This window comes from Monodelphis domestica, chromosome 2 (assembly GCF_027887165.1).
Source record: "Monodelphis domestica isolate mMonDom1 chromosome 2, mMonDom1.pri, whole genome shotgun sequence".
In the NCBI taxonomy this organism is placed as follows: Eukaryota; Metazoa; Chordata; class Mammalia; order Didelphimorphia; family Didelphidae; genus Monodelphis; species Monodelphis domestica.
The window spans coordinates 229,141,922-229,286,100 of NC_077228.1; the positions used below are offsets into that span (position 1 = coordinate 229,141,922).

Genomic DNA, 144,179 nt, shown 5'->3' on the forward strand with positions numbered 1-144,179 from the left:
CACTGGAGACTGTCTTAATTTATAATTATTTATTAAAAATGAAAGCAAATTGGAGAGAGAAAAGGCACACAATCACATGGTTGGGTGCCTAGCTAACCTGAGCTCACTCACATATATGTATATATTTTATGTATGGGGTGTTCAGGGAGGAGTAGTATCTCTGGTATGGAGGGCTTGTTGTGCCCTTCTAGGGCAGCTCTCCAGCCTCTGATCCCGACCTGACACCCAGCTCTCACTTGTGGCTCCCAGTAGCTGCTAGCATGTGGCAGCGGCCACACCCCGGGCAACGGCTTCGACAGGCCGGCTAAACCTTGTGAGGGTAGCCATTGGGTCATAGACCCCTGGTGAACCAGGGCTTTGCTCACCCAGCATGTGAAGACTGCTTCGGCTGAACAGACGGAAGAAACCAATAAGAAGGTTCAACGGCTGAGAGGGCGACGCAGCAAAGCACTGTGGAGTGCTCAGGGCATGTTGGAGCACAAAGGACAACACGGCCATCCAATGCAGCTAAGGAAGTCTCCAGGTGTAACGACTTTTCGTGCCACTGCACCCAGGCTTCCAACGCCGAGAGAGTGGGACTGTCTCTGTGCATCGACTTTTCCACTTAAATCTCCTTCATTCACAAGTGTCTTTGTGCACACTCATCTATCATAGATGAAAACGCACAAAGACAATCGTCATCCTCAGTTACCGAGAGACTACTACTACTATATATATATGTGTGTGTGTGTGTGTGTGTGTGTGTGTATATATATATATATATATATACATATATATATGTATATATATATATAATATATATATATAATACCTCTCTGGCATCACTTTTTCTGGGTCTTCCTAGTTGGACAGATTGACCTCAGTCCAGGTCACAGGCCAGTCATCTGAATTCCTGGAGTCATGTCAGAGAAGAGTCAAGTGTCTTCCAGGACACCAGGGAGTCACAAGGCATCCACCTTATACAGCTAAGCCAAAGACCTTGTTCTTTTTTTTTTTAACCCAGCATTTTTATTTTTACTGTTTTATTGTATTTTTTATTTAGAATATTTTTCCATGGTTATATGATTCATGATCCGTCCCTCCTTTGCTCCCCACTCCTGGAGCTGACAAGCAGTTTCACTGGGTTATACATGTATCATTGTTCAAAACCTACTTCCATGTCATTCATATTTATAATAGAGTGATCTTTTAAAGCCAAAACCCTAATCATATCCTCATAGAACCATATGATCAATCATATGTTTTTTCTTCTGTGTTTCTGTGCCCACAATTCTTTCTCTGGATGAGGATAATGTTATTTCTCATAAGTTCCTCTGGATTGTCCTGGATCATTGCATTGCTGCTAGTAGAGAAGTCCATTAGTTGTATTGTGCCACAATGTATCAATCTCTGTGTACAATGTTCTCCTGGTTCTGCTCCTTTCACTATGCATCAATTCCTGGAGCTCTTTCCAATTCACATGAAATTCCTCCAATTCATCATTCCTTTCAACACAAAAAGATTCCATCACTATCAGATCCCACAATTTGTTCAGCCATTCCTCAATTGATGGACATCCCCTCATTTTCCAATTTTTTTACTACCACAAATGGTGTGGCTATAAATATTTTTGTACATTTCTTTTTTCCTTATTAGCTCTTTTGGATATAAACCCAGCAGTGCTATGGCTGGGTCAAAGGGCAGGCAGTCTTTTAGTGTCCTTTGGACATAATTCCAAATTGCCTTCCAGAATGGTTGGATCAATTCACAACTCCACCAGAACTGCATTAGTGTCCCAATTTTGCCACATCCCCTCCAGCATTCATTACTTTCCTTTGCTGCCATATTGTTCAGTCTGCTAGATGTAAGGTGGTACCTCAGAGTTGTTTTAATTTAATTTTTTCTGATTAGAAGAGATTTAGAATACTTTATCATGTGCTTATTAATAGTTTTGTTTTCTTTATCAGAAAATTGCCTATTCATGTCCCTTGCTCATTTATCAACTGGGGATTGGCTTGATTTTTTGCAAATTTGACTTAATTCCTCTTAAAGAGAGTTTTTCTTAATTTCTCCGTTTTTATATTTAAGAGGCAAGGGAGCAGTTTCTGAGTAGGAGCCCCCCTGCTGTGAAAACTATCAGTTGGTGACAGTTAGAAGGGTGTGGCTGAGAGTTAGTCAGTTACAACTGGCAGTTGGAAAGGGGCTTTTGTCTCTGAGTCCCCTGGGGAGAAAAGTGTGTAGCTCACTCTCTCTGGGACTGTATGGAGTTAGAGAAATGGGTTTAAGGCCTTAACAGTCTTATTGATTATCTTGGGTTGATAGGTAGAGTAGAAAAGTTAGGTCAGAGCCTGTCTCTGGCAGAAGGTACTGCCCTTGAAGGAAGATAGATTTAGGGTTTTCTAGAAAAAATTTTTTTAGGTTTGGGATCTTAGGTGTAGTTATAAGCTATTATAAGATTACTCTCACTTCCCTCATTTCTATTTCCTATCCATACTTTCCTAATAATAAACTGTTTTGTGTTGAAGAAGCTGCTCTCCTGACTTTTGTTCAAACTCCTACCCCTAAAATTTAACTCTTCACATTCCTTATATATTTTGGGAAATTAGACCTTTGTTAGAGAGTTTTGTTATAAAAATGTTCTCCCAGTTTGTTGCTTTCTGTCTAATTTTGGTTGCATTGGTTTTGTTTGTACAACCCCTTTTTAATTTGATATAATCAAAGTCATTCATTTTACATTTTGCAATGTTCTCTATATTTTGCTTGGTATTAAATTCCCTCCTTTCCCGTAGATCTGACAGGTATATTATTCTATATTCACCTAATTTATTTATGATTTCACTCTTTATATTTAAGTCATTTACTCATTTTGCATTTATCTTGGAACAGGGTGTAAGATGTTGATCTGAACCTATTTTTTCCCATACTGTTTTCCAACTTTCCCAGTAGTTTTTGTCAAATATTGAGTTCTTGTCTCCAAAGCTGAGATCTGTAGGTTTATTGAACACTAGCTTGCTGAGATCATTTACCCCTAGTCTAATCCATTGATCCACCCTTCTTTCTCTTAGCCAGTACCATATTGTTTTGATAACCACTGCTTTATAATAGAATTTAAGATCTGGTACTGCTATGCCCCCATTCTTCACTTTAAAAAAAATATTTCCCTTTATATTCTTGATCTTTTGTTCTTCCAGATGAACTTTGTTATAATTTTTTTCTAATTCTATAAAAAAAAAGATTTTTTTGTGGTTTGATAGGTATGGCACTGAATAAGTACATTAATTTGGGTAGGATTGTTTGTCATTTTTATTATGCTACCTCATCTTACTCTTAAGCAATTGTTTTTTCCAGTTATTTAGATATGATTTTAATTGTATGAAAAGTATTTTTTAATTGTGTTCATATAATTCCTCTGTTCGTGTTGGTAGATAAATTCCTAAATATTTTATATTGTCTAGAGTGATTTTAAATCAAGTTTCTCTTTCTAACTCCTGCTGCTGAATTTTGTTGGAAATATGTAGAAATGCTGATAACTCATGTGGGTTTATCTTGTATCCTGAAACATTGCTAAAGTTGTTAATTATTTCCACTAGCCTGTTAGTTGATTTTCTAAGATTCTTTAAGTATACCATCATATCATCTGCAAAGTGATAGTTTAGTCTCCTCATTGTCTACTTTAATCCTTTCAATTTCTTTTTCTTCTCTAATTACTACTGCTAGCATTTCTAGTACAATATTAAATAATAGAAGTGATAATGAGTATCCTTGCTTCACTCCTGATCTTATTGGGAAGACTTCTAACTTATCCCCATTGCAAATGATACTTGCTGATGGTTTTAAATATATACTGTTTATTATTTTGAGGAATGGCCTTTCTATTCCTATACTTTCTAGTGTTTTCAATAGGAATGGGTGTTGTATTTTGTCAACAGCTTTTTCTGCATCTATTAAGATAATCATGTGATTTCTGTTGGTTTGATTATTGATATGGTCAATTATGTGGATAGTTTTCCTAATATTAAACCATCTTTGCATTCCTGGTATAAATCCTATCTAATAATAGTGAATAATCTTTGTGATAACTTGCTGTAGTCTTTTTGCTAGTATTTTATTTAAGATTTTTGCATCTATGTTCATTAAGGAGATTGTTCTGTAGTTTTTTTTTTCTCTGTTTTTGGTCTGCCTGGCTTTGGAATCAATATCATATTTGTATCATAAAAGAATTTGGTAAGATTCCTTCTTTGCTTATTTTGTCAAATAATTTGTATTGTATTGGAATTAGTTATTATTTAAATGTTTAATAAAATTAACTTGTGAATCCATCTGGCCCTGAGGATTTTTTCTTAGATGTTCCTTGATGGCTTTTTTCAATTTCTTTTTCTAAAATGGGATTATTTAAGTATACTATTTCCTCTTTTGTTAATCTAGGCAATTTATACTTTTGCAAATATTTACCTATTTCACCTAGGTTGTCATATTTATTGCCATATAATTGGCAAAATATTCTTAATAATTACCTTAATTTCCTCTTTAGTAGATGTGAGATCACTCTTTTCATCTTTGATACTGTTAATTTGATTCTTTTCCCTTTTTTATTAGATTAACCAGTACTTTATCTATTTTATTTGGGTTTTTTTCAGAGTACCATCTCCTAGTCTTATTTATTAGTTCAATAGTTCTTTTACTTTCAATTTGATTAATTTCTCCTTTAATTTGTAGGATTTCCAATTTTTTTTTATCTGGGGGTTTTTAATTTGTTCTTTTTCTAATTTTTTAAGTTGCCGGCCCAATTCATTGATCTCTACCATCTCTATTTTGTTGGTATAAGCACTCTAAGATAGGAATTTTCCCCTGAGTACTACTACTTTGTCTGTATCCCATAGGTTTTGATATGATGTCTCCTCACTGTCATTCTCTTAAATGAAGTCTGTAATTGTTTCTATGATTTCTTTTTTGAGTCACCAGTTTTGAAGAATTAAATTATTTAGTTTCCAATTAATTTAAAATTTGCCTTTCCATGGACCCTTGCTAAGTACAATTTTGATTGCATTAAGATCTGAAAAAGGGGCATTTATTATTTGTGATCTTCTGCATTTGTTTGAAATATTTCTATGCCCTAGTACATGGTCAATCTTTGTATATATACCATATACTGCTGAGAAGAAGGTATATCCTTTTTATTCTTATTCAGTTTTCTCTTAACTTAACTTAATTTTTCTAGCATTTCATTCACTTCCCTTATTTCTTTCTTATTTATTTTTTCATTTGATTAGTTAGTTATGAAAGGGGAAGGTTGAGATCCCCCACTAATATGGTTTTACTATCTATTTCTTCCTTGAGCTCCTTTAATTTTTCCTTTAGAAATCTAGATGCTATGCCATTTAGTACACAAATGTTTAGTAATGATATTACTTCATTGTTTATAGTACCCTTTAACAAACTGTAATTTCCTTTCTTATCTCTTTTAATCAAATCAATTTCTACTTTAGTTTTGTCTGGTATCATGATTGCTACTCCTGCATTTTTTACTTTAAATGATGCATAATAAATTCTGTTCCAGCCTTTTACCTTGAATCTATGTCTGTCACCCTGACTCAAATGTGTTTCTTGTAAATGACATATGGTAGGATTCTGATTTTTAATCCACTCTGCTATCCACTTCCATTTAATGGGTGAGTTCATCCCATTCACATTCAGCATTATGATTACTAACTGTGTATTGCCCTCCATCTTATTATTCCCTTTAAGTCCTACTTTATTCCCTTACTCTCTGTTCCTCCTCACCATTATTTTGGTTTTTGTCATCCCTTAGTTCACCCTCCCTTCAATTACCTCCCCCCCTTCCCTTGTCTTATTCTCCTTCTTCTCTGTAGGGTAAGATAGAATTCAATACCCCACTCAATATACATGTTTTTCCATCTCTGAGCCAGTTAAAAATGGTAGAGAAGTTTAAGTATTGCCCATCACCATCCTTTTCTTCCCCTCTCTATAATGATTCTTTATACCTCTTTATGTTACATAATTTACCCCATTCTATCTCTCCCTTCCCATTTCTCTCAGTGCAAGCCTCTCTTTCATCCCTTGATTGATTGTTTTACATATTATTCATATGCATATATATCATATCATACATACATATCATTCCTTATCATCATATTTACATATATATCATATCCTCATAATCAGTTTACTTCTCCCCTCTCTTTCTGAATAGATTCCTTCTATCTTCTCTGCCACTAAGGGTAATTTTTGAGAATTACAGAAATCCTCTTTCCATGTATACTTATAAACATTTTTACCTTAATGAGTCCCTTAAATTTTCTCTTTCTTATTTACCTTTTTGGGATTCTCTTGTGTCTCATGTTTGGACTTCAAATTTTTTTCATTTAGGTCCGGCTTATTCCTCAGGAATACTTGGAAACCTTGTAGCTTACTGAATGTCCATTTTCCCCCTGAAAGAATATACTCAGTTTTGCTGGGTAGGTGACTCTGGGTTGTAAACCCAGATCTTTTGCCTTCCTGAATATCATATTCCATGCCTTTTGATCCTTTAATGTGGAAACCACTAGGTGATCCTGATTATAGCTCCATGGTATTTGAATGGTTTCTTTTCTGGCTGTTTGAAGTATTTTTTCCTTGACTTGGTGGCTCTTGAATTTAGCTATTATATTCCTGGAAGTTTTCATCTGAGGATTTCTTTCTGGAAGTGATCTGTGAATTCTTTCAATTTCAATTTTATTTTCTTGTTTGAGGATCTCTGGGTAGTTTTCTTTGATAATTTCTTGTAATATGATGTCCAGGATTTTTTCTTGATCATGACTTTCAGGTAGTCCAATAATCCCCAAATTGTATCTCCTTCATCTATTTTTCTAGGTAAGATATTTCATGTTTTCCACTCTTTTTTCATTCTTTTGATTTTGCTTTATTGTTTCTTGATTTCTCATGATATTATCAATTTCTAGATGGTCAATTCTGATTTTTAAGGACTAATTTTCCTCTGTCAGTTTTTGGTTCTCCTTTTTCAATTGGCCCATTTCTTCTTGAATTGCTTTCATTTCTCCTTGTATCACTTTCATTTTTCTTTCCTATTTTCCCTCTGCCTCTCTTCATTGGTTTTTGAAGTCCTTTTTGGGTTCTTCCAGAATCGATATCCAATCCATATTTTTCTTTGACACTTTGGATGTGCTTCCTTTGTTTTCACTGTCCTCTTCTGTGTCTGTACCTTGCTCCTTGTCTCCATAAAAATTTTTTAGGGATAGGTGCTTTTTTGTTATTTGCTCATTTTTCCTATCTAATTATAGGTAGGCTTGGGGGATGATGTGATAGTCTGAGGGCTGAGAGCTCTAAGAGCCCCCTCCCCCTGCATATTCAATTGACCCTTGAGATACTGATAGCTTAAAGACTTGTTTCTGGACATCATATTACAAGAAAATATCAAAGAAAACTACCCAGAGATCCTCAAACAAGAAAATAAAATTGAAATTGAAAGAATTCACAGATCACTTCCAGAAAGAAATCCTCAGAGTAAGTTTTTGATCTCACTCTAATCTTGATCAGGTCAGGGGCTGGTCAAATTCTAGCCTCAGGCTTAGTTTCAAGTTTTTGGTTTCACTATGTACTTGATCATCCCCACCCTGAGCTTTAGGCAAAAAGATCAGTACTTAGTACTTAGTACTACCATACATCCCAAAGTGTAAATTAAGCCCAGACTAGAATTCCTTGGGCTGGGACTCTGGACTTCTCCAAAGGTTTGAAATTTAAAGGGGTATGGGCTGGTTTATACCTCTATTTGCTCAGACAGGGTCTCAGGATTTGGATGTTGACTCAAGCATAGGTTCCTGGACCTTGGACAGCAGATGTGGGGTGGGGGTGTGGGAGGTGGCTTTTTCTTAACACAATCAAAGGGTAGGAACTGAATGGAAACCCAATTCACTAGAGAAATATCCCAAAACTGATCTTAGGGTATTAAGAAAAACTGTATGCAAATTGGTGCTGGGTTCTCACATTAGTTAAGTTCTATAGTCTACTATAATGACAATCTACTCAGCTATTTAAGCTAATCTAATTACTCCAAATACATTCTGTATTAGTTGATCATTCTTAACTGACTAAATGCATATTAACATAAGTGAATACCGGATAATAATCACTGCTTCCTAAGGAATCACTATGCTGGATAATACCAATTGGAATTTAACATAGGGATAAAATAATTGATTTAGGATAGGTAAGGGTCTATAGAAATAAGATAGGAGTCAAATTATTCTCATACTTGCTATCTTTTAGCAGCCCAATTAATAAGTTACTAAACCCACTTTAGCCAAATAACATTAGTTTAGTCTGGTTTAAAGTAACTTTACTAAAGCGCAGTTATAAATTCAGATCATAATTCTGGATGGTCATCTTAAATCTTTTATTAAATCATAAGAATTTAAGGGAAAAGATGCTTTATTATTACAATTTTTCAAAGAGTATTATCACATTCATTTAAATAACTCTACAGGGAAATGGTCTCTCACTCTCACTGATAAGATCAGCTATCCTGATAATAAAAGGGAGGCAAATTCCCTTTAGGCTAAAATTAAGATCTTTCTCAACCTTGTGGTTTTGGTGAAACATGAATATTCCAGTCAAGTATCTTACTTCTGGTTAAATTTTTCTCAAATTCTCACTGGTTCAGTATGAAAATGAATTTGATCTCAAATAAAAGGCAATTCAAGATTAGATCACTCTTCTCTAATTAGCTATTCTTAATTCTTGTCTTTTTAATAAATATTTGTAATTGGCAAAATCTATTGTTTTGTTACTGCATTTTGACCAGGGAAAATCATATCTTCTTCTTATGCTTGTAATCTTAGAATCATAGAATGTTTAGAATCAGTGAATTTATATATCTTATCTTAGATATTTATATATCTCAACTCGACCAAAATGTTATAGCAGTTTGTTTCTTTTCCATTTTCTTTATTTCTTTTCTAATCAATGGACAAACATTTTCCCAGTCAATAAGGTTCAAATATACCTTGAGGCACTAAAAAATATCTTTTATTTGTAATTTGTAACCATCCGAATATTTCTTCCTCCATTGAGTACTGTCTTGTAACAAAGAAAAACTGTTGAGAAAAAAACAAGAGATGTAGTGATCTGAAAGATATGGCTACCTTCAAGTGGAGGTATATTGTTTTGGAAAGGCCTAGATGGATGGGAGATGATAAACACCCGCCTAGGGACATCCCCAGGGCCATAAAAGCACAAAACCCTTGGGCTTTAGAAACCAAGTTTATTTTTATAATTGGAGTAAGGGAAAGTGGTAGGTAGGGTCTTAACACTACAGATCTAGTCTCCAACCAACCTCTTTTACCTCATGGTATTTCGTCTTGAGAATTTACTCAAACTGCTCTAAAACTCCTTATCTCTGACTAAGACCCATTAAACTCACTATCTGGCTATCTGCCAACCTAACTAACCATATTGTCTTTATTTTTATTTTTTAATTATTCCCCCCCCCCCCCCCCCCCCCCCGCCAAAATTGTCTTTTAAAAGGCAGAGGAGATAGGATTCACTAGTAGTTTGAATCCTTCTCAAGCCTGAGGCTTCCAAGGTAACCCAGAGTCCCAGGTGACAAAACCCTTGGGATTACCTAAACCAAGATGATATCTGACTGATGGATCTTAGACAGGTTGATCTCTGTACTCCAGGGAAAAGGCAAGTTCCTTCAATGGCAATTCTCCAACCCAGGAATCACTAATCTTTCCACAAGATTAGTTTTTCCCAGGGGATGCCAGAGCAAAAATCCTCCTTCCAGCTCAGTGGAAAGCCAAAATAGGAGTGACAGTTAAAAAAGTCAAACTCCCAAGATCCCTTTTTCCTTCCAGAATTCTCTCCCAGGGTTTGTGTCCAAATTCTCCTCCTTCCCTCTTAAAGCCAATCTTTGCATTTATCTCTATCCTTACATTTATCATTTTATTTATTTATTTATTAATTATTATTATTATTATTTATTTATTATTATACATTATACATTTATCACTTATCCTTACAGATCCACAGTTATAAATACTGACATTATACCCCAAAGTACTTTGCCTCTACTATTAGGAAGGAAGAGTGTCTCATCATCTGTTATTTGATACCAAGACTGGTCACTGAAATTGCTCATAGTTCAGTTTCCTCTTAGTGCTGTTGTTTTTTTAAATTTGCATTATTGTAGTGTGAAGATTGGATTTAGCTATCTCCTGACTATAACAATGAAGGTTCTTAGTTCTTCCTTTATTGTGAAGATTAAATTGTAATCCCCTGTCTATCTTTAGATTTTAATCCCAAAAGTGCTAACTCAGTATTTCAAGTAGATCTACCCATTTTTAACTACAAAAAGATGTTAACTAACAAAAAAGGTGTTAACTAACCACAAAAGGTATGACTAACTACAAAAGGTGTGAACACACATTTCATACATTGAGTGGGCAGTCCTGGAGAGGAGTGTCTGCTGTTATTGGTAGAAGTAAAATTTAGGGGAGGTGACACAAGAGGAAAAGGTAGAGGAAACAGAGGCACACAAGGATGGATAAATCAATATAGAGAATTCAGTCATTCGGAATTGGACTGGAAAAATTGGTCACTCGAAGCTGAACTGGAAGATAGACACTTGAGAGGCTGGAAGACAGACACTCAGACTTGGAGTGAAGACACTTGGCTGTGGAACTGGACCCCTGGAGGAGCTCATGCAGGAGACCTCAGACTACTTTCCTTTTAAAAGATCGCCATGGTGAGTGAAAGGCTGACTTAGTTTCCTTGCCTTTTTGGAGGTGTGAACCTCCAAGAAAGGCCCATTGTCTCCTTTACTCCTTTCCCCTGGCTAGGGTTTAGAATTTCTACCTAGCTCTGAGGAAGCCAGAGCTCTCTCTCCCTCTCTCTCTCCCCTTTTCTCTCTTCCTTAATATCTTCCCTCTATTGTAAAATAAACTACCGCAGATTCCATTTTACTTTAGTAATTAATTCACTTTGGGATTTAGAAATTAAATCCCCAGTGACCACCAATTAAAAATATTAAGTCCAACCAATAAAATTTAACAGCATTATTCTCTTGGTTCTGCTTATCTTGTTCTTAATCACTTCAAGTCTTCTTATGTTTTCTAAATTCCTCATATTTGCCATTTTTCAGAGTAATTACGGTCATCCAATCACTTGCCAATCACTGATGACATTTTTAGCAACATTTCCTCTTATCTGTCTCTTCTTTAACAATCATCTAGTATAGGATCTCATTTCTTCTTATCTGAGCTATTATGACAAGACCCTATTTGGTTTTTTTTTTTTATTTTGGTCTGGGTGAAATGCTCATCCCCTGGGATTTGTCTTTCTTAACAGTAGCTAAGGTTTTGGTCCTATATCTCTGGGAGGGAGTTCCCTATCAAAACAGATCCTGAGTTTAAAATAAATTAAAAAAAAAATAAGAAAGCTAGGAAAGAAAGGAAGGAAGGAAGCAAGGAAGCAAGGAAGCAAGGAAGAAAGAAAAAATGACAAAATGACAAAATCCCAGACTCCAATATCCTTCAGGCCACTATCTCCTATTCTTGCTGCTGCCTTCAAGACTGCTGACATTAAAGAAAGAAAGAGAGAGAGAGAAAGAATTGAAAAGCTATTAAAAATTGATCTGTATTATTCTTTCTTCAGCTCTAGCCAGAGAAATGCTCTGGCAAAACACTATAGATGTAAATTTATCTCTCTCCTCATCATAGTAGTTCCCTTATGGCCTTTTCCCAATATGTTTGAACACAACTACACATATTTCACCCATGCAATAATTAATCATATTTATTATATTTAAAAAGCAGCACAAACAGAAATGCAATCCTTGAAACATGCTTCTTTGAGCATGTCCAGTTTACCCAATATGAAGCCAGCTATGTGTCCCCTACCTTATAGGTGGGGGCAGCCTCCTTTGATTGGCTGCTTGTGTCTTTAAAACTGGCAAGACAGCCATTTTCTCTTTTTGGCTATTCTCTTCTCCACCACATTTTCTGATATGCCCAGCCTAGCCACCATGAACTGAACCAATTTCCTTCCCCTCCTCAGTCTCTTATCCTTGCTTCAAGAAACTACTGTCCTTGGGGTGGTTGTGTTTCTGCTGCTTGCCCTGAGTTTGAGCCAGAGGATTGCAGGTGGGATGGCTTAGCCAACCAGGCTGACATGGAAACCCTAAGAAGCCAAGAAGCCTAGGACTCGAGACCATGGGGAGGGGATGGTTGGACTTGTAATTAGAACTATGTTCTTTGGGAAACAAGCTAAACTATGAACCTAACTTTCACCAGAGACCAAGATGGTGCAGAGAGAGAGAGGGGGGCATTGTGACTTCAAATGTTGGGAGTCAGTTTGTGTATTTGTGCTTATACTTTCTGAAGTAAATCTTTCTAATTTCTGTAAGAATTGGAATAATATTTCTACCCAGATATATGTTTTATAAAGTTTATTAGAAAGGGTGGACAATCATTCCTATAAGTAACCTGACACGTGGTCCCTAGCCTGCAAGTCTCTTCATAGCCCAAAGCCTTGACTTTTATTGACATACAACACATACACAGATGCAAACCTGGTGCAACTGTGTTATGTCAGGAATGTTTGATGGACAGGTCAAGTTACTCAGGAGGGAGAGGGAATGAACTTCCTTGACACATTTCTCATTTCATTGCTTGTGGCTAATATAATTGGGAGCATACCTCCTATTCTTAGGGGAGGAACACTATTAGGGGGACATAGAGCCAATGGCATAGAAACTAGACCCCTCCCCCCAATCCCTTTAAGGTAATGGAGAATCCAAAGGATGGAGTGAAATGTAACATACCTGGCTTTCAGAGAGTAGAGGTCAGGGTAGTCTTTGTTACAGAAAAGTAAGTAAACTTTTCAGAAACAAAGGTAAATTTCAGAAAATAGAGCACATACATGCTCTGGAGAGAGACAGAGGGGAGGAGAAGAAAGGGGAAAAAATGGAAAAATCTCTCTTCTATGGGTCTGTAGTTTGGGAGGGAGGCTTTGATGAATATATCATCCATCTCAACAGCTGATACACAATTTGTCCACATATCTCTGGTTCTAGATCCTGGCTCTGAGAATATCACAGCGACAAGGTTCCCCTTTCCCAGTAGAGAGTTGTTCAATACTTTCCCTCCATTTCCCAGAACACACACACACACACACACACACACACACACACACACACACACACACTGTTCTAGCATTAGTATATTGCTTAGTGACCCCATCACCCTTTAGGCTAGAAGAATGAGCCTATGAGTCACATTAGACCCCTTCATTTAGTCCCTAGGTTAGGGCAAATTCCCCATGGGATTGAGGAGGGAAATGCTGATGTGATTTTTGCCAGAACTATCAGGCTGCTGTCTCCACTGTCATGATCTCCTTGGCAGCACCAAGATGGTGTTTTTGTACACATTGTCTTCCCCCAGCAACAGAATGTAACACAAAAACATATCACAGTTATCTCAGTCTACCACCCTTTTTTAACTTATTTTGTATTTTAGTATTACAGGAGGACAGAGTGACAAGTAAACAGACACAAGAAATAAACAAACAAAAATACATGTATATACACAGATTGACCACAATAAGATATACAGGAAAAAGGATGGATATAGGAACATAGAGTTGCATACACTGAGAAAGTAGAGAGATGTAGAAAGAGGGAAACAAGGAACAGGGAGGCTTTGATTTCAAAATATGCTTCTGTTTCCTTGATTGTGGATGTTACAGTAAGTTATTGCTGCTATGTGTTGATTAAGTTTTCTCGAAATTTCAGTCTTCACTACACCAGGAAGCATCTTTTCTGTTTTTATTTTCAAACTTCTAAGTTAATTTTGAAATAGGAGATTATTTTCCAATGAAATTTTAAGGGTTTTTTTTCAGCATGTGAAAGAATGACATGGAAGTTTTAGAAGTTTACTTTGGATCCATAGCATGTTAGCCTATTTTTTCCCAAATACTTACAAATCTCATCAAAGGTTCCCCAAATTGCCTTATTCCACAGGTCCAGGATATTACCTTTTGAAACCAGCATTTCTTTAATTCTCCTGGGACTTTAAATCTTTTGAAAATTAAAATAAAATTTTTTTTTGTCTATTTATTTTGGGTGGTTGGGGAGCAGGGAGCTGGAATGCAGAATGGGAGGAAAAACAACTTGGTTCTAACAGCATTCAAAAACAAATGAGTTAAATACTATTCTCAGGTCTTCGGTTATTTTTTAATCAAATCTCATTTAGATTTGGATATTAGGGGTACAGTAGAGTAGACTATAAAATGTGGAAAGGTGGGATAAATTGTTTCCTAGACTCTTCCTGGGTCTAGGGCTTGAGCATCATCATATCTTGATACCTGCCTTGTGTTAGATAAAATCAAGGGTACAGATTTTGGTTTAACTGTGGATCAGAAGTATAGCTCTCTAACCTAATTTGTAAGACACTCTTAACAATTACTAGGAAGGAATTATAGAGAGGAGGAATGGAACTTATCCCCAAAGCAGGTGACCCAGATGGTGGGAACCTAGTTTTACTCTAGAATGCATAAAATTAGATGGTACTAACAGCACTTGTCTTCAATTGTGTTGCAACTAGTTAGAAAGAATAATTAATTAAAATTCTACACAAGTTTTTTGCATCTTTTGGCTTTGAATTTGAATTCTGGTCCTGCCATTCTTAGGTACCTTTTTTAGTCCTCAGTCTTCTCTTTTGTAAAATGTTAATTGCAGTAATTCTCTCAGGATTGTAAAGTACTTTTTAATAGTGCAGAGCTATGCAGATGGTTTATTATGATTAATTAGCAAATCTTGATATCTTTAGCAAAGCAAAACTTTTTTTCCCAACTAGGGCTTAGCAGTCAGGAAAATTTTATTTAGATTTATGCCCTCTTTAAAAATGAGAATAGTAAAAGAGAAAAAGTAAATAGAAAGAAAGAATAGATAATAAAAGAGAAAGAGGTATCAGAGGAGAAACCTCCCTGGATGAAGGTAGAGAGAGATTGGAAGAGAGACTGCAGAGAGAGATTGGAAGGTCCCTTGGTTAGAATATGAGGGAGTAGGGAGGTAATGAGAGAGCAAAAAGGAAGATTGACAGGTGTGCCAAGACAAATGTCATTTGTGCTTCTTGTTTTCAAATATACTTTAAGAAACTAAACAAAGAAAATTAGTTCAGCAGCCCTCAGGAAAAGGCCAGTCATTTCCTGAGTAGCTATCAATTCCGCCAGAAGCTCATTGTTTCCAGTTTCCACTAATGGCAGCTATTACCTAACCAGTGAGTGCCACAGGCCGTTTGCTATTCACAAAGAGGAAAAAGCTTCCAAGAGTGAATCTTAACTTTTCACACTAAGGCTTACTTATCTATTTCTCCTTTTGAAGACATCCCTTCTTACCAGCTTTCCTGGTTGGAATTAAACTGCTTCGAATGTTCACTCTCAGGTTCTAGCCCGGGCAACTATTACTCCAAGACAAGATGTATTTGGTTCTTCTGGGGATGCTTTGGTTCTGTAAGTTTTTATTTTCTTCTCTTAGTCCTTAAATTTTGTGGGGCTTGAAGTTTCTGAGATAGTGACACTTTGTCTTTTTTTCCCCCCAGGTCCAAGTCTAAAAGGTCAAGAAAACTGTAAGTTGTGGAATTTTTCTGTCTCTTTCCCCTCTTTTTGTCTCGTCTGGGGATTTTGGTCTATTATCATAGATTTAGAGCTAAAGAGAATTTGGAGGTCATCTAGTCCAAACCTCTCATTTTACAGGTAAGAACTGAAGTATAGAGAGGTCAGGTGGGTAGCAAATGGCAGTCCTTCGGCTATGCCATGTTTCCTACTTGAGAATTTTCTAAATTAATATGAAATTGATTTGTTGATAGTTTTATGGATGGATAAAAGTCCAGAAACTCCTTTTTTGGGGGACCAGAAAGATATATAAAAGTTTGATTCTATTAGTACGCATGGAAAAAAAAAAACCTGCTTGGCCCTAAATTGCATTTAATTATACAATGGGAAATGCGTTGAAAATTCTGTTTATTTTGGGGAAAAAGTGGAAGAAGTGAACCACCTCGTAATCTGTATTTTCATTTCTTATTACCAACCGCTCTTCCATTCAGCACAAAGGGGTTTATTAGAAACCAACAGAGTTTAAGTGATTCATTTTGCTGTGGTTTTTTTCTCCTTCACAAATGATTGATTGAGTTTACATTTGATTCCAACATCAAGCAACTCAAGAGTGCCGTGATTAGAGAGACTGTCTCCTCCGCAAACGTTTTTGAAGTCTAGATTTTTGACAAAGTGAAAAGTATGTATTTGGAAATTTGGTCTAGGATGATAAAATATATGTGAATTGAGGGGTTGGTTTCAGGACTTTGAGAGATTGGAATATTTATGAGGTCTGGCAACAAAAAGTCGAATTTCCCATACAATATACTTTAGTTGCTAAATGGGAGGGAAACAAAACTGAGGCTTGGGGGAAATGGGTGGAAAAGTATTGTCAACAAATTAGCCCTTAAGTTTAAATTACTTAAAAGTCTCATCTATGGAGGCAGCATGGAATAGTAGAGAGAGCAGTGCAGTTAGAGTGGGAAAGAACTGGGTTCAAATCCTGTCTCATTTATCAGTTATGTGACTGCAGGCAAGTCAGTTGTGTTCTGTGGTGCCTCAGTTTGCTCATGTATAACATATAACATTGGGCTCTGTATAAAAGGCTGTGACCTTTTAAATCCCATCTAGTTCTAGATCCCTGGGTGGATGTGGATGTGTTTTAAGGGTGAGTGTTCAGTGCTCTTTAAACTTTTCAAAGTGCTTTCACCCATGTTTGGTCTTTATGATAACCTTGCAAAGTAAGTCAAGCAAGTATTATTGTCTTCATTTGATGGATGAGGGAGGATAAACTCCAGGGAATAGAAGTGAATTTTTCAAGGTACTATAATGAATTAGTGGTGGCAGAGGGATTGGAACTCAGTTATCCTGTTTTACAATCCACTTTCCTTATCCATAAAATGGAAACGATATACTAATCATTTCTTAGGGAAATATTGTCCCCAGGACTGAAATTCTCTTCCTCATTTCTACCTCTTAGAATCTCGGGTTTCCTTTTACTCTTACCTCAGGAACCACTTTCTGCATGAGGTCTTTCCTGGTCCTGCCAGCTGCTTTTCTCACCAGAGTTACCTCAAATCTGTGTTTTATAAATATTTTGTATATGCTTTTGTGTGGGTGTATATACACACACACATATCTATTTGTGTAGCTATCTCTCTGTCATCTATATCTATCTATCCCTGTGTTATATTGTTCAGTTGTTTTTAGTCATGTACAACTTTTTGTGACTCCATTTGGGATTTTCTTAGCAAAGATATTGGAGTGGTTTGACATTTCCTTCCCCAGCTCATTTAACAGATAAGGAAACTAAGACAAGCAAGGTTCAGTGACTTGTGCAGGGTCACACAGCTTGTAAGTGTGTCTGAGACCAGATTTGAACTCAAGGAGATGAGTCTTCTTGATTTTATATATGTGAATATATAAAATCATGTACCTATTTTTATACCTTCTTCCCATCAGAATATGATTTCCTTAGAAGTAGGGATTGTTTCAATTTTGTCCTTACTTCCTCAGTGCCTACCATAGTGTCTGGCACATAGCAGAAGATTAATAAATGCTTATTGATTGATTGATTGCTAAGAGCAGAAAGAACTTTGAAAAACTGGAATTTTGTACTTTTCCACAGTCTTGGTAAATTTAGTGAGAATTCCCAGGAATTTAAGACTCCTCATAGCTCTTAGTTCTGTGCAATGCACATTTAGTCTAATCATTTCTCTCTGGATCCAAGTTTCCTCCTTAGTAATGTTGTATACATAAGTATAAGAATTAGTTATTTCAGTAAGATGAGGTAATTGGACTAGGTCATCTCTAAAGTCTCTTCCAATTCTGATGTTTTATAATGATTGCAGTCCACAATTCAAGAGGACATTTGTTCCTTAATTGGAAATGATTGAGGGGAGGAAGAGATTCACTTGATTTAATCCACTGACTTCATGTTGGTGTATCTCCTTATATGAACCAGTGAGTTGACCGACTTGGGGCAGGTACAGATTGTGGTCATACAGCTGACAAAAACAAATTGGTTCCCATGGTAATTGAAAAACACAACTGTGGCCTTATAAAGTTATGCCATAAACCAACAGAATTGACCAGAAGCATATTTGAAGGACGAAGTGCATGGGATATTGTTTAAGTCCAGAGAGTTGGGTGGGGTTGTAAATGCCAAAGAACCATGGAGGAGACCAGTGGAGAGTGGGATGAATAGAGGTTGGTCCCTGGATGCTGTCATGGTAGCAGCCACAGAAGAAAGAAAAATGGGACCAAAGAAGAGAGAGAGACACTTCCTGTGGTCCTATGGTACCAATAAGCCTGGTTCTCAATGAAGTTTGTGTCTTAGTGACTGGCTGATATTCTGTTCTCATAGTTCTATGAGGCACAAATTGTGGCCATGACTTCTTAAGAACTGGGGAGAGAAGAGCCATAGATTAGGGACCCATTGAGTTCCAGAACTATGACAGACAGATTTTAGAGGTCTTCTCACTCCCTTCTTAACCAAAACATGAATCTCATTCACATCATCTACAAATGGTTCCTCTGGCTTCTAACTAAATACTTTCAGTGATAGGGAACTTAAGATAGCCCTTTCCATTTAAAACAAACAAACAAACAAACAAACAAACAAAAAAACAGCTCTGTAGGCAAGATGGCTCAGTGGTCTAGAGTTGGGAGGTCCTGGGTTCAAATTTGACCATGGATGCTTCCTAGCTTTGTGATCCTGGGCAAATCACTTAACCCCACTTCCCTAGCCCTTACCACTCTTCTGTCTTAGAATCATTACTTGTATTGATTCCAAGACAGAAAGTAAGGGTTAAAAAAAAAAAAGCTAAAAAACTCAGCTGTTATTATGGAATTTTTTAAAAATATAGGATGTCCCAAAAATCGTATTGCATTGAAAAACTTTAGTATTAGCTCAAGGCTATTAAATTAATAATTATTAAAGTTTTACAATGTACTATGATTTTTGGGACTCCCCATATTATCCTTATATGACTTTCACCCAATGGTCTTAGTTCTGCCTTTTGAGGTCAAGCAGAAGTCTAATCCCTCTCTCACCGGATGGAAATTATCATATGCTTTCTACATCTTTTCTTCTCTGGCAAATTCTCCCCTCCTTCCCTCCACTACCTATCATTCTTCTTTCAAAGACAAAAGTCTCATTCAACAACTTGATGAAAACTAGCTACATGGCTTGGGGAATGATAGAAATCTGGACTTGGAATCAGAAAAAGGAATTAAAATCCAGTTTCTGACACTTCCTAGCAATGTTGCCTTGGGCAAGTTATTTAACCTTTGCTAGCCTCAATTTTCTTATTTGTAAAGTGAAGATAATAATAGCACCTACCTTTAAGGGTTGTTTTGAGGATAAAATGAAATAATATTTGTAAAGTATTTTGCAGACCTTAAAACACTTTATAAATTCTAGTTGTTATTCTTCTTCTTATTATTGTATTAAAATTGTATCTTGTTCTGGTCCCCCGACTACTTCCTTCCCCTGCCCCTAGTCAGTATAGTAAGTTTATAAGTAGCTAGTATATAATAGCAATAGCAGGAAGTAAGATCGCAAAGGGGAACCTAGAAGTCACGTACAGACCATTTCAGAGATCAAATTTGTAAATTATTTCATATATTAACCAAAAAACCCACAGCTAAGAGCTATGTGCTGAATTTGGAGAAGCCAGCCAGGCTTTATTTATTGTCAGGGACTTTGTGTCCTCTGATATATAAAAATCAGATAATTTCCAGATTTCTGTAGTAAAACCAGAACACTGAATGGTGCTGTTCATTTTGAGATAATTTGGATGTGTTAACTTTCAAGTTTTCCTGACAATTTAAGATGATTTGAATATATTGATGAACTATCCCCAAGGTGGTACAGATAAGAGTAAGTCAGTTCCTCTCCCCAAACCCTACAAAATGAAGACTCCAAATTCCTGTCCTCCAAGCACTCTTCTATCTCCTAAGGGTCCATGCCACTTGAGTTTTCCCAACTTTAATCCATCATGGGTGATGATCTGTGCCTCTCCTCTTCTCTATATTTTTCCCCATGATGGCTTCTTTTCTTCATCACACTATCCCTGTCCCTACATCATCTGCCTTTGTACCCCTTTTTATGGCTTTTCTTTGCATTTTCTTTGTCTTTACCCTTGTACTTTCTATGCCTTATTAAAGTGTAATTGCAGCCTCATTCTCTGCCGCCATCATTGTCTTTCCTGGGTAGTCCCCAAAGAACTAAGTATCCTTGTCTCATTTCATAATTTCATAAATTAACTATAAATTTATTACTATTATTATTGCTGTTGTTCAGTCACTCAGTTATGTCTGACTCTTTGTGACTCTATGAACCATGGCAACCCATGGGGGTTTCCTTGGCAAAGATAGTGGAGTAGTTTGCCATTTTCTTCTTCAGCGAATCTAGTGAATCCTTTTGGCAGGCAATCAGTGGTTATATGATTTTTCTTTGCCTTTCTTTGAGTCTCAGTTTCCTTCTCTATAAAATGAGAGTACTAGATTAAATGACCACTAAGGCCTATCTCTAAATCTAAGACCTCTTAGTTGATGTCTATGAGCCTTAGCAGGATGGAGTCCTCACTCAACAGGTATTTCTTATCTGGTCAAAGAATCTAGTAATAATTTTATTATCCTCCATGATTCAGATAATTTGCTGGAATCCACTGGATAGCCAAATACTGAAACTGAAGCTTAAATATTTTGGCCACATGATAAGATAGGACTTGTTGGAAAAGTCCCTGATGTTGGGAAAGACTGAAGATAAAAGGAGAAGGGGACAGCAGAGGATGAGATGAATAGTGTCATGGAAACAACAAACATGAACTTGAGCAGACTTTGGGAGATGATGGAGGATAGAAGGGACTATGTATGGTCCATGGGGTCATGAAGAGTTGATTCTACTGAACAATAACACCTTCCATGATCCAGTAACATTGGCCTCCTTGCTGTTCCTGGCATTAGACTCTACATCACCCCTCTCAGCATTTTTGTTGGCTATCTCCAATGCCCAATGTTCTCTCCCTCTTCATCTTTGCCCTGTGGCTTTTCTGACATCCTTTAAGTGCAAGCCAAAAGCCTTGCTTTGCAAGAAACCTTTCCCTATCCCCCTTAACACTAGTACGTTCTGTTGACTCTAGTTTATCCTATCTCTGACTTTTTTGTAGTTGTTTTCATCTTTTTTCCTCTGTTGGATTTATGAACTCTGAGAGTAGGATTTTTTTTTGCATTTTTTTGGTCAAACACAGTATTTGGCACATCTGTTATTATTGTTTTAGTTACTCCAGCTGTGTCTGAATCTTTGCAATCCTGTTTGGGGTTTTCTTGGCAAAGGCACTGGAGTAGTTTGCTATTCACTTTTCCAGCTTATTTTATAAATGAGAAAACTGAGGCAAACATGGGTAAATGTCTTATCTAGGGTCACACAAATAGTAAGTGTCTGAGGCTGGATTTGAACTCAGAAAGATGAGTTTTTCTGACTCTGGGCCCAGAACTTTATCCACTCCATCACCTAGTTGCCCATCTGGCATAAAGTAAGTGCTTAATAAATACTTCTTGATTGACCAAATAAAAAATGCAGCTGTTGGTTGCCTACTCCAGTGTCCAGTCTAAATCAATTTAACTAACTTAACTAATTCATAGAACCCTTACTATGTGCTCAGAAGTTGATGAAGGATACAACAGAAATTGAAGAAATTGTGTATGACTTGAAGAATTAACTCTTTATTATGCCCCAAAGCTTCCTAAGCTCATCCACAGTGGGCAAGGGAGACCAAGAGCAGAAAATTTATTCTAGGAACCAGGAACATAGGACAGAGAAGCATGAGAAAATAGTCAATTTCCATTATGGATAGCAGTCAGGATTCTTTGCTAGCAGAGACTGCAAAGGATTATAAGATATTAAAGGTAAAAGGTATCTTCCAGGAAACTTGCCTGTAGGTTGATATATATGCCAGTGGCTTCTACCTAGTAGCCATTTATTGCTCAGTCCTTCAACTCTTGTCCAAGACCTTTGGAATCTATTTTTTCTGCCTTATCCTCCTTTTGGATTTCCACCTAATGAACTCCACAACGTGGCTGCCTGTTATATGAAAACCTCTGGATGTCATAGAGACATCTCAAAGTCTAAAGCAAGGGGGCAGCTGGGTAGCTCAGTGGATTGAGAGCCAGGTCTAGAGATGGGAGGTCCTAGGTTCAAATCTGACCTCAGACACTTCCCAGCTGTGTGACCCTGGGCAAGTCACTTGACCCCCATTGCCTAGCCCTTACCACTCTTCTGCCTTGGAGCCAATACAAATCCAAGACAGAAGGCAAGGGTTTAAAAAAAAAAGTCTAAAGCAGAATCTCCCACCCAACTCACTCTATTTTGAACTTTTCTTTTTCTATTGCGTATACCACCATTCTTTAGTCTCCCAAATTTGTAACCATGGAATTATCCTCAATTCTTCACTCTCCCTCATGTCATAGATCCAATCAGTTGCCAAATATTGCTGGTTTTGTCCCCACATTATTTTTCTTCATTTTTTATACAAAAAAACTTACCTTTTTTGTCTTAGAATCAATATTGCATACTGATTCTATTCAGTTTATTCTCCTATGGTCCTGCTTACCATCTATGTAATTTTCTAGACCAAAGTGCCCTTCCTTAGTCTCTACTCCTCAATGAAAATTATCTTTTTCTATTAGAATGTTAATTCCAGGAATTTTCTTTGCTTTGGGATTTGTATCCCTAGCACTTAGAATAGTGGTAGGCACATAGTAATGCCTTACTTAATAAATGCTTTATCACTCATTCATCCATTCATTTTATTCATATGTGTTTATTATTATTAAATATAAGCTTCTTAAAACAAGAGATTGTTCATTCTTTGTATTTTTATTCCCAATTCCTAGCAAGGTGTTTGGAATTTGGTAGATCAGGGGTTGGCCAGCCAAATCCTGTCCAGCGCTCACTTTTGTCAAATGCTTATGAACTAAGAATGATTTTGTTCAGTTTTTCAGTGGGCTGCACAAAAGCAGACCTTGCCAGATTTGATCCTTGGATGTAGTTTGTCTTCAGCACATGCTTAAGAAATGTTTTTGATTGGGGGACAGCTAGGTGGCTCAGTGGATTGAGAGCCAGGTCCAGAGATGGGAGGTCCTGGGTTCAAATGTGACCTCTGACACTTCCTGTGTGACCTTGGGCAAGTCCCTTAACCTCCATTGCCTAACCCTTACCACTCTTCTGCCTTGGACCCAATATACTCTATGAATTCCAAGACAGAAGGTAAGGGTTAAGAAGAAAAAAAAAAGAAATGCTTTTGATTGACTAATTTTATTTCTCCTAAGCTTAATTTTTTAAAGTTTCATAGGAAACTCCCTCATTCAAAAATATTGGAATTTGGGAACTATGTCAATCAATCAACCAATAAGCATTTACTTGCTATATATCAATAATACAAAGAAATACAAACAAATACTACAAAGAAAACAAATGGAAATAGTTTCTGACCTCAAGGTGCTTCCATATATAAAAAATGCTATAGATATATTTGGGGGTAAGGGAGGGAGGCACAAAAAAAAGCTTCATGGAAAGGGTGGTACTTCATCTGAATCTTAAAGGAAATTAGGGATTCTAAGAGGCCAGTACAAGGAGGGAATATACTCCAGGCCTGGTAGGATACTCAAGACATGGAATGTCATAAATGAAAAACGAAAAGAAAGACAGTCTGTTTGGACCATAGAGCGCATGAAGGAGAGTAATATATGTAACATGCTTTGGCTCCCCCTCCCCTAGTCACTGAAGTTTCCCCCAAACATCTATTTCAATGACTGGCAAGCTTAGGATTGCTCAATCTTGAAAGGTAGGTTACATTTGCAAATATAAATGTAAGATGCAAATGTAAAAAATCGCAAATTTGCAAACAAAACAAAAGTGGAAAAGATAGTTTATTGTCAGGTTATGAAAGGCTTTGAATGCCTAACAAAGGAACTGTGTTTGACCAAATAGATAGTGAGAGGCAGCATTCCTTAGAGGAGAGCACAGGTTGCCTGGGTAACTTTAGGCAAATCACTTAGCCTATCAGTGCTCTAGACAACTCTCTAAGACCATGAAGAATCTCTAAGAGAAGATGCTGACCTTCAAGAGCAGACATTCTTCGCTGTGAGCTCTTTACACCCGTGAAATGAGAGATCCTGTTCCTGTCTCCTATCTCTAACGCTCTGGGAACTTTTGAGGTTGACTGAACAGGGGAAATTACTTGAGTAGCCAAGCTGAGCATGGCTTGGAGTGGGGAAGAGTCCTGAGGCAGGTACATCAAATAGGAGGCTATTTTTAATAATCTAGGTGAAGAATGATGAGGTCTTGAACTGGGATAGAGGTCAAAGGAGTAAGGAAAAGGGAATATATATTAAAGAGGTGTGGAGGTAAAAGTGGCAAGACTTGTTATTCTTTTCTTTTTTTTTTTAACTCAAATTTCTGTCTTAGTAACAACTCTAAGGCAAAAGGCAAGGACTGGGCAAACAGGGATAACTGACTTGCCCAGGGTCACACAGCTAGTGTCTGAGGGTAGATTTGAACCCCGATCTCCTGAACTCTGGATCTGATGCTCTATCTACTGTGCCACCTAGCTGCCCCTGTTCCTTTATTTTTAAGACATGGGTCAATGTGAGCGAGGAATCGAGAATGATACTGAATTGACAATGAACTTATATGACTGGTGTCCTGATTGTGTCCTAAAGAGAAATGGAGAAGTTTAGAAGAGAATTTTGTGGAGAATGATTTTGAGTTCTGGTTTGGACATGGAGAGTTTTGTATATATTCTTTTAGTTAGCCCTCATAAAGTGGTTCTACCTACCCTCTGAAACACTACATAACCTTGTAAAAACAAAGAATAACGTCAGAAAAGAAACATATTTTCATTTAGATTATCCTTCCTTCTCTGAAGGCTTTGCTTCAAAGGGCAACCAGAATGTCTCAGGTGTTCTTAGTGCTTACTCACTCCATTTAAATTTAAATAAGGACAAACTAGAGACATAGCTTGGGGTGTTGGTTATAAAATTGATAACAGTAGTCACTAAGACCTAGGTTCAAGCCCTGCCTCTGATTTGTACTGTTCGAGGGACCATTGGGAAATAGGTAACCTCTCAGATTCCTCAGACAAATCTACAAGACTAAATTAAAGAGGATTTGCCAATCCACAATGGGAGGAGTCTCTACATGGAAAATTCATCACATTAATTAAATCATTGGGTTGGAGAAGGGGGAGCCACCACAATCAAAACAGAGCAAGGTTATATATTCTACATCAACCAAAGGAGTTTCATGTTAGAAGAATAGATTTAGCTTGAAAGGACCTTAAAGATCATTTAGTCCAACTTTCTCCTTTTATAAATGGGGAAACTGAGGACTGAAGAGGAGAAATTAGTCGCTCAAAATTACACAGACAAGAGTGTGGATATCTTTGAAAATTGGAGGAAAAAAATTCACTGTTTTAAAATTGGTCGCAAGTTTTTTTTCAAAACGAAATGAAACAGAGGCAGCTGGGTGGCTCAGTGGATTGAGAGCCAGGCCTGGAGATGGAAGGTCTGGGTTTCAGATATGGCCTCAGACACATTGCCTCACCCTTACTACTTTTTTGCCTTTGGAGTCATTACACAGAATTGATTCTAAGATGGAAGATAAGGGTTTAAAATGGGTGGGGGGGGGGTGGCAAAGGATTGGAGCAACTTGGTGGCTCAGTAGACTGAGAGCCAGACTTGGAGTTAGGAGATGCTGGGTTTAAATCTGGCCTCAGATACTTCCTAGCTATGTGACCCTGAGCAAGTCACTTTTTAAAACCCTTATCTTCTGTCTTAGAGTCAATCTGTGTATTAGGTTTAAGGCAGAAGAGTGGTAAGTGCTAGGCAATGGGGGTTAAGTGACTTGCCCAGAGTCACCCAGCTAAGGAAGTATCTGGGGTCACATTTGAACGCAGGACCTTCTGTCTCTAGACCTGACTCAATCCACTGAGCCACCTAGCTGCCCCCCTAAGAAAGTCTTTTAACCCCCATTGTCTAGCCTTTACTGTTTTTCTGCCTTGGGACCAATACACAGTATTGAATCTAAGATGGAAGGGAAGGATTTTGAAAAAAAAAAACTAATGAAATAGTAAGTGACATGTTAGCATTTTGTTTAGCTAGAGCAGGGGTCCCCAAACTATGGCCTGTGGGCCACATGCAGCCCCCTGAGGCCATTTATCTGGTCCCTAACACACTTCTGGAAGGGGCACCTCTTTCATTGGTGATCAGCAAGAGGAGCACTATATGTGGTGGCACCGCAAAGCACGGTGTCACTCACATACAGTACTACTTCCGGTGACATAATCCTTTGCTTGGTGCCTTGTTCTGATAGTAACTGAATGAGAATGAGGGGCTGCGCAAAGGATTATGGGACTGCACAATGGAAGCCTTCAGCATGGTGAGCAGCAATCTGGGGGAGGGGATTCCCCATGGTGTACACTGCTGTCTGGTATAGTGGTGGCAGTGATGGACCTGTGCAAGGTGTGACAGACCCATCACAGCCAGCGCTGCAGCCTCCACTATCCCAGACAGTGGTATACAGATTTGTTCATAGCTTTTTTTATAGTCTGGCCCTCTAATAGTCTGAGGGACAGTGAACTGGCCCCCTGTGTAAAAAGTTTGGGGACCCCTGAGCTAGAGGCAGGCTTGAGGCTGGGACAGGAGCTTTCATAGAATCATATTCTTTTGATCCAGTAACCCAACCCCCTCTTTCCAGAGAAGACAACTAAGGTTCTGATGTTGTGACTTGCTGATTATTAAAGAGTCCTGGACTTCATGGCCTTGGGAAAGGAATCTAATGTATGACTAGATTAAGGGTCATTTTCTCCAATAAAGAATACCATCTCTTTCTAAAACGATTTCCCCCTTTCTTTACATTCAGCTTTCACTATCAACTCGATTGAGATAAAAGCAGAGCCAGGCTGGGAGGTGGAGAACGGGAAGAACCTAACCTTGAATTGTCTCTTCGACATAAGCGCCACGTCCAAGCTTCAGTCTCCGCGCCGGGTTCTCTTTTATAAGGATGATATCCTGATCAAGAACGTCACCTCCTGGAATAAAAAAGAGAGCTTTTTTATTCAGGCTGCTCGACTGTATGACCGAGGGAACTATAAATGTACTGTGATTCTGAATAACAAGGAGAAAACCACAAAAGATTATTCAGTTTCAGTAAAAGGTGAGGACATTGTCATGGGGTGTTGCTAAATCATGACCAACCTAAGTTTGCTGGCCATGTCGATGGAGAATGACTCAACTGTCTGTCATTTCCCATGTGCCGGGAATCATCAGAGAATGTAAGAGACAGAAAGGTTTTGAAAGCTCTGGAGGTAATGTTGAAATCTTACCTCTGATCCTTTCTAACAGTCTAAATCTCAATTTTCTAATCTGTAAAATGAGGTTATACTAGATGGTTCCTGATGTTAAAAAAAAAAAAAATTGAAATCCAATCTCAGAATTCACTAACTGTGTGATGCTCAATCAAGCTCTTTCACCACTGTGTGCCTCAGTTTCCCCAAATGTAAAAGCATATATTAAGTAGCTACTAGATGCCTGGAATTGTGTTGAGTGCTGGCCATTAACATTAGACAAAAGAGAAACAGTTCTTGCCCTCAAGATGCTTATATTTTCCTTATATACAAAGTAAATGCAAGATAAAGAGATTATTTAGGAGTTACAAGGAGCTGAACTTTGATTAATTTATTTTAAGAATACTTTTCTGTGTTTACATGATTCATTTTCTTTCCCTCCCCTCTCCCAGAGCCCACAAGGTATTCCACTGGTATGTACAAATGTTTGCTTGTTTTTTAATTAATTAATTTTTTAAAATTGAGCTGAACTTTAAAGGAAACTAAAGATCTTAAGAGGTGGAGGTTAAGAAAGAGGTGCAAAGATGGAGACGAGAAATGGAATTCTGTGTATAGAGACCAAGTAGATCAGTTTGGCCAAAATCTTGAGTAAATGAAGAGCAGTAATATGTATGAAGCCTAGAAAGGTAGGCTTAACCCAGATTGTAACTTCAGGGTAGAATCAGTAAGACTTACCACCTGATTGGATATAGGGCAAGAAGGAGAGTAAAGAGTTGAGACCACATGAATATCTTACATTTTATAGTGCTTTAAGGTGTTGAAAGCACTTTAAAAATATTTCACACAGAAGAAGGGCAACTGCTCCATCACAAGGGTTAATGGGGATACGATTGGGGATGTAGAATCTAAATGATCCACCTAGTGCAAATATCAATGGTATAGAAATCTTGTAACTGAATCTTGTAACTGTGGAAAAATATTCTAAATTAATTAATTAAATAAAAATTTCAAAACAAATATTTCACTAGAACCTCATAAGAAGGGATGAGTACTATTATCTCTATTTTTAGATGAGGAAACAGTCTTAAGTGACTAGTCCATGCTCACACAACTGGTTAGTGTAGGAGATGGGACACTTTATGTGTTAAATTTATTGGATAAAAAAATCTGTTTCAGAAAATGACACTGTCAAGAAGCTATGTTTCTTTGTCAACAGCTAAGACAACAGATGTATAAAGCATTGCTGCTGTTCATATGTGTCCAACTCTTTGTGACCCTATTTGGATTTTTTTGGCAGAGATACTGGGCCGATTTACTATTTCCTTCTCCAGCTCACTTTATCACAAGAAAACTGAGGCAAATAGGGTTAAGTGACTTGCCCAGGGTCACACAGTCAGTAAATGTTTGAGGCCAGATTTGAACTCAAGAATATGAAACTTCCTGACTCCATGGTGCCATCTTGTTGCCCCTGAGTAAAGCATAAAGATAAACTATTTTCCATCTTGAAGATGATATAAGATTGAATGGCAATAAGCTATAGCATATAGAATTAAGGTTAAATGTGAGAGAAAAAATTTGTGACCAGAAAATTTTAAAACATACTCTGATATTCCCTAGATGTATGACTTTTGGCAAGTCACTTAACTCCAATTGCCTAACCCTTACTCTTCTTCTGCCTTGGAACTTAGTATTGATTCTAAGATGAAAGGTAAGAGTTTAAAAACATTTATATTTATTTTTGTTATATTTTGTGGTCTGAGTTGTCTCTCTACTTTCCTACCAATCCTGCATTAGAGAAGGCCAACATACTTTTTGAACAAAATTGTTTTTACTGTTTATAGCATTCTTTGGTTCTACTCACTTCACTCTGCATTATTTCATGCAATTAAAAAAAATCAACCTGCTTGTCATTTCTTACAGCTGTGACAGAAAAAAAGAGCGATTGCCATAAACTGTGACCACAAAAATATGGGTTTCAAGACTGTGAATTGCCCAAACTGTAAAGATAATTTTAGCATCTTGATTTTATATAAAAAATAAGTGGTCGCCATGGAAAAAGAGAGACTAGTCAGTCCTTAATCACTCACCACAAGATTTTGTCCCAGGCAAAACTCTAGTATTCAGAGAGACCCTCCAGTTCAGCTCCTGAGCTCAACTAAATTCAGCCACTGAGAGCTCCATCAAGAGCCCCAGCTCTCAGTTCCTGACCTCCTTTTAAAGAGAATTTTCTCCTATGTCACCTCCCCTAAATTTTCACATCTACCAATCACAGTAGACGTTTTCCAAAGGACTGACCATTCTTAATTCACATCTTGTTATCACCTTCTTAATTCACATCTTGTTATCACCTTCTTAATTCATATCTTAATTCATATCACCTTCTCTGGGTAGACTAAAATTTCTGAGTAATTCACATCTCTTTGCTAAGCTTGCCCTTTTAGTGATTAATTTGACCTTCATAGGTACTTAGCACCCTTTTGTATTAGATCTAAAAATACACCTAGCTTAAGGGCTTTTGCCTCACTATAAGTATGAGTTAAGTACTTTTTCATTGTTCAGTAAGGAGTTTTACAACTTTATCTTCCCCTTAAGGTATGCCTAAATATGGGTGGAATAAGGTTAAGCTCTCAATACATTCCTGACCAAGTATCTCCATTGTTTAAATGGGGAATAACTTTAACCATAACCTTAAGATAATGTTCCAAGGTAGAGTCTGAGAAATTTTAAGATCCACAATCCCCCCTGATGATCATTGGGAGACTTGTCTCCCCATTGATCATTTAACATAATCATCTTGTAGTCCTAAATGCACTTCTAACTACAGATTCATACAATATTCAATTTTCCAAGAGGAAATTAGAGTAGTGATGGAGGAATAGAAAAGAAAGAAAGCAAAACCAATGTTTTGCCAGGCACATTGACAGAAAGCCAAATTAGGGGCAATCCTTTTTGGCATAAATGTATACATTTACAATAAATGTTCAATCAAACTTCAGTTCAATCAACCATATCCAAAGTTCATTCTTGATCTTCTTGATGTAGTGTGGGTTTTCCAGCATCTTTCTGCATCAATTCATTCTCTGGATTTAGGAGTTAGCAAGCTTCTTCCTTAAAGATCTTTTCTCGAACAAAATAAAAATCTTGGATTTTTATAAAAATACACAGCACAGTAGTATTCCATCACAATCATATACTACAATTTACTCAGTCATTCCTCGATTTCTTTGCTATCACAAAAAAGAACTGCTCTCCATATTTTATAATATAAAGGCTCTTTTTCCTTTTTCCCCTGATTACCTTGAGAAACAGTGGTCTTGTTGGGTCAAAGGTATATACAGTTCTATAACTCTTTGGGCATAGTTCCAGATTGCTCTCCAAAATGGCTGGATCAGTTCACAGTTCCACTAATGAGTGTAACAGTGTCCCAATTTTTCCACATTCCACCCAATATTCGTCATTTTCCTCTTTTGTCATTTTTGCCAATCTAATAGGTGTCAAATGGTACCTCAAAGTTGTTTCAAATCACACTATCATCTCTCTAATCAATAATGACAGAGCATTTGTTCACTTGACTATAGTTTTGATTTCTGTTCATATCCCATGAGCATTTATCAATTGGTAAATGATAATCATAATTTTTATAGGATAAGTAATGTATTCTATTATTCTTATGTATAATGATTTTGTCCAGCCATTCTCCCAAATGATAGTCATATACTTTGTTTTCAATTTTTTACTTTTTATAATAAAAAAGTGATGCTATGAATATTTTGGCATATATGGGACTATATTTTTACGCTTAACTTCCTCAGAGTACATGTCCAGGAGTGAGATTGCTAGATTAAAAGATATAACAGATTAGTCACTTTTCTCATATAATTCAAAATTATTTTCTTGAGTGATTGGGCTAATTCCCAGCTTCACCAATAGCAGCCAAATTCCCAGAATAACCTTCTGTCTTTGGACCTAAACGTTCTTGGATTACAAAATATGTTAGCTGACAGTTTCAAAATATTTTGACAAAATGTTTATCACCTTGATGATAATCAGTGATACTCATAGCCTATTCTTTTGTTTTCATATTTCTTGCAAAAAGGAACATGTTTATGCAATCTTGCCATTAAGTCCAATCAATTCTTCCTCTTCTGTTCTGTTTTCATTGCCACTTCCCTACTGTCACTTAGATTACTGAAATAATTTTAATAAACAGTCTCATTCTTTCCAGGCTTTCCCTATCTTATGGATTTTGCACAGATCTTTCCCCCTGTTTAGGAACCTTCAATTTTCTATCATATTAAAAATTAATTTTTTTGTCACTACCTTTCTTATTTAACATTATCTTACCTTATTCCTCAACATTGACAGAGACAACATAGCATAAAGGAAATGCATTGGCTTGGGAGTCAGGAGACCTGGGTAAAATCGAAGTTCAACCATTTTCTACCCATTGGATGAAGGAAAATAAGGAAGGATACTTTTGTGTCCTCAGGCTCACCCTGGTATCAGGTTTCTGAAGATTAGGACAGTGGGGTCTTTTTCCTTTGATTCTCCACTATACAAGACTAACTTGTTTTCTTTGTTTTTTCTTTTCTTAAGTTTATTTACTTAATTAATTTAGAATATTTTTCCATGGTTACACGATTCATGTTCTTTCCCTTCCCTCCTGCCATCCCTCCCTGTAGCCAATGAGCAATTCTACTGGGTTTTACATAACATGTTTTCTCCGGGGCCTGAACTGTTACAATTGAAATCTTATTCACTCTTCAGAGGTTCCCTGCTTAGTTACTCTTTTATGATCATTTCAGTCAATATGTGGGTCTTCAGTTTCTGACCAACAGCATAAAGCTGTTGTGGGATTGCTGCGGCCCAGGAAGGACCTAGAGTATCTATCTATATGTATGTGTGTGTCAGGGTACATTGGTAAGTGAGCTAAGCTCAATTTTTTCCCTCCTTACCTTGCAGAAGCAGTGCAAGTGCTAGACAGTGTCTTAAATTTTGGTGGCCAGGGTCAATGTCTTGACCTTTCTATCCTAGTTACACATCTATACCCTAGGGGAATTGGGAGTCCTTGAAGGCATAGATTATGTCTTAAGCTTCTTTTTATCTACTCCATTCATAGCACCTCACAAGATGCAAGATATAATATGGAACTGATAAAAGGCTGTTGCATCTAAACTACAAAGTTTAAGAATTAAAGTAAAAAAAAAAGGAATTAAAGTAAAGCTGGGTGTCTCAGTGGATTGAGAGCCAAGTCTAGAGGTGGCAAGTCCTTGGTTCAAATCTGGCCTCAGACACTTGCTAAATGTGTGACTTTGGGAAAGTCACTTAATCTCCATTGCCTAGTCCTTACTACTCCTCTGTCTTGGAATTAATGCACAATATTGATTCTCAGATGGATGGTAGTTAAAAAAAAAAGAATTAAAGTTAAGCCAAACATCAGGCTAACCTGACCACCTCCAAAGAGAACCTAGTCTGTGACTCCAGACTATACTCTTATTATTTACTTTTCTTTTCTTTTCTTTTTTTTTTACAAAGGAGTACCAAGTCCCAGGATTACAGTGGACAAGATAGAAGTGATGGAAGGAGGGGTGGTGAAAGTTGGGTGCTCTGTTCCTGAAGAGAAGCCTCCAATATATTTTATCATCGAAAAACTGGATATGCATGTCTTTAAACAAAGAAAAGAAAAAATGAAACTACATGAAAATTTTGTGACTCTGGACTTCCCAATAGAAGAACGAGACCATGTTTTAGTTTTTCAATGCCAGGCCAAGATCTCTTTTGGGAGTTTCCTGGAGGCCTCAGAATTCAGCAGGAGTGACTGGGTCACTGTGAGGGGTAAGATTTCTTCTTCTATTTCCATTGTTACTTGTGGTATGCAAATTTGGTTTAGATAAAAAGATCCCACAATTTGAACCCTTTAACTGGGCAGTCTTCTCTCAGGACCACAGAATCTAGTATTTTTTTGGTGGTGGGATGACCACTTTAGATCTGTGAGTGTCAGTGGCTCCAGAATAGAGACAATAAGGAGGTTCTAGGGCTCTGTACGGAAAATGACTTTGGGTCTAGAGGAGATTTAGATGACGTAAATGGTAAGGGAACAAGAGACCAGAGCATTCAATTTGATTGGAAGAATGTGGGATATTTAAGCTATGCCTTTAAAGAACTATGTAAGGAAGAAGGATTGGACTTATTTTTCTTAGCCCCAGAGGACAGAACTGGTAGCAACTACTGTAAATTACAGAGGGACAGATTTCGGCTCAACATAAGAGAAAACTTCCTATAAAATAGAGCTAAACAAAAGTGGAAGGGGTTGCTTTGGGATGAAATGGGTTCCTCTTCACTAAAAGTTATCAAGCAAAGGCTCAATGATTGCTTATTAGGGATCTTAGATATTCTTAATCAGATATGAATTGGATTTGAGCCTCCTTCCAACTCTGAGATTATAATTCTGTTGTGCCACATCAACCAAAGGCACAGAAGACCCCTAAGCACCAAAGCAAGTGACAGTTGCCATCTTTTATACCTAAGAATTTTACTGTTAATAAAGCAGATTCCAGATTAAAAGAATCAATGACATGACATGGGAAAATATCTTAGCGGAGACAGGGAAATTAGAACATCTTGTGTAAGGCATGATATGGTGAGATAACAACTTTTTGACTGTCTTGACCCCAAACCTTTATACGGCATTGGTATTCTCTACCTCAATTTGTTTCATAGGACAGAGATGGAATCAATTAATCTGCAAATATTTATTAAGTGCTGTGTGTTGTGTAGCTAATCTATTCCATTAATCCCCTTAGCCAGTACCATATTGTTTTGATGATTACAGCTTTGTAATAGTTTGATATCTGGTATTCCTAGGTCACGGTCTTTCACATTTTTTTCTTCATCACTCTCTTAATATTCTTGATCTTTAGTTCTTCCAGATGAATTGTGTTATTATTTTTTTCTAGTTCTATAAAATAATTTTTGGGTAATTTGTTTGGCATGACACTGAAGATTAGGCACCTATTAATTTAAGTAGCATTGTCATTTTTAGTATATCGACTCGACCTATCTATGAGCAATTGACATTTTTCCAGTTGTTTAGATTTTATTTTATTTATGTGAACAGTGCTTTGTAATTGTGCTCATATAATTCCTGGGTTTATCTTGGTAGGTATACACCTACGTATTTTATATTATCTACAGTTAATTTAAATGGAATTTCTTTTTCTGTGTCTTTCTGCTACATTTTATTGGTAATATATAGGAACCCTAATGATTTATGTGGGTTTATTTTATATCCTGCAACTTTGCCAAAGTTGTTAATTATTTTAGTTTTTAGTCAAATCATTAGGATTCTCTATCATTATATTATCTGCAAAGAGTGATATTTTTGTTTCTTCAGTGTGTATTTTAATTCTTTCAATTCCTTTTTTCTTCCCTTATTGCTATTGCTAGCATTTCTAGTAAAATATGGAATAATAGTGGTGATGAAGGGTATCTTTGCTTCACCTCTGATCTAACTGGGAAGGCATCTAGTTTATCTCTGTTACAGATAATACTGCTGATGATTTTAGATAGATACTATTTTTCATTTTAAGAAAAGCTCCATTCATTCCTATGCTCTCTAGTGCTCGTTAATAGGCTTGGATAATATATTTTGTCAAAGGCTTTTTCTACATCTATTGGGATAATTAAATGATTTCTGTTGATTTTTTTATTGATGCAATCAATTATGCTAATGTTTTTCCTAATATTGAACTGCATTCTTGGTGTAGATGCTATCTGGTTATAATGTATAATCTTTGTGATATATTGCTGTAATTTCTTTGCTAGTATTTTATTTAAATTTTTGCATCAATTTTCATTAGCAAAATCAGTCTATAGTTTTCTTTCTCTGTTTTGTTTCTTCTTGGTTGAGGTATCATGTAGCTTACCAGCAGCTACAAATATTCTTTCATGGGTGACCACCTGAAAGGGAAACTGGAAGCTGAGGGAAAATGGGTGGAAGGATTTAAAGATTAAGGGAGAAAGAACATAAAGAAAGAAAAAAGACAGAGACAAAGGGTTCAACAGCATAGCATACAGCCTGTGCTGCTCCTCTGATGGTGTGTGAGAGAGAGCGAGAGCTACAGGTGAACAGTTTTTATTGAAGTTTCAAGGGATGGGGGATGGGAGATAGTTAATCAAACATGTGACATGGTAGAGAATTTAATATTAGCCTGCTAAACCAGATAATCAAGATGGAGGCTAAGGCAATGTAGCAGGCACCTCCCAGCCCAGAGGTTCATTTGACCTTTGGACTGCAGGTGTTGGGAGGGGTTTGAGTACCAATAAGAACCATAAGATTTGAGTACCAATACCATTCAAGAATCCATAAATCAATTATGTGAAATATTGGAAATATATCCATAAGTCTGGTATATGAGCACATTGTTCATAAGAGTCAGATTTTGAATGGATCTTTAAATACTTTCATGATATGTTTATGCTTGGGACCCTACCTAAGAATTATATTTGTGTTGTAAAAGAAGTTTAGTAGGACTCCTTCAGATATTTCTCTAAATTGTTTATGTAATATTGGTATAAATTCTTCTTTAAATGTTTGGTAGAATTCATTTGTGAATCCATCTTGCCTTGGAGATTTTTTCCTTAGGGAGTTCATTGATGACTTGTTCAATTTCTTTTTCTGAGATGAAGTTACTTAAATTATTCTATTTCCTTTTTTGTTAATCTGGAAAATTTATATTTTTGTAAATATTCATTCATTTTACTTAGATTGTCAGATTTGTTGGCATATAATTGGGTAAAATAACTTTTAATAATTATTTTAATTTCCTTTTCATTAGTACTGTACCCCTTTCATTTTTGATAATCATTACTTGATTTTCTTCTTTCCTTTTTAAAATCAAATTAACTAACGATTTATCTATTTTATTAATTTTTTCACTAAATCAGCTTTTGGTTTTATTTACTAGTTTAACTGCTTTTTTTTACTTTGTTTTGCTAATCTCATTTTTTATTTTCAGAATTTTAAATTTGGTGTTTAATTGGAATTTTTAATTTGTTCTTTTTTCTAGTTTTGTTTTGTTTTTTAGTTGCAGGCCCATTTATCAGACTATTTTCTCTCAACTTTATTTCTGTGATTAGAGATAAAAATTTCCCCCTAAGAACTGTTTTAGCTGTATCCCATACATTTTGGTATGTTGTCTCATTGTTGTCATTCTTCCTAGTAAAATTATTGATCATTTCTATAATTTGTTCTTTGACTCACTTATTCTTTAGAATTGATTATTGAATTTCCAATTAAAATTTAAAAATCCTTGTGTTCCATTTTAGAATCAATACTAAGTATTGGTTCCAAGGCAGAAGGGTGATAAGGGCTGAGCAATTGGAATTAAGTGACTTGTTCAGGGTCACACAGATAGGCAGTGTCTGAGGCCAGATCTGAAACCCAAGACTCCCTCTCTCTAGTCCCAGCACTTTATCCACTAAACCACCTAGCTGCCCCAATTGATTTTTCACATCTCTTTCCATGGCCCTTTACTGAAGGTAATTTTTATTGTATTATGATCTGAAAAGGATGCATTTAATATTTCTGCTTTTTTCTGATTGTGAAGGTTTTATATCCTAATACATGATCAGCTTTTGTGAAGGTTCCATGTGCTGAGAAAAAAGGTATATTCTTTTCTATTCCCATTTAACTTTCTCTAGAAGTATATCATATTTAACTTTTCTAAAATTCTATTCACAGTAATTTCTTTCTTGTTTGTTTTTTGGTTAGTTATCTGAGATGGAAAAACTGAGGTCCCCAATAGTATAGTTTTACTGTATATTTCCTCCTATGACTCATTTAACTGCCTTTATTACTCCATTGTCTATGGTATATTTTAGCAAGATATATTTCCTTTCTTATCTTTTAAAATTCAATTTATTTTTACATCAGCTTTATCAAAATCATTATGGCCTCTACCTCTTTTACTTCAGCTGAAGCATAATAAATTCAGCTCCAGTCCTTTACCTTTACTCTGTGTGGGTGTCTGTGCTTCAAATGTATTTCTTATAAATAGTATATTGTAGGATTTGGGTTTTTAATCCATTTCACTATCCATTTCCATTTTATGGGTGAGTTCATCCCATTAGAATTTACATTAAGATAATTAACTATTATTTACATCCTTATCACTTTACTTCTGTTTATTCTTCTCTCTCTCCCCTTTTACCCTGTCCCTCCTTACACATATTTTACTTTTGACCACTATCTCCCCAATTTCTCTTCCCTTCTATCAGTTTCCACCTCATTCCCTTCTCCCTGTTTCTTTTTACTTCCCTTTAGGGTAATATAGAATTCTATATCTAACTGAACATGTATGTTATTTCATCTTTGAGTCAAATCCAATGAGAGTGGAGTTCAAGTGTTACCTGTCACATCCCCTTATTTTCCCTTCCTTTGTAATAACTCTTTTATGCCTCTTTTATGTGACATAATTCACCCCATTCTATCTTCCCCTTCCCTCTTCTCACAGTGCTGTCCTCTTTTTCCTCCCTTAATTTTGTTTTTTGGGATATCATCTCATTATAGTTAATTCCTACTCACACTCTTTACCTATGTATATTCCTTTTAATTTCCATGAAATTGATAAAGTGCATAAGAGTTATAAGCATTTTCTTCTTATACAGGAATATACACAATTTAATAGTTTAATCTTATTGAAGCTCTTAAGATTTCTTTTTCCTGTTTATCTTGTTACATTAAGTCTTCCATTTTGATGTTAAATTTTCAATGTAGCTCTGGTTTTTTTTTTTATTAGGGATTCATGTAAGTTCTCAATTTCATTAAAGATCTATTTTTTTCCTTGAAGGATTATACTGAATTTTTCTGGGTAGGTGATTCTTGGTTGTAATCTTAGCTCCTTTACCTCTTATAACATCATATTCCTAGCCATCCGACCCTTTAAAGTATAAACTACTAAATCCTATGTAATCCTGATTGTGTTTTTCTTTTGGGATCTCTTTTAGGAGGTGATTGGTGGGTTTTTTCAATTTCTATTTTATTCTCTGATTCCAAGATATAGGGAAGTTTTCCTTGATAATTTCTTGAAGTAAGATGTTTAGGTTCTTTTTTTTTTTTTGCTCCTGGTTTTTAGACAGTCCAATAATTCTTTATTTTATTTTATTTTCATCGTCATATAAAACACACTTCTGTAAATTTGACTTGGTTCTCTATAAAATCTGAGAAATTAGAACATTATTAGAGGCATTTGTAATAAATATTTCCCCAGTTTGTTGTTTCCCTTCTAATTTTGGTTACATTAGTTTTGTTTGTACAAAAACTTTTAAATGTAATAAAACCAAAATTATTCATTTTACACTTATAATATTCTCTCTCTTGTTTGGTCATAAATTCTTCCCTTCTCCAAAGATCTGCCATGTAAACTATTCTGTGTTTCTCTAATTTTTTATGGTATTGATTTTTATATCTAAATCATATATCAATTTTGACTTTATCTTGGCATAGCATGTGAGATATTGATTTATATTTAGCTTCTTCCGTACTGTTTTCCAATTTTTCCAGTAGTTTTTGTTATCTTTTTTTTCAATCCTTACTTTGCATTTTAGAATCAATACTGTGTGTTAGTTCCAAAGGAGAAGAGTAGTAAGAGCTAGGCAATAGGGGTTAAGTGACGTGCCCAGGATCACACAATTAGGAAGTGTCTGAGGCCAGATTTGAAGCCCGGAATTTCCATCTGTAGATCTGGCTCTCAATTCACTGAGCCACCAACCTTCCCCATGGCCAATAATTCTTAAGTTAGCTCTCTTTGATCTATTTTCCAGGACACTTGTTTTTCCAATGAGAAATTTCTCATTTTCTTCTATTTTTTAAAATTCTTTTGATTTTGTTTGATTGTTTCTTGAAGGCTCATGCAGCCATTAATTTCTACTTGCCTAATTCTGATTTTTAAGAAATTATTTTCCTCAGTGAACTTATATGTCTCATTTTCTTTCTGGCTAGTTCTATTTTTTAAGATTTTGTTTTCTTTAGTGAATTTTTGTACTAGATAATTCTACTTTTTTAAAGAATTGTTTTCTTCAGCATTTTTTATTTCTTTTTACATTTTTTTTCTTCCTTTTCCAAGCTGGTTTTTTCATGCTCGTCTTTCATTACTCTCATTTCTCCCCCCAATTTATCTTCTTAACTCTCTTATTTGATTGTTTAAATTCCTTTTTGAGCTCTTCCATGAAATCTTTTGTGATCTGAGACCAATTCATATTTTTCTTCGATGCTTCATATGTAGCTATTTTGACAATATTATACTCTTTTAAGTTTATATCACTATTCCTTGTCACCATAGTAAATATCTAGAATTATATTCTTGCTTTTTGTTCATTTTTACCAGTTTAATTTGTGATCTTTTTTTATTGTATGACAAAGTTGATCTCTGCTTGTGGATTGGGAGGGCACTGTCTCTCATTTCTTGTGCTGAGGCCTGGGGCTTTGTTGCTGGCTTGTACCAGGCCTAATTAGGTTCTAGCTGTTTACATATACTAGTAGAGGGTCTCACTGCTGACACTGGTGGGAAGCTTCACTGTTGGGTTGCACAGGTGAGAGACCTCACTGCTAGCCTATATTGAGGGCAGAGTATCACTATTGGATAGATCCAGAGGTGGAGTCTTATTGCTGACACCCCCAAGGAGTGGAGCCTTTCTACTGACTCACCCCAGGGGTACAACCTCATAGAAGGCTTGGGTCAGGTTAGAGCATCACTGCTAAGAGGATGAGGCCCTGAATATAGCCTGCCCTTGCTGCTGCCTGTTTAGATTTTGCTTCCTTCTTACCCACAGTGAGCCAGACCTCTTGTGAAAGATCCTCTAAATCTGCTAGAAATCTGCTCTAAAACTTGGTTTGAAGCTTTGTTTTAAGGTTGTTAAGGGGGATATTTGAGATGTTTAAGGTTGCTACCTCATTCTGCCTTCTTGGCACTAAAAGTTCATATATAAATATTTACCAAACAAATGCACAGGAAAGAAATGACCTTTCAGATTAGTAAATTCTGCCTGCATTTTTGGCCTCATGGAAATGTACCTGAATTGTTTTGTAAAGAGTTGCCAAATAATGCTCTCCAGGTAGAAGAAATCTAACAAAGAAATTCCTAATTTGGCCCTCAGCAATAAATACCAAAGTACCACCATCAGTACCAAAGCACCATCACCAATTAACTCACATTTGGATGAGATTCACAGTCACAACGGAGGGTGTGAGATTGGCATGGAAAGAATGCAAAGGAAAGGGTTAGGAGGTGAATAGGGTAGTTTATTTCTTGTAAGATACTGTTTGCAGATTGTCATCAAGTGGTTAAACAAAGCCCCATAACACCCCCCACCCCCAATATCTGTGACTGATCCCTTGGGAACTTTCCACTTACCCCTTGTGTAGCAGTATAATTTGTTTCTTATTACTTTGTGATTCAATAGAGGGGATGAGATGGGGAAACAGTCCTCCCAGGTTCTCAAGGTGTTCTCTGAAGCAGTGCCCTCTGGCCCTGATCTGGAAGTCCAAAATCCAACTACTGAGTCATGACTAATTTCTTGAGATTCTAAAGCCATGAGTCCTCTGTGCTTTCTGCATATAACTTACTCCCCATTTCACCCTAAACCAGGATGTGGCTCATACAACAAGGTCATTTACATGAAGCAATCTATAGCAGTACACATGGGAATTCCAACATATAAGGGTGGGATGCCATTTGCTAATAGAATCTTATATAAAGCATTTTAGGGGTGTAGTCAGACAAAACCAACCTCCCTTTTATTCTCTGACACTGCCACCATCCTGGTGCAGACCTTCATCTCCTCATACCTATTGCAACCTGCTGGTTGATCTGCCTGCCTCAAATCTCTTCCCACTCGAAAGTGATTTTTCCTAAAACTCAGGTCTGACCATGTATCACTCTCTCTCCAACCCTACCTAATAAATTGCAATGGCTCCCTTTTACCTCCAAGATCAAATACAAAATCCTCTGCTTTGAGTTCAAAGTCCTTCATAATGCTACCTTTCCAGTCTTAATCCCTTCTATATTATTGTCTTTGATCCAGTGACACTGGTTTCCTTGTTGTTCCTGGAATAAGATACTCCATCTCTTGGTTATTGACATTTTCACTGATTTTCATCCATGCCTGGAATTCTGTCCTTCCTCATTCTTACCTACTGGTTTCCCTGGCTTCCTTCACCTAAAATCTCACTTTCTACAGGGAGACTTCCCAATTCCATCTTAATTCCAATGACTTCTTTCTGTTGATTATTTCCTGATTATCCTTTATATATAGCTTGTTTGTATATAGTTGTATGTTGTTTTCCCCATTCAATTGTGAGTTTCTCAAGAGTAGAGACTGTTGTTTGTTTTTCTTTGTACCCTAAATACTTAGCACAATGCTTGGCTCATAGAAGGTATTTAATAAATACTTAATGACTTATTGTCATTGGCTAGAAAAGTAATCAGGGATTTATTAAACACCTACTGTGTATCAGACACCATATCAGGTTCTCAGGATATAAAGAAGATAAATGAAACAATACCTACTTACAAGGATCTTAAATTCAAACTAGGAAAACCTATATTAATACATGTAGAATCAATAGAAACATAATACATACAAAATAGTTAAAAGCAATGTAGTTCGCAAGGGAGGACAGATTCAAGAAAGGCTTCATGAAGAAGGTGGAGTAGATCTGTGAAGAGAGATTCTATAAGGTAAAGATAAGAAGGGAGTATGTTCCAGTACTGGAGGATAGAGGATGCAAAAGCTCACAGGTGAGAGATAGGGTACCATATTGGGGAAAAGAGAGAACTGTCTGACTGGACAGAATAATGTCCTATGAAGTTAGAAAGATAGGTTGGGACCAGGTTGCAAAAGGCTTTACAAAGCTAAATCAGGAGTTTATATTTTACTCCAGAGATAATATGGAGCCACTGGAATTTGCCTGCATAGGGGAAGGACATTATCAGATCAGCTTTTAAGGATTATAACTTTGGCAGCTCAGTGTAGTACAGACTGGTGTAAGGAGAGAGTTGGGACAGAGAAAGCAATTAAGGGAGACATTTCAATAATCTGGTGAAAGATAATGCTAATCTGAACTAAGGTCGTCACAACTGTGTGAGTACAGAGAAAGGTAATTTGGAGAGATAGAAAGAGTAAGAATGGATAATTGACTGGATGTATGAGATGAGGGAGAGTAAGGAGTCAAGGAAAACCAAGGTTCCAGACAAGGGAGAATAGAAGAATGGCAATGCCTTATACAGAAATGTAGAAGCTTAGAAGAGGTATGAATTTATGGGGAAGGATAATGAGTTTGTTTCAGACATAGTAGGTTAGCCAAAATGGGGAAGCAAATCCATTGTTAGTGGAGAGAATATTGGCATAAAGTCAGGAGACTTGGGTTTCATTTCCAGCTTCCGCAATTGTGATCTTAAGTAAATCACTTAACCTCCCTATGCATCAGTTTTCTCATTTACAAATTGGGGATAATTTTTAAAAAAAACATAATTTGACTGTTAATGGTTTAATGAGGAAAAGAATTTTGCAATCCTTAAAGTGTGATATAAATGGGAGTTATTATTACTATTGCTGTTTGCTTCTAATTTAGTCTGCAGAACTTTCAGGAAAAGGGGCTTTGAAAAACAAGTTTTATCACTTAGAAAGTTCAAGAAGTCATAGTCATATACAGTGATAAGAGGAAGGATGGGACTCTAAGGATTGAGGTTCTTAGTCTCATGGCTATCCTTTGCTCTTCATACTCACTCATGTTCACCCATGCCATAGGGTCAATCCATTTTCAATTCTTATTGTTTCTACTTTTTCAGTCAATAAACATATATTAAGTACCTACTGTGTCCCAAGTACTGTACAAAACACATGTTACAAATATCTCATTTGGTAAGAATAAAAGATAAGGAGCCTGGAAAGATGTGTGTGTGTGTGTGTGTGTGTGTGTGTGTGTGTGTGTGTGTGTGTGTGTGTGTGTGTGTGTTAGGTTATAGAGAGCTCTGAATGGCAAAGGATTTTGTATTTGATCCTGAAGATGGTAGAGAGCCACTGGAGTTTATTGAGTAGGGGACAAGGGAGGTGACAAAAATGGACCTGAGGCTTAGGAAAATTACTTTGGTGGTGGAATGGAGGATGTGTTGGATGGGAGGGAGAGTCTTGAGGGAGGCAGACCTACCAGCAGGTAGCCAAAGGTGTGAGGTGATTGAGGTCCTGAACCAAAGTGGTGCCAGAATCAGAGGAGAGAAGAGGAGGTGTTGGGAATATGTTGAAAAGGTGAAATTGATAGACTTTGGTGATATATTGGATGTAGGAGGTGAGATATGGTGAGGAGTCAAGGGTAACATTTAGATTAGTAATCTTTCATCACATCTCTTGTATGGGTCCCCTTTTCTCCCTACAAATATTCAAAGATAAAATAAAGGAGAAAAGTAGGGGACAGGGCACTAGGACTATGGAGGGGAAAACGTGACAATGGAAAGACTTTAAAGAAAACAGTAGTTTATAGGAGGGAGGCAGTAAGGAAAATAGAAATAACTTCCCTTTTCTTAGCAGAGACAGGACTCTGCATATGGAATGGCATGTATGGACATCTGGTCCTTATGTCAACTTGTTTTGCTGAACTATTCTTTTTGAAGTGGGATAAGGAGTTCTAAAGTGGGAAAATGACAATGATGTTTTAAAAATCATAAAGGATGGATGTTTAAAAGAAGTGGCAGAAGATTGAGTGGCTCAGTGAATAGAGAGCCAGGCTCAGAGACAGGAGGTCCTGGGTTCAAATTTGGCCTCAGACACTTCCTAGCTGTATGACCCTGGGCAAGCCATTTAACTCCCATTGCCTAGCCCTTTACTGCTATTCTGCCTCAGAACCAATACATAGTATTAATTCTAAGACTGGTGGTAAGTAATTAAAGGTAAGGAATTTTTAAAAAATGTCAAAAATCATCTTGATTTCATGCCTAAGAACTCTCTTGTTCATTCTATTGCAGAGCCTTTTTCAATCCCCAAATTCCAAATAACACCTGAAGGAGAGATTACAGAAGGTGACCCCCTCAAACTCGAGTGCACAATTCTTGTGGCCCCCATGTTTCTGGAAGAACCTGAAATCATCATCCAGAAAGGCAGGGAGATTTTGGCCTCTGCCAAACATGGGACAGAAGTTAGTTACACTCCCTCGTTAGCCAAAGTGGAACACATTGGGAACTACACCTGCAAAGTAGAATCTGGCAAGATATCTAAAGTCAACAGCGTTTTCATCAATATCACAGGTGAGCCCAGATCTAGATTTGCAAAACAAAAGACAACAAGAAAACATTGTGAAGGTTAGCTATGACCTCAAAAACATCCCAGTTCAGTAGGAATTTGCTTCTTCCATTCATTCATTAAATATTGTTGGTTTGCCTGTTCTATGGCAAGCCTTGTGCTCTTTGGTAGAAGAGAAACAAAGATTGGGAAGATATGGTACCTATCTTTGTTGTTACTGTTGTTATTAGTCTTATTTCTCCTTACCTTTATGTCTGATGTAACTGAGAAACAGTCCTGTGTCCTTACTATCCTGTTTCTATATTTTTTTAATGTTTGCCATTTGTTCTGGGGAGGAAAATGATTTATCTTTTATGATTGAATGAAAGTACTGTGTTGTAGACTCATTGAAAGTATTTTCTGGAGAAGACTCACCCTAGACAAAATGAATGGGATGATGTACTCTTCCCTTTCCCACTTGGTTTTGATTTCTTCTGTTAGGACTTTTCATATTTTGGAAAGTATTCCTTTTATGTGGTTTGGTGGTTATTTAGGTATGTCAGTGTTTGTATGTCCTAAAATACTAAATTAATTTTAAACTAATATGAGTCAGTGTTATGTCTGAGTGATTATGGGCAACAGTCTTTTTTTTTTGTCTTTATATATGTACTAGATTCTGCTTTCCAATTCATTATTCTATATACTTCTGTTTTATTGGTGAATTTATCTTAATTTCATGGTTTGTATATTTTTCCTCTTTTCCTTCTGTTTCCCTCTTTATGATGACAAAATCAGTGAGCAAGAGAAGGAAACCAATTATCCCTAGTAGTCTTTAACTGGAGCAGCTAGGTGGCACAGTAAGACTCATCTTCTTGAGTTCAAATCTGGCTTCAGACACTTGCCAGCTGTGTGACCCTGGGTAGTCGTAGTCTCTCGGTAACCAAGGATGACGATTGTCTTTGTGCATTTTCATCTATGATAGATGAGTGTGCACAAAGACACTTGTTCGTGAAGGAGATTTAAGTGGAAAAGTAGATGCACAGAGACAGTCCCACTCTCTCGGTGTTGGAAGCCTGGGTCCAGTGGCATGAAAAGTCGTTACACCTGGAGACTTCCTCAGCTGCATTGGATTGGCCGTGTTGTCTTTTGTGTTCCAACACGCCCTAAGCACTCCACAGTGTTTTGGGGGGAGGAGGAAAAGAGAAGAGAAAGACACCAAACTGCTAAGATTATAAGGCTTTGTATAGAAAAGGATAGTTGAAAAACGTTTTGAAGAAATCAAAGGATTTTAAGAAGCAAAGGTAAATTGGAATGGGTTACTTCAGAAGTAATGAGTTCCTTTGAATTTAGTTTTTAAGAAGATATTCAATGATTTATTGGAGATATGGAGATGGAATCCATGATTGGAGAAGGGATTGGATGTCATTGCTTTTGACTCAAAATTTTGGAATTCCTGCACAATCACTGTAGTCTTAGGATACTTGGTTTCCTGCTGATTTTAATGATATTTAAAATCAGAGCTGCTCTTTGGCCTTTAGCCAAGCATCAAGAAACATTTACAATTGACTAGCACATGAAATCATAGAATTATAGGTCAAGATCTGGAAGGGACTGAGAGCTCATCTATTCCAAACTACTCAATTTACAGAGGCAGGCACTGAAGTCCATGGAGTTTAGATGAGTTTCTCAAGATCCCACATGTGATTTGATCTCCAATCTTTTGAATTTAGTTAATGCTCTTTGCCTTGCAAAGATTGATGCATGGGGTTTTCTCACAATTACGCATGTCAAGCAACCCATATGTCTTATCTGAAAGTTGACCCCATATTGGCCAATCAGGTGACTTGTATATTCCTTTGATTGTTAACAGAAATGAGCAGGGTAAGATAGGTATTATGCCCCCAATAAATCTAGTTATTCTTCCCTCTCTGAACTGAGGCTTGTCATATGATTTTCTGGAAGGCAAGAGAACTAAATCTACAACCAAGAATCACCTACCCCTCAAAACTGACTATATACTTTCAGGGAAAAGTATGGGCTTTTAATAAAATAGAAGATTTTCAAGCATTTCTGAAGAAAAGACCAGAATTAAATTGAAAATTTGATGTTCAAATATAAAATTCAAGGGAGCCACAAAAAAGCAAATAAGAGAGAGAAAAGATTTTAAGGGCTTCAGTAAGGTCAAATTGATTATACTTCTACATGGAAAAAATGATATCTGGAACTCTTAAAAATTGCATTATCATAGTAGATAGAATAAATATTCATAGGCAGAGAGTGTTGTATTAAGCTGTTTAGGATATCTAAAAAAAATTAGGGGAAAAAGAGGACTGTACTAAGAGAAATGCAAAGGAAGAAGTACAGTGGGGTAAATTATACCACATAAAGAGGTGCTGGTGGGGGGGAAGAATACTATTACAAGAAAGGGAGATTGAGGATGGTGACAGGTAATACTTAAACCTTACTTGTGACCCTGGGCAAGTCACTTAACCCTATTTGCCTGTTTCCTCATCTGTCAAATGAACTGGAGAAGGAAATGGCAAACCACTCCAGTATCTTTGCCGAGAAAATCCCAGTTGGGGTCACAAAAGGACAGACATGACTGAAACACCTGAACAGCAACAACTACAATTTTTTCTGAAGTGGTTTTTTCCTTCAACTCTCTCCTCTTCACCATGTCCAAGCTCTGATCAAAGATTTTTATGTTTTTCTTCTCTCTTTTTAATTCCCCTCACCCTTTTGAAAGTATCTCTCTGAAGCTAAAGTTCATTTTGCTTGTAACTATTCCTTCCTGAATCTACTCTTCCTCTTATATCTTGCTTTTGCCCTTTCCTTTCCCCATCTTTTCTCCCTGTTGTTCATTCATTTATTTCTACACTAAACTTTTTTGTGTGTCATTGTGAGTTCATGTAATGTTTACTTTCTCTGCACTTTTATACACATTTATATACTTTCCCCCTTCTTATCTGTATACTTTTTCTTGTATACCCCATTTATATATTATGTTCTTGCATTTGAATCAATTATTTCTCCATTAGGAAATGGTAGCAGGCTTTATACCAGCAGTCCTCTGGAGTTGTGGTCAGTCACTACATTGACCATAGTTCTTAAATCTTTCAGAATTGTTTTTCTTTATGATATTGTCATCACCATGTGCATTGTCCTACTAGTTCTGCTCACTTGTGTTACTTTGTCCAAACCTTCTCAGGTATCTCTGAAACCTTTTTTTTAATGATTTCTTATGGTAAAACAATATTCCACTAAATTATAGGACATAAAGAATTAGAAATTTTTGAGGGGTTGTCCATCAATTGGGGAATGGCTGAATAAATTATGGTATATGATGGAATACTATTGGGCTGTAAGAAATGATTAACAGGATGATTTCAGAAAGACTTGGAAAAATCTGTATGAACTGATGCAGAGTGAAATAAGCAGAACCAGGAGAACACTGTACACAGTAACAGCAATATTGCACAACGATCAACTATGAAAGACAGCTATTTTCAGCAATACAATGATTCAAGGCAATTCTGAAGGACTTACAACAAAGAATGCTATCCACTTAGAGAAAGAACTGTTGGAGTCAGAATGCAGATGAAAGCATGCTGTTTTTCACTTTACTTTATTTGTATTTTTATTTGGAAGTTTTGGTTTTATATGATTATTCTCTTGCAAAAATGAACAATATGGAATTATGTTTTGCATGATAATACATATATAAACCTAGATTAAATTGCTTACCATCTCCTGGAAGGGGAGAGGAAAGGGAGGGAGGGAAACAATTTGGATCTTATAACTTCAGAAAATATATGTGTAAAATTAATACATGTAAATGGGAAAATAAAATATCTTAAAAATTACATGACATAATTTGTTCCTCCATTACCCAATTTATGATATACCATTACTTCTAGTTCTTTCCTACAACAAAAAAGAGCTGCTATAAATATTTTTGTATATATGTACTTTGTATATATGTACAATATATATATTGTATTACCTTTTCTTTCTTCTCTTCAGAGTATGTAGGTAGGCCTTATGGTTTTTTTCTGGATCAAGGAATTTGCACAGTTTGCTGACTTTTGGGGTAAAATTCCAAACCATTTCCTAGAATGCTTGGACCAAACCATTTCTCCACTAGTAGTGTACCAAATATGCCTGTTTTCCTGTAGTCCCTTGAATAATTGGTTTTATTTTTTGGGTTATTTTTTAATTGTTCCATTTTGCATTAAATCTTTATCTGGCCTTTCAGAATATTCCCTGAGGTATTCCTTCTCCATACCTCTGCCAGCCTCTTGTTTTGTTTGTGCCATTCTGGATGCATAGGAGAGGGTTGGTGTTTTTGTTTATTTGTTTTGTTTTGTTTCTTTTTTGTCTTCTTCATCATTAATCTTTTTAGGGTCCTCTTCAGATATTAGTTATTAGGGGATTAGTTGGGTGAGATGAACTTCTCTATGACCCTTTTTGTCAGCATCTTATTTCTGTGTCTCTAAACAAGATTAATTTGACACTCATTTGTTCAACACTTCTTTGTGGATATGGTGATCATTTCTTATGGATTTCTCTTTTGGCTCCATTGTTAGTTGTTAGCTATTCAATAAGTACTGTCTGATGGTAAACTAGTTATCAGTTATCTTTAATAAGTCCCCCAGTTGGGGGCATCTGGGTAGCTCAGTGGATTGAGAGCCAGGCCTTAGAGATGGGAGATCCTAGGTTCAAATCTGGTCTCAGACACTCCCCAGCTGTGTGACCCTGGGCAAGTCACTTAACCCCCATTGTCTAGCCCTTACCACTCTTTTGCCTTGGAACCAATACACAGTATTGATTCCAAGGTGGAAGGTAAGGGTTTTTAAAAAAAGTCCCCCAGTGGCATTCATCTTCTAAGTATCAGCCTTTCCTATTTCTTTGTTCAGGAAATATTTCTGTTACTTATTATTGTTAATTATTATGATCTTATTCCTTCCTCCCTCCCTCCCTTCCTTCCTTCTTACCTCCCTTTGTTCCTTCCTCCCTCTCTCCCTCCCTCCTTCCCTCTCTCTGTCTCCGTCTCTGTCTGTCTGTCTGTCTGCCTCTGTCTCTGCCTGCCTGCCTGCCTGCCTGCCTGTCTGTCTGTCTGTCTTTCTGTCTGTCTCTGTCTCTCTCTCTCTCCTAAATATCAATTCCAAGGCAGAACAGTGGTAAGGGCTAGGAATTGAGAGTCATACAGCCAGGAAGTGTCTGAGGTCAGATCTGAGCCTAGATCCTCCCATCTCTAGGTCTGGCTCTCTATCCACTGTACTACATAGCTGCACTCCATTCTCAACTTTCTGGATGAGGCATAAATAGAAATGATGTGTGTTATCTCCTATTATCTATAATAATAATTATTAATTAGGGGAAATATGGAATTATGCATAGAGAAATGGCCATGAAAACAATAATATCTGAGCTCAAGTCCCACTTCTGTGTGACCCTGGGCAAGCAATTCACCTCTAGTGCCCTAGGTAACTCTAGTGCGAATTCCATTTTTTTTTTAGCCCTTACTTTCCATCTTAGAATCAATACCATATATTGGTTCTAAGGCAGAAGAGTGGTAAGGGCTAAGCAATGGGGGTTAAGTGACTTGCCCAGGGTCACACAGCTGGGAAGTATCTGAGGCCAGATTTGAACCCAGGATTTCCCATCTCAAGGTCTGATTCTCAATCCACTGAACCAGAAATAAGTTTCTTTCTTTTTTTAAAATTAGGATTTATTTCCAAATATCTTGGCCCTCCTTCCTTTTTCTGTTTTATAGAAAGCATTATCCAGCAAACAGATGTGTAGATTATGTCTTTTGTGTTTTCATTTTTTCAGTTCATTCTCTAGAAGCGAACATTCACAAGTTATTCTTCTAATATTAAGTCTCTAACCATGGATAATGTTCTCTTGGTTCTACTCTTTTCATTGTTTATTATTTCATGTAGTTCTTTGCAATTAAAAAAATTAGTCTGTTTATTGTTTCTGACTGACTAATCTGTGGCCACCATTGTGGGCCTCCTTGCTATATATACTCCTCTATGTGTCCAGTCAACTCCTACACACACACAAAAGACCCCTACTTCTTCCTTGCCTCAACTTATAAAGTTTTTCCACTGCCAACTAACTCTCATACATTGCATCTCAGGAACCAACCACAGTCTCTTAATTTGTCTGGGCCATGGGGGGCAGTGCCTAGGGAATCACTTTGCTGTCTCGCAATATTCTCAAGCTTGTTGCTTCCTGTCTTGTTGGTTCTCAACTTCTCTTTTTCCAGTGGCCTGTTTTTCTCAACTCACTTGCTGGTATATGGCCTCCAGATGAAGTCATGAGAGCAACAGGGGAGAGAAGGAGAGATTTACTTTAAACAATCCCCCCTGTCATTCTATTGGGAGATAAGCATGTTAAAAATCACCTCACTTGGGGTCTCTGGGAGATTTTAAGATACAAAGTTTCCCCACTGAATCATTTCACATATCCAGCTTATACATCTAAAGATTCTCTTACTAGTGGTATATAAAATATTGTACTTTACATAGAGGGAATCATAAAGGGGGCACTTCCCTTTGGCATAAGAGTTTACATTCAGCATAAATGATATGTTCAACCCCCTTCAGTTCAGTTCATTATATCCCAAAGTTCACTCTGGATCATTTGATGTAGTGTGGTTTCTATAGGCATCCTTATGACATCTTTTCCAGAAGATACACTTTCTTGATTCAAGGTGTTGGTGATTTTCTTTTCCTAAAATTGCTTTAAAAGATCTTAAACCTTGGAATTTAGGATAATAATATTCTCCTCCTCATTGTCCTCCTCCTCCTCCTCCTCCTCCTCCTCCTCCTCCTCCTCCTCCTCCTCCTCCTCCTCCTCCTCCTCCTCCTCCCTTTGTGTGTGTCTCTTTGTCTCTCCTTCATTCCTTATCAGGAAATGAACTAGATCTCAAAGCAGGAAGTATAGTACTATGGAAAGACCACTGAATTTGAAGTCTGAAGACGAGGGTAGGAATCCTGGAACTGCTGTTTACTAATTATATGGCCTCAGTCAAGGCATTTAACCTTTGCGGGCCTTAGTTTTCTTATCTGAAAATTTAACAATTGGCTATTATGAGCTAGTATCAACTGGCTTCAGCATGTCATTGTTGCTCAGTTGTTTCTGTCATATCCAACTCTTCCTCAACCCATTTGGGGTTTTCTTGTCCAAAGATGATATAATGGTTTGCTATTTCCTTCTTCAGTTCATTTTACAAGATTGGAATATGGGACAAACAGAGTTAAGTGACTTGTCAAGGGTCATATAGCTAGAAAGTTTCTGAGGCCAGATTTTAAACTTAGGTTTTCTTGACTCAAGGCCCAGCAGTCATTGAACCACCTAGATGCCCTAGGTGCAGTATGCTACTAGTATAAAATCTTTTTCAACTCTTAAATCTATCTACAATGCTACTTAGATGCCCTCCTAAAGAATGAGAGAGTTGGACAAAGGAATTTTTAATGTTTCTTTAAGTTCTGACATGCTATACTTCTGGAATATCCAAGCTAAGAAGGGAAAAAATTAAAAAGTTTGGTTAAAGGTTGCAATAGGTTGAATTAAAAATATTTTTTAAAAAAGATTTCATTTTACTAATTACATGTAATAACAATTTTCCACATAAGTATTCTGGAGTTATATGATCCAAATTGTCTCCTTCCTTCCCTTCCTTCCTTCCAGGAGCTGGCAAGCAATTCAATCTGGTTGATATATGTATTATTATGCAAAATGTATTTCCATATTGTTCATTTTTGTAAGAGGATAATCATATAACACCAAAATCCCAGAATAAAAGCCCAAATAAACTAAAGTGAAAAATCATATACTTTCATCTGCATTCTGGCCCCATCAGTTCTTTCTCTGGAGGTATATAGCATTCTTTGTCATAAGTCCTTCAGAATTGTCCTGGTTCATTGGATTGCTGATAATAGCTGTCTATCACATTTGATCATACCACAATATTGCTGTTTACTGTGTACAATATTCTCCTGGTTTTGCTTATTTCAATCAGAATCATGAACTCAGAACATTTCAAGCACTATGTATGCTAAGCCTTGGTGATATAGAGACATAATAGTATCAACAAAAAATCATCCTCTATCTTAAGAAATTTATATTCTATTGGGGTTTTATACTATATACACAGTTTAAATACAAGAGAATTTGAGAAGAAGATGAGCATTAACAAATAGGAGGAGCAGGAAGAGGCTTCTTATGGGAAATGGCAATGAGCAAAGCATTATTGAAGCTAAAAATAAAGATAATAATAACAAAACTAGCTACCATTTCTATAGAGCCTACAATGTGCCAAACACATATGTAATAAAACGTAATACCATAAACAAATGAGGGGAGCACAGAAAAGTCTACCTGTCAGACTTAAGGATAAGGGAAGAATTTATGATCAAACAAGACAGAACATTAGAAGATGCAAACTAGATAACTTTGATTACATTAAATTAAAAAGGTTTTGCTCAAGCAAAACCAATGCAATCAAGATCAGAAGGGAAACAACAAACTGGAGGGGGGGGTTTATGGCACATGTCTCTGACATTGTCTTCATTTCTCAGATATATAGAGAACTGAGTCAAATTTCTAAGAAAACAAGTCATTCTCCAGGTGATAAATGATTAAAGGCTATTAATAGGCATTGATGAAGAAATTGAAACTATCTATAATCATGTGAAAAAATGTTCCAAATCACTGTTGATTGGATAATTGCAAATTAGAACAACTTTGAGTTCTAATTTGTCTGAACTACCTATCAGATTGGCTAATATGACAAAAAAGAAAAATTATAAATGTTGGAAGGGATGTGGGGAAACTGGGACACTACTGAAACAACCATTCTGGAAAATAATTAGAAACCATACTCAATGTGGCCATAAAACTATGCATACCCTTTGACCCAGCAATATCACCTCTAGGTCTGTATTCCAAAGAGATTGAAAAAAGAGAAAAAGGACTGACTGTACAAAAATACTTCTGGTAATTGGAAACTGTGGGGATGTCCATCAACTGGGGAATGGCTGAACAAGTTTTAGTTTATGATTACAATGGAATACTATTGTGCCATAAGAAATGATGGACAGAATAACCTGGATTTATATGAAATGATGCAAAGTGAAGGGAACCAGAACCATGTAACATCAATATTGTACAATTATCCACTGTTATCAACAATGTAAGGATCCAAGACAGTCCCAAGAGACTCATGATGAAAAAGGCTACCCACTGCCATAAAAGGAACTGATGGAATCTGAATTCAGATAAAAATATTCCATTTTTCAACTTATTTTCTTCGTGAGTTTTTTTTCTCGAAAGTATATCTGTTTTCTTTAACAACAGGAGAATATGGAAATATACATGATGGCACATGTTTGTATTGTATAATGGAGAGAATTCAGATATCAAATGGTCAGAAAATGAATGTTAAAATTATTTCTGTATGCAATCAGGGAAAAAGTGCAATTAAAAATAAAAAATTAAATATTTTTAAATCACCTACTATGTGGTGATTTGTCTGACTAGAATCAGTCTGTGAAGGGCATGCCTGTTACCTTCTTTTTTTTGTGGAGTTGATGATTTGCTTCTAAAAAAACAAACAATTAGGTCAGTAGAAACATCCTCTTAGTTGGTATTCCCTTTCCTTTCCTATAGTGGCTTTGGAATAGTGCCCAACCAGATATCATTCCTGCTCTTTGATCTTTACAGAGTTATTTTCCAAACCCGAGCTGCTGGTTTCTTCCAACCATCTGGATGAAGGAGGGAAGCTAGACTTGTCTTGTCAGATTGAAGGGTCGCTTCCTGCCAACTTTACCATCCAGAAGGAAAATACAACAATAATAAATTCTCAGAATTTTACGAAAAGGGTCTGGGTACATGACAGTGGGACATACAGATGTCTTGGTACAATCCACAATGTCATCAAGGAAAGTGATCCAGTTCAAATATCTGTTTTTGGTAAGTAAATGTTTACGTGTAGAAGATAGAAGGGAATCTGAATAGAGCTGTTCTTTAGCCAGTGCTCAATTCTAATGAGGATTCAAAAGTGAGTCAGGAAGTGGGAGGATGGAGAGTAGAGAAGTCAAGAAGTCAGTAGAAAGAGAATTAATATGCAGTTGAACACAGCACCTCAGAGCTGTGTCCTAGAAAGTGTTTTTTGCCACCATCATTATTTGGTTCTGCCTCACCAAATGATAGAAAATATCAACTTTAAGAATGGGGTGGGACTTGGCAAAGTTCCAAAACACCTAAACAGCAACTTATTTGAACAAATAACTCAAGAATATTGCTGGGGGTTTAAAGAAATTCTAGTAAAACAAAATAACAAAACCAAAACCAGATTTCTGGAGGCGGGGTTGTCCATGTCTTGGGGAATAGGCTTAAGGGTTGTCCTAGCAGGTTATTCCCAGAAAGGGAATGAGGCTGCTTGTATTGAGATAAATAAAGAAGCAAACAGAATGGCAAGCACTAAACCAGGATGTTAAATGCATTTGATACAGTTTAATTAAGTATTTTTGTCATCTTCCTAGATGATGAGTCTGATTGGGATATTTCAATAGATCTAAAGTACTACTTTTATACTAACTCAATAAAGATTTGTTTTTCTCTTTCTGATCTCATCCTAATCAAATCATTGTATGTATTGTTGACTTTCAATAACTGTAATTAAGTATATTTTTTAGCATTCCATGTTAGAAAGAATAAATTTCAACAATGTCTCCAGCAATTTCTCAATCATTTTTTCTCCTCTTTTTCAGAAATTGTCTCCAAGCCCAAGATTTTTCATAACTCAGCATCTGAAGTAATAACAGGGAAGCTCTTAGAAATCTACTGCCAGTCAACAAATGGGACACCACCTATTATGTACTATCTTTGTAAAATGAACTTATGTGCAAATCAGAAAGAAATGTACTCCAATGAACCAGTTAAATTCTTGGACACGCCCACTGCAAACACAGAATATACTTGCATTGCTAAAAACCACCATTCCCAAGGGACAATGGATAGTGATGTTCTGAATGTTGTGGTCATCGGTAAGTTGATGCAGTGAGAAGTAAAAGGAACAACAAGCAGGTCAGTTTGACTAGACTATAAGGAGAGTAGTAGATAATTAGTCTGGAGGGAATTAAGACATAAATTTCAGAATACTTGAAAATATCTGGGGGCTTGAATACTTTAAATATCTTCCACCAAAAGTACTAAGAAGTAATTCAAAGCCTGATGACTGGGGGGCAGCTAGGTAGCACAGTGGATAGAGTTGGAGGGACCTGGGTTCAAATGTGATCTCAGATACTGTATATCCTAGGCAAGTCACTTAACCTTTATTTGCCTAGCCCTTACCCTTCTATCCCAGAGTTGTTACTAGCTCATAAGGTAAGGGTTAAAAAAAAAACAAAATCAAACCTGGTGGCTTAATTTTTTTCTCGCTACACAAAGATTCTATGATATATGCACATAAATCAAATGATATCTAATGTAATGTGCTAGTATGGTGGTTAGTAAAGAGATATTAAAGCACTATTTGTTGAAGAATAGTATGAGGTGAAGGGAAATGAGTCAGTTTAGCTGGGGAAAATCTCATGGAGAACATAGAAACGGCTTAGTTTGAGTAAGGAAGGAAGTGAATTGGAAGAGATGAGAGTAATCCCAGAGCTAAGCACAAGGCCAGGGAGGAGACACAGTGAAAAGCAATGACTTTGGAATCAGAGAACCAAGTTAAAATCCTAAGAAAATTAAAAACCTGTGTGACCTTGGACAAGACCCTTCACCTCATTAAGTCTTACTTTTCTCATCCACAAAGTGAGGGGGATGGGGTAGAATGGACTCAATGTCTTCCAAGTTCTCTTTCACTTCTTACCTATAACTCTACCATTCTGAGTATTTTCCACTTAAAGCGTATGAGCTTGATAGTCTTAAAATGTCTCTGCTCTTTAGCTCCTTTAATTGTAAAGTGAGATAACAATATGTCTACTAACTATTTCACAGCAATAATACATAAAAATGTAATGGGATATTGTTTGTAAAGTATTTTGTGCAAGGTAGATGCCAACTGTTATTATTTTAGAAACAGTGTAAATATTGGAAAGAACCTCAGAAATTATCTTGGCCATCCTATAGTTGAACAAGAATCCCCTCTAAAGCATTCTCATTAGGGGATCATCCAGTTTTCCCAAGTATCATATATACTATTTCCCAAGTACAAAATATAGGTCTCTATTAAAACCAGCTATCAGTAATGACCACTGCCTTGTATTTGTTTTCCCCCTTTATTTTTGAAAAACCTTTTTTCCTAACTCTTTTCTTCTAGCTCCAGTTGCCAAGGTCAACTTATCCATTCTGCTCCATGAAGAAGTAGTAAGTGGGAAAGAGGTTGTACTCCGGTGCAGCACAGATGGAGGGTCTTGGCCAATTCACTATAAGTTTTACAGACATAACTCTATGGTCCCTTTTGCCACAATAACCTTAAATGACACCCAAGCGATATGGCATACTTTACAGGCCAGGAAGGAGGATGAAGGACAGTACTACTGTACAGCTGCCAACAGAGCCAACATCCATAGTGGGGTCCCAAAGAGTAACATTATTACTATCAAAGGTAAGTGGGCACTTATTCCATCATATGTGGTTCTTAGAGGGCATCACCAACATTGAGGGCACTGTTTCTGGGAGATAATGAATGGAGACTGGCTTTTTAGAGTAAAGGTTCCTGGTCCTTACAACCAGGAATTCTTTTTTAATACTCCCTTAATATTCTAGATATTATTAGATTGAACTACAAAATAAAAAGAATGATTATAACTTCAAAAACAGGACAAATGTATATGTATTTTATTCATCATCATGATATCTACATTCATTTGAAAAATAATGATACATATCAGGCATGATTTGTTTTTTGACAGTTGCAGGTATGTTGCTTATGTAGAATACTGAGTCATTTAATAAATTAATAATAAATAAGTAAATAAATAAATGTTATTTATTTATTTAAAAAAAAACAAATAAATAAATAATTAAAAAATTAAAGATTAATAAATTAATAAAACTAATTTAAATAGTTTAGTTAAATAAAAAATAAATTAAAATGATTTAAAAATTAATAAATTAATAAAACTAATTTAAATAGTTTAGTTAAATAAATAAAAAAATAAATAAAAATGATTTAAAAATTAATAAATTAATAAAACTGATCCCTTTTAATAACTCAGGTGATTCATAGTCCACAGGTTAGGAATCATTTATTTAGAGTATATTCATGAGAATTATGAGTTCCAAGTCCTTGTCTGGGTTTGCCTTTTGCTAAACAGGACAAGCTGGTGTCAAGTAGTAGAAAAAATGCTGAATTTGAGACTAGAGGACACAGGCTTGAAACCCAATTCTTTCCCTTATATCTATCTGTGTGACACTAGCTCTTCAGTTTGCATGTGTGAAAAATGAACAGATTATCTTGCTATATCTCAGTTTCTGAGGCATATGTAAGGCATTTAGAATAGATCTTTTGTGGATTTAAATCTTATGACTTCTTTTCACTTTGGTAGTCATGGTTATTCAAATCTGGGAAATGGAAAGGACAATCTTGAAAATTAGGAGCAGAAGTGGTATATGATATCTATTACTTCAGAGAAAAATGCTAAATTCAAAGGTAGTGGCAACAGCCATCAAAGTCAGTTTAACTTTTTGCCTTCCCCTAAAGCAACTTCTTCACAGTCCAGAAAATCTCCCACATACTTGGAGAGATAATGTGATGTAGTGGTTAGAACAGTAAACTTGAAATCAGGAAGATCTAGGTTCAAATTCCCTCTCTGGATTTTTCTGTAGAAAAATCACTAAACCATCATGTGTCTTAGTTTTCTCTTCTGCAAAATATAGTCAACAAACATTCGTTAAATGTCACTGTATACCAGGCACTACGCTAAGTGCTAAGAATATAAAAAGAGGCAAAAGACAGTCCCTGCATTCAAGGAGTTTATCTAATGAGAAAGACAACATGGAAACAAATATATGTGCATATGCACATACAAGTACGTATACAGATATACTCATACACAATGTGAGCTATATACCAAATTGACAGGAAATAATAAACAGAGGGAAGGTACTAGAATTGAGGGGTTGAGGAGGAAAGGCTTCCCATAAAAGATAAGATTTTAGCTGTTATTGGTTTCATTTTCAGTCGCTCTTGCTCCATGGATGAAGAGTCTAATTGCAGTGGTCATCATTGGTGCCATAATCACTGCATTGGTTCTTCTGATCAGATGGTACTTTAAGAAAACAAAGGGTAAGTAGAATGTCTTGGGTTTTTTTTTCATCCATGAGTTGCCCTTGAAAAGAAGTTGACTAAGCCCAGGTGGCAATTATACACCTGTAATCGTGCATATGGTAGGAGCTGAGAACAGTATTTCATGATGTTCTTACGACATGGGATAGTAGAAAGAGAACTTTGTAGTCAGAAGAGTTAAGTTCAAGTTTTTTCCCTACCAGTATTGTATTAGTTGCATGTTCTTGAACCAATCCTTTCCATTCTCTGACCTTCATTTTTCTTCTTTATAGATTGAAATAGTTCCAGTCTTCCGTAGGGGATTCTATACAGATTGTAATCTTTAGTATGTGGCTTGGATAGCCAACAGCCTGGAGATCAGGAAGTCTGGATGCTAGTCCCATCTTGACTTTAACCATTAATGTGTGACCTTGGGGAACCACTTCCTATTTCTGAGCCTCAATCTATAAAAAAATGAAAGGAGGAGATTGAAAAAAATCTGAGGCTTTATGAGTTTAATATGAGCAGGCACGGAGGTCCTGTACTTACAAATCTTGCTGGGATAGAATTAAAAGTAATTATTTTCTTAATTGATAGATTGAGGCTGCCAAAAGGAAGGATAGGCTACAAATCTATACCATTTAAAGAGAGATAGGGAATTAATTTCTTAATGCTGAATTTTACTTGGGTTTAAAACTATCCAAGCCAATCCCTTAGATTTGGTCAAGGCTGTCCCTTCTGATAAGATAGGTGTGGTATAACTTCAGAGGAAGTCATTTCCAATTCTGCATTTCCTCTCAACTATTTTCCCTTCAAACTGCTGGGGTTATGAAGTATCTCTTAAAAGATAATTCTTTGGATATAAACCCCTGTTAAAATAACAAGTACAGAAATATATCAAAACTTTATTATCTGCTGAAGGCTTAGCTGGAATTGTCTATCACTTTAGCTAGCCAGTCAACAAGGTCCTGCAAGAATGAGACACAGAGGATACTGGAACAAGTAAATTTCAATAAAGTGATCAAGAGAGGATCCAAAAAGCCTGCAGCAAAAGTTTCTTTGGCTAAATCATAGGATAAGTAGAGCTAAGTAAGAAGACACAGTGGCTGGCCTGAGCAGATGGGGGTAGTGTGAGGTAGGGAGTTGGGTGTCACAAGACTGATGGAAAGAAACATTTTAACTTCAGTCTTGTCCCTGGACTGGCTCTAGATTTAGCCTAGATCTGTCTAGTGCTGAGAGCAAGGAGATAGGTTTTGAAATTTTGGAGTATTGGACTTCCTTTTTCTCTTCCTTTGACATTATTGATATCTTCAAGCCAGCCAGACATTGTTTAGATACAATATATTGCTAAATCACTTAAGTACTTTCAACCTTGGTCTCATCTGTAAAATGGGCATCATGATAGCACCTGCCTTTTTGAGAGTATCAAATGAAATTTTGTATGTAAACTACTTTGCAAACTTTAAAGTGCTGTGTATGACCCAGGATAACCCAGAGGAATTTATGAGAAAGAATGCTGTCTATAACCAGAGAAAGAACTGTGGAAATGGAAATGCATTAGAAAAATATGTGATTGATCACATAATGTGATAGGGAAATGATTGGAGTTTTGATGTTAAAGAATAGCTCTACTGTATATATGAATAACATAGAAATATGTTTTGAACAATGATACATGTATAACCAAGTGGAACTGCTTGTCAGCTTCAGGAGGAAGGAGGAAAGAGTAGGGCATGTGGGAGCAGGGGTTGGGGGGGGACGATCATAAATCATGTAACCATGGAAAAATATTCTAAATAAAAAAGGGGAAAATAAAGTGCTGTGTAAATACGAACTATTATCTGTTATTGGGATACAATTTTTTAAAATGTATTTTTCTTTTCCCTTAAAAGCAAAGCAGATGCCAGTGGAGATGTCCAGGTCAGTTTGTTTATTTTGGTAAGCGGGTTGAAATTGACTTATGGAGTGAAGTTAGAAGAGATAATTTGTCACTTTTGCTCAGAATTAGAGAATATTAGGGAGCTTTTCACTATGTAGACTCCCTAGGTCTCTGGGGACCCCTTGGAGATCTCTAGACCCCACTTTGAGAACACAAGCATTCCTCCTTCCTTGAGGAAAGAGACCCACTCCAAATCAACAAACATTTAGTTGTCTCCTGTGCAAGATATTTCACATAATCCCTAGAATACCTAGCATAGGATCTTATACATATCAGGTTCAATAAATTCCATAAATTCAAATTAATTAATGGAAAAGACTGTCTGACGATTAGCAAGTTCACGAAGCAGTGTGTCTTAGTGGATAGAGAGCTGGCCTTGGACCCAGGAAGTCCTGAGTTCAAATTGACACATACTAGCTTTATGGTCCTGGACAAAGTCACCTCTTAGTGTTCTAGGCCCCTTTCTAAGACTATAAATTACAGAAAATGTGCTGCCTTGCATTGGAAAAAGGAATTTCCTTACCTGAGAGTTCAGTACAATCATAAGTCTGGGCCCCAAAACAGGGCCTCTCTACCCTTGGAGCCAACTATCTGGTGTTGATATTTCAAAGCTAAATAATTTTTATGTGAAACATTTTGCTTGGATTATAGTTGTTCATATAGGAAAATTTGTTGGCAATCAAGTGCCTACAAATATAAATAAGTTCTAATACTGCTGTGAAAATTAAAACATTTTCATTTACTCATGACCAATCTAGGCCATATCCATGCAGAATATCTCACTCAAGTAAAATGAGTGGCCTATGAAATGAGAAAGATAAATAGGACCTTGATCCATGAAGTCATTCAACAAACATTATAAATGCTTGCTACATGTAAGATGCTATGCTACTTGCTGTGGGAAATATAAAGATGAGTCAAACACAGCCCCTACAATAAAGGATCTCCACATCCAAAAGTGACATATTTTATGTCAAGAACTGACATATTTGATGCCAACCATAATAATAAAAAATATGAAAAGCACTTAGGAGACATACAAACAAGATGCCATTCTAATGAGAGTTCACAAAAGGAAAAGATGTTCCATCAACAAGGGAGGTCAAAGAAAGCTTCGCAGAACACTTTGAATTTTAATTAAATTTTGGAGGAAGAATAGAAATTTAAGATGTAGGATGTGGGTGTGTGGGGTAGTACATTCTAAGAAATTCTGTCTGCTTTCTAGTGTTTGATTTTTAGTTTTGTCAAACTATGTGCAAGAAGAGCTCAAGTCTTTTGACATGTGGCAGTGTTTTGGGGCAGGTATTAAGTCCGTTTTCTTAATTAGAACATAAAAGTCTTCTTTCACATGAGAAGGTTCTCCTGGTCTTCCTAAATCCATTTCTTGGGTCATATTTTGTTGACTCTATATTGATGCCAAAGGCCTCATATGTTTTTCTTTTTTCTTTTTTAAATTTAATTTTAAGGCCAGAACCACCCCTGAACTCTAATACTGAGAAGATTCAATCTGATACCAATGTGGAAGCCAACAGTCACTCTGGTATGGAATCTTGACTTTCCTTCTTAGCAAAGTATGTTTTCTCTATGCAGATCTTCTATCCAAGTCTATTGCTTTTCTATTATTCCACACTTTCCTGTACTTAGGACAAATTGCTTTGGCCACTATATGGAGGATGAACTGGAAAGAGGAGGGAGATCCTTTTAGCAGGGAGACTAGTCATGAGGTTATTGTAAGAGTTCAAGTGATAAGTCCAAGTCATAAGAGCCCAAAGAATATTGGTAGCTATGTAAATGGAGAGAAGGAGGATACAGGTACAAGAGATGTGGAGGTCAAACCAATAAGTTTTGGCAACTAACTGGATATGTAGGGTGAGGCAGAATGAGATAATGTCAAGTTTTTGTACTGGGGTAAGTGGGAAGATGGTGGTGTCTTTGATAGAAATAGGAAAGTTCAGGAGAGGGGGTAAATCCTCAAGTTCTATTTTGAATTTGTTAAGTTTGAGATGCCAACAGGACCATTCAATTCGAGGTGTCTAGTGGGCAGATGATCAAGTCAAGAAATTTAGCTTTGTGGGGTCTCAGTTTCCTCTTTTTTCTCTTAAATGAGGTTATGTCTAGATGACCTTGGAGATCTCTTCCAACTCTAAATCTAGATGTTTCTTCCTCAACAAGTGAGAGAAAAATTGATCTTCTATCCTATATAATTTTCTTATTGATTCTATTTACAAGTAATTGATTTTGTTCTATAATTGCTTAAGCAGGTCTGGTAACTATGGCCTCGACATGCAGTTTGGTCTCATAAATTCACAAAGGCATTCCTTAGAAGCAATGAGAGGAGTGTTTGCTCTTTTGTGTGCCTATGCCCACTTTCATTAATTTCCCAAAGCATAATTTCCCAAAGCATAATTTCCCAAATTCAAAATGTTACCAATCTCATAACCAATTACATAATTTTTGATATATGCATACAAAAGTGTATTGCACCTTCAATTTGAGATCTTTTGGATACTTGAGGGGCCAAAAGACCTTCTTTGCTGGTGGGTAATTCCCTTGTTAATAAGATACAAATTTATTTGGAGAAGCTTGCTGTTGTTTATCTTTTTTTGGTTATAAATTCTACTGTAACATAAATACCTTATATGAATTAAGGCAATGAGTTATTTCTTTTTCTGTTTAACTGAACTAAGTGGGGGAAACCAAAAATTTTCATCGAAAATGTTGATATGAAACCAAATTTTCATTGCCATGAATACTAATTAAGCTGTACTTGATTTTTGGACTAGGTTACAATGATGATATTGGGAACCATACAGTGAAACCAACAAATGAACATAAAGGTAATTAAAGTCCTGTCCTATTCTAAATTCCTGATCTGCTTTTATCTAGTATTTTTCTTAAGAAATGCTTACTTAGATATAGCAAAAGATAAAAATTTAATCGGCAACCTCAGATTCTTTTCTTACTTCTGTCATTGTTTGTGTTTCAATTTCCTTGTCTGTAAGAATCTATGCTTTTGCTCTCTTTGTCCTACAAATAAGACACTCCATTTCTAGATTCTGGGCATTTTCTCTGGCTTCCCCTCCCATTTCTCCTTCTTCACCCCAGTCTATTGACTTCCCTGGCTTCCTTTGAGTCCCATCTAAAGTCTAATTTTCTACAGGAAATTTTTTCCAACTTCTCTTTATTCTAGTACTTTCTCTCTATTAGTTATTTTCTATTTATCCTGGATATAGCATGTTTTATATACATTTATTTATTTGTTGTCTCCCTCTTTAAATTGTAAGCTCTTTGAAGGCCAAGATCATCTTTTGTTTCTTTTTTTATTCCCAGAGTTTAGCAAAGTAAATGGCATATGGTAGACACTTAATATATGCTTATTGATTGATCTGTGTGCAAAATATAACCATTTCTTACTAAGCAGGAATTAACTAAAATACTAGAAGGAACAGTATGAGTTAGATATGTCTCACTTTCCTCCTCTCTCATCTATAAATGAGAAGTCTGGAAGGGAGCATCTCTGAGGCTCTTTCTGGGTCCAACATACTGTGATTCTATAACAATGATTTCTTGGTAGTCCCTATCTTAAATCATAAAAATGGATTATTGAGTCATAGATTATTATCACTAGAATGATCTTTTAAGTTATATAATTTTTAAAAATTATGGGTACATTTTGTTTTGACACACCAAATACTGTTTGACAATATTCAAACTCTTTTATTTTTCTGCAAACAGTACCTGATAAATAATATAGTCCAGCCAATTAAAAAACACTTATGTTATCTTTCTTTCTAGGATGCCAACTCATCCATTTTGTAGATGAGAACACTGAAGCCTAGGAATATTAAGGGATTTTTTCAAGAGAGAGATTACATTATGTATTTTCTGGAGAATTTTTAAAAATTGCCTTCTTATCCATTTGCCCAAGATAACAGAAAAGATGTTATGCCTGTTGGCAAGGGGATGGACTGAGTACACTATGATTGAGTTCCTTCTAGCCTTGGGATAGCATGATTTGCAAGAGTGACACCCTGATCCTTCAGTGAAGTCAGAAGGATATTTTCTGATAGCTAATGGGTTATCTAAAAAGTAAATTAAGTTTTTCAAGATGCCATTCTAATATTTTTTACCCAGATCATCTGTGGACTTCATGCTGAATGAGAAAGAGAGATATAGCAAATTTGACCAGATTTAAATTTAAATCTGGGAGATTTCATTCACTTTTTTGGGATGGGGTTGGGGTTGCCATTTCAGAGAATTTTATGTTCCTGGATCACTCATTATTTTAACCTTTATCACTTTGGTATTTGGAGAAGTTATGAAATGGGTAGATATTCTTATTCAAGACATGGAAGGTAATATTTTATATTTCCTGGGGCTCAAATTATTCTTTTCCCTTTCTGATTCATATTCCTTTTAAAATCCTCCTGCACAGAACTAAAAAAATGCATACACACAGATATCCCTTTCCATATTGTGACTTTTCCCATCACAGTTTTGCTATATCGCAAGTTAGCATAAGGAATTAAATGAGAATTTTTGGAAAGATTTGCAGAAGCTGCTGATGACACACAAAGGCCAGCAGATAACATAGGAAAAGCTTAGAAACTCAGAAATAAATAAAAAATATATATGGTATTGCATAATATCAACATATTTTTCCTTTGGCACCATAAATATATACAATTTCTTTAATTGTAAATACCCCATAAAAGAAAAAGAAAAAATTCAGACTTCTTCTCTGGTACAAAGGGTACAAAATTTTACATGAATTTTCCAGATTGGAGGGATGCTATGCCCCTGACCCTCATGATGTAGAAAAGATATTTGTGTATGCTATATATACACATATATTGTTCAGTCATTTTTTAGTTGTGTTTGACTTTTTGGGACCCCATTTGGAATTTTCTTGGCAAAGATACTAGAGTGGTTTGCCATTTCCTTCTCCAGCTTGGATTTCAGATACCGTCTCATTCAAATCCTACCCAAAGCAGGGATCCTGTCTCTATTAACAGTCATCATCTGACGTCCTCTAGACCACTCAAAGGGACAAGGAACTCTTTATTCCTAAGGCAACTCATTCCCTTACTGGACAGCTCTCACCGATTAAAGAAATTTCTCCTATACTAAGTCAGAATCAGGTCCCCTCTAATACATTGCTCCTAGTTCTGTCTTTGAGCGTCTTGACAGTGCCTGGGAACTCTGCATCCTGCCTCTCTATTAAGAATTAGGATGAGAGTTACAGTAAGAATATGTGGTGTACTCTGATTTCCTTGGAGATAGGTGCCACCTAATACAGAGCATTATGATTTCTTTGTAACAGAGCCTGATCATTTGAAAATGGATGTGGAATACACTGAAGTAGAAGTCTTGACGCCTGATCTTCCCAGAGGTAACTGACCCATTGATGCTAAAAGGACACTGTACTTAGTTGAAGAACTGAGCACAGATACCAGAGTTGAGGATAACTGTTGGTCCAGACTCTTTATAATTCTAGAGTCATCTGGGTCACCGGCAGGTTAAGCGACTGACCTTTGGTCAGTACCTGTTGGAAGCAGGACTTAAACTCAGGGCTTCCTGACTCTAGGACTGACGCCTCCTCACCCCCTCTCTCCCCTGGGCTGTGCTTCTGAAAACGCATGTAGTTTTATCTTTAGAGAATCAATAAGAATAAAGAGAAATTAGCTGAACTCTAGGTTCCGACTTCATTTTATAAAACTTGACTCCCATCCAGCAGAAATGTGTAAAAATGAGTTTTATTCTTGGGAAGGAAACAGATGTTTTGACTTGGTACATGCTATGCTCTCAGTATACACAGTGTGTAACATGTGCAAACCATTCCCCTTCTATTGGCATTTGCTTTCTCACCTCTAGAATTAGGGGCTTGGAATCAATGGTCTTCAAGGTCCTTCTAGGTCTAAATCTATGATTATGATCCAACCTTTGCCTAAGGCCCTCCAGTGAATCAGAAGCAGTTATTTCCATTTTGGGGAAGTACAGGCTTAATTCTTAGGAAATTTTACCTCATATTAAGTGACATTTTGCCTGTCTATAATTCTGCATATGCCTACACACACACACACACACACACACACACACACACACACTCACTCACACATGATTCTAATCTATAGATTAGCTTTTTTTTTTTTTTTTAAGGTAGGGCCCATGAATATTTCTTATTTTCCTAGTTCTGCATTGGCTTGGTAATAGATCAACCTAAACGTTAAAATTTGGGGTTGGTAAGTGTAGAGCAAATAGTCAAATAGGCAAGCAAATACCACCATTTCTATTTAGGTGAACAGACAGATAGACTACCCTTGTTCTGAATGAAGGTAGGACAGGGAACATGGATGACTAAGTGCCCTAAGCTTTGCAGGTTCATGTGCCAAAAAGAGCTGGGGAGTCCTGTAGGATTATTACCTTCTAGTATATGCTATCAGGCAGTGAATTGAAATGAATGGGTTTCTAGTTAGAATTCTTCATGATATTCGAAATAGTGTGTGTGTGTGTGTGTGTGTGTGTGTGTGTGTGTGTGTGTGTGGTGGATGTCAAGATTGTGGATTACAGTCCTATATTTGGTTTTTGCTCTATTATAGACTTAGATTAGCATTTTTGATCCCTATTTTATTCCTCTCATCTATGACCAATATCCTATCAATTTCATTTGCTTTATTCACAGACCCTTAATGGTGAAGGATGAAAATAAAGGGGCTGTGAGTTTGAGATAGGAAAAGAACTGGGATTATCTTTTCTTTCCTCATTTTGTTGCAAGGCAATATCATAAATACCCACCATAGCCATGCCAGTTTCCCCAAACTTGTACAGAACTGGGTATGCTTGGACCTAGGACTTTTCTTGGGCTCTGAGTACCTAGTAGAATTGGCCTCCTAGATATAAAATGTCCTCTTTAAGGTGGACTTAATTTTTAAGCAGAACGGTTGCTCAATAAGTACTTGTTGATTGAGAAGAACTATTCAGGGCAGAAATTTGTTTTCAAAAATACTACTTAAAAAACCCCATCACTGACAGGTTGGGTTCTGCCTTTCCAAGGTGCCCTGACAGCTTACTTCCTGGCATTGGGTATGTGGGAGAAGGGGGGAGGAGGTGTTTACAGATATTAAGTGAGGACCATGCCCTACCCCAAGGGCAGATGGAAGTCAGAAGCTAGAGAATCATAAAATGCAGAATGTGAGAGTTTAGAGGTTACCTAATCATTGCTTTTTAAAGCTGGAAGGAGTTTTAGAGATCATGTAATTTAGCCTCTCATTTTACATTTTACCTAGGTCATATAACCACTCAGTTGCATGGCTGAGACCAGATCCCAAAAGTAATTCCTGTATCCTAGTTATAGGTCCAGGCTCAACATTGACAATCTTGGTCAAAGGACAGGTAATGTCACACACTTAAGGTGACATATAAATGGGGGTCATTGTGAAAGGGTTTTGGAATATTGGAAGAATATGAGATTTAAGAAAGTTGAGACTCTTTGTAAATGTTATCATCTCAGTGGTAGAGCTTAGATCTCTTTGTCTGACTTGGGGAATGAAGGAAAGGAAATTCTCTAGACCATAGTAGAACTTCTGGAATGAGAGTAGTCAGGAGGTCACATTGACTTGGAAGTTAAATTCATTCATTCAATAGAATCATACATTTAGCATTAGAAGGAACACAAGTCCAATCTTTTATTTACAGATGTAGAAATTGAGTACCAGAGTTTAGAAGATGATATGTCTAGAAATGCAAGGGACTTTAAAGGTTATTGAATCCAACCTCCTCATTTTAAAAATAAGGAAAATAAAGTTAAAAGATGTTAAGGAACTTGTAGCAAGTAACTGACACAAGACTTGATCCCAGGTTTTCTGACTCCTGGTTTTCTCAGGAAGTAGGCTACGAAATGGGGGTTATGACATGATACCAAGGGAAACATGATCAATCAATTAGATGGTGGAAAAAGGTTGGCATCCAACCCTCCTGATACTAATTACAGGGCTTGCCTCCAATCCAAGCAACTCAACTTCCTTCAATAGCTGTATAAACTCCTAATCTCTCCTTTTTTGCTCTAGGGTAGGTCCCTCAGGGAAGTTATAAACTAGCCTTAGGCTGGGAATCCAGACACCAACAATTTCACAAGGGCCTCTAGGAAAATTCCAGCCCTACTCAGTATACAACTACCCTATTCCCCAGATAAGCTCCAGGCTAGACCAGGTGTCTATAGGTTGGCTCAGTTTCTCTTGGATTGCTATTCACTCCAGAGCAATGGATGGTAAATAATTTCTGTACCCTTTTCATTTTTGGAGAGACAGAGTGAGCACAAGATGAGCATGCATGAGCATGTTGAGATCTATATTACAGATCTCATTATGTTACATTTTCTTTCAAAACCTATCTCCCTTCTAAGATAGCATATTACTATTTACTACTATTAAAAGGCATCACCATTTTTCCAGTCAATTGGGCTTGAAAGCATGGTATCATCCTCAACTACTCATTCTTACTCATCCACCATATTAAATCAGTTGCCAAATTTTGTCATAGCTACTTTCTCAGTCTCACACCTTTCTCCACCTCTTTACTTATGATCATCTTAATTCAGGTCCCCATCACCTCTTAGCTGGGTGACTGCAATAGGCTTCTACTTTTTCTCCATGTCTCAAGTCTCTTATCATTCCATCCCAATCATTCTCAGATTTTCCAAAATAATTTCCCGAAAGATGCCAGTTTGATTATGTCCCTCCTTTTCTTAGTAAACTACAGTGGTCCTCTAATGAATCTAGAATAAAATATTATTCTATCTTTATCACATCTTTTAAAATATAACACTCCTGTTGGGTTATTCTCTTAACTTGCACTCTCTTTGACAGTTTGGGTCCCCAGAGGGGAAACTACTGTATCAGGTTCTGGGGATAACCTTGTGAGTAGCTACTTCCTTAACATGGTAGGTCACTAGCTCCCAGTGGTGTGGAACAATAAACTAGCAAACTCAAAAAACTCTTGAAAAGGCATTTATTCAAATGGAAAAATATGACTGGTAGCTGCAAAGCAACTTCTCCCTTGCCTCTAATGTGAGATGTTTTTTCTGATAAAGACACAGAGTTGGGGAGGAAGAGTGGGCATAAATATAAAGTATAATGGTAATAAGGTACCCCTGGAGGGAACACATATTGCAACTCCAGAACTAGAGGACCTTGATTGTCTTCCTTCCTTCCTTCCTTCCTTCCTTCCTTCCTTCCTTCCTTCCTTCCTTCCTTCCTTTTCTTCCTTCCTTTTCTTCCTTCCTTCCTTCCTTCCTTCCTTCCTTCCTTCCTTCCTTCCTTCCTTCCTTCCTTCCTTCCTTCCTTCCTTCCTTCTTCCTTCCTTTTCTTTCTTTCTTCCTTCTTTCTTTCTTTCTTTCTTTCTTTCTTTCTTTCTTTCTTTCTTTCTTTCTTTCTTTCTTTCTTTCTTTCTTTCTTTCTTCCTTTCTTTCTTCCTTCCTTCCTTCCTTCCTTCCTTCCTTCCTTCCTTCCTTCCTTCCTTCCTTCCTTCCTTCCTTCCTTCCTTCCTTCTTCCTTCCTTCCTTCCTTCCTTCCTTCCTTCTTCTTCCTTCCTTCTTTCTTTCTTTCTTTCTTTCTTTCTTTCTTTCTTTCTTTCTTTCTTTCTTTCTTCTTTCTTTCTTCTTTCTTTCTTTCTTTCTTTCTTTCTTTCTTTCTTCTTCTTTCTTTCTTTCTTTCTTTCTTTCTTTCTTTCTTTCTTTCTTTCTTCTTCCTTTCTTTCTTCCTTTCTTCCTTTCTTTCTGTCTCTCTCTTCCAAGTTCAGTGCAGAATAGGATGTTGGTGACAATGATTGTCTAGTTACCCTGATTCTCAATTGGGTTTCCTCCTCCCAGGGCATCTCTGCTAGGATAGGTCGGTCTACCACTAGGCTGGGCTGGGCAGGTCCCTTGTTGCCTGGACTGGACCTACACAAGATGTTCCATTCTACTGAATGGCTCTTTGGACTCCTTGGGTTTGCTCTTCAATCAGCAAGTGGTGTCACTACCACCTGTTGTCTCTAGCTTCTATAGTTAGTAGTCATAAGAGTATACATATATTAGGAATATATACTAAAAATTATTTGGCCAATAAACTTCAGTCACTCCATGAATTAATAACTCTATTTAAATATAGGGACTAAATCCCAATATTTAGGATTAAATATAAAACCCACAGTTTGGCTTTTAAAGTCCTTCACAACCTCAATGCTTCCTACTTTTCCAGGCTTTTTACATTTTACTCTCTTCCATATATTCTATAATCTAGCAATTCTGGCTTCTTTGCTGTTCCTTTCATAAGACTCTCCATCTCCTGTCTGTATTTTCACCATCTGTTTCCACTTCCTCTTCCTCTCTGCCTTTTCCTGGCTTCCTTTGCTTCCGTTAAGGCTCCACAGAAATCCCCAGCAAGAAACGTTTACCAGTCATCCTTATTGCTGTGTCTTCCCTTTCAGATCATTTCATATATATCTTGCTTGTTTATAGATGTTTGCCTTTCCTTTCCCCTCGAGACTGAACTCCTTGAGGGAAGGGATTGTTTTTGTCTTTCTCTCTACTCCCAGCACTTAGCACATTGCCTGGTACAAAGGAGGTGCTTAATACATATGCTTGTTGTCTTGAATTAATAGAGTTATGCAATCAGAAATGTCTGAGAGCCACAGTTTTAGTGAATCTCTCCAGCCTCCTAGGGCAGTAAGGGATGTCCTCAAGCACGAGTATTCCCCAATCACTGCTTAGTTTTGGATTAAAAGGCCATTTAATTTCTTAAAAGAGCTCATTGGCAGTCAACCAAGATGGTCAGGGAAAGCCACCCAAACTGAGCAAGGTCTGGTCCTTTCTCCTGGCTTCCCTGCCCTGTATACAGACAGGGATTGCATCGGGATGGTTCAGAGTGCTATTTTGAGCTAGGGCTGGGTCCCCTTGTGTTTTGAGGAAGGGAGTGTTCTTAATTAACCCTAGCCTAGTGCATTTTTCTTTTTTTTTTGGTCTGTAATTGCTGGGAAAATCCTATGACGTAAAGCAGGCACTTTCATTGTGAACATAAGGAAAACTGGAGCCAAAATCAAGCTGGACCAGGAAATATCCCTGTCAGGGAAAGACAGAAACAATCTCTTAACTTCTTGGCTGCCTTAATCTTTTGCACACAGCTATATACACAAAACCGGGGCTGGGGAGAATAGAGGAAACCAGAGAAAGAATAGTTAGTGTAACCCAGAAGACCATCTTGCAGGTGAAGGGATTCTGTAACAAGCATGTGGTCACATATCACAATTGTGTGGTCGCAGCTGCAGACTTGAAGGATCATCGATCTTTCCTGTCCTCTTAGGGAGCTGGTGTTCTAACAGACTTATAGACTATTAAAATTGGAAGGAAACATTTTACCCAGTTCTCACATTTTTCAGATAGGAGAAGTGAGGCCAGGGAGGTAATGGAACTATTCAAAGTCATCAAACTAATTTGTGGCAGCTCTGAGGTCTGTTTTTATATATTTTTAATTTTTAATTATACATAGAATACATTAATTATATTTAACATATTAATGTTTAATTATATTATTTATATATAGTATATATAATATATACATTGTATATTAATTTTAATTATATATTTTTAATTTATTTAAATATATTTAAAACTCTTACCTTCCATCCTAGTATCAGTACTGTATTGATTCTAGGCAATAGGGGGTTAAGTGACTTGCCCAGGATCACATAGCTAGGAAATGTCTGAGGTCATATTTGAGCCTACGATCTCCTGTCCCTGTCTCTTAATCCATATGAGCCATCCAGCTGCCCCCAATTTAATATATTTTTAAGTGAGGATAGGAGCCACTAAGTCATTCACACTCCCTCCTCTAGTCTTCAATGCACCCATAGGGCTAATATGTTCAAAGCTAAAAAACATCCTAAAGGTTAGCTAGTCTAAGTTCTTCCATTTTAAAAAATTGATTAGAGGCAGGTAACAATAATAGTAAGTAATAGAGTTGACGCTATTTAGGGTCGCCATTTCCTTCTTCAGCTCATTTTATAGATGAGGCACTGAGGCAAGCAAGGTTAAGTGACTTGCCCAGGGTCACATAGCTAGTAAGTGTCTGAGGCCAAATTTGAACTCAGGTCTTCCCTTTGTTTTTCAAACCTTTGTCTTCTGACTTAGAAGTGATATTAATTATTGATTTCAAGGCAGAATAGCAGTATGAGCTAGGCAATTGAGATTAAGTGACTTTCCCAAGGTCCCAAGGAATTATCTGTGGTAAGATTTGTACCCAGGAACCTCTCCCCCCCCATCTCCAGGCCTGGCTCTCTATCCACTGAAACCACCCAGCTATACCTGAACTCAGGTTTTTTTGACTCCAGGGCTGGTGCTCTATCCATTGTATCACCCTGCTGCCTAAACAGTAACAAATAGCTAATATTTCTATGGTGTTTACTATGTGCCAGGAACTATGATAAGTGCTTTACAATTATTATCTCAGTTGATACTAGGTGGCACAATGAACAAAGTTCTGGACTTAGAGTCAGGAAAACTCAAATCCAGCCTCAAACACTCACTAGCTGGGTGATCCTGAGAAAGCCATTTAATTTCTATTTGTCTCAAGTTTCCTCAACTTTGAAACAGGGATAATAGTAGCACCTATAATCCCAGGGTTATTGTGAGGATCAAATGGGATATTTGTAAAGTGCTTAGCACAGTGCCTGGCACACAGCAGGTATATAGAAACACTAGTTATTATCTTTTGTTTTTTCTATCACCTTAAGATTTTTATTGTATCCATCCGTCACTGCATTCTAGAGATTTTATTCCCTTTAATAAAGATCACATCCCTTAAAATAAAGAAAAAAACAAAGAAAAAATTCAACAAAATCGATCAATACTTCAAAAAATTTAGATATTATTTGCAGTGTCTTATTCATGGTCCCTAATTTCTGTTTAAGGAACTAAGGGGAAAAGTCTTAAATCTTTTCTTTGGAGCAAAGTTTGTTTCTTATAATTTTGAAGCACATATTTAAAATTTTTTTAAATTATTTTATTTATCCTCCCTTTATTTCTATTTGATGTAGTCATTGTGCATATTATTTTCTTGATTCTATTTACTTCATTTTGCATAATTTCTTATCTTTCTATGCTTCTCTGTGATTTTTATATTCATTATTTCTTTTTTAAAATATTTTAATTTATTTTTTATTTGGTCAATTTCAAACATTATCCCTTGGTTACAAAAATCGTATTCTATTCCTCTTTCTCCTCCCCCCCCCCCCCCTTCCCATAGCCGATGCACAATTCCACTGGGTATTACATGTGACCTTGATCAGAACCTATTTCCATATTGTTGATGTTTGCACTAGGATGTTCATTTAGGGTCTATATCCCCAATCATATACCCCTTGACCCATGAAATCGAGCAGTTGTTTTTCTTCGGTGTTTTTACTCTCACAGTTTTTCCTCTGAATGTGGATAGTGTTCTTTCTCATAGATCCTTCCAAATTGTTCAGGATCACTGCCTTCCCATTAATGGTGAAGTCCATTACATTCGATTGTACCACAGTGTATCAGTCTCTGTGTACAATGTTCTCCTGGTTCTGCTCCTTTTGCTCTGCATCACTTCCTGGAGGTTGTTCCAGTTCCCATGGAATTCCTCCAGTTCATTATTCCTTTGAGCACAATAGTATTCCATCACCAACATATACCACAATTTGTTTAGCCATTCCCCAATGGAAGGGCATCCCCTCCTTTTCCAATTTTTGTCCACCACAAAGAGCACAGCTATGAATATTCTTGTACAAGTCATTTTCCTTATTATCTCTTTGGGATACAAACCCAGCAGTGCTATGGCTGGATCAAAGGGCAGACAGTCTTTTAGCACCCTTTGGGCATAGTTCCAAATTGCCCTCCAGAATGGTTGGATCAATTCACAGCTCCACCAGCAAATGAATTAATGTCCCAACTTTGCCAAATCCCCTCCAGTATTCATTACTTTCCATTGCTGTCATGTTAGCCAATCTGCTTGGTGTGAGGTGATACCTCAGAGTTGTTTTGATTTGCATCTCTCTGATTATAAGAGATTTAGAACACTTTTTCATGTGCTTATTAATAGTTTTGATTTCTTTAACTGAAAATTGCCTAATTATGTCCCTTGTCCATTTATCAATTGAAGAATGGCTTGATTTTTTTTGTACAATTGACTTAGCTCTTTGTAAATTTGAGTAATTAGATCTCTGTCAGAGGTTTTTGTTATGAAGATTGTTTCCCAATTTGTTACTTTCCTTCTAATTTTGATTACATTGGTTTTGTTTGTACAAAACCTTTTTAATTTGATGTAATCAAAATTATTTATTTTACATTTTGTGACTTTTTTCTAAGTCTTGCTTGGTTTTTAAATCTTTCCTTTCTCAAAAGTCTGACATGTATACTATTCTGTGTTCACTTAATTTACTTATAGTTTCCTTCTTTATGTTAAAGTCATTCACCTATTTTGAGTTTATCTTGGTGTAGGGTGTGAGATGATGATCCAAACCTAATCCCTCCCACACTGGCTTCTAGTTTTCCCAGCAGTTTTTATCAAATAGTGGATTTTGGTCTCAAAAGCTGAGATCTTTGGGCTTATCATAGACTGTCTTGCTGAGGTCACTTACCCTAAGTCTATTCTACTGATCCTCCTTTCTGTCTCTTAGCCAGTACCATATTGTTTTGATGACCACTGCTTTATAGTATAGTTTGAGATCTGGTACTGCAAGGCCATCTTCCTTCGCATTTTTTTCTCATTATTTCCCTGGATATTCTTGATCTTTTGTTCTTCCAAATGAACTTTGTTATGGTTTTTTCTAGTTCAGTAAAAAAGTTTTTTGGTAGTTTGATGGGTATGGCACTAAATAAGTAAATAAGTTTGGGTAGGATGGTCATTTTTATTATGTTAGCTTGTCCTGCCCATGAGCAGTTAATGTTTTTTCAATTGTTTAGATCTAGTTTTAATAGTGTGGAAAGTGTTTTGTAGTTGTGTTCATTATTTCTTAAGTTGTTGCTATTTAGTCGTTTCAGTCATGTCTGAATCCTTGTGACCCCATTTGAAGTTTTATTGGCAAAGATACTAGAATAGTTTACCCATTCTTTCTCTGGCTCATTTTACAAATGAGGAAACTGAAGCAAAAAGGGTTAAGTAACTTGCCATGGGTCACACAGCTAGCAAATGTCTGAAACTGGATTTGAATCCAGGTCCTCCTAACTCCAGGACTGGGACTCTAACCAATGCCCCACTTAACTTATTTCTTATAGCATAGTAATATTCCATTACATTTATGTGTCACAATTTTAGCCATTCCCCAATGGATAGAAATCTCCTTTGCCCTAAAAAGTTCTGATATATCAAGATTTTAGGGTTCATCAGGTCTTTATTTTTGTCTCTTTGAAGTATATGCCTTCTAGTTGAATCTGTAATCAAAGGATATGGATATTTCAGTCACATTTTTGCATAATTCTAAATTGCTTTCCAGAATAATCATACTAAGTCACAGTACCAGTGCATGAGTATGATTGTCTATTCCTATCTTTTGTCATCTTTGCCAGTTTTCTGGATGTGAAGTGAAATCTCAGGATTATTTAATTTTAATTTCTCTTATTACTAGCAATTTAGAACATTCTTTTATATGGTTGTATGTTTTATGATCCTTTTGAAAACTGTTCATAAATTTCAGCCACTGACTTGGCGGGGGGAGGGGGGATGGCTTTTAAAGCCTTACACATTTGTAAGTTGTCTTTTTATCTTAAATGTTATCTTGAATATTAAGTCTTTATCAGAGATACAAAGATTTTTCCCCATTCAATTTATTTTCTTTTCCTAGTTGCATTAATTTTATTAATGTAAAAGCCTTTCTATTTCATGTAATTTATTTTATTTTTTAGAATTGGCTCTATTCTTTGGCTAGGAATTCATGTCCTTCCTATTGTTATGAAAGTATATGATATTCTTTTCCAACAGTTGTATATCCATTTAAAACCCAACCAATATGATGTAAAATGTTGATCCAAACATAGTTTCTGCCAGGTTTCAGTTTTTCCAGTAGTTCTTATTAACTATTACATAGGTAATTCTTTCTTAAGTAATTCTGATGTTATCAGGTTTTTCATTCAATGGGCTTGAATTCAATCATTTCTTGTTCTTCTTCAATAGGTCTGTTCTATTGCTCTTCTTTTCTATTTTTGAACCACTATCAAATGATTATGATGAGTGCCAATTTATATTATAGTTTGAGATTGGGAAATGCCACTTCTTCACTTCTTCATTCTTATAATTTTTTTATTATTTCTTTTGATAATCTAGTTCTTTTGTTTCTCCAACTGAATTTTATTATCATTTTATGTAACTTTATAACTGATCCTTTTGATAGTTTGATTTGTATATTATATACATGAATGAATTTTGGTAGCATTATCATTTTTATTATGCTGGCATGGCCCAGTAATGAGTACTGAATATTCCTCCAGCTAATTGTTATTCCTTATTTCTTTAAGGAATATTTTGTAATTGTGTTTCTACAGCTATCAAGTGTGCTTTGGTTGACACAAGATATTTTATGCATTTTGTAATTATTTTGAATGAGATAGCTCTTTCTCTTTTTGCCACCTGGGTTTTGTTATTATTTAGAAATATAGTTCATTTTTGCAATTTTATTTTGTAGCCTGTAACTTCCCTGAAGTTATTCTTTCAATTAGTTTCTTTGCTGAATCTCATTTTTTTTTTAAGTAAAGCATAGCATTATGAGCAGGAAAAGAGGTCATCTTTGCTTTCTATCTGCATTTATTAAAGTTTTCCTTTTTGCACAAAATGCTAGCTTCTATTTTGTATGCTTTTTATCATATTTAAAAGTTATTATATGCCTCTACATTGTAGTATTTTTGAGCATAAATAAGTGTTGTACTTTTTCTAAAAACTTCTGTCTATAGTTCTTTTCCTTTTCTCTATCCTTACCTGATTTAGTTAATAGGTATATTTTTCTTGGAAAAGGAGTTTGGTAAAGTACTTCCTCAGTCTTGGAGAATAATTTGTGTAATATAGGTACTAACTGTTCTTTAAAAGTTTGATAGAATTTTGTAAATATATTAGACAGGACTAGGAGTTGGGTTTTATTTTATTTTGTTAGTTTCTTTAGAACTAGTTCATTTTCCTTTTCCTGAGACTGATTTTTTTTAAGATCTCTATCTCTGGTTTGGTTAATTTGGATATTTTATATTTTTGAAGGCAATCCCCTTTTTATTTTGAGCTCTCAGCTTTGTTGACCTATAACTGTGCTAGGTTCTTATAATTATTTTTATTCTTTCTTGGTCTAATGTGGTTTAAATTTTTTTGTACCAATTTTAGTGCCAATTTTTTTATCAGGTTATCAACTTTTGTTAGACTTTTCAAAGCTTTTGGTTTTATCCAATCAGTTACCTTGTCTTTTTAGTTTCCAATTTATCTATTTCTTGTCTAATTTTCAAGATTTCTTCTTTTGTACTTACTTTGGGTTTATTTGTTGACCTAATTTTTAAAAATGCATATTCTGTTCATTAATCCTTTCTTTTTCTATTTTGTTAATATATGTTTTAGGGATATAATTTTTGCTCTGAGGACTGCTTTAGCTGCATCTCAGAAAATTTGGTATGTTGCCATCATTTTGATTTCCTTTTACATAGTTGTTAATTGCTTTCATGACATAATATGACCCCTTTTTATTAAATATTCCATGATTAAATCTCCATTTAAGTCCATGTCTTTTGCTTGTACATTTAAAATTGATTACTATTTTTATTGCTTTATGGTCTATATGGAAGCAGCTTCAGGGATTGTGACTACTCATGATGGAGAGAAGTGTTGGCTATGGACTTTAGAAAGGCACCAATCCTAGGATCCACTACCCTCCTCAGGTGATGACCAACCTTCTACATCCATCTGTAGGCACTTTCTCTCTCGTTGGCAATTGTTGATGTCTCTAGTGGGCTTTACTACTGACTGGTTGCTGAGGGGTCTCTGATGGCTCTAATGGATCACTGAAGATTGTATAGTCATTGAGTACTCTCTCCTCATGATACTCATTCGCCTATGATCAGGAAAGAATAAACACAAAAAAACAGAGGTTCACAGACACATGGTGATTGGAAATGCAATAGAGCAATTGTTCTTCTCCCTGCTTGGCAGTTTACAATTCCCCATTCGTTGCCATGAAGGAAAAGACCAGGAGACTGGCAGCTTGTCTCTTTTGAATGTGAACTCAGTTCTGGTTCAGTACCTCCTAAGGCCATAATTCTACTGGATCTTTAAACAATTAGAAAATGTTGTCATCACACAGTATCAGCTACTTAGTCACTAATAGCTGGAAATAGGCCCCTTTCAACTTTCCATGTAGTTACTTGGACTGGAATCATGTAGGAAAATATTTGTGCATGTTCAATGACTAGAAACAAATAGAGAATATCTATTCATTCTTTGACAATTAAACCTTCATTGGTCATTTCTCCATTATATTACTATGCATTTTCACAGACTGTTTAATTTTCCGTTTATAAATTTATTTACCATGCATTTGGTGCATAAGAGTTTAAGACAGCTACCAGTTTGTTATCTATGATTCCTTTAAGCATAATGTAGTCTCCTTGTTTAGCTGTAGAGATTATACATTTTCATTTTTTACTTATCTGATTGTGTTATTGCCACTCCTATTAAAAAAAACAAACATCTGATGCACAGTAAATTTTCTTCTAACCTTTCATTTTGATTTTATGTGTGCCTTTGGTTGTTGTGGGTTTTTTTTGCAAGCAACAGATTGTGGATCTTTTGTTTTCTTAAATTCATTCTGCCACTCTTTTCTATATTATTGAATTGTTTGTTTCACTAATATCTAAAGTTTTGTTTTATCTATAGTTTCATATACATTTTTGTTCACTTTCCTCTTTTCTCAGCACTTTGTCCATATAATTACTGTATTGATACAACCCTGTTTGCATTCACTCTCTTTCCAACCTCATCCTCAGTCCCATTTGATATTCTTTCCCTCTTTTAGAGATTTTTCTTAAATTATTGACTGGCCTCCCTCCCTCCCTCCCTCCCTCCCTCCCTCCCTCCCTCCCTCCCTCCCTTCCTCCCTTCCTCCCTTCCTCCCTCCCTCCCTCCCTCCCTTCCTTCCTCCCTCCCTCCCTCCCTTCCTTCCTTCCTTCCTTCCTTCCTTCCTTCCTTCCTTCCTTCCTTCCTTCCTTCCTTCCTTCCTTCCTTCCTTCCTTCCTTCCTTCCTTCCTTCCTTCCTTCCTTCCTTCCTTTTCTCTTCCCTTTCTCCTTTTCACAGTCTTTTTCTCAAGTGTTTAAAATCTACCCTGCTTCTTCCTTCCAACTTCTTTTGTTTATTAGGTTTTATTTTTCTAAGAAGAATTTCTTTGCTTTCTTTTCCTTGTGAATTCATTTCTCTTCCTGCCTCTTTTAAACTTTTGTTCTTTAATTTGTGATGATAGAAAACACTCCCTTAGTTGCACCTCATTTTTGTGTGCTTATGTTGTGGCACATGGGGGCAGGATAAAAGGTATGGGCTGGAGTCTCTCAGTCTGTCTCTGTCTCTGTCTCTGCCTCTGCCTCTGCCTCTATCTGTCTCTGTCTCTGTTTCTGTCTCTCTGGTGCTATTTAGTCCTTGATACTCCTGTTCTCTTCTACCTCCACTTCTATTTCTCTGAATTCCATTTACATGTTTATTTCTTTGTATACTTTTAATATCTTTTTAAAAAATCTCATAGGTCATGCTCTTTATTCCTTTTTTAAAAATAAAGTAACCTCTAGGGATATGATAGTATATTTTATTACTTTTCTTTGCTTAATAGTTGTACTTATTAAACTTTCTTGTGTTTTTTGTTGTCTGGGATATTTGCAAGTTGAATATTTTGTACCTTTTTGTGTGTGTGTGTGTGTTTTTTTTTCTAGAATGCTTTAAATACCTTCCTCTTCTAGAAAACAAATCTCTTGTTAATGATTAGACTCAGATTTGTAGGATAGATATGTCATTTTAGGTTGTGTATTAAGCTCTTTTGCTTTTTGGAATTTTTATTCCATTTATTTCTGTGGTTTCTAGTGGATATAGAATAATCTTGTGTCATTCGAATTATCTTTCTTTTGTATTTGAAGTTCTGCCATCGGTATGTAGAATTTGATGTCATTGGAATTGCTAAATTAACGAGTTTGAAATATGAGTTTTCCAGGAGTGATCTTTCAACTTTTAAAAAATTGGTGCTTTGTTTTCAACCTCCAGAAGTCCTGGGAAGTTTTGTTTTATTTCCTGCATTTTGGTGTTCAGAGTTTTTGTTTGTTTGTTTCTGTAATCTGTCATCTTTTTTCTGGGAGATCTATGATTCTTAAGTTGTCTTTGTAAATTCTGTCTTTGAAGTCAAATGCTTTCAGTCATACAAAGATCACATAGTCTATGAACATTGCTGTCTCTTAAATCTTTTTCTGTCAATTTTTTCATCCACTTTTTGTATTTCAGATCTATGATGCTTTCTTATGCTTCTGTGAAGAAACTCACCACAGTAGATTCAGGGTTTTTTTTTCCTAATCTGGATTACAAAACTATCTCAGCCTCCTACCACAATGAGGGAATTTTATTTCATCAACCTAATTTTTTGCCCTTGTTAGTTTTAGACAAAAGAGGTATGACTGGCCCCAACTGTAAACTTCAATCCTCTTTTTTTTTTCAGGTCCAATGCAGCTACACAAAGTGGTCTAATGCCCCAGTTATCCTTAGCTTTCATCTTTTTCCTCTCTGACCTAGCTAAATCAATGCCAGTTCTCTTTCTGGCATTGGAGGAGTATTCTTGACAGTCTCTGCAGTCCTAAGGATCTCTAAACTAGGATTCACCCCAATAAAAAAAGCTTTTGATTCTCTCCTTCTACACAATTAGTCAAAATTCATGTCTCCCTTCCAGGTGGGAGGATGGATATGCTGACAGTTTCTGTAGCTGGAGAGGAATACCAGTGTAGGTTCCTGGTCCAACTTGTAGGATAAGTTGTTTGTCCTTGATCAAAGGGTAGAAGCTAGTTGGGAAGAGATTCTAAGGGACTGCTTTAAAGATGAGCATTCTTTGGTACTTTAGGTATCCTTTCCAAATCTTGACTTTCTCCAATATATTTCAAGTTGGTTAAAAAATATTAAATGGCAATATTTTTGGAGTTTTACAGAAGTTGGAGTCAACACATGAAGGCCAGCTAACGGCACAGAAAGAGTTTAGAAACTATATAGCCTAGGGCCAAATAGTTAAGCCAAATTTTATAATAAGGTATTGTAAACACTCCATAAAAAAAGAAAAATGCAGATTTCTTTGGTATGAAGGGAGAGCCAAAAATTTTATGCAGATATTTTAAATCACTGAGGCACAGAACCCCTAACCTGCATGATGTAAAATTCATAATTCATGAATTCATAATTCAATGAATTCATAATTCATTGGTGGGTGCCCTCTTTCTTGTCCTATGAATCCATCTTATTTCTCTTTTGGAAAGTGAGGGAAGATTGGAGAATATCTAGTTTTTCATCTTGTTGGTCATGTGACCCAGAAAGGTCTAACTTTCTCATTTTATAGGTGAGAAGACTGAGGTTTAGAGAGAGGGGAATTACCTAAGGTCACACCAATAATGGATGTGAATCCAGGCCCCCAGAATTCAACATTCTTTTCTTTCTACCACACAATGGAATATAGTGAAATAGCTTGCATTTGGAATACAGAATGCATTGAGGTGGTAAACTCACAGTCACTGAAATATCCCATAATAATTTAATATGATTAATCCCAGAACCAGTCATTTAACCTCTAGCCAAATCTATTCTCAAAGTTTGCGGTTCTTTAACCTGGGGATCTCTGTATTTTTTAAAGCTATTTTGGTAAATTATTTCAATACAATTGGTTTCCTTTGTAATTCTATATATTTTATTTTATACACCTCTCAAAATATTATTTTGAAAAGGGCTTCCAGATTGCCAAAGGAGTCCATGACACAAAAAGTGTTAAGAATTCCCTGTTCTAGGAGACAGCTGGGTGGCTCAATAGATTGAGAGCCAGACCTGGAGATGGGTCCTGAGTTCAAATGTGAGCTCAAATACTTCTTAACTGTGTGACCATGTCACACTTAATCTCCATTGTCTAGCCCTTACTATTCTCCCTTGGGATCAATACAAAGTATTGATTCTAAGATGGAAGGTAAGGGTCTAAAAAAAAAAAAGAACTCCCTGTCCTAGAGGTTACAGATGGAATGCATGTTAGAAATCCCAGATTTAATACAGAGTTGAAATTGGTCAGTCAATAAGCACATATTAAATACATACTCTGTATCAGGCATTGTGCTAGGTGCTAGATATGCAAAGCCAGAAATGAAATAGATCCTTCCCTCAAAGAGCTTATATTCTATCAAGGGAGTCATCACATCAAGGGAGACATGGTTAGACCAATGCTAAGAAGATAATTTTGGCAGCTGTGTAGAGAACAGACTGGTAAAAGGAAAGACTTGAGTCAGAGAGCCCAGTTAAAAGTCTATTGGAAGGTGATTCAGTGGATTGAGAGCCATATCAAGAAGTGGGACATCCTGGGTTCAAATCTGACCTCAGACACTTCCTAGCTGGGTGACTGTGGACAAGTCATTTAACTCTCATTGCCTAGCCCTTTCTACTCTTCTGCTTTGGAACCAATACTCAATAATGATCCTAAGATGGAAGGTAAGGAGTTAAAAATAATAGAATGCTATTGGAATAGCCCAGGCAAGAAGTGGTGAAGGAGTGAAAGAAAGTGGTGGCAGTTTATGTGGAGAGAACAGATGAAATATGAAAGCTGTGGAAGTAGAATCATTAAGATTTGCAAACTGATGAGATAAATGGCAGGAAGGAGAGTCAGATGTTGAGGATGACACTGAGGTGTCTTAGGTGATGAGAAGAATGGTTATGTCTGTGGCAGAAATAAATTCAGAAGTGGTGTGGGTTTTGGGGAGAAAGATAGTAAGTTCTGTTCTGGACAAATTGAGTTTGAGATGCCTAATAGAAGTTAGATGTTATGCAGAACTAGAATTCAAGAGGGAAACTAGACTGGACATGGGAATCTATGAAACAAAATATATGACCATAGCCTGTTAAGTCTTTGTATTGCAAATTAGAGCTCCTGAACAGCTGATGGTATAAAAAGAATTTGGTTCATGCTAAAAATATTAGAACTATGTAGTAAAAAAATCCTCAATGCAGGGGTAGTCTGGTGGCTCATTCGATAAAGAGCCAGCCCTGGATTCAAATCTAACACCAGACACTTCCCAGCTGTGTGACCCTGGGAAAGTTACTTAACCCCAATTGTCTGTATCTTACCACTTTTCTGCCTTGGAACCAATAATTAATATTGATTCGAAGATAGAAAGTAAGGGTTAAAAAAATCCCCATTACAAGTTCCCCCTTCCTACTCAGAACATGTGTGGGAAGAAAAGATTTCCTCTTGAAGACAGTGTCTAGATTTAGTCATGTAGATGTGGTGATGTTATATAAAAAGGACACTATATGGATTCGGGAGATGAACTAGAATCCCAGCTTTGGTGCTCATTAGTTTGCTAATTACCCCTCTCTCTGAGACTCATTTCCTCATCCATAAAATGGAACATATTGATGGATATTGTTGTTATTAACCTTGAGTTTAAGATGAGAGTGGTATGTTGGGTATAGAATTGGACTTGCAACCAGGCAGACCCATACTCAAACCCTGATTCTGACACTTACTAGCTGTGTGACTATGGGATCATCTCTTAATCTCACTCAACCTCAGTTTCCCCATTTGTAAATTAGAAATAGTAATACCTTTAGTACCTACCTCCTAGGGTCAAGTGAGGAAAAGTATGTAAACCACTTTGCAAACTTTATAGCTATTTATAAATAACATTGGTTATATTTGTCATTTCTTTGCATCTGAACTACTACTTAGGTAGGGAGAATGCTGACATTCTCCCAGAAGCCCTAACCTGTTGCGTAGTTGCCACTGTTGCCAGGTTCTTATCATAGCCCCCAAATTATGACTACCCAAACTCCCTAGCAGATAAACATCTGGACCTCTCTGGGTCTTGGCTTCTTTGTTGTACAATGGGGTGGGAACTAAGGGAACCCCTTCTAGTTTTGACATTCTGTAGTTCTAAATCAGTTCTAAAGCTCTTATCAAGATTATCCTAGACTTATTAGCCCCATTATCTAAATCTAATTATTCAGACAATAGTAATCATTTACATTCAAGTAGCACTTAAAGGATTACAAAGTGATTTTTTTTTAAATCATTAAACTTAGAGTACATACACATTATCCATTTCCAAAGAAGCTTCTTTGGAGGTTGGCTGGAGTCATAACAAGCAATCTTTACCCCTGAGGCAAGTGGTACCAAGTACAGTCCAGAGGGACACCTGGTACCACAAAAGGGAGGAACTAAGAGACTGAGGTATGGGATGGAGGTAGGGAAGAAGAAACTTCTTATTTTCCTATTCCCATGGTTTCCAATTTTAATCATTAGTCTAACTAGATGTTAATCTCAATTTTTAAAAAGTTGCTGAAGGATCACAGTAGGGCAGCATGATGGGAAGACTGGACAATGAGGGCCCAAGCTTTAGAGCATGCTCAGATTTGCCCTCCCTGGTAGGTCATTTAGAGCAAGTGTAGATGGTCTGGTTCCAATTCAATCAGTGGAGCTATAGTGGGCCTTCTTTGAAAGACGAGTGACTGGTCCTGTGTGGTAGTACTGGTACTGTGTCTTCTAGTTGGCTGAAGAGCTAGAAGGACTGCTGGCTTATGGGTTGCTGAAATGGAGCAGAGTGTACAAACTGAAGAGTGATGGTGAAGAATAAAAAGAAGCAAAGGGGGCTCAATCCATATGTCAGGAGCCATCAGGGCTTCTAGATCATTAGCCAATGAGAAGATTCTTCATCACCACACACTACCTGCCCCTCAGTCACTTGTGGCTGGAATTGGTTGGATTACATAAAGGACACATAAAAGAACATATCCCCCCCATTATAGCAGGATCATAATTTTAAATATGGAAAGGGATCTTAGACGGCATTAAGACCACTGCTTCCTACCCTTTACCACAGCCTCTTACTTTTCTTTACTTCCTTCAAGACCCAGTTCAAATCCCACTTATACCAGGAAGCCTTTTCTGGTTCCTCCAGCTGCTAAGGCCATCCCCTCTCAGGACATTTCCCATATACTATGTACTACTTATTAGAATGTCTTACCCATTAGAATTTAAGTTTCTTGAAGGCAAAGACTAGTTTTGGGGCCTTTTTAAAAATCTCTAGCTCTTGGCATGATGCATGCCACATACCACAAAATTAATAAGTTCTAGTTGCCTTGACCCCAACATTTTTTTTACAGATTAGGAAACTAAGATTTGGAGAGGCTGAGTGACTTGCCCATGCTGACCCAGTTAATAAGTATCAGAGGTGGGATTTGAACCTAGGTCTTCCTGACTCCAAGTCTAGTACTCTTTCCAGTATGTGGTAATTGGTTGCCCCCTAAATATTGCACCCTTTTGCTAAGCCTTACTCTATTTACACTTCCTAGAAATTAATGTCTTTATTTTGCTGATGTTTATATAGGATAGTAGATTTGGGAAAGGAGAAGTGCAGGAGGAGATCATCTCCAGGTTGTTTGCAGGTTAATGTGTTTGGAGGTTTAGATAATTACAGAGCTCTCCTCCTTTGAGTGAAGCCTCAGTGAATAGCTTTGTCAGCTATTACGGTAGTAAAATTCTCTTTTCCTTGTAAAGGTAGCACAGGTCTTTGGTAGTTTGAAGGAGAATAAGTAGGATCCTGAGACGCATCCAGCATCTCAAACCATCTGCTTCCCTAAAGAAAAGTCCCTTTCTAAGAAACCTCAATTTCTTTAGTGTCTGGAGAAATCTATATGGATAACATAAAGAGACAAGAGAATAGAATTAATTTCAAGATCTTTCCTATTCCTAAGGCAGAGCAAGCTAAGCCAGTAGAACAGAAAGATACATGGTGAGGTGGGTCCATAAGGTTAGCAAGATTCCCTGTGGGAGAATTTTTTCTTTCTTTTTTTTTCTCTGATGATGGGAAGTGAGGAAAGAATGACAGGCCACTGAGGACCTTAGTGGAGGGGGGTCACTCCCCTCCAGAGGGGCTGTCAGGAATCAGTTGCAACATTTATTTGCAAGAGCCAGACTGAGAGGAAAATCCTCGAGAAGAACAGAAAGAAAAATCTCATTTTCTCTTCTCCTATAAGATATTTTGGGTAATTTTTAAAGAAGAGAGTATTTGCTAGGTCATTTTATGTGTTGGGGAAAGGGGACAGTAGGAGGCAAGAAAGGGGAGTGATGTGGTCAGGTTCGGGGTCTTGAGTTTGATTTTTTTCTGTTATAGTCTACTACTCTGAAAGTCCAGGTCACCCCCCTGATATTTTAGTCATAAAGCTGAAAGCCTTAAATGACAGTTTTAAGTAACAGGTGTTAGAGGTGGAGTTCAGGGGGCTTAATGACAGATGGAGACTAAACACAGATCCTGGCATTTAATGCAGGCATTTGGGTGTGCCAAGTGGCCTTATTTCTGGTCCCAAACTTTAAAAAATTCTCTCCTTTTCTTCCCCTCTGACCAGCTGTTCTGCCCCTCTGTCTACTGTTGATGATAAAAATAACATTTATATAGTGTTTACTATTGCCAGGCATTGTATAAAACACATTACAATTAAATTAACAAAAATTTACTTGGTATGTATTTTGTATTTACTTATATTTGGATGTGTTGTTTCCCCCTATAAACCATAAATTCCCTGGGGGGCTTGGAATATTTCATTTTGTCTTTGTATTCCCTGTGCTTCAGTGAGTATCCCTGAATTGTACACATTTCTAATTACAGGAAAGTTGGCTAAGCAAGAAAAGTTTATTCTTAGGGGCAGCTAAGTGGCTCAGTGAATAGTGAACCAGGCCTGTGAGATGGGAGGTCCTGGGTTCAAATCTAACCTTAGACTGTGTGATTCTGGGCAAGTCATTTAACCTCAGTTGCTGAGCCCTTACCCCTCTTTTGCCTAAGAATGAATATTTAATATCAATTTTAAAACAGAAGTTAAGGGTTGAAAAAAAAAGAAGAATTTATTCTTTCCTCAGTAAAAAGAATCTGGGAATATTCTAGTGGGTAGGTAGGCATTCATTGAACTAAAGTGTGTAACCCTGATGGGGTAGCCCCTCCCTTCATCAGGATGTAATGATAAAGAATGGGAAATATGTGTGGTGTCCTAGACAACCATATCTCCAAAGACACCCAAGATTTAATAGAGTATCTTAACTTTGTTGGTCTAAAGGAAAGATACTGAATCTGTGCCCGTACCTTTTCCAGCTCCTGAAAGGAAAGGAACTGATACTGTTTACAGTGAAATCAGAAAGGCTGGTAAGTTGGCTAGTGACCAGTGGTGTGGAGGGGGAGGGCTAGAGAGGTTTGAAGAAGAGGGCTGGGCATGGAGATGGGAGGCCAAGGGGAGGAGTGAGTGTCAGGAGGCAAGTGAAAAGACCAGGAGGGAAGGGGCATTCATATGCTTTTAAATGGATGCTACCAATCCCCCTTTTTTTTTCCTGGACCAGGAAATTCAGTAGCAGAACTATGGGAAATGATTAGAGTAAGAAAATCGCATGTCCTAAGTAGGGAGGGGGCATTTCTCTACAATTCAGTTCAATGAGAAATTTATTGAGTAATTACTATGTACTGGGTGCTGGAGGTATAAAACAACAACAAAAAAAATGGTTTCTGCCCTCAAGGAGTTTAGCTTCTTGAATAGAAATAACATGTACATAGATAATGAATATAAACAGTTTTTATATCACACACACTAATTTCCCTGGGAAGGTCACATGTGTAAGATGAAGAGTTGTTACTAACAATAGAAGCCAACTAGAGTAGCTAGGTTGTATGGTAGATAGAATGGCAGACTTGGAGTTGGGAGGACTTGTGTTCAAATTTGGCCTTATTTCTTAGATTTTTGACCCTGGGCAAGTCACAACTTTGTTTGCCAAATCCTCATCCTTTTGTCTTAGAATTGTTACTAAGATAGAAAGTAAGAGTTAAAAAAAAAACCTATCTTATTAGGGGTAGCTAGGTGGCTCAGTAGATAGGGAAACAGGCATGGGAAGTCCTGTGTTCAAATGTAGACTATTTAGATACATGAATTCTTCACTGTGTAACCTTAGGCAAGTCACTTAACTTCAGTTGCCTAGCCCTTATTGCTCTTCTGCTTTTGAACCAATACTTGTATCTATTCTAAGAGAGAAGGTAAGGTTTGAAACAAAAAAACAAAAACAAGTAAACAAACAAAAAAAAATAGAAGCAACTTTCAAAGGGCACAATGGAAGGGGAGAGTAGAGTAGGATAGGGATAGCTCTGTCAGGTAAGACTGAAAATCACAAGTATTTTGAGTGAGCCATTGGGTATTTGGTTATCATACCCTTCACAATTGGCAAAGATAATTGGGGGGGGGGAGTCCTTACCTTTGTCAAAGAATCAATATCATGTAGGTAAGGACTAGATAGTGGAGGTTAAATGACTCAGCCAGGGTCACACAGCTAGGAAGTGTCTGAGGTCATATTTGAACCCAGAACTCCCCATCTGCAGACCTAGCTCTCAATCCCCTGAGCCACCCAGCTGCATTTTGATGATCAGCCATACTGAGCAATAGGTAGAAAGGACAGAGTATATATACCCACTTTGTAGGACAGATGATAAATGAATGAAAAACATTTATTAAGCCTTTAATTACTATGTGTTTCTCATGGTGCTAACTGCTAAGGATAATAATACAAAAGAAAGGCTGCTCCTGACTTCAAGGAGCTTAATTCTTATGGAAAAAAACAACACATAAAAGTAAATAATAACCAGAAAGAATTATGTTTTGGGAAGCTATGAAGATAGGGGGCAGTCTGTTGTTGGGGAGTACAAAGCCTAGTAGCTTGAGTCTTCCCAGGAGTGACCTCTGGATGGGCTGGCTTAAAGAATAGTGTAACAACGTGATGGGTCAAGGCAGGGACCCACAGCGTCCTGGAGACCATCTAGCCAGCTCCAGGAAGAAGCTTTTTGGGTTTATACTCCAAGAGCTCTTGACAGAAATCAAGGTGAAGATCAGCAAGGACTTGCTGACCATGCAGCCCAGCAACCTTTTGTTTTTAATTTGCATGTCTCATCTGCTTGTATTTCTCCACCTCTTTGCTTGTATTGCTCCAAAAAGTTGGGGCACATTTCTCTCATTTAAAATTGCCACAACTGCCAATAGTATTCTCTCTCCTTGGAGTATCTGTTAACAGACTCTTCCTTCTCAGAAGATTCATTAACAATACCCACTTTCTCTTCAGAATGCCTGTGAACTGACCCTTTCCCTTCAGAAAGTACATTCATTCTTTCTCCAAGTATCTCACAGCATGGAGTTGAATTCTAGTCTGCATGAATGATTTGACACCTATGAGAATATCTATTTCTAGCTGAGGAATCAGGAATGATGAAGCTAGTGGAGAATTTAGAAATGTAGTCCAGTCTCCTATTAATAGATGAAGTTACCAAGGCCAGAAGATGACTTTACCAAGATAACACAGATTAATGATAGATCTGAGAAGAGAAACCAGGTCTCTTGATTTCCATTTCATTCCATCAACCTGCACATCAGAAAATCTTAGCAATTATAGAATCTGAGAGTTGGAAGGGACCCCAAGAATTATTTAGTCCAACCCCATCTGAAAAAGATTTCCTTTTATGACATCAAGCAAATGGTATTCTGATTTTTGAAGAATCACAACCAATTATACTTTTGGACAGCCCTAAGAGTTAGGATGTATTTCCTTATATCAAATTTACATGTATATCCATTTCTTCCTTGAAAAATAGACCTGGGCATCTTTTACATGAAAGCCTACAAATACTTGAAAATGGTCATCATGTTTTCCATCTCTCTTCCTTAAATACATCTAGTTCTTCAAAATTATCTGAGTGCCAAATTACCAGGAGGGAATATGAAAAAAAAAAATCCAGGATTTCATCAATATATAGAGCTGCCAATTGTGGGAATTTCCCCCTCATGAAACTGACAAACTGACTATGATTTAGTTACTAAGTCCAAGGGAGTTGCCTGATGATGATCATATAGTTTAGTTACTGTCAGAGATGGAATCTCAACCCAATTTAGGTCTTCTTGACTCCTGACAACCCTCTATCCCCTCTGACACTCTAATCTCTCATTGAAAATGTGGTGTTATATCATTAGTTGGATGTTAGGCAATTAACATGATATAGAGCACTGGCTTTGGAATCAAAGGAAATGGGTATAAGCCCTGGCTCTGCTACTTACTACTTTTGGGCAAATTTAACTGCTCTGGATCTATTTTTCCTTATCTCTAAGATATGGGAGGTTTACACTACATGTTTTCTAAGAATCCTTCTGGCTTTAAGCAGCTCCTTGAGTGTTTCCAAGAAGCATAGAATTCTCACACTAATATGCCATTGGACCTATTTCTTTGCTTCCAGACAAAGCCAGACCAGTTCTTAGCTTGAACTTGTCATTATTGTTGAGTTATTTTTCAATTATGCCCAACTCCTTGTGATCTTTTTTGAGGGTTTCTTGGCAAAGATATTGGAATGGTTTGCCTTTTTCTTCTCCAACTTATTTTACAGATGAGGAAACTGAGACAACAGGGTTAAGTGACTTGCCCATGCTCACACAGCTAGTAAGTGGCTGAGGCTGGATTTGAACTCAGGTTTTCCTGATGCCAGGCCTAACTGTGTATTCACTGCACCATGTAGCTTCCTGTCAGTTGGGATTAGTAAATCACCATCCAGATTCCAATGGCATCTAATAAAGCAGATGCCACAATAACCTTTGTTAATCTCTTTCGGTGACACAGAATTGCTCCATTGCAGCTAGAAAATTATTTTCCCTTGTTAAATTTGAATCCCACTGCAAAATCTTGTTATGACATCCTAAGTGAACCAGCTAGTTATCACCAAAGGGAAACTAAACCAAAAGAACTGCCTTTAAAGGAAGTGATCTTAACCTCTTTTCTTTGACAAAACCTGTGGATCCTTTTCTGGAATCATGCATAAAATAAAATACATAGGATTGCAAAGAAAGTTAATTGTATTGAAATATAGATATCAAATTATTTTAAAGTTCATGAACTCCAGCTTAAGACCACCTATTATTTTAAAGTATATTTTTATTTATTTCATTAAATTTTTCTCAATTAAAAATTTTTTTGAAACCCTTAACTTCTGTCTTAGAACCAATACAGAAGAGGCAGAAGAGTGGTAAGGGCTAGGCAATGAGCATTAAGTGATTTGCCCAGGATTACACAGCTAAGAAGTATCTGAGATCATATTTGAACCCAGGACCTCCCATCTCTTGGCTTGGCTCTCAATCCATTGAGTCACCTAGCTACCCCCTCTCAATTACATTTTTAATATTTATTTGTTAAAATTTTGAGTTCCAGATTCTTTCCCTTTTTTCTGCTCCTCTCCCTTCTTGTGAAAGCAAGCAATCTGATACCAATTATATGTGAAATAATGAAAAATATATTTTCATTTTACAAAACAACCTCCCTCCAAAAGCCACAAGAAAAATAAAGTGAAAAAAAGTATGTTTTAATCTTCACTCAGAATTCATCAAAAGATCTTCTGTTCTAAAAGAAAGGAGAAAACCTGGGTTCTAATCTTGGTTCTATCACTAATGCCTTTGAATCTTTTTTACTCAAGTCCTAGAAGTCCACTTTTGAAGGTCTGAGTTTTATTTTTTGTTTTCCTTAATCCATCTAGATAGCTAGAAGTGTTTAAAGTACATAGAACATTTTGTTTTCAGTGGCCCTGTGGCCCCACACTAATAATATTCTGACTGCAAGAGTCTTGTGCAGGAAAACCTGAATTGGAGTCCTTCCTATGCCACTTACCTTGCTAGCTCTGTGACCTTAGATAGGTCACTACTATTGTGATATGAGCTTCTTTATTTGTAAAATAGGGATAATGGCACATGCGTGGAATTCTGGGACAAAAAAATAATGCATGAAAAAGACATTTTTTAGCCCTAAAGAGACATATACATGTTTATTACTGGTATATCTATTATACTCCTGGAATCCCAACCTGAAGCACAAATACTCATTGACTCTCTGGACAGTTGGTTGTTCTTGTTCTACTTGAACTTCCCCAATGCAGAATTTTATGACCTTGTGAAGTCTCCCCATTAAATTTTTGGACAATTCAAATCGCTAGTTCTTTTTATACACTAAACTGGACTATACATCTCCCTCAGAAACGTGTCTAGAAAGTAATCCTTTCCTTGTTATTTATGAGCCTCCCCGCAAACAATCAGCAATAAGAGCCCTTGTGTTTCCTGCTTAGAGGCAGGGCGCTAGGTAGAAGGGCAATTCTGAGGACTGAGGGAGTAGCCCCCATTTACCAGCTGCCATAGTTTCCTTTGGATTATGGAAATTAAGGAGAGAGCAAAGTATAGGGTTGCGGTTCCCAATCTTTTCAAATGTGACAATCCATTCCAATCCCCATTTATCCTAAGAACAAGAGGGTTTCCCTCTTCTCCTTATCCCTTTTACAGTCTTCTGGATGCTAGGGGACTTCTCTCTTCCATCGGCCGCGAGTGTGGCAAGCCTATCACGGAAGCAGGGACTAGATGGGGTCTCTATAAGGTCAGCAGGGGTCACATGGGTTCCTGCTGCCTGTTTTGAGCGCAAGGATATTCACAAAGCCAGTGCTCATAGATTTCGCACTGCTTTCATTGGTGTTTGGGGATTTGGTCGTTATTTGAGATTTGTAACATTTTCCCATCACCCCAGTGCACCTACCCCTACCCCACCCCCGTCCAGCTGCCCTCGTTAAAGAGACTGTGTCCTGAGAAAAACTGTGAAGTAGTTTTTAGTGTTTCAGCCTCCCCTTTGGGTGCCCTTTTCCTCCCCACCCTCCTCCAATCAGTAATACTTCCTGTCCCCACCTCCACTTCCTGCTGCCGTTACCACTATCAAAACTGTTCTCAGGAAAGAATCCAACAAACTCCCTGACACAGAAATATAAATGACTCACCGAGTTTCTTGCGTTCCTATCTCCCAAGGGGATTGGCTTTACAAGAAAAGCTTGTAAAAACCCTGTAAAAAATCCTGAGGGCGCTTAGAGATCCGAGGCTAATCCTATTGTTTTGTTGATAAGAAAACCTGAACCCAGGGAAAATTCTAAGTCCCCCCAATCCTCTTTTCTTCTAGTAGCCATGGTTTTCAAAAGCTGGGCGTGGCAAGGAGTCCGCAAAGTCTTATGCGCACTCACCACATATGTTTGTCACTAACGGCTCTTAATCCTGTTTGCAGGAGCCGGAGAAGGAAATGGCAAACTGCTCCAATATCTTTGCCAAGAAAACCCCCAAATGGGGTCACGAAGTCAGACACAATAAAAGAAAAAAGGCATTTTCTGGGTTAGCAGTTGCAGTATTAACGACAGTGATGTGGGTGTGTGGTGTGGCGTTGGGGGTGTTGCCATAGAAATTTTTTGATGAAAAGAATGGGTCGCCCAACTTGAAAGGAATGGGGACCACTGCACTATACAAAGCAATCTCCCTTAACGCCTATAAGCCAAAGGAGTGAATGCTTAACAGGAATTCTAGGCATTAATGCAGCCGGTGGGTGGGTCAGGTTTATTTTCCCGAAGGGAAACTCTCCTCCACCCTCAAAATTTTACTGCATCAGCTGTTCTACTTCCTGATAAACCCTTGGTTTTTTCTTAATCCCTGAGTCTCTGGTCCAGACTGGCGGCTCTTGGGAGAAGTTTCTCTGGCTCCCTACTCATTAAACAAAGAGTGTTTCACTTTGGTTGGCCCAGCCTTGTTTACAAAGAGAATCTTCCCCTAGCTTCTACATGTAATGGAAACTTGCTCTGGAAAGCCATAACTCCAATCTATTCATCTCCTTTCAGCTCAATCCCGTCCCCCCAAAATCATCACCACAAAACAACTACTCTCCTCTTACTTGCTAAATGTCAAGTCTGAGAGACTATCCTCAAGGGGATTTTTCCTCTTAAACTTAATTTCCTGCTTTATCTGTCCTTTTTTTACATTTTAAAGTTTTAAACTGAAATCTTTCTTCTTTTCCTTCCTTTTTTTCCTCTCTCACAAAAGGCAAGCACGAAATGTTTCCTTTTGGCCTAGTGAAAGGTCCAGTGATATTAAAATCTCATTAAGTGGCTGGCTGCCGCTTTGGTCTGCCAATTCCCGCCTCCCCTTAGAGGAAGATGATTTCCCTCATAAAGTTTTGACCTTCAGATAATAATATCCCTCCTTTTTAAACTCCACTCTGTTTCTCACTATTTGAAATAAGTTAGTGGTTCTTTTCTAACCAACTTTTATTTTCCCCATCTTTTCCAAGTTGGAGTCTTACATTTGCCATCAGTTTAGATAAGAGAGTCTGGCTGGGTTCCCCATTGAAGATAATGGATGCAACATGGCATAACAATATTATCAATGGCTCATGTTTCTATATCCCTTGAAGTTTTTACAAAGTGTTTTATTCCTCTCTACAACCTTGCAAGGTAGGAAGTGCTGGCATGGTTATCCCTCATTTTGCAGATAAGAAAAGTGAAGTTAGAGAAGTTAAAGATGTGCTATGGGTCCCATAAGATTTAAGTACAGGTCCTCTGAATCTGGGCCTTTTTTTTTTTAACCATCCTTTTAACCATCCATCTTAGAATCAATACTGTGTATTGGTTCCAAGGCAAAAGGGCTAGACAATGGAAATTAAGTGACTTGCCCAGGGTTACACAACTAGTCTCTTCTCTTTGCAGTTTTGGTTTCCTTTCTATAAAGTGAAGGAAATAACATTAGATGGTCTCTAAAATCTAATGTTCTCTGATAATTCTAGATCAATAGAACTGAGGAATCTCCTCAGTGATGAGTTGCAAGGAAAAAATGAATTCAGGATTCAGATTTAGAAAATAGAGTGTCAGAAAGCCCAACCCAGGGTTCAGAGAGGGACCAAGTCAGCCCACCTATATCTTTAGTGACCTCTTGTAGTCTTATACTACATAGCTGTGAATCTTAAAATTTCTTTGGTCACATAGCACAACATAGGACAAAGAATATTTAGAGTTGGATTCAGAGGACCTGGGTTTGAATCTACCACTTATTTATATGTCTGGTTTGAGCAAGCCTTTTTACTTATCTGGGTTTTGGTTTTCTCATCAATAAATAAGGCTTCCAAAATCCCTTCCAGACCTCATCTATGACCCAGGATGATCCTAGGAAATAGTTGGGGGCCAGTTTCTACCTATGTGACCTTGAGAAAGTTGACTCCCCTTCCTGGGTCTCAATTTGCTCATCTGTAAACTATGGAGGTTGAACTGGATCAGGAGTTCTTAACTTTTTTTTTTTTTAATATCATGGATCCCTTTGGGAGTCTAGTGAAACACTTTGGACCTCCACTCAAATATATATATGTATATATATATATACATATATATATATGTATACTCATTAGAATAATTAAAGGAAGTTGAAGATCATAAGTGTATCAAATTAAGGCTTGAAAAGGTGAGAGGGAAAGGAACAAACATTTATCAAGTACCTGCTATGCTCCACACCCTGTGCTAAACTCTTTACAAATATTATGTCATTTAATCTTCACAACAACTCTAGGAAGTAAGTGCTCTTATTATCCTCCTTTTACAGAAAAGGAAACTGAGGCAGAGAGAAATTAAATGACTTATCCAAATAAGTAAATGTCTGAGGTCATATTTGAACTCAAGTCCTCTTGACTTTAGACCAGCCTTCTCTTTGAAATAGCTGCCCCAAATAATGTTTTTAAAGGCCAAAAATAAAGTAGGTAAAATTACAAAGTGAACCAACCATTGTGAAATACTGGTATTAAAAAATATTTGTTAATAAAAAAATTCATTTTCTCCAGAACTAGATGATTTTCTAAGGTCCCTTTTGACTTAAAATTTTTAGGTCCTTTGCTACTTAATCTTTCAATTCACCTGCTGCCTTCCAACCCTTGGTGTTTTAGTGTTGGTTATTTTGGGAAACATCTTAACAGCACATTGTTCTGATTGTTCTAGTTGCTTTGGCCTTTTTCTGAGTGAAAAAGGAAAACTGTTCCCTGAAGATAAGCAATTAGGCATTAAGCAATCTGACCAATAAAGAGCAAACTTGAGTCTCCAGCCTGGGAGTAGGTTTGGACAAATGGTCCTGAGAGAAGACGGATCTGATTGCTGCTTGATTGGAAGAGGAAGAGGGATGAAGCCTCTATGACGAATGGAGAGAATTGATAGAGATAAAGCTTTTCTTTTGCTTTTCTTTCAGATTCTTGGCCTTCCAATAGAATGTGAGCTCCCTTGAGGAGAGGCCCTTTTGCTTTTGTATTTATATGTTTAGTTCCTTTAAAATGCATAAAATAAAATATGTAATATTACAAAGGAAACCAATGATATTGAAATATAGGCATAAAATATTTTTAATAAACAAAAAATTCATGGATCCCAGAACTAGATGATTTCTTAGGTCCCCTTTGACTTTAAATTTCTTGGTCAGTCAATCAGTCAACAAGCATTCATCACTTTGAGTGCTTATTGTGTATACCCAGATAACTTGTTAAGCATTTAGGATACAAAGGAAGTCAAAACTAGTCTCTGTCCTTATATTTGAATGGGAGAACACAACTCTTTGAAAATAGATGAGTAAGTATGAGATAGGTAGAGATAGAAGATGATCTCATAAAGGAAGTGCTAGGACTAGGGGAGAGCAGAAAAGCTTCCTGCAGAAAATGAGAGCTGAACTGAATCCTGAGGAGAGCTAGTGAGGAAGAAGAGAGTTCCAGATACAGAGGACAGGGCCAACCAATTCAGACACAGACACAGGAACAAGAGTGTCCTGTTGCAGGTAAAGCAAGTTGGCCTGTGTAGAATGGATGTGCATAATGTATAGAAGGTGGCTGAAGCAGGCACTGGGGCACACTTAGAGCTTGGTCAGACATTAAAGAAGCCAAGGTCATCCACTGCATTCCAGGCCATCACCAATCATCTTGGTTTTTGCCTTTACCTTGGACTTTGATGACTCTGGAAGAGAGAGTGAGGCTGATAACTCTGCAAAACTTTTTCACTTAAATACGATTCACTCACAAGTCAAGACATTACCCTTGAGATGCTGTTGGTCCTCTTGGAAATGAAGGATAAACAGCAACAGAATGTGTGGAGGGAATGAAGTGTAAGAAGGCTGGAAAGGTGGCAAGGGGCTAGGTTATAAAGAGCTTTAAATACCAAACGGAGGACTTTATTGAGTGTGATGGTGATATGTTCAAACCTGCCCTTTAGGAAAACCATATTGGCAACTAAATGAAGGATAGATTAAAGTGGACAGATATAGGATCCAGGAAGACCAATTAGAAGTAACTATCTCAATAATCCAGGTGACAGTTGAACTAGGGTGGTGATTCAATAGAAGGGGATTTAGGTAAGAGACATTGCAAAGCAAGAAATAACAAAATTTGGCATAGGATAACTCAGGTTTCAAACCTGGGTAACTGGGAGGATGGATGATGATGCCCTGAACAGTAAATAGGAAAGTTCAGAAGAGGGGAAGGTTTGGGGGAAAAGATACTGAGATCTGTTTCAGACATAATGACTTTGAGATATCTACTATTTTGCCAATTCAAGATAACCAAAAGACAGTTGGTAATGCAGAACTGAAGCTAATGAGAGAGAACAGGACTGAAAAGGTAGATCTGGGAATCACCTACATAGAGAAGACAATTGATAAGTGTATGTTGAATTAAATTGAATAATTTGGCCTTGGTGAGGAAGGTTCAGGGCAGCCAAGGGCCCCTTGACACCAATAGAAGATGCTTTAAAAGCTATCAGAGAGATGACAATACCAATGACAATAACAATTAGTATTTATAAAAGGGGCAGGTGGGTAGTTCAGTGGATTGAGAGCCAGACTTACTGGCAGAAGGTCTTGGGGTCAAATTTGACCTCAGATATTTCCTAGCTATGTGATCCTGAGCAAGTCACTTATATCTAAATGCTTAGCCCTTGCCACTTTTTTGCCTTGGAGTAGATCTCAAGTCTAAGACAGAAGGCAAGGTTTTTAAAAAAGCATTTATATAGTACTCTAAGGATTTGCCAAGTGCAATGAAAAGGCCTACAGGCACAGCTATGATGGTATCATAGCAACCTTCTAACTTTCCAGAGAGGAGAGGGCATAAGCCAGTGTAATGATATTGGGTTTGCTATACACTTAATGTTTTTAAGTACAAACTCCTTGTCTGCAATCAGAATATGCCTCCCTAAATGAGGAAAGGCAGTTGATTATATAACCACCTAATCTGAACAGGAAGCTTAATCCACAGATGTAGTTTATCAGCTATAGAGATAGCAACATAATTTTCCTTAAAAACATTTTTTTAAAAAATCTTGTACTTGCCTCTTTGAGGTTCTAACCAATTACTTGCCTTTATGGGCCCAGACTTTGGATGATGGCATAAAGTAAGCCCACCGTTCAGACTCAGTCCAGGTTTTGGTTATTCCATGGCATGTGAGTTGGACAGGATCTCCATTTCTCACCTGTAGCTTTATAATCATCGTGGATTTAAGTGTTTTCTCTGGAGCCTGCCTTCTTACATCTGCTTTCTCTAAAGCTCTATTGAACTTTAAGATCCAGGACATAATCTCCCTCTTCTCACTCTATCTCCTTCAAACCAAGCATGGGCAGCCTTTCCCATCCCAAGGTCAGATTTGAGGGGAAGGGAATAGTGGGCTTCATTAATAATAGACATTATCTGGAAGAAGAGTGATAATTGAGAAAAACTGTATGAAGTATTGTTGCTCTTCCTCGAAGACTATTTGTGGCTAATTACAAAACCTCCCATTGGGAAAACTCTGGCTCATTTAGATCTATTGTAGATCAAGTGTGGGTGTGAGACTCTCTACTTGGAGGTCTGGCTGAATGTACAGAAGTTTTCAGAAAACTTCCCTTCTCCTTAATGGATGGACTCACTCATCACCCTGGGTCTTCCAGGATTCCTGCCTCTCTTCTGTCTGGTACAAAGGATCTGCATTTATATGTGCATAGATTTAGGAACAGCTGATATTTACCTGACTCTTTGAAGTATGCAAAGCTCTTGATATACATGCCTTCATTTGAGATTCACAACAATCCTATGATACAGGTACTATAGACATTATTTCCATTCTGTAGATGAGGAAACTGAAGCTCTGGGCAATTAAATGACGTGTCTGTGATCACACAACTAGTAAACATCAGAATGGGATTTTAAATTGGATTTTAGTGGCTTCAGTTCCAGCACTTCATCCAATACACCATGTTGTCTCTTAATAGAAAATGGTTTCCTCGGTCCCAGCTCTCCTGCTGCTTGGCAGAGAGAGATCTTAGCAGAAGATAAATTTAATTTGTGCTACAGATAGCCATTCCTGGGTTGTCAGAGGTGATCATTTAGATTTTTGGGAGCTATTTTCCTAAGGGGGAACCTGGAGCCTAGAAACCTAGTGGAAGCTTGACACCTAAACATGGGATTCCTTGTTATATACAGAAAGATTAGTGATGAGGTTGCACTCTTCTGTGTACAGTAGGAGCCAGAGGAACAACTGAGCAGATAATAAACACCCTATGTCTACTTCCCTATGGTTAAGTCAAACTTGGCCTGATTTCCTTTCCTTAATTTAGAAAGTTCTAAAGAATATTGGAAACTCCCTTCTGTAACTGGGTGTTGGGGATGAAGACATAATAGGTATGCCTTCTTCGAAGATAAGGTTGCTTCCTGATATTCACTTGAATATCATTTTTCTTTTTCAGATTCAGGGGAGAACAGGCATTCTGTAAGTATATGTTTCACTCACATACTTTTATTTATTTTTAAACCCTTACCTTCTTAGAATCAATACTAAGTATTAGTTCCAAAGCAGAGGAGCAGTAAAGGTAGGCAATTGGGGTTAAGTGACTTGCCCAGAATCACAGAGCTGGGAAGTGTCTGAGGCCAGATTTGAACCCAGGATTACCTGTCTTGAGGGCTGACTCTCTATTCACCAAGCCAGCCATCTAGCTGCCCTTCACTTATGTAATTTAAAAAATTCTTAGATTCCACAAGGTCATCAAAATCATTCATAGTCTTCCTCCCCTAACACAATTTTTTTTTTTAGCAACAATATCAATAATGAGGATGCTGCAATAAATGGGCTCTAAGGTCCACTCCCACACTGACATTTTCTAACTGCATGATTGTTGTAGTTCTTTAGACAGAGGGCAAAGAACATCTAATTAGGAGATTAGATTAAAATTGTAGCTTCCAAGCAATGGGAAAATTCCATGAGATTAGTGGAAATGTGAGAACATCACGACCTTATAAGAGTCCCTGGTTCTGGGCATAGTGGGAGCTGGCACTAAATAATTCAAATGATTGCATGGCTAGGTAATCTTGATACCACTCTCCTTGTGATCCAGCAAGATCATCAAAGTACCCAATGGGTAGAAACTATAGGCAGTGATGAAGAAGGATAAAATCCACAGAAGATTCTTTCAGTAGAGTCCATCGAGACTACGGCACTATGTGGGTGTTTATGTTCCAGGCTTAAACTTTTAGTTTTTGTAGCTTCTCTCAGAAAATAGGAATGAGATTTTGCTGATCTATATCTGGGCATTGGTTCAAATGGAGAACAAAAGCTATTGTTGTCTTTCAAACATGTGAAAATTCCCCCAGCAGTACATTGAATGTTGGACATTTAGCTTCAAAATTACCAACTTCCAAAAGACAGAGAAATGAGCCCTTTGGTGATTTGGAATGTTTAGAGAACAGGGAGAGTAGCAAGGTGGCAAGGCAGATAGAGGAATGACCTTGAAATTGAGAAGACTAATCTTTATGAGTTCAAATCTAGCCTCTAAAACTTACTAGCTATGTGATCCTATGCAAGCCACTTAACCCTATTTGCCTCAGATTCTTCATCTGTAAAATGAATGAAGAGGGAAATAGTAAACCATTCCAGGATCTTTGCCAGGAAAACCCCAAATGGGTCATAAAGAATTGGGCACAACTGAAAAATGATTGAACGACAAGAGAATTGGGATGATATGCCTTCAAGCTCCAGTTATTTCAATTATCAGGCAATTTTGAATGACTTGCCAAGCTGATGGTTGAGAGTTTTGTTTACATATTCTTAAGTAGACTATAGGATGCTGAGGAAGGAACCTCAAGAAGGGGCCAGAAGATGAACTCTATCTCTAGTGAGCCTGGAATTTTGCTGAGAACCTAATTTGTATCATATCCTACTATGAAAGGAATTCTACTGCTTTTTTTGTAACAGTTTTACTCTTTTGTATCCCTTGTCCTCTGGCATCTGTATCCTAGACTTTCCCCTCTTAAACCAGTCAATAGATCATTGAACTTGGCTGCAATCATGTCTGTTCCAGTGTGTTCCTAAAAGGAAAAGGAGGGCAGTGTCTCTTGAATGAGAGACTTTGGGATGCTGGATTAACTTTATTGAATTCAGAGAGCAAAATTAATAGTCCCTCACTAAGTCTTAGAGCTACAACAGATAAGAAGGATTAAAAACAAGAATACAATTGTTCTTTTTTTTCAAATTCTTTGTAATGAGGTCTGGGTCTCTTAGGAAATATAGATGATACCTTGTTTAAAAGAATAGTTATTAAAAAAAGACATTTGGAAAGTATTATTATAGTAGGCAGTAAAACTTATGAAAGCTATTGATTATATTAATATTTCATATATGATATATAATACAAAATTTATTCTATTCTATTATTAATATTACATAATATTAATATCTTATTTGTTATGCATCAAATTATTCATTATTTCATTATAAATATAATTGAATCTGGGGAAAGCTAGGTGGCTCAGTGCTTTGGGAACCAGGAGATAGAAGGTCCTAGGGTCATATCTGGCCTCAGATACTTCCTAGTTGGGTGACATTGTGCAAGTCACTTAACCTCCATTGCCTAGCCCTTACTGCTCTCCTAACTTGGAACCAATATTAATTCTAAGATGGAAGATAAGGGTCTAAAAAATTTAAATCTATAATAAGAAAAAAAAGAAGAAAGGAAGGAAAAAAGGAATCTAGTACTTCAAGATTTGCAAAGTATTTTATGAATGTAATACCCTCTTTGAACTACTTTACCAATTCCATTCACATTTGTAAGAGGGGTCCTCATAGGGTGATTGTTATTTTGTGTTCTAGACAGTAACCTTGTGGCTGATTACCCCTGAACTGTAGCTTAACCCCCATCAATTTGTTTCCCATTAAAAATCAGCCAGTAGACACAATTAGCTATTAGTAAAAATATTTACTTAAGATGACATAGTAGGAACAGTTGATACAAATTATTCCTTCCATAAAACCAGAACACCTCATCTCAGAAATACATACAGCATCTGTAACTGAACTCTGTGGAAAAGGGCAATTTACAACTTGGTATTGCAACGCCATTTCCTCCATCCAGCATCTCTGCTGAACTGAGTTCCCAGGGATTGTTTCTTTCTAAGAACTCTTCTTTGCTTTGAGAAAGTCTCACTTTTAGAAGATGCTTCCTCTTATTGGTCCAGTGAATTAGGTGACAAGGCCAATGGAAGAAGAGGAGTACCTTTTCCCCTAATATTGGGAGTATCTCCCAAAGCGTATCTCCCAATCTTGCATTCCTCATCTGCTAAGTGGATTGCTTCTATTAAATATAATTCCAAGGCAGAATGATTAATTTTCTTAGACAATCAAAGGATTTGGTATCAGTTGTCTTTATCCAATGGCCAAAGCCCTATAATACTCTCAAGTAGGTCAAATAACTTATTCACATACTTTTGTGGTCGCAGGAAAACTTGTAAACATCTTCTTTATTCATTATGATTATATTCTGAGCCTTCCAGGATGCCTATTATATTAACTGAGCTAGAAAAGGGGGGATTCCTTCCCTTAGACATTCATAATCTCATTTGATTTTCACAGCATCATGGGTTAGTGCTTAGGTATTCTTTTCCTTATTTTACTGATGAGAAAACACAATCTGAGAGGTTAAGTGACTTACTATAAGTCACACAACTAAGAAGTCTCTGAAGTGGGATTCAAATCCAGGTGGTTTTGGACTCCAAGTCCAACCATTTTAATTTTAACCCTCTCTTTTAATCTTTCCATCTTGAAATCAATACTACCTTTTGGTTCCAAGACAGAAGGGCAGTAAGGGTTGGCAATGGAGGCTAAGTGACTTGCCCAGGGTCACATAGCTAAGAAATATCTGAGCCTAGATTTGAACCCAGCACTTCCCATCTCTAGACCTGGCTCTCAATCCACCAATCCACTTTAGCTTCCTCAATTGTGCAAATTTTGTCCCAGTAGCTTCTGAGTACTAGAAAATTTTATTCATCCAAAAACATTTTAAATTGTCTATTGTGTCCATGGCACTGAACTAAGAAGATGCAAAGTTGAAATAAGATATTGTCCCTGCCTTCATAGAATTCACAGTCTAAAAGAGGAATAAGAAGCATTCACATAGCCATTATGTGCAATATTATATGACAATTGCTTTAGAGAGATAAAAGCAAAGTACTAAGTGAGGACTGAGGTGGGGTTGGGAGGAATCTCTATCAAAGGAGAGGTCTTAGAGAAGGCTTCACCAAGGAAGTGGAATCTCAGTAGTACTTTAAAGGTTGAGTATGATTTTCATAGAGAAAGGTAGGAAGGGAAAACATTTGAAATGGACATAAGGGACAGTGCAAATGAAATATGATAGTTTATTGTAGATGTAAAAATGGAGACTTGAACCCTGGACTCAAAACCCCGAAAGTCCTTGCTCACTTCCCAGAATGCTTTGTAATTGCACTGAATTCTCACCTGGGCAAGATCACAACTTATTATTTAAAGGAATTCTCTACCTACTGAAGGGTCTTTCCTGTTTCCACTTGCAAGCAGATGAGTCTCTTTCATGATGTAGGTGAGGTTGTCTAGCCCTCTCTGGGCCTAGACATGTGTTTTTCTTACTCGTATTTTCTTAAGTTCTTAACCTTTAATAAACCTCTAAAAATATAATACTTCTTCTAGAGTAAAACTAATTTCTGCCTGCCTCAGTTTCACCTAAATATTAATCATAACAGTTGAATTTTAACTGTTACAGAATCAGGGCACATTAGTAGAACATGGTGGATTAAAGGGTCTTCTATTAGAACTATAGGAATAATTTTGGCCCAAACATCTCTTTCCTACTTTACTATCAAGCAATATAAGAGTGGTGATCTTAGATAAAGATGCTTTTCACTATCAGGGTACAGTTAGAGTTGGCATCACAGCACTGGGATTCTGCCACTTAACCTTCTGTGGCTTCTTCTTGGATCTCAGTTCCTTCCTCAGTAAAATGAGGGAGTTAAACTAGATAGTCTGTAAACTCCCTTCTTGCTCTAAATTAATGATCTGATGGCCTTTCTTTTAAGACTTGGGAGGAGTTTCCTGAATTGAAAACTCTTCTTTGGGGCCCAAACCCCTCTCTGGTGATGGGTGCCTCTTTGTTTCCTGAGAGCCTGACCTTGTGGTAAGATCTAATTCCAAAAGTGGAATGATTCCAATCACATCCTTTTGGAAGAAAGATCCCAGCTGTGCCTGGTGAAAATACTTTAGATTCAGGGGAAAGAGGCTTGAAAGAAAAGATAAGCTGAATCTTTTCTTGCCACTAGGTTCATGGACTTGGATAAGTGCAAAATTGGGAATTTTGCTCTACTGGACATTGTGAGATGAAGAGAAAAATGAGTCTTTGGTTCAGGAAATACTCCTGTTTTATGAGTGATTCTACCACAAGTGTGAGATGAATATACCTTATATCCACGTGAATGGATCTGAGTTCCAAAGAACCTTGGAATTTGAAAGTTAGATAGGACCTCAGTGGCCCACATCTAAAAATTGATGGCCACTGTAACACAATGGACACAAGTGGCCACCCAACCTTTGTTTAAAGATCTTTAACAAGAAGGAACCCATTATCTTCAATAACTCAGCCCCATTCACTTTTGATTAGTTCTAATTATGAGGAAATTTTTCCTCACATGAGGATTAATTTCACCTCTTTAAGATTTCTACCTAATGCTATGCTCTTCAGGGCCAAAGACAATAAATCTAATCCCACTTTCACAGGACAGGTTTTCAATTAGGTGAAGACAGGCGTTATATATTCCCAAGGGTGTTCTCACTCGATTAGGGAACAAGCATTTATTAAGATTTACTGAGAGCCAAACACTATTATGCTTGGTGCTGGGATTACAAAAGAAGGTAAAAAAAAGGTCTCTTCTTCAAAGAGTTCGCATTCTAATGGAGGAAACAATGTGCAAGTAACTACAGACACATAAGAGATATACAGTGTAATAATCTCAGAGGAAAGAGGAAGGGTATGTGTGTCTAGTTGGCCTAGAAAAGACCTCCTGTGGATAGTGGGCTTTGAGCTCTCGAAGAAGCCAAGGAAGACTGGAGACTGAGGTGAGGAGGGAAAGTTACCCAGACATGGGTAACTGCATGCAAAAAAGCATATAGTAGGAGATAGAGTGTTGTATTTATTAGAGAAACAGCAAGAGGGCCAGTGAAGCCAGATCATAAAATATATGAAGGGAAACAAAGTGTAAGAAGACTGGGAAGGTAGAAGGGTCAAGGATGTGAAAGGCTTTAAATGCCAAAGAGAAGATTTTTATATTTGATCTTGGAGGTAATAGGGAGTCACTGATGTTTATTGAGGAGAGGAGTGACATGGTTAGATGTGTGCTTTAGGAAGATCACTTTAGCAGAGCTCTGGGAACAAGGTGAGCACTACCTTTAAAACCTGAAGAGTGGGGTTATTGATCATGGAATCATAGATTTAGAACTGGAAGGAACTTAAAGGATCATCTAGTCTTACTGCCACATTTTATAGATGAATAAACCTGGGGTCTAGAGAAACGAAATAACTTGCCCAAGGTGACTTGACAAATTAGATCCCCACTAGAGAGATGCTGACAGCCATGGCACTGTGGACCATGCTAGAAACTAAGCCAATGGATTTTGTTTATAAAAGAGGCCAGTATAATTTCCCTAATAATCGTCCTGTAAGGGTCAGGAGCAAATTTGTTGAATTGCCCAGCAGGGAATTGGGAGGGGATTTCCTTCCTGAAATCAAAACTGGCGATCATTCTTCCTTGTTTAATAGCCTCAGGTTTTGAAAACATATTGAAGGAAATATCTTAACAATGAGATAACCACTTAGCCAAAATGCTAATTTGGCATTGTGTTTGCCTGCTTCAATGGTCTATTCTAACTTCATTTTTCCTCTGCCATTTGAGTCTTGTTTATAAGTTGTATTTATGGTGAAGGCAGACAGATAATATGAAACAGAATGTACTGTGCCAGAGAGGGTGGCTTCCAGACGAGGGCACAACCTTGGAGATAGCCTCCTTCCTTGTTTCTGACCCCCTCCCCCAGTTACTCATGTCTCCCCAGTATTTTTTATCTTTACAGTACAGATCTCCACTGCCTGCCCTCCCTCACCATGTCCCCACCTCTCCCTCTTCTCAAATGCAACAGTTTTAGAGGGAGAAAACTGGAAAGTGATTAGAAGTAGCCAGATCCAGTAGAAAGACTCCTTTGGGGAGTCAGGAGACCTTATTGGTTGTTTCACAAGCTCTCTAAACCTTGGTCCCCTGGGAAAAATGAGGATAATGGTGTTGTGCCTAATACACAGTACTTTTCAGAGGGGCATCAAGAGGTTTAAAAAATTCTTTCTTTGTAGACATTAAAGCAAAATTTTAAATGTCTGTCGTCATTGTTGTAGGGGAATTCCTCAATCCAGGGGTCCTAAAATCCTTTCAGGAAGGAATTCTTCAAATCTTTGTTCATCTGACTAGAGATCAATCTATCAAGAAGCAAGGTTAGAAGAAAAAAAAAGTTTAACTAGCATCAGCTGATGGACAGATGCCAGGTGGATAAATAGCAACAGCGCAGAACAGAGAAGCAGCATTCATAAATATAGGATGTCATGCAGCTCTGAGATGACATTACTTGGCAAAAGGCATTCAAATCAGCCTCCCAGATGGCTAAGCCTTATTAATTTCCTTATTTGGGAGATTGAGTATCAGGGATAGGAGGATTGGAGGAGAAGTATTAACTTGAGGTCTTAGGAATGGCCAAAGATCAAGTTTGTTCCAAGTGGGATAATGGTTTTTCTACAGAGAATTCTATCAGTTAAACCTTTCAGTATTCTTTCTTGTATTGGCATGAAATCTCTAAGAGAGCAGAGGCCTCATTCCTTTAGAATCAGCTTAGCGCATCCTATTGTTAAATAAAATACAGTCACAGAATCTTTTTCTATTCTCTAAAATCTTAGGATTGTATACAATTCTGTAGTTTGGCTTCCTTGGTCTCCCAAGTCAGGTTTATCCACCTCTTTTGACTTTGTGGTGCTTTGTGGAAACACAATCATTTGCCAACACTAGGAGCTCTAGAAGGGAGATGAATTCTTGAGAAAATCAACAGACTAGTTTTTTTTTTTTTTGAGACTGTTTTTGAGACTCCTCATCTCACCTAGACTGTAAGTTCAGCAGGCCACACACTTGGCTGTTGGCATGGAAGCTTTGCCCTGTTCCATTTCTGACCTGGTCTGCTTGGCCCCTCCTTAGGCAGTTTGGTGCTCCCCACCCATCCCACCTTCATTATGTTGGTGGTAGATTTAGTGTGGACACTCTCCTAGTTTTAGCTCACTACAGCTCAGAGCTCAAGCAGTCACCAGCCTCAGCCTTCATCAGGAATCAGGGCTCACAGTCATGTATCACTGTCTGCTGCAGTGGCAGACAAAATGTCCTAGGATGATTACTGCTGCATTTCTAGGGCTGAATGACCTTTTCTGACTGACATGGCCCCAAATTCTGGGAAGATCAACCGATATACCCTAGCATCATATTGAGGGTATTCTTGGGAGCTGCTCATAAAGACTGCCTGAAAGTTTTTGGAAAGGCATTTTAGAATAGTGTTGATGGACCTTTTAATTAATTAATTAACACATTTATTTATTAATTTATTTTTAAACCCTTACCTTCCGCCTTAGAATCAATAAGGGCTAGGTAATGGGAGTTAAGTGAGTTGCTCAGGGTCACACAGCTAGGATGTGTCTGAGGTCAGATTTGAACCCAGGACCTCCCATCTCTAGGTGGGCTCTCAATCCATTGATCCACTCAGCTGCCCCCTATAGTGAATCTTTTAAAGAACAAGTACCCAAACTGTAATTCTCACATCACATGTGAGCCACCTCCTTACCCCAGACAGGGGGGGTTGGGAGCACTTCCATTGTTCTGCTGGGCAGAGGGGCTGGTGATGTGAGAAATATCCTCAGATGTGTATCGAGAGGGGAAGGGCACCTGTGCCATAGGTTTGCCAACATAGTCTTAGACCATTGATTCCCCCCATCGTCAAAGAGGCACAAAGAGATGCCTTTGAGCAATGAAGACAAAAACATGATGTAAGAAGGATTGGTCCCAGTCTAATGTTTCCAAAGAACTAATATCTATGCTATGCCTCACCTCACTCCTACCTCTTTTGTTGTTTAATGGCTATTTGGGGGGGGGTGTCAAAGAATGCTGGATTCAGAATCGAGATCTAAGTTTGAATCCTAAATCTGATACACTTAGCTATGTGATGTTAGGCCAGTTACTTCATCTCTCATCAATGAAATGAGGATAATGATATTTAAGCTACCTATCACATAGGATTGTTGTGGGGAAAGTGCTTTTTATACTTTAGGTGGAACAGTAGAAAAGAGCACTGAGCTTGGAGGAAGGAAGCCCCAAGATCAGTTTTGATCTCAGGTACTTACCAGCTGTGCAGCTAGGTGGTATAGTGGACTGAGTGCCAGGTCTGGAGTCATGAAGACCTAAGTTCAAATCCAGCCTCTGACACTTCTAAACTGTTACCCTGGGCAAGTCACTTAACCCAGTTTGCCTCAGTTTCCTCATCTATAAAATAAATTGGGGAAGGAAATGGAAAATTATTTCAATATCTTTGTGACCAAATGGGGTTGCAAAGAGTTCAATACAACTGAATAACACAAACTAAATAGCTATATAACCCTGGGCAAATCACTTAACCATTGTCTGCCTCATTTTCCTCAAATGTAAAATAGAGATCAGAATAGCATCTACCTCTAGCAGTTGTTTTGAGGATAAAGTGACAGTGTTTATAAAACACATGGTACATAGTAGGTACTTAATATATGTCTGCTCCCTTTCTTTGTTTCTGTAGAAATGCCAGTTAATTAAAATAATACAAATATCAATTATAAATAAAAACTGACATGTCAGTTTTTTACAAAAAAGATTATATTCTTTAAATAATATATTTTAAAGTGAAATATTTGATTTAATACTTAAAACCCCCCCAGAGATTCCTGAGAAAGGCGTTATTCATCTAATAAGATCCTCAGTATTAGAGCACACAAAGGATATTCCAAACTAATTTCTTCCAGAAAAGGAAAGCCACCACAACTGAGCTGGATTTGGCCAGCCATGCATTTGGCCACATTCTGGTGGACAGCAATGTTTTTCAAGACTAAGGTAGCAGAAATTTAGAGGCCCAATCTAATCATTCAAGTTAGAAGGTGTCTGGTTTACCGGAACTGGCACGTGGCTTTATCTGCCCTATGATTGAAAATGCCAAAGGTACCAGTTTTCCATTTGGCCCTAGGTACCCTAGCATCTTGCTGAAAATGTCCAAATACTTCTTGAAAGTTTTCTGTAAGGCATCTTAAACCATTGGTCCCTCATCCCCAAAGAGGCACAAAAGTGGGGATGCCTTTGAGTGGCGACTACAGAGGTATGATGGAAGGAATATTGGCCCCAGTTTCATGTTTCCAAAGAATTAATACCTATGCTTTGCCTCCCACTTCTTTTTATTCAATGAGTTGATGTAATGTCTACTCTTGACTGAGGCAGAGCTATAGGGTACCTTAGTGGAGAAAGGAAAGAAATACACATTTATTAAGCACCTATCTCATTTCACCTTCACAACAGCCCTAGGAGGTAATGATCCCCATTTTGCAGATTAGGAAACTGAGGTACAGGGAGATTAAGTGAATTGCCCATATAGGGCTAGATTTGAATTTGGATCTTCCTGACCCCAGGCATAGCACTCTATCCCCTAGACCATCCAGTTGCCTCAGTACAGGCATAAGGTATTGTTTTACCCTTAGGGAGTTCATAATTTCTATAGAGCAAGGGTTCTAAACAAAGGGTCCAAAAGCCATAGATTTCAGGGGGTTCATGTAAAAATTATCTTTATTTCAATATAATTGGGGGGTTTGCAATCTTATGTGTTTTATGAGTTTTAAAACATTCTTCTGAGATGGGGTCTCCAGGTTTCATCAGACTGCCAAGGGGGTCCTTGACTCCATAAAATATTAAGAATCTCTGATCTAGAGAGACTTTCTTAAGAGACTCCTAGCCTCCATGCAGTATAACTTAATGATTGAATGTCAGATTTGAATCAAGGAAGACTTAAATCTCATTTGGTGCTTATTGGCTATGTGACCTCAGGCACTTAAACTTGATGGGCCTCAGTTTTCTCATTTGCTTGTTCAGCTTTTTTTCAGTTGTGACAATTTTTTGTGACCAAATTTTAGATATTATTGGGCAAAACAGATTTCAATTTCAGACTGATTCTTAAGTCCATTGCTCTTTTGCACTAGGGTGATTATTTAGAGTCTACTTCCCTAATCATATCCCCATTGACCAATCAACATATTTTAGAATCAAACTGTAAATAAAGTTTAAAGTTTCTTTTGTACTCATTTGTATTATCACATTTTTTAAAACTACCTTACCTTCTGCCTAGGTATCAATACTGTGTATTGGCTCCAAGGCAGAAGAGTGGTAAGGTCTAGGTAATGGCGGGAGGAGGGGGGGTTGGGGGAGGGTGTTAAGTGACTTGCCCAGGGTCACACAGCCAGGAAGTGTCTGAGGCCAGTGTATTATCACATTTTTACATGAACACAACACATTTTAGAAGCAAACTGTAAATAAAGTGAAATCAAGTCAAAAAGCATTTTTTAAGTGCTTCCCATGTACCCAGCACCGTGCTAAATGATGAGGCTGAAAATACAAGCTAAAAAAACCTTCAAGGAGCTTACATCCTAATGAGGGAAGGCAAAATAGGGCAGTAAGATGATACAGCAGAAAGAGTGCCTGGAGTCAGGAAGACATCATCCTGAGTTCAAAATCTGACCTTGGGCACTTACTATATCCTCATCTGTAAAATGATCTAGAGAAGGAAATGGTAAACTACTCCAATATTTTTGCTGAGAAAACAGCAAAGAGGGTCACAAAGAGTCAGATACAACTGAAACTACTGAGCAACACATAAAAGTGAAAAGGTTTTACAATTCTGTATAGTCATTTAAAAAACTTCCTTTTTCCTCATTTGTGTTTGTTGATTATAATTTTTAAAAAATCAAATAGCAGTCTATCTTTAAAAACTTGTAATTAGAATAGCTGACATTTATGCAGGTCGAAAAAGCACACGTACATTATAAATGTATATACTTATATAATGTACATTATTTCATTTGAATCTCACCACAGCCTTGTAAGGTTCTAAGAGCATTATTATCTATAGGTGTAACTATTATTATCACTATTTTTTTTAAAGAAACTGAGATTGGAAGTGGGCTTTTTTTAGCCTTAACTTCACTTTAATCAATTCTAAGAAGTGGGGAAGGGCTAGGCAATTGGAGTTAAGTGATTTGCCTGGAGTCCCAGAGTTAGGAAGTTTCTGAGCCCACATTTGAACCCAAGTCCTCCTGACTGTAGATCTGGAGTTCTATCCACTGAGCCACCTAGCTAACCCAGTTTGGAAGTGTTTAAATGACTGGCTATGGTTACAAAGTTGGTATCAAAGGCAAGATGTGAATTCTAGCCTTTTTGATCACCAAGTTCATCGCTGGATAGCACCTTTGCCACTTTCTAAATGGACATGGTTGAAGAATGTCTGAAACCATGGTGTAACATGACTTCCATTCACTGTCCCACACCAGCTGTTCTAAGAAGGCATATATGATCCTCACTCTTTTTTGTCTTTTGTTACCAACAGAGAATAGAAGGCTCCCTTGATGCAACTTAGAAAACCAATTACAGACATGGATCCCTGATGTTCCAAGAAGGATGAACAGATATTTTCCATGTATCCCAAGAGGACTGTAGCACTTCATGAATCTGATGATCTCCTCTTACAAACAGCAATTTTCTCAGGCCAAATCATCATTTTTCAAATCTATCCCTGATCCTTCTGAGTGAGTGTGTGTGTGTGTGTGTGTGTGTGTGTGTGTGTGTGTTGTTAATGTGTTACAAAGATTCTAGAGAAAGAAAAGTGCTGCTAGAAATCCTGGGTCCCATTCTATTTCACACTTCAGTCTTCTCTGGGGGAGTTGGGGGTTCTATTGTCACTGCTTCCCAGATCTTGGGGAAAACGGAACAGAAATAGAAGGTTCATTGTTCATGGTCCATTGGGGGTCTTTTGAAACTTGAATATTTTGTCTTGTACAGAGATAGAGAACTTTACAATGTGTCTACATAAACAGAAACATTTCTAATTTTATGATAAACTACCTGTTCTAGATGAAGGTCCTAAAGTTTTGAAGCCTAATTTTTCACATGTTCCTTGTGTTCAAAGAGTTCATTGTTCTATGCAAACTTTGTCTCCTGAAATACATAATGAAGATCAGACCATAGAAAGGTGGCTCCTTCTGATATGCTTACATTCTGGAGCTAAAAAGTCAAGCTCTTGGCAATGGAAAATGATTCTTTGGGAATGTAACAGGGTGGAGACAGGGATCTTGTGGAACAGGGCAAGCATTTAAAAAGTAAACTGAATGAAACTCAGACACTCTTAAGCATGTTTCTTTACTCCTTTTCTTCCCCCCCCCTCAATTCAATTCAGGCTGGAAGACAGAAACTATCATAGAAGGAGCTTCCACAAATATTTTTCTTTTAGCAAATCTAAATTTCTTACTAATTCTTTTTCTTTAATTTATTCCTTGCTACAGAAATTCTTGCTTACATCACCAAATTATTTCATATGGTGTTTAAGATGGCAGATGCCCTTCTACAGTTTTGCTCTGGAACTCCATCTGCAAACCTAATTAGAGCTGCTTCCCTCTCCTGTGTGACTATAGGTCTGATGGGAAGGAGGAGGGGAAGAGTGTTTATTGAAATAAACTTGAACTTTCCTTCAGATTTGTGGAGTGGTATCTTTTTATTGCACAGGGCTGACAGACATGGATGGGTTGCAAACTGGATCATCATGGGAGTAAGTATACTGATGAGATCACAGATTTCACTGGAGTTGGAATTGGAATCTTTTATTCCCCGCAGTTGCTCTTTCACCACACTTCAGGTGGCTCTCTCTGCTGGGTCTTTGAAATCTCCAGGCCTCCAGAGGTTTCTACGTGGCCAAAAAGACTTCGTTGTGAAGCTAAAACAGGATCTTGGGAAAGACCTATAAATCCTCTTGTTGAAACTCCTCTTTATGTGGGCTCAGGCTTAAATGATGAGTCATTTAAATAGAGTTGACCACTTTTGATGCTAGCTAGCATTTATAGGGGCAGGTGATGTGGGTAGAGTTCTGGACTTAGAGTTGTCTGGAAGCTCTAAAGTTCAAATCTAGCCTCAGACACCTACTACCTGTGTGACTCTGGGCAAGGTAAGTAATTCTGTTTGCCTCAGTTGTCACATCTGTAAAATGAACTGGAAAAGGAAATGGCAAACTACTCCAGTATCTTTGTCAAGAAAACCCCAAATGGGGTCATAAAGATTTGGAAACAGATGAAGAGACCAAACAACAACAAAACAATAATAGTTTTACATAACACATATTAGGTACCAAGTGCTTTATAAATATTTTCTCAAGTGATACTTACAACAGAGATATTATTATCCCCATTTTACAGATGAGGAAACTGAGGCAAAGGTCAAATAACTTACCCAAGGTCTATTTTGAAGGACTCCCTGACTCCAGGCCCAGTCTGCACTACCTAACTTCCCATATTTAGAGCAGGGGTCCTTATATAACATAAAATATTTTGATCATTGTGTTTCAACACAATTGGATTTCCTTTGGAATCCCATGTATTTTATAAATTTAAAAACATTCTGAATCTTTTGCTTTCACCAAATCACCAAAGGAACATGGAACAGGGAACAGTTGCCTTCTTATGAACTCCTCTTAATCCAATTATTCACACAAAGGATTTCGTGATGCTAGAAATCCCACAAGAACTGCTGCTGTCAGGAGTACCACTTTTGTCGGATACTTGTTAGCCAAGGCAAGTTAAGGAAATTATTGGAAACTAGGTTGAGCCTTTGGTCTCTATCAGGCACTGGACCTTTTTGATAGTTTAGAGGCCATATAATTTGCTCTTCAATTAAATTCAACAAGCATTAAATCTTTCAAGCAAAAGCACCTTGATCTCCATTTCTGGATAAACACAGGTATAATATGACTTGTTTCTTGTCTACTAACTTTGTAGAGAAGAGAAGACCTTTGCTTGCTAATCCAGAACTGGATGAACATAAAAAAGACACGAATTAGCCAAATTGACTTTTTTCATGCTGACTTTTTTGGAGAAAATAGGATGAACTAAGTGCTAAAGGGTTTGAAAGCCCCTCTTCCCTATCCTTCCTTGCCACCTTCCCTCCCCCATCCTAGCAATATACATATCCCCATCTCAGAAAAACAGTGACAGGAGATAAGAGAAATTGAAGATTACAGAGAAGGGGGATGCTGATGGGACAATCTGCTGGAGGAGAGGGGAAAGAATGGCTTAAAGGTATATATAGAGGGGTTCACCTTGGCAAAGACAATGGCCACTTCTTCATCAGAGATAGAAGTGAAAGAGGAGGTAGTTGGAGATGTCTAAGTGATGTGATTGACAAATGAGGAGGGAAGAGGGAGCTTTTCTAAATACCTGTTTTTTGTTTTTGTTTTTTAAACCCTTACCTACCGTCTTAAAATCTGCGTATTCTAATACACAGAATACTGTGTATTGGTTTTAAGGCAAAAGAGTGGTAAGGGCTAGGCAATGGGAGTCAAGTGATTTGTCCAGGGTCACACAGCTAGGAAGTGTCTGAGGTCACATTCGAACCCAGGACCTCCCATCTCCAAGCCTGGCTCTCAATCCACGGAGCTGCCCCCCAAATACCTGTTTTGAGGGAGAAGTTAGTATGAGACAAACTCCTCAGATGAAAAGCTGGGGAGACAAGGTGCTGTTGGGGACTTGAGGAGAAATGGGAAGGCTATGGAGAGTAACATAATATCCTCATTGGTAGAGAGAGTGATGCCTTCCCTGCCCCACTTGTCTCATGGGTGCCTACATGAGAGGTAAATTTACAACAAGAATTAGAGAAACATTTTTCTTTATTCCTGTTTTTAGAGAGGAAACATGGAAGGAAGGAAAGAAGGAAGAAAGAGTGGAAAGAAGGAAGGAGGGAAAAGAAAAAAGAGAAAGAGAAAGAAAAAGAGGAAGAGAGGGAGGAAGGAAAGGAGAGAAGAGAGGGAAGGAAAGAAGGAAACAAATGATAATTATTATATTTGTTAATGAAATTGTTGTTTCGCTTAAATTCCTGACAAGGAAGAAATCTTACATATAATACAGGAAGTACCCATTATCTGAGTATTCATAATACTGGACTCTGCCAGGACCAGATTAAATTTTGTTTTGTTCTGGACCTCTATGGCCTTAGTCTAGAGATTTCCTAGTGAGGAAGCTCTACCAATGCAAAATAGCAGCTGTTATATGGGCCTATAATCTTATTAAGTATTTGCCTGAGCCACTGAAAGATTAAATGGCTTGAAATGTAACAACTGGCACAGAACTGCAGTGAGTACCAGAGGGTCTGGGACATTCATTTTCTTCCTCTCAAGAGGCTGCTGTTTTTAGACCTATACACAGGGAGAGAATTCAGGCCCAAGAGGACCCTGCCCCCTTAAGAAGGTCAAGCTAGAACTCTCTGGCTCTTTACAGCTCTTCTATTGGGAAAATTATTTCACTTTGAGATTTGGATCATGTCTAGAGGGGAGTAGAAAGGGGAATCAATGCACGATGGAAGACAGATATAGAACAGCAATTTATTTCCTGTACACAAAAGAAGTGCTTAACAGACAAAAGGCTCATATATACTAATAGATGAAATCTTAAACATCAGTAACCTGTAATTCCTGTTATATTCTCCCCGAGGTTTGATATTAACACATTAAAGCATAAGACATTTCATGAGAGTGCTGAATTGACATTTCATCTTCACCTTGAATTTGTACTGTTAAAACAATTCCTTTGAAATCTGTATCTTCCAGCAATCCATGGGAAGGTTTGGCCTTATTTTCAAGAAGTGCTGTAGTAATAAAGAACATTGCAAATATTTTCAGAATTTTTTCATTTCTTCATTGGTTTTGCTGATTGATTTTATTCTTCTTGTAAAAAATTTCTTTGTTATATAGTATGGCTCTCTGGGAAAGGGGAGAAGGGATATGGGGTGAGATGTAGGTGATGTAAAAGTAAATGCTATCAATAAAAATTTATTTTTTTTAAAAAGAGAATTTTCTGTAGTAGCTTTAGGTGAATTCTTTCTTGAAGTATAACCAGCAATGACTGAGGAATCCAGAAGCTTCTGATTTTGCAGATTTACAAGGTGGCCTCCAAGGCAACCAAATCTCAAATCTCTCAAGATTTCTGTTGTTATTATGTGCAGGAAAAATAAACACAAAGCAAAAGAAGCAGCAGAGATACAGATTGAAACTCACCCCTATTCCAACTATTCCCAATCAAATATTCCATTCCCTGTCTTCCCCCTTACTATGAAATATTCCTGTTTTAAATGGATTCATTTTAAATGATCTTTTTTTTTTTGATGCTAATGGGGTTCTCAGATAATGAAGACTTCCTGTTCCTTCTTTTAGTCTCACTATAGTTCTATGGGGTAAGAAGAACCCAAAGTCAAACACTGAGTAACAGAGCCAAGACTCAGGTCTTCTGACTCTTGCCTGAATAGTCTTTTTATTATATATTATATTTATAACATACATATATACTCTTTTTATTGTATAATTTTGACTCCTGGGGTTCATAACCACAAAATCTTTTATTTATAGTACCTTCAATCCCTCCCTCTTACACACGGGGCATCCCAGTTCAAGGAACTCTGTCATTCTAAAGCCAGTGAAAATAATAATAAGTCATGAACCCCTACCAAAGTATATTTTTCTCTAGTCTGTCAGTTGGCGCAATTGGTACAAAATTAAGGCTTTCTTTGAGCAGCATCTCTTGGGTAAGAAACATTTCCTTTGTTCTCCTTGGTGAAATAAGGGTTGCAAAGAGTGCTAACTTTGTTCTAACCTGGTTCCTTGAGCACCTGACTCCTTGCCTTTAAACTCACACCTTTAGGATTTTATATGATATGTTCCTTCTCTGATCTGGGATATATAGTATACATTTCATCCATTTTCCCTCAGGCGTGAATCCCTGAAAGGGTCTACAGTCCCAGAGTAGAAGGACCTGCCTGACCCTATGTAGCCTGGAGCTCCCTTAATGGTGCAGGGAACATGTGGAGTCCTGTTCACTAAACATGTCAGATACCATAGCTGCTGCTATGGTGAGGGACGAGAAGAAAGGACAGGGACTTGAAGACTTGAAAAAGAAGTCGATTTTTGCCTATCTAGGGAGAAGCATGCTTAGCTGACTATCTAGCACAGCCTGCACCAGGCATAGGCAGTAGGAAGGAAAACAAAGTGACAGGCAGAAACTAGAAGGATGCTGAACTGCTATGTACTGTTTCCCTTAGGTTGAATATTTTCTTTGTGGACTCTGCTAAACATAGGGCTAGAATGGCAAGAATCTCTTCTTGATAAGGGTAGTCTGAAAGTTCTTTAGTCATAATTCACTAAGGAAAATTAGGAAGACTATCCATTTCTCTCCACTTCCCAAAGTTAGATCTCTACACTTCTCATCTTATCAGTTCCAATTGGGTTCAGTTATTATCTCTTTGTAACTGGACTCTTAGATCTGTATTTCTAGCTCCACTTTTTCTCATGACCTTCAGTCCTCTGTCCCCAGTTTCCTATTGGACATTTCAAATGAGATGACTTGGAAGCATCTTAAACTCCAATCTGTGCAGAACTGAATTCATTATCTTCCATTCCTCCCAACCCCAAACCCACCCTTATTCCAAATTTTCCCATTGTTGTTGAGATAATCACTGTCTTTCCAGTCATCTAGGTTCACAACTCTGATACCATCATCCTTGCACTCACTCATTCCCTCAGTAAATATTTATTGAGCATCTTCTATATGCCAGGCATGTGCTAAGTGCTAGGGATCCAAAAAAGAGGCACAGTCAGTTGAATGAGAAAAGACAACTTGCAAACAAATACAATCAAATTAAGTTACATACAAGATAAATAGGAAATAATTAACAGAATGAAAGTTCTAGAATTGAGACATTGGGGAAGGCATCCTATAGAAGGCCAGATTTTACCTGAGATTTAAAGGAAGTCAGAGTTATCTGAATGGAAGAGGAATAAAATTCCAGGTCTGAAGAACAATTAGAGAAAAGGCTTAGAGCTGAGAGATGGGCTGTCTTATTTATGGAACAGCCAGGAAATCAGTGTCACTGAGTTAAAGAATATGTGCTAGGAAATGAGGTACAAGAGACATGGAAAGGTAGGAGGGGAGTAGATGATAAAGGCTTTGAAAAACAAACAAGAGTATTTTGTATATGATTTTGAAACCACTGGAGTTTACTGAGTGGGGTAGTGGTGGCGGTAGTGATGGTGACATGATCATATCTAGCTTTAGGAAAACCATTTTAGTGATTGAATGGCAGATGGTTTGGAATTGGGGGAGATGAAGCAGGATGACCAACAAATAGGCTATTGCAGTAATTAAGACATGAGGTGGAATGGGACTATTCTAGAGTGGTACCAGTAGAGAAGGGGGACATATTAGAAAGATTTTGCAAAGGTGAAATCAGTAGACTTTGGCAACAGATTGGATATGAGGGGTGAGAGATAATGAGGAGTCAAGAATGGGCTCAGAGGGACTTATGAAAAAGAATGCTATCCACCTTCAGAGAACACCTTCTACTGTTAGAGTAGAAATGCAGATGAAAACATATGATTTATCACTTATTTATTTGGGTATATGTTTTGGGGTTTTGGTTCTATAAAATTATTTTCTTACAAAAATGAATAATATGGAAAATTTTTGTGCAATAATATGTTTATAATCCAAATTGAATTGCTCATCAGGTCCGGGAGGGGGAAGGGAAGAAGGGAAGGAGATAATATAAATCATATGATATTGGAAAACTTATGTGGAAATTTGTTATCAAATTAAAAAAATGTTTAAAGGAAAAAAAAGAATGGACTCATAAGTTGCAAGCCTAAGGGACTAGAAGGATAGTATTTGTCTTCTAAAGTACTATGGAAGGTAGGAGGAGGACAGGGAATTTAGGGGGAAGAATAATGAATTTCATGTTAGGCATATTAGGTTTAAGTTGAATACTAGTCAACCAATTCAAGATGTCTAAAAGGTATTTGGAGATGTGAGATTGGAGGTCAGCAGAGACTTTGGGGCAAGATAAATAGATCTGAGAATCATCATCATAGAGATGGTAATTAAATCTTCACCCCACTCATATGTGATTGGGTGCCAAATCTTGTCATTTCTATCTCTACAGCATCTCACATCTTTTCTCCATTGACACAGTCACCACCTTAGTTCAGAGCCATACATTTAGACCACTGCAACATCAATGTAATTGGTCTCTCTCCTCAAATCTCTGCCCTTTCTAATCCATCCTTCACATAGCAACTGAATTGATTTTCCTACCGTGCCAATTTGACTATATAACCACTTTCCTCAGTAAGCTCATCTGTCTCTCTGTTAACTCTAAAATCTGATTCTTCTAGCTGATATTTAAATTTCATAACAAATTGGTTTCATCCTATCTCTGCAGCCAATCAATGTCTGAAGCTGAATTTGAATTTGGGCTTTTCCACCTGGGGTTCTGGCATTCTCTCCAATCTGATGCCTAGCTACTTTTACTATTTCTCTAGCTTTCACTAACTCCTTGCTGATAAGATTTATTTAGATGAGAGATGACTTTGAGGGATTACAGGTAGCAGGTCCAACCACGCTGTAAACAATTTTCAGGCGTGGGCTCACCTTTTCTTCCAAATGCAACTCTACCGAGATTTGGGGACTTTCGGCACCCTTGTGATGAAATCGTCAACTCTGTAGATTGTGGTCTGGATGAGCTGAGAGATTAGAGAGATTAGCTACTGAAAATGGCGCCTTGAAATGAAGTAGAAAACTTCCCCTAGATGTAGCTCATGCATTCGAGCCGGCATTTTTGTGAGAATACCACCTTTGGAAGATGTGGCATGTTATTGCCCCCTGGTGGACAAGACATTTACCTTCTGCATGCTGGCTCTTGGGGAGAGGCGGTGGAAGAGAGCAGTGGGAGCTCTGGCAAGTACATTGGGGCCAAAAATGGTGCCTAAATGAATGAAGTTGCAGAAGGCATTTTAGCATCTGTCCAGCTGAATTGCTTAATGCCCAAAGAACTGAGTTTGAAAACGTAGAATCACAGAATTTGAACTTTAAGGGAACACAGGAGTCATCTTGTCCACTTTATCTGAATTTGGGAAAACCCCTAGAACACTCTCTTTTGAAAACAAAAGAATTTGAAAATATTTTCTTTCATTTTTCTTTTCTTCTAGATGGAAAGATAGATATGTCTGCATGTCTTATGTACAAGCATGAGTGGGTGAGGAAAGTCCCTGGCCAGCAAATCTCACCTTTAGGCTAATTAGGTGACATGTTCAACTAAGGGGGAATTTTCACTCGATTGCCAGCAAAGAATCCAAAAAGGAACCCAAGGGATTCACAAAGTTGGGAATCAGATTCCTTGGCACTTGGGTTTGAAAGTTTGTCTCTACTACTTCCTGGTGGTTTTGATTCGTTTCAGGTGTTAATCCGTCCCTGATTAAAATCTGTTTACCAAGATGAGCTGACGGGAATGCTCATTGAGTATCTGAAATACTTCTAGGATGGAATGGATGTGAGTTTCCTTAGTAATTCATTTCTTAATGTTATTCAGTTTGACTTTCCCTTGCTATAATTTTTTTCCCTTTTTTTCCCTTCCCTTCTCCCCTTTGAAGGGTTTCAGAAGAGAACTTTGTTGTCCATATAGCCAAATCTAGTGAAACAATCCTCTTTGATCTTTCTGAGGCATTAGACAGTATTGATTAGACTTCTAGTTTATAAAATTCTTGGCTTCCACGAGAATGCAATTATTATGGGTCTTTTTTCTTTCTTAATGGCTCCTTTCTCCCCTTAGCACTTTTTCTTTTTGAATTCCAAATAAAGGCAATTGCCCAAAGGCTCACTTTTTAGAGATTTTTAAAGTTATTTTTCTGCCTGATTTCTGAAACTGTATCCTTTCTCATGGGTTGGCAACCAACTTCATATTTAGATTCAGATTACTTGTAGGAAACATGCTGGATCTGCAGTCAGGAGACCTGAGTTTGAATCCAGACTCTGCTAACTCTCCTCTCAGATCCAGATGTTTGATTATAGATCAGGACATACTTCTAACCTAGTGGTTGCCACTTATTCATGCATTAACAGTTATAGGATTTTACTTTATATTAAAAAAGATGAATAAAGCTAGCAATGAGAGAACAAAGAGCAAGGGGAAGGAGTACAGTCCATTTGATAGCAACTGCAAAAATTGGGTTTTTCCTGTTTTAAACTCCTTCCCATTTGAGGGGAGATAAAGGTAAAACTATAAGTGATTTCTCTGTAAATGAGATATGCTTCCTTCTGTGACTGGGAGGATAGGGGCAGGAACTTGTCTTGACGGAGGTAATTGGCTTGGGTCACTAACACAGCAACAGTCTCATCTGTTCCTACTGCAGCAAAAGCAACATTGGGGTCATCACAACAACAGCACCTTCTCATAGCATCTCAGAAGAGGAAGGCTAGGGAGCAAAATGCCTAGACACTTTGATACCTACCCACATGGTTTCAAGTGAGATTTTGGAGCACAGATTCATGAACTGTGTTCCTTACTCCTCTCTCTCTCTCTCTCTCTCTCTCTCTCTCTCTCTCTCTCTCTCTCTCTCTCTCTCTCTCTCTCTCTCTCTGTGTGTGTCTCTCTCTGTCTCTGTCTCTGTCTCTCTGTCTCTGTTTCTCACTCTCTTTCCCCCTCCCTCTAATCCCAACAATCATCAAAAAAACAACACTCAAAACTTCCCAGAAGTCCTTGTTTCAAAAAATCATTAATTAGTGGACATCTCATCTCCATAGCAATACTAGTCTTACCCTTTTTTGTTTTAAATCTTATACTGAGGGGAGCAGCAAGGTAGCTCAGTGGTTTGAGAGCCAGGCCTAGAGACAGAAGATCTTGGGTTCAAATTTGACCTCAAATCCTTCCTAGTTGTGTGACTCTGGGCAAATCACTTAACTTAACACTTAACACTCATTGCCTAGCCCTTATTGCTCTTTTGCCTTGGAACAATACACAATCCTGATTCTAAGACAGAAAGTTAAGGGTATAGTATAAAAAATATTTTTTCATTATAAACTTAAACATGTATACTGTAACCTACAAAAAAGCAGGTAGGAGAAAGGTCTATGGAACTGTGAACTTCTTTTATATTTGGCTTTTAAGAAGATATTAAATTTAACCCTATGGAGGGAAATTCCCTACAAATCCATGTCCCTTTCTAAACTTCCTTCTGTTATTTTTGATGATTCATGGACAAATTTTTCTTTCTTTTTTTATTTTTTGTATCCTCGTCATTACCACCAACATTCCATTCCCATTTAGCAAATAAGTATAGTCAAGTAAAACAAATCCATGCATTGGATATAGGAAACTATGACTCATTCTGTACTCTGGTCTGCCTGCCACAAGTACAAGTGAAAAATAAAAAGACTGAGGAAGTAAAGGTTCAATTTTCTGTGCATATTGATTTATTCAGCAATGCACAGCAATTGCCCAACAAATTGGGGTCAGAAGCCTTCCCCAGCTCAAGGCTGGACCCCAAATACAGAGGGAGATAGATTTTTATACATTAAAAACAATTAACCAAATAAGACCGATTAATTAAAAGGAAACTGACATGGGCATTGTACCCCGGAGAAACTCAGGCAAAGTATTATCAGTGAAATTCCTTTTCTCCCCTACATCCTTGTGACTCCTAACCAAAAACATCCAATGGCCCCTATAGGACCCTGAGATGATTGTCCTCCTTTGATCCTCCTTTAGATTTAAGATGGGCAGAGAGATGCACCTCCAGGCTACACCTCAATACTATCGGGCTACATCTCAGACAACTGTCTGTTCCCTAAAATTAAGGAATCTTTTATGAGGATCATTCCCTATGTCTCCAGGCAGATTCCAGTCAGATGACCAGCCCCCCCATATTGAATGCCTGAGTGGCTACCACTCTACAGAGTCATGTCCACACCATGACATAGCATTTATTGTAAGAGTGTAAAATCTCCAGAACTGATAGATTCTGGGAGCAGCCTTCCATCTTGCTATTCCATCTTTACTCAACATTACTTTCTAAATTAATAAATTTCTCTTTTTATTTTTAAGCTAAGTTTCGGAGTCTTGCATTCTTGCAAAAAAGATATCCTTTCGGAATCCAAGGGATGCACCTCTTCACCCCCACAACAGAAACAATACAACATTGGGTAATCTGATTTCTAATTGGAGGAAAGATTAGGTACTTTCCAAGTTGGGAGAGGGATAATAAACAGGTGCAATTCCCTGAGTTCAGAAAAGGTGTCCCACTCCTCCTCAAGTATCTGTAAACAATCCGAGGACATGAAACTGATAACTGACTGATTAATATAGGTTGCCAGAGATATACAATTATGAGGAAACTCCTTACATCAATCAGATCTGACTGTTTCTGGTCAACATTACAGAGGTCCCTGGTAGAGGATCTTTAAACAGCAGGGACAGGTGGTCTAGTTCCCAGTAATGCAGGGCTTGTTTCAAACAATGCAATACAATTTTCTCCTAATTCTCATAATTGAACAAAGTTTTCTTATTGGACAGAAGTTGGACTACACCCATAACTGAATAGGAAGGGAACTAAGCTAGCTCTGGAATTGAGTCACAAGACAGCCTATCTGATTCACTCCATTCCCACAATGAAGAATTTGCTGTTCTCATCCTCTCAATTACTCCTCAAGGTAGGAAGCAATACTTTATCCTCATCCTCCTGAAATCATGATGGATCATTATATTCATTGGGATTCTTAACACTTGCCTTCCTTTACATCTTTTATATTCATTGTCTATATTGTTTTCTTCATTCTTCTCACTTCACTCTTCATCAGTTCTTGTAAGTCTTCTCCAGGCTCACTGAAGCCATCCTATTTGCCATTTTTTATAGTACGCAAATATACAATTACATGACAGAATTTGTTGAATCATTTCTTTTTTTTGTCTTTATTCAAAGATATTTTATTTTCCTAACTACACATAATAACAATTTTAGACATATATTTCCTAATTATAAGATCCAAATTGTCTCCCTCCTTCCCTCCCTCCCCCATTTCAGAGATGGCAAGCCATTTGATCTGTTATATATATATATATATATAATGTGAAACATATTTCCATATTTGTCATTGTTATAAAAGAATACTCATATAAAACCAAAGCCCCCAAATAAAACCATAAATAAACTAATGTGAACCATTAGCATGCTTTGGTCTTCATTTCAACGCTCTGGAGGTGGTAGCATTATTTGTCTTTTAGACAAATCTTTTAGAATTGTTCTATATCATTGTATTGCTGAGTGTAGCTAAATCTTTCACATCTGATCATCATACAATACTGTTGTTACTGGGTAAGATGTTCTTCCTGGTTCTGCTTATTTCACTCTGCATCAGTTCATGTAGATCTCTCCAGCTTTTTCTGAAATCATCTAGCTCATCATTTCTTATAGTACAATAGTGTTCCCTCACTGTTGTATACCACAATTTGTTCAGCCATTCCTCAATTGATGGACATCTCAATTTCTATTTTTTGCCACCACAAAAAGAGCTGCTATAAATATTTTTTACAAGGAGATGTTTTCCCCTTTTTAATGATATCTTTGGTATACAGTCCAGTAGTGTCATTACAGGATTAAAGAGTATTCACAATTTTATAGACCTTTGGGCATAGTTCCAAATTGCCCTTCAGAATAGTTGGACCTGTTCACAATTCCACCAAACAGTGCACCGGGGCCCAATTTTGCCACATCCCCTCCAACATTTATTATTTTCCTTTGCTGTCATATTGGCCAGTCTGACAAGTGTGAAAGGTACCTTAGAGCTGTTTTAATTTATGTTTCTATAGTTAATATGGTTTTAGAGCATTGTTTCATGAATATAGAGTTTTGATTTCTAATTCTGAAAATTACCTACTCATATCATTTGAGTAATTGTCAATTGGGGAATGCCTTATATTTTTATGAATTTGACTCATTTCTCTATATATTTTGTGAACTGAAGTCTTTTTTTTTGTTTTCTTTCTTTTTTTTTAATTTTATAATATTTTATTTGATCATTTCCATGCATTATTCATTAAAGACAAAGATCATTTTCTTTTCCTCCCCCCCCACCCCCCGTAGCCAATGCATGATTCCACTGGGTATCACATGTGTTCTTGATTCGAACCTATTGCCATGTTGTTAATATTTGCATTAGAGTGTTTGTTTAGAGTCTCTCCTCTGTCATGTCCCCTCAACCGCTGTAGTCAGGCAGTTGCTTTTCCTCGGTGTTTCTACTCCCACAGTTTGTCCTCTGCTTATGGATAGTGTTTTTTCTCCTAGATCCCTGCAGATTGTTCAGGGACATTACACCGCCACTAATGGAGAAGTCCATTACGTTCGATTATACCACAGTGTATTAGTCTCTGGGTACAATGTTCTCCTGGTTCTACTCCTCTTGCTCTGCATCACTTCCTGGAGGTCCTTCCAGTCTCCATGGAATTCCTCCACTTTGTTATTCCTTTTTGCACAATAGTATTCCATCACCAACATATACTGTAAAGATTAAAATTTAGGGGAGACTGGGGAGACTGAGACAGGTGAGGCAGGTAGAAATTAGTTTCTCTCTGCAAGAAGTATTAGATTTTTTAGAGGTTTATTAAAGGTTAAAGATTAAAGAATATACAAGTAAGAAACATGTGCCTAGGCCAGAGGCCTAGACAAAATAACCTCACATCATGCGAGAGACGCATCTGCTCCAAAACGGAAGTCCAAAAAGAGCCAAGAAAGAGACTCTCAGAAGCCTTTGAATCAGCTTAAATACCTTCTCGATCTTGGCCCAGGTGAAATTACAAGGCATTCTGGGGAAGTGGAGCAAAGGCTCGTGGGGGTTGTAGTCCTGTATTTGAGTCTATTTTTTACAATACCACAATTTGTTCAGCCATTCCCCAATTGATGGGCATCCCCTTGTTTTCCAATTTTGGGCCACCACAAAGAGCGCAGCTATGAATATTCTTGTACAAGTCTTTTTCTCCATTATCTCTTTGGGGGTACAGACCCAGCAGTGCTATGGCTGGATCAAAGGGTAGACATTCTTTTATCGCTCTTTGGGCATAGTTCCAAATTGCCCTCCAGAATGGTTGGATCAGTTCACAACTCCACCAGCAATGAATTAATGTCCCTACTTTGACACATCCCCTCCAGCATTCATTACTTTACTTCACTGTCATGTTAGCCAATCTGCTGGGTGTGAGGTGATACCTCAGAGTTGTTTTGATTTGCATCTCTCTGATTATAAGAGATTTAGAACACTTCTTCATGTGCTTATTAAGAGTTTTGATTTCTTTATCTGAGAACTGCCTGTTCATGTCCCTTGCCCATTTATCAATTGGAGAATGGCTTGATTTTTTGTACAGTTGATTTAGTTCTTTGTATATTTGAGTAATTAAACCTTTGTCAGAGGTTTTTATGAAGATTGTTTCCCAATTTGTTGTTTCCCTTCTGATTTTAGTTACATTGGTTTTGTTTGTACAAAAGCTTTTTAATTTGATGTAGTCGAAATTATTTACATTTTGTGATTCTTTCTATGTCTTGCTTGGTTTTAAAGACTTTCCTCTCCCAAAGGTCTGAGATGTATACTATTCTGTGTTTACCGAATTTACTTATGGTTTCCTTCTTTATGTTTAAGTCTTTCACCCATTTTGAATTTATCTTGGTGTAGGGTGTCAGGTGTTGATCAATTCCTAATCTCTCCCACACTGTCTTCCAATTTTCCCAGCAGTTCTTATCGAATAGTGGATTTTTGTCCCAAGACCTGGGATCTTTGGGTTTATCATATACTATCTGGCTGAGGTCACTTGCTCCCAGTCTATTCCACTGATCCTCCTTTCTGTCTCTTAGCCAGTACCAAATTGTTTTGATGACTGCTGCTTTGTAATATAGTTTGAGGTCTGGGACTGCTAGGCCCCCCTCATTAGTGTTTTTTTTCATTATTTCCCTGGATATCCTTGATCTTTTGTTCTTCCAAATGAACTTTGTTATGGTTTTTTCCAAATCAGTAAAGAAATTTTTTGGGAGTTCCATGGGTATGGCACTAAATAGATAAATAAGTTTGGGTAGGATGGTCATTTTTATTATATTGGCTCGTCCTACCCATGAGCAGTTAATGTTTTTCCAATTGCTCAAGTCTAGTTTTAGTTGTGTGGAGAGTGTTTTGTAGTTGTGTTCATATAGTTCCTGTGTTTGTCTCGGGAGGTATATTCCTAGGTATTTTATTTTGTCTAAGGTGATTTTGAATGGGATTTCTCTTTCTAGCTTTTGCTGCTGAGTTGTGTTGGAGATATATAGAAATGCTGATGACTTATGTGGGTTTATTTTGTATCCTGCAACTTGGCTAAAGTTGTTGATTATTTCAATTAGCTTTTTGGTTGAATCTCTAGGATTTTTTAAGTAGATCATCATGTCATCTGCAAAGAGTGATAACTTGGTCTCCTCCTTGCCTATTTTGATGCCTTCAATTTCTTTTTCTTCTCTAATTGCTACTGTTGGTGTTTCTAGTACAATGTCAAACAGTAGAGGTGATAATGGGCATCCTTGTTTCACTCCTGATCTTATTGGGAATGCTCTAGTTTATCCCCATTGCAGATGATATTAGCTGATGGTTTTAGATATATACTGCTTATTATTTTTAGGAATGACTCTTCTATTCCTATGCTTTCTAGTGTTTTTAATAGGGATGGGTGTTGTATTTTATCAAAGGCTTTTTCTGTGTCTATTGAGATAATCATGTGGTTCTTGTTGGTTTGCTTGTTGATGTGGTCAATTATGTGGATGGTTTTCCTAATATTGAACCAGCCCTGCATCCCTGGTATAAATCCTATTTGATCATGGTGGATGACCCTTCTGATCATTTGCTGGAGTCTTTTTGCTAGTATCCTATTTAAGATTTTTGCATCTATATTTATTAGGGAGATTGGTCTATAGTTTTCTTTCTCTGTTTTTGACCTGCCTGGTTTTGGAATCAGTATCATGTTTGTGTCATAAAAGGAGTTTGGGAGAACTCCCTTTTTGCTTATTATATCAAACAGTTTATATAGTATTGGGGTTAACTGTTCTCTGAATGTTTGATAGAATTCGCTGGTGAATCCATCAGGCCCTGGGGATTTTTTCTTAGGAAGTTCTTTGATGGCTTGTTGGATTTCATTTTCTGATATGGGATTATTTAAGAATTCTATTTCTTCTTCTGTTAGTCTAGGCAGTTTGTATTTTTGTATATATTCATCCATATCACCTAAATTGGTGTATTTATTGCCATATAATTGGGCAAAGTAATTTCTAATGATTGCCTTAATTTCATCTTCATCAGAGGTGATGTTCCCCCTTTTCATCTTTGATGCTGTTAATTTGCTTTTCTTCCTTCCTTTTTTAATTAGATTGACCAGTACTTTGTCTATTTTATTTGTTTTTTCAAAGTACCAGCTTCTTGTCTTATTTATTAGTTCAATAGTTCTATCACTTTCGATTTTATTAATTTCTCCCTTAATTTTTAGTATTTCTAGTTTGGTTTTCTGCTTGGTGTTTTTAATTTGTTTGCTTTCGAGTTTTTTATTTGCATTTCTAATCTATTGATCTCTGCTCTCCCTAGTTTGTTAATATATGCACTCAGGGATATGAATTTACCTCTGATTACCGCTTTGGCTGCATCCCAAAAGGTTTGAAAGGATGTCTCGCCATTGTCATTTTCCTCGATGAAATTATTAATTGTTTCTATGATTTCTTCTCTAACTAAATGATTTTGGAGTATCATATTGTTTAATTTCCAATTAATTTTTTATTTGGTTTTCCATGTACCATTACTGATCATTATTTTTATTGCCTTGTGATCTGAAAAAGCTGCATTTATTATTTCTGCTTTTCTGCATTTGTGTGCCATGTTTCTGTGACCTAATGTATGGTCAATCTTTGTGAATGTGCCATGTGGTGCTGAGAAGAAGGTGTATTCCTTTTTGTCCCTATTTATTTTTCTCCATATGTCTATTAATTCTTATTTTTCTAAGATTTCATTCACTTCTTTTCTCTTTCTTATTTATTTTTTGATTTGATTTATCTAAATTTGATAATGGTTGGTTCAAGTCTCCCACTAATATGGTTTTACTGTCTATTTCTTCCTTAAATTCTCCTAGTTTCTCCATTAGAAAATTGGGTGCTATATTATTTGGTGCATACATGTTGATTAGTGATATTTCCTCATTATCTAAAGTCCCTTTTAACAAAATATAATTACCTTCCCTATCCCTTTTGATCAGGCCTATTTTTGCTTTGGCTTTGTCAGATATCATGATTGCCACTCCTGCCTTCTTTCTGTCAGTTGAGGCCCAGAAGGTCTTACTCCATCCTTTAGTTTTCACCTTGTGGGTATCTACCCGCCTCATGTGTGTTTTTTGAAGACAACATATGGTAGGGTTTTGGATTCTAATCCATTCTTCTATTCGTCTACAATTTATGGGTGAGTTCATCCCATTCACGTTCAATGTTATGACTGTCACTTGTGGACTCCCTGGCATTCTGATATCCTTCCCTAATTCTAACCTTTCTTCTTCAGCTCTACCTTTTAGTCCAGTGATTTACTTTAAATCAGTCCCCCTTGTACTTCCCTTTCTACCCCATCCCTTCTTATTCCCTCCCTTATTTTCCCCTTTAGTCTTTTTAAAATTTCCCCCCCACCCTCTCCCTCCCTTGTATTGCTTCCCTCCCCACCAGTCTGTTTTTTACCCTTCTACTCCCCTATAAGGCGCAAATCTATTCTCTTCCCCAATGAATTGGATTGTTCTTCCCTCTTTGGGTCAGTTTCAAAGTACATAAGAGTTGAGTATTTCCTATCTCCAACCTCTTTACCCTTCCAGTGTATCGATGTTCTCCCCCCTCCTGCCATGAGCTTCTTTGTGACATATAAATTTACCCCCATTTGTTTCTTTTCCCATTTCTTTTAGTCATAACCTCTTTTCTTTTTTAGCTTTAGTCATGTATATATATATATATACATACACATGTATATGTATTTATGCATGCATATATCTATATACCTATTTATGTCTTGTCCTTTCATCCTATACAGTTTGTCACTGTTCCCTCTGAATGTAGTTCTTCTAGCTGCTCAGTTGATTACAACAGTTTTTAAGAGTTGCCAATGACCTCTTTTCTTCTAGGGATACATATCATTTTAACTTATTGAGTCTCTTAAAATTTTGTTGTTGTTGTTGTTGTTGTTGTTATTGTTGTTTCCCCTCTTTTTTAATTACCTTTTGATGATTCTCTTGAGTTCTGTGGTTGGACTTCAAATTTTCTGTTCAGGTCTGGTCTTTTATTTATGAATGCTTGGAACTCTTCTGTTGTGTTAAATGACCATACTTTTCCCAGTAAGAATATAGTCAGTTTTGATGGGTATTTTATTCTTGGCTGTAGACCTAGTTCCCTTGCTTTCCTGAATATCGTATTCCATGCCTTTCGGTCCTTCAGTGTGGATGCAGACAGATCTTGTGTTATCCTCACCGTGTTTCCATGGTATCTGAATGGCTTCTTCTTGGCAGCTTGTAATATCTGTTCTTTCATCTGATTGTTTTTGAATTTGGCTATAACATTTCTTGGTGTTGTCAGTTGGGGATTAAATACAGGGGGTGAGCTGTGGATTCTTTCAATCTCCACTTTCCCCTCTTGTTCTAGGATCTCGGGACAGTTTTCCTGGATAATTTCCTGTAGTATTATGTCTAGGCTTTTTCTTTTGTCGTGGTGTTCTGGTAGTCCAATTATTCTTAAATTGTCTCTTCTTGAACGATTTTCTAAATCGTCTGTTATGTGAATGAGATGCTTCACATTTTCCTCAATTTTTTCATTCTTTTTGTTTTGTTTTATAGTGTCCTGCTGCCTTGTGAGGTCACTTGATTCTAGTTGTTTTATTCTGGTTCTTAAAGATTGGATTTCATCTCTGGATTTTTGGTTGTCTTTTTCCTTCTGGTCTGATTTTCTTTGAAGATCGTCTTTCATCCCCTTTACCTCGTCTTTCATCTCCTTTGCCTCATTTTCCAGCTGGATGATTTTGGCTTTCAGGACATTATTTTCTTGTTTTAGTTCAAGTGTGTCTGTTTCCAGATGACTTATCTTAATTTTTAAGTTCTTTTCCCAATTGTCTTCAGCCTCTCTTAGTTGTGTTTTGAGTTCTTCCACAGCCTGTAACCAATTTGCTGGGATTTCTGGTTTCTTGTTTGCTGATCTCTCTCTCTCTGTTCCATTTTCTGAGTAGTAGCTGTCTATTATAGTTTCTTTCTTTTTTTTTCTGTTGTTTGTTCAAATTCACCCCTTCTTTACTCCCTGTATTTGTCTGTGCTCTTGTTCCTCTCTCTCTCTCTCTTTTTTTTGTTTTTTGGGGACTTCTATCGGTCTCCCCTCTTGGAGCTTTAACAGAAGATCTCTTGGTGTAATCTCTGGGGGAGGGTTGTTGGGGGTTTGAGCTTTCCTGTCCTCTGGAGGCTTTTGATTGGCTTAAAGTCCAATAGTTAATGAGGATGGGTGGGGAGCCTGGGCTTCCCTGAGTTCTGGAGACTTTTGATGGGATTGAGTTCAGCTTAGTTGGGCTGGGTTTACTCTGAGTTTTAAACTTCCTGAACGGCTGGAGCAAATATAGAGGATCTCCAAAGCTCTGGCCAGGTTGCCAGGTCTATGCTCCTTCTAGGCTGCCATCTTGACTCCACCTCTAGGTTTCTGTTTTTTCAGAATACCCTGCTCTCTGAGGGGGGAGTTGCATGGCCTCCCTGGGCTCTGAGGGCTCCTGATGAACTTAGGTTCAACTGGTTCTTTCATAAGACCCTGCTCTCTAAGGGGGGAGGGGTCATGGCTTCCCTGGGCTCTGAGGGATCCTGATGGGATTAGGTTCACCTGGTTTGGGTTGAATGAGCACTGAAGCAAAAAAAAACCCCTCCTCCTCCACAATCTGTGTTGAATGCCTGGAGACTGGCCCAGGTTGTTTTCAAGGTAAGCCCTTCCCGGGCCCTGAGGTTTTTGTTCTTTCAGAATCTCTGAGGGCTCCTGATGGGATTAGGTTCAGGTGGTGTGGGCCGAATGATCCCCGAGCCAAAAAAAAAGAGAAAAAAAAACAACCTCCTCCTCCAGTCTGTGTTGAATGCCCAGAGACTGGCCCAGGTTACTTTCAAGGTACGTTCTGATGGGATTGGGTTCAGCTGGTTCCCTAAAGCTGGGACCTCCCTTGAGACTCAGATGGAAGGACCCAGCCAGGGGGCTACAGGCTTCCCCCTTCTCTCTATGTTTCCCTGCCGTCTGTGTTGGGCGCCCCGGAGACTTGCTCAGGTGGCTTTCAAGGTGAGTCCTCAGAGCCCTGAGGTTCCCACTGCTGCGTGGGCTCAGCACTCTGGGTTGGGGGGATGGGTCCTGGGACCTTCCTTCTGCCTACCCCTTAGATCCAAGTGATCTAGGGTTCTGGCTTTTGGGGTGCAGCACCTTTTGATCCAGGTCCAGGAGGAGGGTTCCCCAGGTCTATCCTGTTGTTCAGTTTGAATTTTGGTGTTTTAGGAGCACTTGGTTTGCGATTGGTAAGGAAGGGTTTCCGAGGTCTGAACTTTTGCTGCTTCTACGCCGCCATCTTGACCGGAAGTCGTGAACTCTGAATCATTTCTTAATTGATGAGAACTCATTTTGTTTCTAGTTCTTTATTGCAATACAAAGTGTTGCTCTAAATACTTTTGTATATATAAGATTTCTTTCAAATGTGGAGTTTAGTTACTGGTAGTTCAGAGAAAGGGTATTTTGTGGTTCAGTTGTTAACTTTATCTGACTCCTTGTGATCTTGTTTGGGATTTCTTGGGAAAGATACTGGAGTGGTTTGCCACTTTATCTTCTCCAGCTTATTTTACAAATAAGAGGAAAGCGTATATATGAAAAAAACCAGCTAGAGATTGGTCTGAAGTTCTGAGATAACATCTTCTCAGATAAATGTACTGAAAGTACTAATTTGAAAGCGGTTTGGGGGCAGAGCTATTGACCAGCAACAGTGGTCCCTCAGCTCATGTACATATGAATATTTTGAGAGTTTTGAAGGCTATCATTATATATTAAAGAACAATTTGTGGACTATGAAAATTTGTTTTTTTTAATTTTTTGTATTATACTTGAAAAAACTATGGATTTTGGATTTAGTGAGTTAGAGAGATGGCTCTCAACTCCTAAGCAGGCCTTGACTTGAGGTATTAGAAACTATAGAAGATGGATTAGGAGAAGTTTGGGATAGAAGATAAATAAGATGATGAAGAAGCTACCTACAGAAACCAAGATATCAGAAGGCAGAAAGAAGATGGAGAGAATAGCCCCTGGGATGGCTGACTGGAGATGATAGAAGCTGTGTTGTTTGAAAGAGCTGTTGCTTTATTAAGAACTGATTGTCTGAAGAAATGCTATATTTGGTTATTTCAATCATATCTGCCTTTGCCTTGTCAGTCAATCAAATAAGCAAGTAGTAAGCACCTATTTTTTTTGCCAGATCTTGGAGATAATAATACAAAAAATGAAATTATTTCCTCTGATAGGGAATTTGTATTCTATTGGGGGAGGCAACAAGTACATACAGAATAAATACAAATGAATACAAAGTAGTTAAATATGAGGTAGTTTGAGAGGGAGGCTACTAGCAGCTTGGAGGGATCAGGGAAACCTTCATGTATAAGGTGGTACATGAGCTGCACCTTGGAGGAAAAGAGGGATTTTTCTGAGGTGGAGATGAGAGGATTGCTGGGGTTAGGTCCACAGTGCCCCCATGATCTGGAAAATCTGCATAAAATTTTGTCAGCATTCTTTTCACAAACTTTAACCTTTTACTTATTTTAACTTTTAAAAAGAAACTATATATTTATGGCATGAAAATATCAAATATGTTGACATCATACAATATTATAAACATATTTTATGCATTTCTGAGTTTCCAAACTTTTTCTATGCTGTCTGCTGGCCTTTGTATGCCATCTGTGGCTTTTGTAAAACTCTCCCCAAATTCTCATTTAATTTCTTATGCTAACCCATGATATATCAAAACTGTGATGGGGAAAGTCATGCTATGGAAGGGATACCTATACATATAAACTATGGGGGATGACTAGTGCAAAGGCATTGAAAAGAAAGATGGAATGTTGTATGTGAGGAAGAGAGAGAAGGCAGTTTGATAGAATAATAATATGTGAAAGGTAAATTGATAATCCAATAAGGCTGAAAGGATAGGTTATAAAAGAGCTTTAAGATGTAAACAGAGGGGCAGCTAGGTAGCTCAGTGGATAGACAGCTAAGCTTAGAGACAGAAGGTCCTGGGTTCAAATTTGACCTTAGACACTTGCTGTCTCTGTGACCTTGGGCAAGATACAATTCCAATTGTCTAGTTCTTATTGTATTGATTCCAAGACAAAAGGTAAGATTAAAAAAAGTAAACAGAGAAGTTTGTTTTTTATTCTAAAGGTAATAGAGAGTTATTGGAATTGATTATGGAGTGAAATAGTCAAATCTGTACTTTAAAAAATCACTTTGGTAGTATGGCAGTATGTTGGTAGGATGGACTAGTATGATAAAAGACTTGAGTCAAAGAGACTACTTAAGAGGCTGGTGCAAGAATCTTGATGGGAAGTGATGAAGATTGGAACTAAGGCTATAAGTTGTATAAGTTTGGAAGAGTTTGAATGCTAAAGATGTAGAGGCAGAATCTTCAAGATCCGGTAATGGATTTGATATATTAAGTGAGACAAATTGAAGAGTCAAGAACAATATTGAGAATCTGGATTATTGTATGGTGGAAAGAGAGGAGTTTGGGAGAGGGCAATGTTTGGGTGGAAACATGAGGAAAAGATTTATACATGCTATATTTAAGATGCCTACAAGATGCCCAGTTTGAAATGTAGAAGGGTATTTCCTCTTAAAACAATTTCTAGGTCTGTGAGAGTCAGTTTCAGCTAGATGGTTATGGTCTCCCTCTTTCCTCTACCTGTCTCTGGGGAAACCTCCGAGATCTGCCCATGTGAGGATGAGTTGAAATGAGTGAGTCATCCCAGAGAGATAAACGGAAGAGAAAGAGACTGCACATGCCTTTTGGGACTCTATACTCATGGACTGTGCTATAAGACAGAGTCAGCGTCATTTCTAAGTGATGCATACATGAATCTTTTCCCTCTCTGCCTTTAATCTCTTGGGGAGTATATGTCAACTCAACAATGAGTTGAGGTGCGTGGGATGTTCAGGGATGAATCTGCCTCACTTAAATCCAATTCACAATCAAGTTCAAGATATTAACCCATGATGTCACTGGTCCTCTTTGAAAATAAAGGGTATGGAGGGCAGGTAGGTGGCTCAGTGGATTGAGAGCCAGGTCTAGAGCTGGGAAGTCCCAAGTTAAAATCTGGTCTTATATACTTCCTATCTGTGTGATCCTGGGCAAGTCACTTAACCCCTATTTTGCCTAGCTCTTCTGCCTTAGAAACAATACACAGTATTGATTCTAAGATGGAAGGTAAGGGTTTAAAAAGAAAAAGAAAAGAAAATGAAGGGTATGTGTGTGGGGCCAGCCACCTAGGTTCAATGAATTGAGAGCCAGTCCTAGAGATGGGAGGTTCTGGGTTCAAATCTGGCCTCAGACACTTCCTAGCTGTGTGACCCTGGGCAAGTCACTTAACCTCCATTGCCTAGCCCATACCACTCTTTTGCCTTGAAACCAATACCTAGTATTGATTCTATGACAGAAGATAAGGTTTAAAAAGAAAGAAAAAGAAGGAAGAACATCACCACCAATGAATCCAAGACCTATTCTCTGTGAATACCGAGGCGGTGATAAGAAGAGAAATAAAAATAAATAGAAACAAACAAAAAAAAGGAACTGGGAAATACTTTTAAAAATAAAGTATTATTGTGCTACAAGAAATGATGAGTAGGGTAATTTCAGAAAGAGCTGGAAAGACCTACATGAACTGATTCAGAGTGAAATAAGCAGAACCAGGAGAACATAGTACAGAGTTAATAACAATATTGTGGAATGATCAATTGTGATAGACTTCACTACTCCCAGCAATACAATAATCCAGAACAATTCTGAAGGATTTATGACAAAGACTGTTGAAGTTGGAATCCAGATCAAAGCATAATATTTTTCACTTTAGTTTATTTGAGCTTTTTGTTTTGTATAATAATTCTCTTCCAAGAATGAAAATGGAAATATGTTTTCCATGATAATAAATGTACAACCCAGATCAAATTATTTACTATCTCCAAGAAGGGGGAGGGAAGGGAAGGAGGAAGACAATTTAGATAATATAACTTCAGGAAATGTATGTGGAAAATTGTTAATACATGTAATTGACAAAATAAAATATCTTTACAATAAATAAAAAATATAACATAAAAAAGGAATAGAAATCAGTTTAGGACTATGTACCTTGTGCCTGTTACTGAGGTACAATAGAGAGTGGGAAGACAGTATAGGAGGAAAATGGTCTAGTAGACTCTATTCCAAAGACTTAACTAATTAGTTATTTTTAGAGCTAATCCACCTTAGGGTAAAAGGGAGCCTTGGAATTTCTGTTTGAGTGTTTGCCTCCCCAAAGTTTTGCTTCTAGTTGGGCTTTGACAATAATTAAATTAAAAAAAAAACAACATTCTGGTTATACCAGCTTCTTCTAGGTTAGAAGGAATTAGTCCCTCAGGGCCCTATCTGGTAAAATTAAGTTCATATTGTCACCAAAGTGTAGACCACCAAAGAAATATCTAGGTCTAGAGTCATCTAGGTGGTGCAGTAGATCAAATGTAGGACTGGGAATTAGGAAAACCTGAGTTCAAATTCTGCCATAGACCTTTCTAGTTATATGAGCCTGGGCAGCTCATTAACCTCTGTGTTTCAATTTTGTGTTAATAATAGCACCTATTTTGTGGTGGTGTGGTGAGCATCCAATGAATTAGCAAATTTAAAACACTTTATAAAACTTAAAGAATACAAGCTTTATTATTATTATTATTATTATTATTAACAACCTTACTTGAAGTAGCCTGTTGGTACATCTCTAGCCACCTGGATCCCAGTGAACCTCATGTAGGAGGAGTTATCCAATCAAGCAACATTTATTAATTCTAGACTATGCTAAGCACTGGTAATTAAAAGAAAAAGCACTGCAAGGTGCTACCTTTTCTTAACATCTATGGAAGATCATCTTAGACTCCATGGTATTAACATCTGGAGGCAGTGGAGTGGGAAGAGATCAGGAAAGGAAGGAGGACTTGAGCAGAGTCTTAAAGGAAGGCAGAGATTCTAAGATTCAGTAATTGGGAAGGAGAATATTCCAGGCCTGGTGAAAAAGCACAGAGACAAGAGACAGAGTTGTTATGTACAAGGACCAGCAAGTAGGCAATTATGACTGTTTTATAGAATTTTTAGGAAGAATTTAGCTGTCTATGGGACATTCAGTGCAAAATGTCAAACAGGAAATTGATGTTGCAGAACTAGAGCTCAATAGTGAGACTAAGGCTAGATAAATAAATCTGGGAGTCACGTGTAAGGAGGCTTTGACAGATACTCACATTACCTAAGACAGATACCTATGTGGAAGACACCAGGGATCTGCTTTGGGGAGAAGACATTTTGTATTCTCCTACCATGTTGGAACAGCCCAGTGACTACATAACTGCCATCTTTAAAATATCTAAAAATCTTTAAAACCTCTCTCTCTCTCTCTCTCTCTCTCTCTCTCTCTCTCTCTCTCTCTCTCTCTCTCTCTCTCTCTCTCTCTCTTCTCTCTCTCTCTCTCTCTCTCTCTCTCTCTCTCTCTCTCTCTCTGTCTCTCTCTGTCTCTCTCTGTCTCTCTCTCTCTGTCTCTCTCTCTCTCTCTCTCTCTCTGTCTCTCTCTCTCTCTCTCTCTCTCTCTCTCTCTCTCTCTCTCTCTCTCTCTCTCTGTCTCTCTCTCTCCACCCCTTCCTTCCCCCCCTTTCCCCTTTTCCTGGCGGCATCCAGGGAAGAAGTTCTTCCTCACTTGAAACATGAGCATCATTCCAGGTTCTGGGAGGAGTAAGGGTCATCTTCACTTTCCCTTTAGCATTCAGAAATGTGCCTGGGATTTTCTTTGTTTCACTTTCCTTTTTCCATTCTAATTGAATGGAGTGGAGCTTCCAGATTCAGAAGCAGATGACCTTGGAGACAGGATTTCCAGCTAGATATTGCTTCCAGCTTAAAAGGGAAGCCCTGAGAATTCAAGGTGCCCAGGAGTACTTTGGATTTGGAACTTGGTGGAAGTGAAGCTATATAGGAATTGAATTAAGCTGCGAACTTACTATTTTTCCCCTTCCCAGAGAGCAATAGATGTAGGGGAGATTGTGTTCCTTCCAGATGATAGAAGAAAATCTTTATGTTTGGTTTTGCTGTACCTTTGAAATAATTATTTTTGTTCAGTTGTTTCAGTCACGTCTGACTCTTTGTGACCCTATTTTGGAGTTTTCTTGGCAAAGATACTGAAGTGGTTTGCCTGTTTCTTTCTTCAGCTCATTTTACAGATAAGAAACTAAGACAAATAGGGTGAAGTGACTTGCCCAGGATCACATAGCTAGTATGTGTCTGAGACTAGATTTTAACTCAGAAAGATGAGTCTTCCTGATTATTAGTCCAATGCTCTCTATCCACTGTACCATGTAGTTGTGTTCTTGAAATAAATATTCCTTTGTAAATACTAATCTGACTTAAATAAAACTTGGGTAAGGGGAACTCCATAACTTTCAAGGAGAAAAATCAGTGGGAACCCTGGTATATAAATATATTTGACAAATGGTCATCCAGCCTCTACTTGAAGAATTTTAAGAAGTGGAGACTGTCATTTTCCCCCTTTAACCCCTTACCTTCTTTCTTAGATGCAATACTGTGTATTGGTTCCAAAGCAGAAGAGTGGCAAGGGCTAGGCAATGGGGGTTAAGTGACTTGCCCAGGGTCACACAGCTAGGAATTATCTGAGGTCAAATTTGAACCTAGGATATCCTATCTCTAGGCCTGACTCTCATTCCACGGAGCCACCCAGCTGCCCTCTAGGATATTATTCTTGAGGCAGCCCATTTCACTTTTAAACAGCTCTAAATTTTAGTAAGTTTTTCCTGACATCTAGAATAAATTCAGCTTTCTAAATAATTTAACTTCTATTCATTGCTCCTGGTTTTGCCCCAGAGGGGCATGCATGACAGCCTCTGCATAACAGCCCTTTGGACACTTAAACACAGCTATTATGTTCCCCTTGAGTCTCCTCTACCAGGCTCAACCAGCCCCACCTTTCACCCCCAGCATCCTTCCTTAAACCCATCTTCTTATGACGGGGCTCAAGGCCTGAGCCATCTTGGTGGCCCTTCTCTCATATTTTCTAGCTTAACAGTGTTCTTAACCTGATGATGAGCAGTAAACACAATACTCCAGAGCAAGTCTAAGGAGAGCAAAGTACATTGGGGCAATGATCTCCACCCCTTCCTAGAAGCTCTCTCTCCAATGCAGCCCAAGATTTCATTGCTATTTGTGGCAGCCACATCTTACCCCTGACTCACCTTAAGCTCACAGTGCAACATCTTTCCAGGAAACTGCTACTTACCATTCCCTCACCCACTCACCATGTACTTGTGAAACTTTTTTTTTTTGTACTCAAGTCCAGCTAACTGGTGTATTAACTACCTCTTCCAACTTCATGTCATCTGTAAATCTGATGTACATGCTATTCCTATAGCTAAATCACTGATTTAAAGTGGGGCAGCTAGGTGGTTCAGTGGATTGAGAGCCAGACTTAAAGATGGGAGGTTCTGGATTCAACTGCTCTCAGATACTTCTTAGCTGGGTGACCCTGTGCAAGTCACTTAACCCTCATTGCCTAGCCCTTACTGCTCTTCTGCCTCAGAATGAATACAATATTGATTCTAAAATGGAACGTAAGGGTTTAAATTTATTTTTGTTAAGAAACAAGCAAAATAAAAGAGATCCAAGAACAAATGGTATATTCCCCTGTTCTGTCATTACTTTTTTTGCCTGACCATACAACTAGTTCTCAATCCATCTAATTGTATTACTTTTGAATCTATATATCTCCCCATCATGATAGTATTAAATATTTTATCAAAATCTTTTCTAAAGTCCAGGGTCAACTATAAATATGGTTTCAAAGAAATATGGAATGGACTTCATTCTACTCCTCTCTGTCCAGTCCATCTGGGTCTTGGTACTACTTGCATCATGACCACAGTTCACTCAATGTTTTTTTTGCTTTGGGAGTGAATGGGGTCTAGAATCTTATTAGTCTCAACTTTCTGTCCTGCCATCCCGTCCATCCCAAATCTGCTCCCTTTAGACTCAGCTGTCAGTAAAACCTCTGATGAAATGCTGCTTGGGACTCTTGGCTAGGTCATCACCAGTTGTAGAATGTTCCCTTTTGACATCTTTGTAGTATCTGCATAACTTTCATAAGCTTTCACTGTGGGAAGCAGAGAACTTTATATCTATCCAGAGAAACACCTAGATCACAGTTTTTCAGTGTCTGGAGAACCATTGAGCAGTATAGATAGGCTTCTACATCAATTAGATGCAGTGGAATGTAAATCAAAATGAAAATCATCCTTCAGTTATGGTGATGTCCTGGAGGATCCCACACTGATGATTTGACCTTCATTTGACATGTGAAGTAATGTTCTGTGGGAAAAACTGACCATCTCGGATGAAAAGTAGCAACAACTTTCCAAGGTGGACAGAAAAACCAATTTATCCTTTCCTTCCTTAACTTCCTCATCTTCCCATGACCAAACAAAGAAGATCCAAGTGGTGAAGGCCAAGGATATGCATATCATCATGACTTCTTTAATTACAAAATAGACACAAGAAAGCATCCAGTGCTTTGAGCAGTGGGTATGGCTGAGAGATGTGGGATACACTCCTCATAAGGACTTCACTACAGAAGAAGCCAAGTACCACTGTGTTGTAGAGGCAGTCCATACACTGAAGTTGCAAAATGGAGAGATGACCCAAAGAAGATAAAATGACTGCTTAAACCCAATCCATTTCAGGTAGCATACCCCATTCTTCTCCCAAGCAAAAGCATGGAGGCTGGTTTACTCATGAATATTCTAATTCCTTACCTGGTCTAGATGTCAGCAACATGTATTCTGGAACTAGAGATAGAGGCAACCCCACATCTGAAAAATGGAGCCTTTTTTGGATCAGGAACTCTTCTGAAATCTGACTTAGGTGTCAGTGCCCATTCTTAGAGATACTCAGAAACCATTGCCAGTGGAACTTATTTGGGCTCAGTGTACCAGAATTGCAGAAGACTCAGTAAGTAGCCTTCAAGCTACCTAAGATAGCTTTTCCAGTAATGGAAGGAAAGAAACAACCTCTACAGAAACCTCAAACCAAGGGCCAGGAAAATGTTGACTTTTTTAAGGTTCCAAAGCTCCCTTTTCATGTGAGCAAAGTTGCTCTTCTTGTTGAACCACTTTTATGTAGAGAGGAGGTGTCATAGGCAAATCTTTCCTTCTTTTCACCCATCTTGCATTTGATATAGGAAAGATGTTATCCACTTAAAATTCTGCTGATGAAGACAGTATTTCTGGGGAGGAAGTGATTGTATTTTTAAATATTTTTAGAGAAATTTGAATTTTTCTAATGCAAATGAAGACCTCTTTTGTAATGACCTAAAATTGGCCCAAATAATGTCTCAAAGTATAGTTGCCCACACAGACAATGTATAGAACTAAATTCAGGGGGCAAGGGGAATAATTAAAATCAAGTGGACTCTGCCAATTCTTTTTTTTAAACCCTTACCTTATACCTTACAATAAATACTACACATTGGTTCTAAGGCAGAAGAATGGTAAGGGTTAGACAATGAGGATTAAGTGACTTGTCCAGATTTGAACCTAGGATCTCCCATGTCTAGGTCTGGTTTGTAATCCATTGAGTTCTGCCAATTCTTAAGGGAGATTCTATGCAACAATGTTTTGTGCTAAAGAGGAACAGTTGAAATCACTTATTTAAAAAAAATATCAACTACTGAAGGAAGCTTCAGTAACCTGAGATAAATCATCCTGTGACATTTGTACCCCATCCACCCCAGTTTACACTCAGGACTGGCCTGAGTCCTTCTTTCTAGGAAAGGATGAGTTGATGAGGAGAAATAAAATCTTTTTTACTTAAGAACTTGAAAACACAAAAACAACTGAATCATCCCTTTAACCCCAATAGGTGATTGTTGTAATAACTTTATTACCTGCTAAAAATGTGGAATGACTTGTATGTATCAACAGAATGAATTGAGCAGAACCAAAATATCAATTTATGTTTATAACACCCATGTAAAAAATGGACAATTTTGAAAGACTTAGGAACTCTGATCAACTAAATCATAAGCCTTGAATCCAAAGGACTGGCATAAAAGAACATCACTGCCAGAGGCAGGTAAGTGACTACATGGATTGAGAGCCAGACCTGGAGATGGGAAGTCCTGAATTCAAATTTGACTCCAGACACTTCCTAGCTGTGTGACCTTGGGCAAAACACTTACCTCTGTAAAGGGTAAAATTATTGCTGAGATTGAATGTAATAATTATTTTTGCCA

General features: G+C 37.5%; 1 protein-coding gene and 1 long non-coding RNA gene across 8 annotated transcripts; one reads left to right on the plus strand and one right to left on the minus strand.

The window, feature by feature from the left end:
* The first annotated feature begins 15,228 nt into the window (after positions 1-15,228).
* PECAM1 (platelet and endothelial cell adhesion molecule 1) lies at positions 15,229-114,212 on the plus strand. Of its 7 annotated transcripts, XR_008916428.1 has the most exons (17): positions 15,231-15,504; positions 15,594-15,620; positions 27,014-27,307; positions 32,973-33,272; positions 44,456-44,734; positions 54,444-54,692; positions 55,493-55,768; positions 57,043-57,330; positions 58,909-59,013; positions 60,885-60,912; positions 62,398-62,471; positions 63,715-63,768; positions 66,255-66,323; positions 78,520-78,570; positions 88,300-88,350; positions 100,787-100,809; positions 113,071-114,212. XR_008916428.1 is itself a non-coding variant. In XM_007482794.3 (16 exons), exons 1-16 carry the CDS (start codon positions 15,471-15,473, stop codon positions 113,098-113,100), a joined length of 2,181 nt encoding a protein of 726 aa, XP_007482856.2. In that variant the 5' UTR covers positions 15,231-15,470; the 3' UTR covers positions 113,101-114,212. The 7 variants fall into 7 exon arrangements, 5 of the variants coding, with proteins under 5 accessions (XP_007482858.2, XP_007482857.2, XP_007482856.2 ...); XR_462249.3 differs by lacking the exon at positions 88,300-88,350; XM_007482794.3 differs by lacking the exon at positions 78,520-78,570.
* On the minus strand, positions 78,487-94,517 carry LOC130457262 (uncharacterized). Its single transcript, XR_008916429.1, has 2 exons — positions 94,021-94,517; positions 78,487-79,009 (listed from the first exon to the last, which is right to left on the minus strand). It is a non-coding gene; the product is annotated as an uncharacterized LOC130457262 (long non-coding RNA).
* Positions 114,213-144,179: the final 29,967 nt, after the last annotated feature.

What these genes read in the sequence shown, in the direction of transcription:
- PECAM1 (XM_007482794.3), top strand. Translation starts at nt 15,471, where the DNA reads ATGTATTTGGTTCTTCTGGGGATGCTTTGGTTCT. An exon ending in TCTGGGGATGCTTTGGTTCT is followed by an intron (nt 15,505 to 15,593) that starts GTAAGTTTTTAT and finishes TTTTCCCCCCAG; the next exon opens with GTCCAAGTCTAAAAGGTCAA. An exon ending in AGTTCAAATATCTGTTTTTG is followed by an intron (nt 54,693 to 55,492) that starts GTAAGTAAATGT and finishes CCTCTTTTTCAG; the next exon opens with AAATTGTCTCCAAGCCCAAG.